This window comes from Lathamus discolor, chromosome W (genome assembly GCF_037157495.1).
Source record: "Lathamus discolor isolate bLatDis1 chromosome W, bLatDis1.hap1, whole genome shotgun sequence".
Lineage (NCBI taxonomy): Eukaryota > Metazoa > Chordata > Aves > Psittaciformes > Psittacidae > Lathamus > Lathamus discolor.
The window spans coordinates 34,690,991-34,835,169 of record NC_088908.1 but is presented as its reverse complement, the minus strand read 5'-3'; the positions used below and the strand labels follow the sequence as shown (position 1 = coordinate 34,835,169).

The window sequence follows — 144,179 nt, the reverse complement described above, 5'->3', positions numbered from 1 at the left end:
GGAGGTCGGAGCTGCTGCCCTGCCTGAGAGCAAACAGAATGTCCACCTTGACTACAGCCCAAAGTAGGTGAGGGGGTCGTGCCACTGTCAAGGCTGTCCTGCTCTTGCCTGGGAGCCTGAGGTCCCTCCACCCTGCTCTTGTCTCCACTCAGGTTTTACAGCTCCAAATCGGGGAAGACCTACCTTCACAATGATCTGGCTGCTTTTCTCACACAAGTCAATCGGGGATCCCCTATGAACTGAAATCCTTTACAGAGATGCCAAGGAACATCTACTATGTCAACTATAACGATTTATCTTGTACAAGAATTCTCAGTATGTTCTCTAGCTGTACTCTATTTTTTTTTACTATGTATCATGCACCTCAGTAATTTTCCATTGCTACTGTTACAAAGCCATCAAACTTAACATTACTTAAAACTGATTCTAAAGGTTTATATATTCCATTTTGTAATTTTGTGCCCCCCCCCCCCCCCTTGTCTCACTGTGTGCCCCCATCCTGAGCAACACAGATGCCCTGACTGTGCCTTGTGGCAGGGCTGAGATCCCTGAGGGGGCTTCACCAGGAGAGGCAGAGGTTTGGGAGCAGCCCCATTGCTCCAGGGATATGGCCAAGCCTTCTGCCAGCGCTGCTCCCAGCTCAGAGTTGTGGCTCAAGCCAAGGGGGAGTGAAGTTGGGCTGGGGGCTCTGGGTTAGGCTGCCCACACTGGTCCTGGGATTGGGAGCAGAACATGTGGAAGAATTTGTATTCATTAGTATTATTGCTGCTGGGAGCACAGAGGAAGCTTGTGTGGAACATCAGAAGTGTTGGATTCTTCCCTCCACACTCTCAGTGCTGGATGAGGCCCCTGGCAGCAGGGAGGCTGTTCTCAGCAGTGTGGGGCTGTCCAGGCTGCAGCAGGGCTGTGAGGGTGACCAGGGATGAGGATACCTTGGGCTATGGAAGGAGAAGGTGGCCCACCTCTTGGACAGGGTGCAGCTCCCATGCTGGGGCTGTGTTAAAAACCCTGGGAGAGGCTGAGACAGGCTGGGCACCAGCTCTGTGGAGCCAGTTCCACTTCAGAAAGCTTGGGGAGGTGTGGACTTGCCCACCTATCATTTTAGGGCAAGCCATGTGGGATATGGTCTTTAGATAAAAACTTTTCTTGTAAAAGTTCAGGGTAGAAACAGCATTGAAGCAGCTATTTATTAACATTTGTGCAGAAATGGATGTCCTGGCAAGTAAGCACACACAGTTCTGCTTTGGCTATGATTTATATTTCCTATCCCATCCGCAAGTCCTCTCCCTTCTTTCTCCATTGGTTGGGGACTCCAAGGTTTACAGCCTATCCAACGTGTATAATCTACATGCCAACTGTCCCGCCTCTGGTTACACCTCCTCTTACTCAATTTCGTACGTCCCTTCCTCTTATTTATTCATTTATTTCCTTTTATGGTTTGATTTCATAACTCTCTGGCAGACATGTGGTACCCCAACTTACTATTTAAATACAGAACCAGTTTGCACAGGCTTAGTTTCATAGGTTATATAAAGATAGCATTCTTTTGAACCACAGAGCATATCTGTCACCTAAAGATGACATTGTCATTAACCACAGAGTGTGTCTTTCTAAGTTATGGCATCTCAAACCCTTTGTTTCATTCCCATAGTAACGTAGCCCCATCCCCAGTATTGCAAAGCCTTCATATTGCAAAGCTTTAATATTGCAAAGCCCCAATATTGCAAAGCCCCATTCCCATGTATGTGAAAACAATGTTGTTTCTCTCACAAGCTAGACCCCAAGAAATCTGTGGGTGGCAGGAAACTAGCTGTTGCCATTGCTCCTGAAGCTAAGAGATGTGGCTATTCCATGGATGGGGACCTGGGGCTCTCTGCAGGAGCATGAGGACAGCCCTCTTGGCAGGAGCCTCCAGAGCCTATGTGTGCTGTGGATCTGAAAGAAGGTAGAGATTGGAAGAAAATCAGGGCTTTGTACCATCTGCACGTGTGGGGTGAATCGCATCTAGGAGATGGCTTTGGGCAGGGGTCTGCTGAGAGCATGATCAGGTGCTGGAGGATTGTCCCTGGAAAGAGGGGAAGGAACAGAGGGCATCAAATGGAAGTTGGGCTGGACCTTCAGGAGGGTGTTTGGGAGTGATCTGGAGCAGTGCCCATCCTTGCTGCATCTAAGGGAGTGCCAAGTGGGTCAGAGGTGAGAGGGGCAGGGGACAAAGGCAAAATGATCTTGCATGTACCCCCTCTGTGTAATACCCATGACCTGGGGTCTCTGCTATGCTAATGAAGGGAGGACTGCCAGGCTGCAACCTAGTTGGGGTGGTCACGACCCTAGGACTGGGGGCTCCCTGATGTCGTAGTTTAAGCCCAGTTGGTAACTCAGAACCACACAGCTGCTTGCTCACTCCCCCCACCTTTCCTCACCCCGCTCCTGGGGGGAGGGGGAGGAGAATTGAAAGAATGTAACTCCCACAGGTTGATAAAAGAACAGTCCAGTAACTAAGGTATAACACAAAACCACTACTGCCACCACCAATAATAATAATGATAAGGGAAATAACAAGGGAAAAGAATACAACCGCTCACCATCTGCCGACCGATAACCAGCCTGACTGAGCAGCGATTTAGCCCTTCTGGGTAACTGCCTCGAGTTTATATAGTGGGCATGACGTGCTGTGGTATGGAATACCTCTTTGGCTAGGTTGGGTCAGGTGTCCTTTCTCTGCTTCCTCCTGGCTTCCCCTCCTCCCTGGCAGAGCATGGGACTCAGAAAGTCCTTGGTCAGAGTAAACATTACTGAGCAGCAACTAAAAACATCGGTGTTATCAGCACTGTTCCCAGGCTGAAAGTCAAAACCACAGCACTGCACCAGCTACTAAGAAGGAGAAAAAAAGACTGCTACTGCTGAACCCAGAACAGTATCTACCCTTTATTCCATACCATTCACGTCATGCTCAGATCCCACACTTTCAATATACCATCACTCTTATATATATATATATATATATACACATCCAAACACAGAGAGAGAGAGAGAGAGAGATGATTCCTTAGTGCATGGACCAATCCCTATAAAGCTGCTGAGTCCATTTGGTCCATGATGTCGGGCTCCATCTCTTGTAACAGCCTTTCAGAGCAGGAGAGGCTGTGTGCACTGTTGGATCGTAGCCTGCTGATACTGATCGTTCCTTTATTGAAGAACTTGTCTGGTTCTATCAGAATTCATTCTCTGTTGGGATGATGGTTGGAGGGAAGTCAGGGCCAGTCACTGCTGACATGAAGACATCTAGTTGGTGGGCTATAAAAGTATTACACAGCAGACAACAGCATACAATTGAGTTCATTGGCTGTTTTCCCCTAAAATCAAATCCCCTTGAGGTACACATCGGACTTCCCCATCTTCCCACATTACCTGCCAAGTATATCTTGGTCCCTGAGCAAAAGCAATCCCACGAGTGGGTTTGCCTTTACATGAAGCAGGAATAACCTAGACTGTCTTCCCCAGCAAATTTTTTATGTGCACCATAGGAACTTTATCCCCTTCTACAGTATGTAAAAGTTCTGACAGGGCTGGACCAGCTCTGTTGGCAGATCCTCTGGTGTTGACTAACCAGGTGGCCTTTGGTAAGTGTGTATCCCAATGCTTTTAAGTTCCCCCCCCCATTGCTCTCAGTGTGGTTTTTAACAGTTCATTGTACCATTAGATTTTCCAAGAGGCTGGTGCATGGTAGGGGATGTGATATACACACTCAATGCCATGCTCTTTGGCCCAAGTGTCTATTAAGCTGTTCCGGAAATGAGTCCCATTGTCTGACTCAGTTCACTCTGGGGTGCCATGTCACCACAAAATCAGTTTCTCAAGGCCCAGGATAGTGTTCCGGGCAGTGGCATGGGGCACAGCGTATGTTTCCAGCCATCCGATGGTTGCTTCCACCATGGTAAGTACATGGCGCTTACCTTGGCAGGTTGGTGGGAGTGTGATATAATCAATCTGCCATCAATCAATCTCCCTGTCGTGGTTTAAACAGATCCACACAGCTCGTCCACTCACTCTCCCCCGCTTCTTGCCCTCCCCCTTCTCCCGGAGGGACGGAGAGGAGAACTGAAAAGAATGCAACTCCCACGGGTTGAGATAAGAACAGTTTAGTAACTAAGGTATAACACAAATCACTACCTCTACCACCAATAATAATAATAATGATAAAGGAAATAACAGGAGGAAAGAATACAACACCTCAACACCAGCCGACCAATAACTCACCCCACTCCCCCCAGCCAAGCACCGACCGATACCTCGTCCAATGCCACAGTGAACTAGCCCTTCCGGGGTAACTCTCGGTTACATCCTGGGCGTGACGTGCTGTGGTATGGAATACCTCTTTGGTCAGTTTGGGTCAGGTGTCCTGTCTCTGCTTCCTCCCAGCTTCCCCTCCTCCCTGGCAGAGCATGAGGCTCAGAAAGTCCTTGGCCAGACCAAACATTTGAGCAGCAACTGAAAACATCAGCCTTATCACCACTGTTCCCAGGCCAAAAAATCAAAACACAGCACTGCACTAGCCACTAAGAAGGAGAAAAATGACTGCTACTGCTGAACCCAGGACACTCCCCATATTTGTACTTCAGCCATCGTCCTCCATACCAAAGAGGCTTTAACCGTTTAGCTTGTTTAATTGCAGGACATGTTACACACTCATGAATAACTTGGGCAATAGTGTCCATTGTTAAGTCCACCCCTTGATCACGGGCCCATCTATATATTGCATCTCTTTCCTGATGGCCTAAAGTGTCATGGGCCCACCGGGCCAAAAATAATTCACCCTGAAGCTGACAAACTAAGTCCATCTGAGCACTTCAATCTTAGCAACTTTATCCACTTGTTGGTTGTTCTGGTGTTCCTCAGTGCCCTGACTCTTGGGTACATGGGCATCTACATGGCGTACTTTCACCACCTGGTTCTGCACACGGGCAGCGATATCTTGCCACAGTGCAGCAGCCCAGGTGGGTTTACCACTGCGTTACCAGTTGCTCTGCTTCCATTGCTGCCACCACTCCCACAGGGCATTTGCCACCATCCATGAGTCAGTAGAGAGATAAAGTACTGTCCGCTTTTCTCATTCAGTAATGTCCAGGGCCAGCTGGATGGCTTTCACCTTGGAAAACTGACTCGATTCACTCTCTCCTTCAGCAGTTTCTGCAACTTGTCGTCAAGGACTCCATACTGCTGCCTTCCATCTCCGATGCTTTCTCACAATACTGCGGGACCCATCAGTAAACAAGGCATACTGTTTTTCACTTTCTGACAGTTTATTATATGGTGGGGCCTATTCAGCATGCATCTCCTCCTCCTCTGGTGACATTCCAAAATCTTTGCCCTCTGGCCAGTCCATGATGACTTCTATAATTCCTGGACGACTGGGATTTCCTATTCGAACTCATTGTGTAATTAATGCAGCCCACTTACTCCATGTCGCATTGGTTTCATGATGTGTAGAGGAGACCCTGCCTTTGAACATCCAGCCCAGCACGGGCAACTGGGGTGCCAGGAGGAGCTGTGCTTCAGCGCAGATAACTTCTGAAGCAGCTCAAATCCCTTCATAGGCTGCCAGTATCTCTTTTTCAGTTGGTGTATAGCTGGCCTCAGATCCTTTGTATCCCTGACTCCAAAAGCCAGGGGGTCTAACTTGAGTCTCCCCTGGAGCTTTCTGCCTGATGCATATTCCATAGCTTGGTTGAGGTCCAGGGTCGAGAAGTCATCTGTTCTTCCTCTGAGTCACGTAATACTAACTCCTGAACAGATGCTGTCCCGTGTAGTAAGTGCATTGTTGCCTCATCTGCCTTCCCTATACAGGTTGCTTTTTGTCCCTCTTTTTTTGCTTTTCCCCTTGCATACAGGGGCAACTGATATTGGCACAAATTGGTCCTCTGGTTTAGCTGCGGTGATTATCACTGTGGATGGAGTAGCTGCAGTATCTGTTCTCGGGGTTGGCGCAGCCTCTGTGCTTGGGGTTTGAGTCGCACCAGCAGCTGCGCTGTCTATTGCTGTCGGGGTTTGGGTAACTGCTGTACTTGTTGCTGGGGTTGGTGTAGTTGCTGTGCTTGGAATTGGATTAGCTGCATTATCTTTTGCAGTCAGAGTAGCTGCAGTACTTGTCACTGGGGCTGGTGTTGCTTCTGTGCTTGGAGTTTGAGTAGCTGTGTTGTTTGTTGCTTTGCCATCAGATCCAGAGACATCTTTTTCCCTTTGAAGGTGCTGGATAGTGTTGAACAATTGTTGGCTAGTTTAGGTCAGGTGTCCTGTCTCTGCTTTTTCCTGGCTTCCCCTCCTCCCTGGCAGAGCATGAGACTCAGAAAGTCCTTGGTCGGTGTAAATATTACTTAGCAACAACTAAAAACATCTGTGTTATCATCATTGTTCCCAGCCTGAAAGTCAAAACCACAGAACTGCATCCTAATCCTAACTGCATCTCCTAAGAAGGAGAAAAATGACTGCTACTGCTGAACCCAGGACACCTGGGAAAGCCATCACTGTAACCAAAGCCCACCCCGTATTCATGTTGCTCACTAGCTGGCAGAGCTGGGGCATGGTAAGGCCAGGCCAGGCCTCTGCTATGCTTGGTGGGGGGGTGCAAGGCCCTGCTCTCCCCTGTCATAGGGAGGTTGAGAGGCTCTGACCTTGCATGGCTGGGGTGGGGTGGGCAGGGTCCCACTCACCATCCCCTTCCCCAGAGTGGGGGCCTACTCCAACCACGGCACCGGGTCCTGGGGCACTTCTTGTGCCATGACACCAGGGCCCCAGTTTCCCCCCTGCCTCTGGTGTCCCACTCCCCCAGGACATTGGGGTTCCCTCTTGCCCCATGGTCCCGGATCCCGCTCGCTGTGGCGGCTGGCAGCTGCCTGGCAAAGCTGTACTAGTACTTTTTGTGTTTGTTTTTAATTTAATAAGCACCCATTCAGAAACTGAGCCTGGCCCCCATGTCTTGCTGCTCTTGGGGATGGTGGAGCCAGGGGCATTGGCCGCCGCAGTGGGAGAAGATGTGCTTGGCAGCTCACTGGGCACAAGCAGGGCATTATGGGAGGCCTTCCAGATCGGAGGTGATGCTGGCACAGCTGGGATGTGGGATTGAGCCCTGTCTCAACCTGCTGCAGGTGGGGCTGTGGGAGGCCTTGAGGGGCAGAGCCAGTGTTGGGGAGAAACTGATGGGGGCTCAGCTGGGTAGAGATAGGGGTATTGAGGAGGCTGGGGGAAAAAGGGTATGGGGTACTGAGGGGGCTGGGTGAGAATTTGTTTGAGGAAGTGGTGTTGGGGGACTGGGGGCAGCCTGTTATGAGGAGTGGTGACATGAACACTGGGGGAGAGGTGGATGTGGATGTGGATGTGGATGTGGATGTGGATGTGGATGTGGATGTGGATGTGGATGTGGATGTGGATGTGGATGTGGATGTGGGGAGGAAATGAGTGTAGGAGATGTGGATGTGAGTTGCTGTGGAGAGGCCTGGGGGGGGCATGGAGGTTAGTGAAGAGGCTGTGGGGAGCTGAGAATGGGAGGTTAGTGAGGAGAGTCATGGGGAGCAAGGGGCTTTGAGGAGGAGAGTGAGAGAGTGCCCAGGGGAAGCAGGTCCTTGGGGGGAGCTGGAAGGCAGCCACAGCTGGGGGACAGGCTAGGTGAGGGAGGCCTGGGATAGAGGTGGGGGGTGGAGAGGGGTGGAAGGAAGGAGTCTGACCAGGTTACAGGGGGCTGAGTGGGGCAGAAGAAACCCCAGCCCACCTTTTCCTTTCCCTTATGATGTTAGGGAGGCTTTATTCTGCCCCCCATGCAAGAATGTGAGGGAAGATGTGGAGAAAGCTCCAACATTGGGGTGAGTTGTGTGTCGTGTCATGTCCACTTCCCCCCCTCCCACAGGGAAGACCCTGACACTTACACTGATACTGGGGCCCAGGTCTCATCCCTGTGGGGATAGCCCATGTACCCTCACAGTGTGTGCTTGTGTTGTCAGTGATGTTGCCTGCCCTGGGCTGTAAGGAGCAATCCCATATTGGAGAGCTGGAGGGAGAGGGTTGTCACATGCAAGGGTCTGGAACAGGGCTGCTCAGTGCAGTACACAGGTGTGTTTGCGTTTGTGCAGGAAAGGTGCTGGGCTCTGAGGTATCAGCAGCCAGTCTCCATCCTGTTCTTTTTCCTTTCTCCAGCACTTCCAACAGCTGAAGCATTCAGCGTGGTTGGCTCCAGCACCGCACCTCTTGAACTCCAGCCTGCTCTTGAATATTGGGGTCCTCTTTGTGACACAGCAGGATGCATGGCTGGTGGAGAGGATGGGCAAGTTCCACCAAATCCTTGAGTCTGTAAGGAGCTGCTTTTTTTTCCCTTCTGGATTCAGCAGGTTCCTAAAGCTGAAGCAAGGCATGCCCTTTGCACAAGGATTTGGGGGTTGGTGTGCTTGTTCTTCCAGATTGTGATCCTTTTCACTGCTTGTAGACTAATTTCCTTTGGTGGGGTGTTAAAAGCACTGAGAAATCTAAATTTCCTCTGTGTGGGAAGCATGGTTGCTCTGCCTGCATCATCTACAGCATGTAGCATACTTGAGCTTTGCTTGCACAGCCCTCTCTAGCCTGGCTGAGCCCCCTGGGGGGGGGGGAGGGGGGTGGTAAAACCCCAGATTAGAGGGCTCAGCCATCTAATCTCACACTTTTACCAGGGTTTTAAACTTCATCATCCCTCTGCTGAAGTGTATTTGTTATGTGAAGAGTCTCAAAGAAATCGTCATTAATGTCCCAGAGAAGTCATCTGTTACCCTAAGTGTTGTGGTTTAAACCCAGCCAGTAACTCAGAACCAAGCAGCTGCTCTCTTACTTCCCCCCCTATTCTCCCCGACCCGGCTCCCGGAGGGATGGGGAGGAGAATGGAAAGAATGTAACTCCCACGGGTTGAGATAAGAACAGTCCAGTAATTAAGTTATAACACAAAACCACTACTGCTACCTCCAATAATAATAATGATAAGGGAAATAACAAGGGGAGAGAACATAAAACTAAAAGGGGAAAAGGAAAAGAAAACAATAAACACAAGTGATGCCCAATACAACTGCTCAGCACCTGCTGACCGATACCCAGCCGGACCCGAGCAGCCATCTGGGCCTTCTGAGTAACTCCCCCCAGTTTCTGTCCTGGGCATGACGTGCTGTGGTATGGAATACCCCTTTGGCCACTTAGGGTCAGGTGTCCTGTCTGCTTCCTCCCAGCTTCTTGTGCCCCTCACTGGCAGAGCATGAGACTGAAAAGTCCTTGATCAGAGTAAACATTACTTAGCAACAACTAAAACCAGTCAGTGTCTTATCAATCATCATTGTTCCCAGGCTAAAGTCGAAAACACAGCACTGTACCAGCTACTACGAAGGAGGAAAATAACTGTTACAGCTGAACCCAGGACACTAGGTAAGGAACAGCTTGTGCGTCCTGCCCTTTTCCCTACACTGTTTCCAGGGTGAGCAAGGGAAAAGTGGAAATGTCCCAGACTCCAAACTCAGCCCTGTCACTGAGCAACTGGGCTTGACTGTCCTTGTGGTGTTTGATTCGGAGAAAACTCCAGGAACAAACTTGCCAACAAAGTTTTCAAGCTGACAAGCAGGTATTCTTTATTGCGGCACCAGGAGACACAGGGGATAGCTCCTCCTAACGTGTGTCTCTCTCCGTTTTGCTACACAAGCCATCCTTATATAGTCCCTGGGCATACATACATTACGTCATTTTCCGGAAAACTCCCCGCATGCGTACAGAATTGTGGTGGTGGTCTCTGAGGGTCATTTACTTCTTCCAACAATCTTCATCACTTCCGGCAGCCTTTGGAGCACGCGCAGTAGATGCTCATCCCAGTTTAATTGGTTCGTTAGCACCAGAGACATAATAATCCTCCTATCCTCCTACTTATCAGTTAGTTTAACTGTAGCCCATCCTGGACACCTGCCATTCCCAGATACTCCTTATTCCTGTGTCCTGTTCTTCTAGACTGTTTTTCTTAAAACTGTGTCAACTATAACAATTTATCTTGTACAAGATTGCTCAGTGTGTTCTCTAGCTGCATTCTGTCTTTTTTTTCTATGTATCATGCACTTCAGTAATTTTCCATTGCTACTGTTACAAAGCCATCAAACTTAACATTACTTAAAACTGATTCTAAAGGTTTATATATTCCATTTTGTGATTTTGTGTCCCCCTTGTCTCAAATCCCCCCTTTTTCTGTCCTTTTGCAAATTCTTTTGCAACATTTTATATATTACCATTACCATCAAAAGACTTTTTGAAATAATTTCCCATTTCTGCTTGGTGCTTAATCTCATTCCTTTTCCAGTCTTCATAATTTATCATAGATCATTTATAACACCAGAGGGAACATTGTATCATACCACAAGTAATCAATATTAAAATAATTAACACTAATATACCTGCAACCAGTTGCCTCAAACAGGAGAGATCAGGTAACCATGAAGTTAACTTTTTCCATATTTTTTTCAAAACCCCAGGAGGTGTCATCCATGGCCATTTCATGAAATATCTTTGTTTCCAAATTTCCTCCAGATCTGTTTCAATTCTGACACTTTGGTCTATATAGGAACAACAACTTTCACTGATTATGGAACAAACCCCTCTTTGTGATGTCAATAACATGTCTAGAGCCATTCGGTTTTGTAATACCACCTTAGGCTAGTTATCTCTCGTTCTGCCTGGATTATATCAATGTTTTTACTTTCCATTTCCTCTATGGTTGCTGAGATATTTACAATTGCCTTCTCTAATTCACTTATTCCCAAAGATGGAATTAGCCCTCTTACAAAACTATGAAATGCAGTGTGCTGTTCAATAATAGGGTTAAACCCTTGCTTAATCTGTTTAGCAAAACTTCTAATTGATGTCCTGGAAGGATACCTGTCGATAATAGTAAAATTGGGTATTACAGCACCTAAGGTGCATGCCCCCTTCTAGTTGGGGCTAGAGTCTTATAAGCATTTTCTCCACATAACCAATACCATCCTTTCCCTTTGGGAACGGGCCACCACTGAACTACGATACAATCTATATTAATAGTATGATTGCAATTTGAATGGTGACCTACATCTGTGGCATTTAAACAAGCATGATCTCCTACCCTGGTTCCTGGTGTAATGCATCTTTGTGCACAGGTGTAATATTTATTACCTGCATTAGGATTAACTATTCCAAATTTTAACCTTTCCTTCGAATACAGATTGCTGGTGTTCACCCACAAATTTGTCCATGAGACAGTGTTAGGAATTGGAATTCCAATTAATGGCAGATCCAGGCTTTCTCCTGATTTAGGCAACTGTGCACACACCCAACAATCACAACAATTAAAAACCTTAGTGACATTCTGCACTAATAACTTCCAAAGTTGGTTATAGGGGATTACAATTCGCCCATCAGGTATTTGAACCCAACCCTCTTTATTTTCCTGTCCCTTTAGATCCTCAATCAATTTTCTATCCTCTTTTGAATATCTAGGTTTAGATTTTTCAATTATTAATTTGCCGTCAGGGATTAAGGACATGATTTGAGATTGTTCAGCTGCTCGTTTGGTTTCAAAATCGGCCAAATTATTTCCAGTTTCCTGATCAGAGTCACCTTGTTGATGTCCTTTACAGTATGTAATAGCTACTTTTTCAGGTAGCTGAACAGCTTCTAGTAATTGTAGAATTTCTGTAGCATGTTTAATCTGTTTCCCTTGTGTGTTCAAAAGTCCTCGTTCTTTCCAGATAGCCCCATGTGCATGTACCACGTCAAATGCGTATTTAGAATTAGTCCAAATATTTATCCTTTGATCTTTAGCCAATTCCAGGGCTCTCGTTAATGCTATTATTTATGCCTTCTGGGCAGAGGTGTTCGCAGGTAAAGGTTTACCTTCTATTATCTGTGAAGTGGTGGTAACGGCATATCCTGCCTTTCGTTCACCATTTTTCACAAAGCTACTACCATCAGTGAACCAAGAATCAGCATCTTCCAGAGGTTTTTCTTTCAAGTCTGGTCGGCTCGAATACACAGTCTCTATGGTGGCCAAGCAGTTGTGTGTTAGTAGTTCTGTCAGTTGTTCCTGCAAAAAGGATGCTGGATTCGCAACATTAGTGGCCACAATTTCTATATCATCCTGTTCCACAAGGGTGGCCTGGTATTTTAAAAAACGTGAAAGAGATAACCAGTGGGCTCCTTTCTTTTCCAGGACTGCTGATACCACATGGGACACTAGCACAGTAATCTTTTGTCCCAAGGTGAATTTGCAAGGATCTTCAATGTTCATGACAACCGCCGCCACAGCCCTTAGGCATCCGGGCCATCCTTTGCTCGCTTCATCCAGCTGTTTTGAAAAATATGCCACTGCCCTTCTGTATGGTCTTAGTTTCTGAGCAAGGACCCCCAAAGCTATTCTCTGTTCTTCATAGGAATATAGCCTAAAGGATTTAGTCACATCCGTGTGAGGAATGTGGGTGTGATTCGTGTCAGTAACTTAGAAAACTATTGAATTTATTTTTGCATTTAACTGTATTAACCAAGATAAACTTTAAACTAACACATGCTTATGCAAGGTTGTAACCTCAAGCACGGACGTATAGATATGCTGATGCTAAGCCTGATGCTAACTGCAGATATCCGGTAATGTAAACAAGGCTTGACACCTATTGTGTAGAAGTCACAAAACAGGAAGATTTGAGACCTTGATTCAGCAATCTTCAAGGAAGGAAGATAAAGACCTCTAGCAGCAGACTGGCGCAGACTCGGATCATACCATAAAAGGACACTTTACAATATGTGAAAGGACACGTATACCAGATACAAAAGAGTATAAAAAGACAGAATCTTTGGGAATAGGTGTGCGTCGTAGGTGGAGCGGAGACTCCCTGGCGCACCCAGCGCTGCTTGTTTATTGCCTCTCAATACTAATCAATTGTAAATAAAATTAATCAGACAAATTCACGTCTGTGGCAAGTTTTTATAACAAAATTGGTGACCCCGACGTGATCTCTGTGTGGCTGCTTGGGACTGTAGCTCTTACGAGGGGCGCCCCCACAAATTGTGGCTCGGGAGTTGTAGTCTCGGGTAGTCTCAAGAGATCAACGAACAGAGAGGCAATAACCAAGGAAATCGAGCTCCCAGAAAACTGCAGTATAAAATACCCATAATTCTTGTGCATGAAGACCCGGACGAGAACAACGGACTGTAAGTATCGTTCGGTTGGGTGGGAAGGCCGGTGTGTTCCTCTCGCCGTAATTCCAGGCATCCTTGAGGGAACTGGTTGCTGTAGAGACAGAGTGAATGTTTGTGTATGTATGACTGAAACGCAACAAAGTTGCGTAATTGCATGATAATAGGTGTAACTGAGACACAGACTGAGCATCCTGGGTCTGTAAAGCACGGGCCAGGATATCGGATTTGTGAAGCGAGTGTGGACCTCTTCTAAGCGCGTTTCCAATCTCCCGCGAGGGACTTGGCCGCTGAAGGAGGGAAGCGATAGTGAAAAAGTGGTAGCGGTTGATTGAAAGGAGATACACCCGGCGGGAAATGGGTCAGAGTAAGAGTCGTAACTCTAACCCAGAACGGGGCCCACGGAGAGGTCCCAGGAATAAGACAGGGAGCGAATTACCAGATATACCCCCAGACAGTCCCTTGGGGTTAATGCTTAAGTACTGGGGCTCTTGGCTATCCCAGGAGGGAAAAAGTAAGGAAAAAATGGTCCACTACTGCATGGAAGTATGGACAAAAGAGGAAATCCGACCCGACCATTTGTATTGGCCAATATTTGGGTCTTTTGATGATTGGATATGTCAGGCTTTAAATTTATATGTAAATGGGAAAGAACCTTTTAGTCAGGAAGAGAGTGAGTATGCAGCCTTATGGAAGGGATCCTCTGTAACGGTCTAGTTATTTCCCCTAAAAGAAAGGAAAGTGAAAGGGGACAAACTGAACAAACCATCTTGGGAGCCATTAGACCACTTACCACCTCCTTATTAGGGACAAAACATGGAAGGTGAACAAAGGAATACTAATCCTCCAAGTTCACCTGACCTTGTCCCATAGGCTCCCCCATCCTCCCCCTCCTTCTGCCCATACTAGGAGCAAAGTAAGAACAAAGAAAAATGAAAAATCGGAGAAAGTAGAAGAAACAGTAACGTTGGCACCCCTCCGAGAGGTTCCGATGGGAGGAAGAGTAGGAGGAATTGGATTTGTGGAGGTGCCTTTAAACACAAATGATGTAAGATCTTTTAAAAAGGAAATGGGCAGATTGTTAGATGACCCTTTAGGGGTTTCTGAATGCCTAGACCAATTCCTAGGTCCTAATACTTATACCTGGGAAGAAATGCAGTCAATACTGGGAATACTATTTACTGCAGAGGAGAGATCTATGATCAGACAAGCTGGAATGCGAAATTGGGAGAGACAACATCAGCAAGGTCCTCCCGGAGAACAAAAGTGGCCAAGTCAAAATCCTAATTGGAATAATCAGAATGGCCCTGACCGACAAAATATGATGGATTTAAGAGGAATGATTATACAAGGAATTAAGGATGCGGTCCCGAGGGGACAAAATATTAATAAAGCCTTTAGTGAACATCAGGAGAAAGATGAGTCCCCTACAGACTGGTTAGAAAGGTTAAGAAAAACATTACAAATGTATTCTGGTGTAGATCCAGCTTCCCCAGTAGGGGAAGCCCTGTTAAAAACCCAATTTGTGGCACGATCCTGGGGAGATATTAGGAGGAAGTTAGAAAAACTAGATGATTGGCAAGATCGTGGGCTCCAGGAATTGTTAAGGGAGGCTCAGAAAATTTACGTACACAGGGATGAAGAAAAGCAGAAAGCAAAGGCAAAAATATTTGTAGCAGCAATACGAGAAACTCAAAAACGAGAACAGTCTAAACCAAGACCCAAGGCTTCAGGATTTGGGTATCAAGAAAGAAAACAGACAAAACGAAGGGAAGAAATTAAGACTGTTTCTGGGGAAATCCCGGAATGTTATTATTGTGGTAAGAAAGGACACCTTAAGAGGAATTGTAAGAAGCGGATGCGAGATGGGAAAATCTTCAAAGAGGAAGAATAGGGGTGTCAGGGGCTATACATCCTGGGGACAAAAACACCATCCGAGCCCTTGATAAATTTAAAAATAGGCCCCCAGGGAGAAGAGATAACGTTTTTAGTTGATACCGGAGCCGAGAGATCTACAGTCCGGTGTGTCCCTACGGGATGCCAAAAACGGCGATAAGAACTGCGGAAAAAGGGTGGACACACGCATCACGAGTAAAAGGACCCGTAACAGAATGGAAAGTTGTGACTGAACCCGGAGACATCAAGCTGACCCTCAAAAGGACTTAAACAAGTAACTGAAGGAATCCATATTGACTCCTGCAAACTTGAAGAGAGACATGCAGAAATAGTTATAATTATTTAAGAGCCAAGTGTTATAGCAGTTTGAAATATATCATTATTTGAGGGAATAACCATGAAAAATATTTGAAAGATCAGTAGAAGTTCCTTTGCATTTGGTGTGAAATTACTATCTCCCTGGAACAATTAGTGTGGGTCAAACACTATTGTTGCTATAGCCGACGGGGAATATACCTTTAAGTTACCAGAGAGGGCAAGCCCGGAGGGAATCGGTGCTGCAGCTGAAAAAAGGTCTGCCGAGGGCTGCAACCCCTGGGGCTGTGACCTCTGAGCATTATGAGCCTGACCGGACCTCTTTTGGTGTTGGTTCTGATTGGAACCATACGGGAAAATGCCGCAGCTTTTGAAAGTATCCATAGCAACTGTAGTGAATGTATAACCACAACTAGAAGAGGGAGGATAACTTCAAAGACATTGGTATATCACACTGTTTATGAATGCAAAGGAACGAAAGTAGGTAGTTGTGTATATAATCAAACTAAATATGAACTTTGTAACGAAGGAAAAACTAAAACAGCATCTTTTAATCCAGAAGAACTCCCCTATCAATATTGGGTAGAAATAAGAACAGACTCGGCAGAAGGAAGACTGATAGCAGAACGCCAAATAATAACTAATCTAAGTCACCCTGTATGGGTGACTTTTGATGCCTGTGACGCTATTGATGATGACTATTACTCCAACTGTGGAAACTTGAATTGGAGAAAATATTACAGCAGAAGTGAGAAATACATATGTCCCAAACCTAAATCATCATTACCCTTTAATTGCTATCATAGTGATATAGACGAGATTGCCAGGAGTTATCACTATTGTGCAGGCCCAGGATGGAGTTGTGCCTGTTGGAGTACAACTCCTACCTGGGGATGGCCCCAAAAATGTGGGGGAACCCAATTGAGGGCAGAAATTAAAAAGGGAATAACTTTTCCCAACTGCACAGCCCATTCTTGTAACCCTGTCAATCTAACTATCTGGAATCCAGAGCAATGGAAACAAGAAGAAGTAAAAATGGGACTATCGATTTATGGACCTGGAGAAGATCCAGGAGTGGTTTTACAAATAATAATTCAAGAAAAATTTAGAGAGTCAGTACAACATCACTTATTATTCAATTCATTTTATCATGAGATGGAAACTGGAGTCAAATATGAAATTCCCACAGTTACTAAAAATCTTTTTGTGAATCTTGCTGAAAATATAGCTAAAGCACTAAGTGTAACTAACTGCTATGTTTGTGGAGGAACTAACCAGGGAGACAGATGGCCCTGGGAGGCAATGGAAAGTAATATAAGTGATCCTGCAATTTGGAAAAATCAAAAAAGGAACAAAAGGAAACAACAATGGATCTTGAAAACAAGTATAATCGGGAAAAGTTGCTGGCAAAATTTAGAAAATGGTGGAAAACCAGTAGGGAATTTACTTTGTGAAGGAGGTTATATATGGAACAGAATGAAGAAAGACTGGGAAAGATGGGGAAATCCTATAGAAATGAATAACCAATTCAAAAACTGGACCAATGGAACTAACATACCAAACGGTTGGCCCACTCCAGATGGACACTATTGGATCTGTGGTAAAATAGCCTTTTGCATTTTTACCCCAAAATTGGACAGGATCATGTATATTAGGAACGATCAGACCTAGTTTCTTTTTATTACCTATTAGCCGAGGAGAACGCTTGGGGGTCCAGTTATATACAGAAACTGATGAATTAAGAGAAAAAAAGCGATATAAAAGAGCTACAAATTGGTAACTGGAAAGATAATGAATGGCCACCCGAACGAATAATTTCTTATTATGACCCGGCAACTTGGGCCGAAGATGGGTCCTGGGGATACAGGACTCCTATATATATGTTGAATAGGATTATAAGATTACAAGCTGTGGTAGAAATAGTAGTAAACAAAACCGGAAATGCATTAGGATTAATTACAAAACAGAACTCTAAAATGAGGACCGCTATATATCAAAATCGTTTAGCTCTTGATTATCTATTAGCTCAAGAAGGAGGAGTCTGTGGAAAATTTAATCTTAGTAACTGTTGTTTAGAAATAGATGATGAAGGTAAAGCTATAAGCGAGCTAATAAAAGAAATGAAGAAGGTAGCCCATGTTCCGGTGCAAACCTGGAATGGAGTCAATTTTGGAGGATTAGGATCTTGGGGACAATTCTTTAATGGAGATTGGATTACAAAAATAGGTATAGTAATATTGGGAATATTTGGAGGCTTATTGATAATCCCTTGTATAATTCCATGCTTTACCAAATTAATACATACAATTGTACAAAAAATGCAATTCACAGCTGTACCATTAGACCCAGAGACTGCATATGACGGGAAAACTCATTCCTTAATGGTATTAAAGGCAGAGACAATACCGGTTTTGTCTGCAGCCCAAAAGGCAGTTATCAAATTAGAAAATAAAACACGAATCAATAAGTCACAAAAAGACAAATGGGGGAATTGTGAGGAATGTGGGTGTGATTTGTGTCAGTAACTTAGAAAACTATTGAATTTATTTTTGCATTTAACTGTATTAACCAAGATAAACTTTAAACTAACACATGCTTATGCAAGGTTGTAACCTCAAGCACGGACGTATAGATATGCTGATGCTAAGCCTGATGCTAACTGCAGATATCCGGTAATGTAAACAAGGCTTGACACCTATTGTGTAGAAGTCACAAAACAGGAAGATTTGAGACCTTGATTCAGCAATCTTCAAGGAAGGAAGATAAAGACCTCTAGCAGCAGACTGGCGCAGACTCGGATCATACCATAAAAGGACACTTTACAATATGTGAAAGGACACGTATACCAGATACAAAAGAGTATAAAAAGACAGAATCTTTGGGAATAGGTGTGCGTCGTAGGTGGAGCGGAGACTCCCTGGCGCACCCAGCGCTGCTTGCTTATTGCCTCTCAATACTAATAAATTGTAAATAAAATTAATCAGACAAATTCACGTCTGTGGCAAGTTTGTATAACATCCGGAAGTCACAGAGTTGCAGCTCTCATTAGCTCTGTTTTTAAATTTTTGAAAGCCCCCTCTGCTGTATCAGTCCATTTTAAAGAGGGAGGGTTTCCTTTCAACAGTTCACATAGTGGTCTTACCAGAATACCATAATCATGGATCCAAAGTCTGCACCCATCCGGTCATTCCCAGGAATGTCGGGAGCTCCTTGGTGGTCGACGGTCATGGAGTCTGACAAATGACTTCTTTTCTAGCAGCTCCAAGTTCTGTCTGTCCTCCTGCTATTTCATATCCTAGGTAGGAAACTCAGGTTTGGATTAGTTGGGCCTTTCATTTGGATACCCGATAAACATTCAGTCCCAGAAAATTTAATAATTCCACTGTCCACTGGACACGTTCTTCCTTTGTTTCTGTAGCAATTAATAGGTCATCCACATATTGTAACAGAGTCCCGTCTGAGTAGGTGGCTTCCATGATTCTAGTTCTCATGCTAGTTGATTTCCAAAAATTGCTGGACTGTTTTAAACTCTTTAGGTAATACTGTCCAAGTTAATTGAGTTTCCCTTCCTGTGTCAGGATTTTCCCATTCAAAAGCAAATAACTTTGGCTTTCTTTGGCCAATGGTAAGCAAAAGAAAGTGTCCTTTAAATCCAGGATGGCAAACCATTCCTGATTATTATTCAATTTAGTCAATAAGTCATACGAATTAGCTACTACTGGGCGAATATCCTCTGCTGTTCTGTTGATTGCCCTGAGATCTTGAACCAATCTGCAACTTTTCCCATCATATTCCTTTACTGTCCAGATAGGAATGTTATATTCCAATTCACATTCAATTAATAATCTATGTTTTAAAATTTATCAATGATTTTTGATTCCCTTTGATCTTCTAATTTTAAGGGATATTGTTTTATTCTAAATGAGCAAGCCCCCTCCTTTTTTATTTCCACTTTAAGAGGCAAAGCATTTTTCGCCTTGCCTGGAACTTCAGATGCCCATACTCCCAGATATACCTGATTAAGGTGTTCTTCTATTTCAGGGAGGTCCTCCTGTTTGCTTTTCTGCTGAATTAAAGATAAACTCAAAACTGCAATTAATTGATTATTTTTAATTCTAAATTCCATTTTGCCTTCTTTAAATGTTGCTTCTCACCCTAATAAAAATTTTGGAGAGTTTGGCATGCATAAAAATTTATGCATTCCTATTTGTTTTCCCAATTTGTACTTTAAAGGCTTCAGAAAGAATGCCTCTCTTCTTTTTTTTTTTTTTTCTTGGTGGCCAGTAGCTCCCACATCTGTAGCGAATTCTTGTCTCTCTGATTTAATACCAAGTAACTTGCTCCTGTAACCACTAAAATTCCACTTTATTTCCTCTAGTACCTAGTTTTAATTTAACCAGTGGATCTGGTAGGGTAGATTCCCCAGGTCCCCGTCAGTCTAGTTGCAATTCGGTCACCGGAGCCACCCCATGGCACTGCCCCCCCCCACCCAGGGCAGTCTCACTTCCAACGTCCAAACTCCACATAGCACACACACCGATCGGCTTCCACAGAAGAAGAGCCCACTCCCCCACCTCTGCCCGACATCCCTCCTCCCAGGCTCAAACACAGGAGCTGCTCGAGCTCCCCTCCTTTCCCCCTTGGTTTTCCCTTTTTTTTTTTTTTTTTTCACAGTTGCTCACCCTGCTCTGCAGGGGCTGCAGATGCCTGCCTCTGCAACAGCACTTCTGCTTTAACCCTTTCTTAACTCTGAATGGGAATCTGCCGCTTTTTGCCAGTGACAGCAATCTCTTCCTCCTTATCAATATCAGAGGTACCTGTGACACATAATTTTCCAACCTATCTTTCTGATTACTGTTTTTTAACTTTAAACATCTTTCCCCAATATCACAGGCTGAACAGCATCTCTCCAGCTTAACTTTCATTTTTTTCCTGTCCTTTTCCAAAGCCAAAATTAAGAGATCTGGCAGAGCTATATTAATTTTGCATTCAGTCTGTCACTCCACGTGGTTTCTTAAAGTGAAAAACATATCTGCATACATTACTTCATTCCATTTTCCTTGCCACCTCAAAACGACATTAATTGTAACAATGTATTATAGTTCAGAGTTCCATTTTTAGGCCATTTTCAGGCCATTTTCCCTGATCTTCCAAAATATACAAAGGCCACCATTGGTTACTATATTTTACCAACGTTTTCTTGTTTTCTGAGCACCCAGGAGACCCTCCCAGTTCTTTCCTATGTGCCAAAATGCACCCTAAAGGACTCTTTTTCAAGATCTCTCCACTCTGCTGATTTTCCATTATCAGTCTCACATTCATATACACACACGGGATCCCACAGACACACTCCACACAGTTATAACACTTGAGACAGAGACTAAAATTCTATCAAACAACAGTTAATAACACAGTTATCCTGTCACCAATACCAAATCACACGACCAAAATCCTTAACGTAACAAGCCACAAAATAAATCAAATACCAACAAGATCCAAAACCATTTCCACAAGACACCCCCTTGCGTCTTGTAGGACCCAAACCACAAGATGCCCCCTGCTTCTTGTGGGTGTATACTAAACGGACACTAGCAGATGGGTATACGCCTTTACCTATGAGATTTCCTATCTCGATTTATGGAAGGCTTCCAAACCTTGTGTGCACTTACCAAACCAACCCAATTACCAATTTAGTCTTTATGCAAGATGCCCCCTGCACTTTACAGACTATACAAAAGAAAAGAATACCTTTTATGAAGATGGTCCTTGTCTGCTCCTGCAGTGATCTGAATGAGTTGAGGGGTCCCTCCGGGAAAAATTCCTGAGGGCCCTAGGGAGCCCTGTCCTCAGCGGGTCCTGCAGCTGAGCAGAGAGGGTCCCATCTGGGGTGCCAGATTGATTCGGAGAAAACTCCAGGAACAAACTTGCCAACAAAGTTTTCAAGCTGACAAGCAGGTATTCTTTATTGTGGCACCAGGAGACACAGGGGATAGCTCCTCCTAACGTGTGTCTCTCTCCGTGTTGCTACACAAGCCATCCTTATATAGTCCCTGGGCATACATACATTACGTCATTTTCCAGAAAGTTCCCCACATGCATACAGAATTGTGGTGGTGGTCTCTGAGGGTCATTTACTTCTTCCAACAATCTTCATCACATCTGGCAGCCTTTGGAGCACGCACAGTAGATGCTCATCCCAGTTTAATTGGTTCGTTAGCACCAGAGACATAATAATCCTCCTATCCTCCTACTTATCAGTTAGTTTAACTGTAGCCCATCCTGGACACCTACTATTCCCAGATACTCCTTATTCCTGTGTCCTGTTCTTCTAGACTGTTTTTCTTAAAACTGTGTCAACTATAACAATTTATCTTGTACAAGATTGCTCAGTGTGTTCTCTAGCTGCACTCTATTTTTTTTTCTATGTATCATGCACTTTAGTAATTTTCCATTGCTACTGTTACAAAGCCATCAAACTTAACATTACTTAAAACTGATTCTAAAGGTTTATATATTCCATTTTGTGATTTTGTGTCCCCCTTGTCTCATGTTGCAAGTGGGAGAACCTTAGGAGGTCCTGTCTGTTCTCTGTGGGCTTTTCTGCTCCTTCTTGATGGGCAGGAATCCATTTTTCAGATGTTTTCCAGTCTTGAACAAGGAAAAATCTCCCCAGTGTTTCTGTAAAAAGGATTTCAGATCAGGTTAATGGACAGCTCAGTTTACAATATTAGTATTGAGCTTTCTTCTCCCCCCCCCCCCCCCCCCCCCCCATGTCATGGTTTAAACCCAACCACAAAGCTCATTCACTCACTGCCCCCCCTTTTTTTTTCTCCCTCTTTCTTTCCTTCTCCCCCGACCCTCCCTGCTCCCGGAGGGATGGGGAGGAGAATTGAGAGAATGTAACTCCCACGGGTTGAGATAAGAACAGCCCAGTATCTAAGGTATAACACAAATCACTACTGCTACCACCAGTGATAATAATGATAAGAGAAAATAACAAGAGAATACGATACCACCACCAAATGAGTTCGACCTCCTTGAAGAGAGACCGTGCCCTTCCGGGTAACTCTCAGTTACCTTCCTGGGCATGATGTACTGTGGTATGGAATACCTCTTTGGCTAGCTTGGGTCAGGTGTCCTGTCTCTGCTTCCTCCCAGCCTCCCCTTGTCCCCGGCAGAGCATGAGACTCACAAAGTCCTTAGCCAGAATAAGCATTACTTACCAACAATTAAAAACAATCGGTGTTATCAGCTCTCTTCCCAGGCTGGAAGTCAAAACACAGAGCTTGCACCAACTATTAAGAAGGAGAAAAACGGCTACTGGTAAACCCAGGACACCCTGGTTCAGGGGAGCTGTAACCCTCATGCTGCATTTGTTGGGCAGAAGAAGGAACTCTTGGCATTCCTGGATAATGTTTGTATCCAGATGTATGCCAGACAATTTTAATTTTGGCAGTTTCAGTTTTGGGCACTGCCCTCAAGAGATGTGGGAAACATTTGACTCTGCCTTATGCTCGTGGAGTTGGGGTTTTCTAGCTGACACTGGCCCATGAGGGGAGGTTTCCCTTCTTACCCCTGTCTCATGCTAAGTGCCTCTTTTTTGCTCCCTGTCATTTCTTTTGTGCCTCCCAGGAACAGGAGTCCCTCAGAGCGGAAGATCAACGGACAACACGCTGATTAATGTAATCAGAAATTGACCTTTATTCACTTCAGAGCACTGCCTTTTATAGCTTCCAAGCTTGGTCCCGTGCTTAAGCTTTAGAATTATTGGTTTCTACACATAATGCAAAGACAGCTAATTGGTTCCTTCTTCAGCATCCGGGAGCAACACTAGCTGATTGGTTCCTTCTTCAGCATCCAGGAGTTGTTTTCCTCCTGCAGAACTTCTGCATACGTGGCCACAACTTTGCCCTGAAGTAACCTGTGAACTAGGCTGTTAATCCTTACTACAAACTCTAACCAATGGCAAGAGTCCTGGATCGCTCACATGCCCATTGTTTGTTAAAGAGCCCTCAACACCTCAACACCAATATTGTGGATGCCATCGATGGGTTTGCCTTGTAAAGAATACGCGAATGATTTGTGTCAGGAACTTGGGAATCATTGTTACCAATGCACCTGTGACCAGTGTACCATGTATGGGATGTATAAAACCGACTTTGATTATAATAAATGTTGCTGTCAATATAATGAAGGGAGAGAAGAAGAAACAAAGAATAGAATAGTCTTTAATAATTTTTGACTGTTAAAATAATAAGGTTTTGTTTTACTGCTTGAGTGCTTTAAGGAAGGGGTTTGTGAAACCTATGCTTTGATTAAATAACCATATAAGGATAGAACTAGGGCTGTGATTAAGCTTGTGATAAACGATTCTTTATTAATAAATTACCAAGGGGTTCAGTACCTCTTCCAAGAAGTTTCTTCACCGAAAAGCAGACCTCAGCAACAAAACAACAATGAAAAGGGGGCCGCGTCGGCATCCGGGTACAGATGAAGAAGGGACTGGCTGAGACCCAAAACCAAGAATTATAAAAGACTGGACCCCAAAGACCCCGGCGTGCGTCTTGGTGGAGCAGAGACTCCCCTATGCACCCAGCGCTGCTTGCTTATTGCCTCTCAATATTAATCAATTATAATAAAGTAATTAAATCAGACTATGGCTAAGATGGAATTTTTATAACAAAATTGGTGACCCCGACGTGATCTCTGTGTAGGCTGCCTGGGACTGTAGCCCTTATGAGGAGGCGCCCCACAATTTGTGGCTCGGGGGTTCTAGCCCCAGGCAGTCTTGCGAGATCAATGAACAGAGAGGCAATAACCAAGGAATTTGAGCTCCCTGAACACTGCAGTATAAATTACCCGTAATTCTTGTGCAGGAAGATCTGGACGAGAACATTGGACTGTAAGTATCGTTCGGTTGGGTGGGAAGGCCAGTGTGTGTGTGTGTGTGTGAGACATAATAAGGTTGCGTGGTTTTCCTCTAACCGTGGTTTCAGTGAAGAAACCGTTCGGTGAAGAGACGGAGTGTATGGTGAGACATGGACCAGGTATTCTGAATCTGTAAAAATACGGGTCAGGATATCAGGATCTGTGAAGTGAGTGTGGACCTCTTCTAAGCGCGTTTCCAATCTCCCACAAGGGACTTGGCCGCTGAAGGAGGGAAGCGATAGTGGGTGATTTAAAGGAAGCACACCTGGTGGGAAATGCGTCAGAGTAGGAGTTGTAACTCTAACCCAGGAAGGGGCCCACGGAGAGGCCCCAGAAATAAGGCAGGGAGCAAGTTACCAGAAATACCCCCAGACAGTCCCATGGGGGTAATGCTTAATAACTGGGGTTCTTGGCCGTCCCAGGAAGGAAAGAGTAAGGAAAAAATGGTCCATTACTGTATGGAAATGTGGACTAAAGAGGAAATTCGGACTGACCATTTATATTGGCCAATATTTGGGTCTTTTGATGATTGGATATGTCAGGCTTTACATTTATATGTAAATGGCAAGGAGCCTTTTAATCAGGAGGAAAGTGATTATGCAGCATTATGGAAAGGGTCATCTATAACGGTTTCATTATTTCCCTTGAGAGGAAAGAAAAGAAAGGGAAACAAACCAAGTAAACCATCATGGGAGCCGTTAGATAATTTACCACCCCCTTATCAGGGGCAGGACTCGGGAAATAATCGAGAGGGTGTTTACCCTCCGATACCACCCGACCCTGTTCCGTCGGCTCCCCCACCTTCCCCATCTTCCCCTCCCTCTAGTCGTACCAGAAGTAAAACGAGAATACAGGAAGATGAAAATCCTCAGGAGGGGATGGGAGAAAGGGTAACTTTAGTACCCCTCCTTCCGATGGAAGGAACTAGAGGAGGGATTGGATTTGTAGCAGTACCCTTGAACACAGGTGATGTGAGATACTTTAAAAAGGAAATGGGTCGGTTGTTAGACGACCCCTTTGGGGTTTCTGAAAGATTAGACCAGTTCTTAGGCCCTAATACTTATACTTGGGAAGAAATGCAGTCAATATTGGGAATATTATTTACTGTGGAAGAAAGATCTATGATTAGACAAGCTGGAATGCGAAACTGGGAGAGACGACATCAACAGGGTCCTCCCAGAGAGCAAAAATGGCTTAATCAGAATCCCAATTGGAATAACCAAAATGACCAACACAGACAAAATATGATGGATTTGAGAGAAATTATTATCCAAGGAATTAGAGAGGCAGTTCCGAGGGGACAGAATATCAATAAAGCCTTTAGTGAGCATCAGGAGAAAGATGAGTCCCCTACTGATTGGTTAGAAAGGTTAAGAAAAACATTGCAAATGTATTCCGGTTGTGGCACAATCTTGGGGGGATATTAGAAGGAAGCTAGAAAAACTAGATGACTGGCAAGATTGAGGGCTTCAAGAATTGTTAAGAGAAGCTCGGGAAGTCTATGTACGGAGAGGTGAGGAGAAACAAAAAGCAAAGGCAAAAATATTTGTGGCAGAAACTCAGAAACGAGAGCAGACTATGGCTAAGATGGAATTTTTATAACAGTTCCTTCTTCAGCATCCGGGAGTTGTTTTCCTCCTGCAGAACTTCTGCATACGTGGCCACAACTTTGCCCTGAAGTAACCTGTGAACTAGGCCGTTAATCCTTACTACTAACCAATGGCAAGAGTCCTGGATCGCTCACATGCCCATTGTTAAAGAGCCCTCAACACCTCAACACCAATATTGTGGATGCCATCGATGGGTTTGCTTTTGCCTGAGGCAGGAATAACCTAGCTTATTTTTTATGTGCAGTACAGGAACTTTATCTGTCTCCTTCTATAGTATGTAAAATTTGTGATTGGGCTGAGCCAGCCTGATTGGCAGATCCATTGGCTTCCACCATGATAAGCCCATGGTGCTTGCCTTGGTGGGTTGGTGGGAGTGTGATATAATCAATCTGCCAGGCCTCCCCATATTTGTACTTGAGCCATCGTCCTCCATTCCAGAGAGACTTTAACTGCTTGGCTTGCTTAATTGCAGCACGATTCACATTTGTGAATAACCTGGGCAATAGTGTCCATTGTTATGTCCAGCCCTCAGTCATGAGCCCATTTATATGTTGCATCTCTGCCTTGATGGCCTGAGGTGTCATGGGCCCACTGGGCCAAAAATAACCTCCCCTTATGTTGACAATCCAAGTCCATCTGAGCCACTTCAATCTTAGAAGCTTCATCCACCTGTTGGTTGTTCTGGTGTTCCTCAGTGGCCTGACTCTTGAGTATATAAGCATCTACATGGCGTACCTTCACCACCAGGTTGTGCACCTGGGCAGTGATGTCTTGTCACAGTGCAGCAGCTCAGATTGCTATTTCCTCTGTGCTGCTGTTGTCCCAAAAGTGGGATCGTTATCTGGTGTGCAAAATGCCAATATACACACAGAGTCAAGGTATTTTATTGTCATCTATTTTGCAAAATAGGGTGCTAGGTGGAAGCTCCACAAAGCTAGCACACCTTTAGGTTTTTGTACGTCAGATTATATGCCTTTCAGAGAACAAAGAAATTACTTTTAATTGGTCAAATGTTAATGAATATATGATTAATTAGTACTCTATCTATCTTCAGTCTTCCAGTATCTGAAGGGGGGCCTATAGGGATGCTGGGGATGGACTGTTCATTAGAGTCTGTAGTGACAGGAAAAGGGGTAACGGGTTAAAACTTAAAGAGGGGAAGTTTAGATTGGATATAAGGAAGTGTCCTGGGTTTACCAGGAGCCGTTTTGCTCCTTCTTAGTAACTGGTGCAAGCTCTGTGTTTTGACTTCCAGCCTGGGCAGAGAGCTGATAATACCGATTGTTTTTAATTGTTGCTAAGTAATGTTTATTCTGGCCAAGGACTCTGTGAGTCTCATGCTCTGCTGGGGACGAGGGAGGCCGGGAGGAAGCAGAGACAGGACACCTGACCCAAACTAGCCAAAGAGGTATTCCATACCATAGCACGTCATGCCCGGAGGGGGAACTGGAAGTGACCCGGAAGGGGCAGGCTCTCACTCTTCGGGGGGTCGAACTCGTTCGGCGGTGGTATCGTATTCTCTTGTTATTTTCTCTTATCAATATTATCATTTGTGGTAGCAGTAGTGGTTTGTGTTATACCTTAGTTACTGGGCTGTTCTTATCTCAACCCGTGGGAGTTACATTCTCCTGATTTTCCTCCCCATCCCTCCGGGAGTGGGGAGGGTCGGGGGGGGGGGGGGGGGGAGTGGACAACCTGTGTGGATTGGTTTAAACCACGACAGGAAGAAATTCTTTACTGTTAGGGTGTTGTGGCACCGGAATGGGTTGCCCAGGGAGATCATGAATGCTCCATCCCTGGCAGTGTTCAAGGCCAGGTTGGACGAAGCCCTGGGTGGTATGGTTTAGTGTGAGGTGTCCCTGCCCATGGCAGGGGGGTTGGAGCTAGATGATCTTAAGGTCCTTTCCAACCCTAAGTATTCTATGATTCTATTGGGAAATTGTCCTCACTTGCCATGTAAATTAGCACACATGCTCTGTGAAGGTGGGGGGGACAAGATATTTTCAGTCCTTAACTGAGTCAGTGGTTGTGATCTCCCCCTGCCACCTTTATCTTTCACCCAGTTACTGCTGTTTCTTGTTGACTACTTGTTTTCCTAATAATTGTTTTGTCTTCAGTACCTTCTGGTGCAGATGTTCTTTATCAGTCCTTTAGCTCTTCTTCCGTGGTTAAGGTTGTTAGTAAGGAATGTACTGCTTATACAAAGTCTTGGTTTTCTAAGTGATGTTGTTTATTAATCAATCTAGTCACCTTTATCACCATAGCAAATTCCATTCTCTCTACATCATTTCCCCCCTTTGAGACTATGAGACAACCTTTGATGAGTCTCATATGTCTCACTAGTTTTCTTCATTAACATTGCATAGGTCCCCATTGTGGCTTACAAAACCTTTTAATACAACAGAAATCAATAGAAGTTATACTGATAATAATAACAATCACAATTTAAGTTCGAAGCAAACTTGCCAACTCTCCAATAAGAATTCTAAGTCATGTAATACATTGTTTAGGCATCCCATTTTCATTGAAACCCTTAAATCACAACTTGATTTCGCAACTTGTTTTATTTTGTCTAATTGTCATTTAAGTTTTCAGTGATATTTGGGATGTGAACACAACAATCTTTTGTTTAAATTTAAATATGCACAAACACCCTGTTTCTGTAGTAACAGTAGGTCTAGGGCTAACCTATTCTGTAGAGTCATTTTAGATGTAGCTTGTAATTGAGCATTCAAATCCTGTACCCCAGTCTTGTTTCATTTGCCAGTATTTTTACTTGTCCAGATAAATTGTATAACCACATATGATTCTGAAACAATGTCATTTGAGGCCTAGAAATTGCTTCTAACATTCAGCCCATTTTCATGCCAGTAGAAGAATGCCTCCATGGATCTGTTTCCTCTTGTCTTATTTTTCCCCACAACTGAAAACTCAGCAGTCTTTTCCTTCATAGGGGGCACAAGGTTAACATACTTAAAGTATGTTGCTGCACCTTTCCATCTAAAGATAATTGGGTTGTCCAAATTCCATCACTATTAACCCAAACTGTATGACCCATAGAAGGCACTGCTCCTTTGTTACAATCTGTAGGGCTGTTTCATTTTTGAATTATGGTCCATGTCCAGGTGTCATTTTCATGGGTAATTTCTACAGAGACATCCCAATTGTAAGGCTCTAGCAATTTAGCCTAATCATTGAATTTCATAATTACCTGTAGAGCAATTAAAAATTTGTGTATGGTTCCATCTAGAATGATGTGATTCTTTACTCCTTGATTTTGATATATTTGTCAGCATTTTCACATTTGAGTTTATAAAATTTTCCTCTCCAGTCCATTCAATACACCAGGATGTATTTTGCATATAATGCTACTTACCTTCCTTGAGGCTGGCCCATACTTGGGGCAGATTCATTCCCCATGGGAATTTTTCACATGGTTCAGGACCTGTAAATCCAGGATTTTCCTTACTTCTAAACAGACTTATCTGGACACCTGGAACTCACCAACATAAGTTTAATAACTGTTGTTGGTTCAAATTATATATTTGTCTTAACTTTGACCAATATCCAAAGCTAATTACATTACTCCCAGTATACTTAAGTTCCATTAATCCAGTTTCATTTATCATGGCTTCAAAGGTTTGACTTAAGTAAGTCTAGAGTTAAGATTCCCTAATCTAGGGGTTTTCAGCAGATTTTGGTAGTGGAAGACATTAAGTCATACTACAACTATGGTGGATTCTCCTGAATGACTTGATCAGTTGCAAAACTAAATTTCCTTTACAGACAGTAGCGGATAGTATATAATTATAACATCTATAATTTTCATCTTAGCAGAGTTATATCAATAATACTTTCTAAAGGGTTTCTATAATTATTCTTGCAAAATAAAATGTCATTCTATGAAAAGTGTTCATTTTAAACATAGAAAAACAGTTAACCTTAGGGGGCTCAACCTTTACATAAGTCAGTCTTGTTTCCCAGGTGCAGTTCATCAATGAATTTTTGTCAACTGGAGTTTGAGCTCCCCAGTCAGGGCAGAGGTCTGCTTATGTTGATCGGATTATGGTGTCCACTTGTAAGTAGTGGATCCAGGAGCTGATTCCTTCTACCTTCACTGCAGTATAAGTTTTCAGCAATACAGTGTAGGTCCTTTGCACTTTTTTTCAGTGGGTCAACCTTCCATGTTCACGCAAAGACATTGTCTCTCGGTTGGAATGGTTGTACTGGTATGTCCAAGAGAAGGAGAGCCTTCTGATTTAGGTACCTGTGTAGGGAAAAGAAAGTCTGCAAAAGAGAAATCAAATATTCTTTAATTGTAGTCTGTCTTTTTACCTACATTTGCTCTCCCTTAACATTCAAAAAGTTTGTAGAATATGCTTTCCCAAATACAATTTCAAAGGGGCTGTCCTGGGTTCAGCTGTAACAGATATTTTCCTCCTTCCTAGTAGTTGGTGCAGTGCTGTGTTTTCGACTTTAGTCTGAGAACAAGGCTGATGACACACCAGTGTTTTAGTTGTTGCTAAGTAATGCTTACTCCGATCAAGGACTTATCAGTCAGGTGTTGTGGGTCTGATTGTAAGCCCTCTCTATCACGTGACCCTGAAGAAGAATGATTTAAAATGGGGCCCTGAGCAACAACAAGCCTCTGAACAAATTAAACGAGAGATAGTTCATGCCCTTGGACAAGTCTGGACTCAGCAAGATTTGAAAATTGTTCTCTGCACCGCAGTTGTGGAGAATGGTCCTACCTGGAGCCTCCGACAGAAAGCTCCAGGAGAGACTCATGGTGACCCTTCGGCTTTTGGAGTCAGGGACACAGAGGATCTGAGGCCGGCTATACTCCAACTGAAAAAGAGATACTGGTAGCTTATGAAAGGGTTCTAGCTGCTTCAGAAGTGATTGGCACTGAAGCACAGCTCCTCCTGGCATGCTGGTTGCCCCTGCGGGCTGGATGTTCAAAAGGAAGATCTCTACACATAATGCAAGTGATGCTGCATGGAGTAAGTGTGTCACAGTGATCACACAAGGAGCTCAAAGAAGAAATCCCAGTCATCCAGGAATCTTGGAAGTGATTATGGACTGGCCAGAAGGCAAAATTTTCAGAATGTCACCAGAGGAAGAAGTGACACATGCCTTATTTACTGATGGGTCCTGCCACACTGTAGGAAAGCATCAGAGATGGAAGTATGGAGTCCCTTACTACAAGTTACTAAAACTGCTGAAGGAGAGGGTAAATTGAGTCAGTTTGCAGAGGTGAAAGCCATCCAGCTGGCCTTGGACATTGCTGAATGAGAAAAGTGGCCAGTACTTTATCTCTCGACTGACTCATGGATAGTGGCAAATGCCCTGTAGGGGTGGTTGCAGCAATGGAAGCAGAGCAAATGGTAACACAGAGGTAAACCCATCTGGGTTGTTGATGGGGATCTGAGCATGATGTGAATGGTATGGAATAAGGGGTGGATACTGTCCTGGGTTCAGCAGTAGCAGTCATTTTTCTCCTTCTTAGTAGCTGGTGCAGTGCTGTGTTTTTGACTTTCAGCCTGGGAGCATCACTGATAACACTGATGTTTTAGTTCTTGCTAAGTAATGTTTACACTGACCAAGGACTTTCTGAGTCTCATGCTCTGCCAGGGAGAAGGGGAAGCTGGGAGGAAGCAGAGACAGGACACCCTACCCAGACTAGCCAAAGAGGTATTCCATACCACAGCACATCATGCCCAGTATATAAACTGGGGGCAGTAGTAGTTTTGTGTTATACCTTAGTTACTGGACTGTTCTTATAACCTGTGGGAGTTACATTCTTTCAATTCTCCCCCCCATCCTTCCAGGAACAGGAGGAGGAAGAAGGGGGGGAGTGAGCAACCAGCTGCTTGATTCTGAGTTACCAGCTGAGCTTAAACCACAACAGGGTCTCCCGTACCTTTTCCTCCCTTACCCCTTTTCATTCTTGCCTCTGTATAAATCATTCTGAATTGATTCTAATTTGATTTTCTTTTATATGTATTACCCATGTAGTAAGTAGTAGAGTAAACCTTGCCATCAAACTTTGTTGTGCTTTTGCAAATTTATATTAAAGATTGTTTTCACTGACACCTTTGACATTGATTCCTTAAGCAACATAAACCACTCCCTTTCGCGACAGACCTCAGCTGTATTTGTACCAGCATAATAGTCTCAGGTATGGTGGTGACATGCCACAGGGCAGTTTCCCCAGCAGGTGCTGGAGCAGGTGTCCCTGCCAGGGGAATGGCCAGGCCCAGACTATGGCAATCAGTGGCAATCAGTGACGCGAAGTCTAGTTGGACAACAGTGACATGGTGTATCACAGTCAATACTGGGTCCAGTCCTTTTCAGCATCTTCATTAATGATTTGAATGATCTGCCACAGTGTATCCTCAGCAAGTTTGCAGATGACACAAAACTGGGAGGAGTGGCCAATACACCAGAGGGTCATGCTGCCATCCAGGGGGACCTGGACAGGCTGGGGAAATGGGCTGACAAGAACTTCATAATGCTGAACAAGGAGAAGTACAAGGTCCTGCACCTGGTGAGGAACAACCCCAGGCACCAGTACATGCTGGGGCCACCAAGCTGGAAATGAGCTTGGAAGAAAAAGACCTTGGCATCCTGGTGGACACCAGGTTGAACATGAGCTGGCAATGTGTCCTGGGCTTTATTAGGAGGACTGCTGCCAGCAGGTCAAGGGAGGTCATCCTTCCCCTCTACTCAGCACTGGTGAGGTCACACCTGCAGCACTGTGTCCAGATGCAGGCTCCTCAGTACAAGAGATATGGACATACTGAAGGAAGTCCAAAGAAGGGCCATAAAGATGATTAAGGGACTGGAGCATCTCTCCTGTGAGGAAAAAGAGGAATCTTTTGAAATTTGACAAAGGCAAGTGCAGGGTCCTGCACCTGTGGAGGAATAACCCCTGCACCAGGACCTGGGGTTCCTGCTGGACACACAAGTTGACCATAAGCCAGCAATGTGCCCTTGTGGCTAAGAAGGCCAATAGTATGCTGGGCTGCATCATTGTCATGGTTTAAGTGCAGTCAGTAACTCAGACCCACGCAGCCCGCTCGCTCACTCTCCCTCTTCCTCCCCCCCTGCTCCCGGAGGGATGGGGAGGAGAATGGAAAGAATGTAACTCCCACAGGTTGAGATAAGAACAGTCCGGTAACTAAGGTATAACACAAACCACTACTGCTACCACCAATAATAATAATGATAAGGGAAATAATAAGGGAAGAGAATACAACTGCTCACCACCTGCCGACCGATACCCAGCCTGACTGAGCAGCGATCTAGCCCTTCCGGGTAACTGACCCCAGTTTATATACTGGGCATGATGTGCTGTGGTATGGAATACCTCTTTGGCTAGTTTGGGTAGGGTGTCCTGTCTCTGCTTCCTCCCAGCTTCCCCTCCTCCCTGACAGAGCATGAGACTCAGAAAGTCCTTGGTCAGAGTAAACATTTGAGCAGTAACTAAAAACATCAGTGTTATCAGCACTGTTCCCAGGCTGAAAGTCAAAAACACAGTGCTGCACCAGCTACTAAGAAGGAGAAAAAATGACTGCTACTGCTGAACCCAGGACAGTTATGAAGAGCATTGCCAGCAAGTTGAGGGAGGTAATCCTCCCTCTCTACTCAGCCCTAGTAAGGCTTCACCTGGAGTACTGTGTTCAGATCTGGTTTCCCCAGCACAAGAAAGACATGGAACTCCTGGAGTGAGTCCAGTAAAGTGCTACTAGAACAATTAAGCGTCTGGAGCATCTCTCATATAAGGAAAGGCTGATGGAGCTGGGTCTGTTTAGTCTAGAGAAGAGAAGACTCAGTGGGGATCTGATCAATGTGTATAAGTATCTGAAGGGATGGTGTCAAGAGGATGGGGCCAGTCTCTTCTCAGTGGTGCCAGGCAATAGGACAAGAGGCAATGGGCATAAATGTAAACACAGGAAGCTCCACCTGAGCATGAGGAAGAATTTCTTTACATTGAGGATGACTAAACACTGGAACAGGCTGCCCAGTGGGGTTGTGGAGTCTCCCTCATTGGAGATGTTCAAAAGCCATTTGGACATGATCTGGGGTAACCAGCTCTAGGTGGCCCTGCTGGAACAGGCATGTTGGACCAGATAACCTCCAGAGGTCACTTACAACTTCAAATATTCCATGATTCTAAGGATGGGGACCCCAAGACAGAAATGCATGCAGATGTAGAAACTTGGCTTTTGAGGCAAGCTACAATGTCCTTAAGTAATCTGTGAATGGGAGTCCACACCCTTAAATAACACATTCAAGATATATAGGTTAAAAAAGGCTCTAATTTCTTTCAAAGAAACAGTGAGATATACAAGTTAGAGCTACTGCCAAAGCTCACAGTTACACTTTCAGCTTCACTGCATGTCAGATGAACAATAATTCTGGTACCTTCTGTGTAGAATCATTATGAAAACATTACCTTTGTGTGCTGAGCCCAGACTGCTAAGCACATCCCATGCTTAAGTTTGCAACCCATCATGTTTCATCTAGACCCAAATCTCATCCAGATCAAATGGCATGTTTCTTCCCCAGTCATTTCCCAGACAAAGTATTTGCTAAGGGACAGACTGGCCTTTCCCTGCTACATTAGTAATAACTGTCCCTCTCAATAAACTGGAACAATGACCCAATCAGAGCCAATAATCTTAACTCCCACAAAACAGAAAAGCTTCCAATAGGTGAAGCTGTGTCATAGTTTAAGCCCAGCTCGTAACCCACAACCGCACAGCCGCTCGCTCACTCCCCACCTTCGCTCCCAGAGGGATGGGGAGAAGAATCAAAAGAATGTGAACCCCACGGGTTGAGATAAGAACAGTCCAGTAACTAAGGGATAATATGAAACCACTACAGCTACCACCAATAATAATAAGGGAAATAACAAGGGGAGAGAATACAATTGCTCACCACCTGCTGACCGATACCCAGCCCCACCCAAGCAGCGATCTGGGCCTTCCAGGTAACTCCCTCCCTCAGTTTCTATCCAGGGCATGACATGCTGTGGTATGGACTACCCCTTTGGCTAGTTTGGGTCAGATGTCCTGTCTCTGCTTCCTCTTGGCTTCTTGTGCCCCTCCTTACTGGCAGAGCATGAGACTGAAAAGTCCTTGATCGGAGTAAACATTACTTAGCAACAACTAAAACATTAGTGTGTTATCAGCACTGTTCTCAGGCTGAAGTCAAAAACACAGCACTGCGCCAGCTACTAAGAAGGAGAAAAATAACTGCTACTGCTGAACACAGGACAAGCTGGTAAAGGCTAACAACATTATAGAAGTGAGAGAACCAAGATGCTCCTATGGGAAGAACAAAGCCTCATTTCCAAAATAAACTACCCAGTGGAAGTAGTGACAACCATAAAGGCTTTCTACTGAGAGGTTTATTAGGTCTGACAGTCTCCAGAACCAGTTATAATACTAGTAAGATGTACTTAACCACTTCACCTCCTGGCCATCTCATTTGACTGATTACTTTAAAGTCCCTAGAGATGTTTAAGTTAAAATGTAATTTCATTCTGTTGCATGTTCCACCCACCTCCTGCAAATGTCTGGTTCTGGCACAGTACCAAACAGATGAAAAACCTGGTTAAATCAGATTAGAAGAGCTGCAATAATGTGAATTGCACCATGCATACTAAACGTAAGTACCCACAAGCACCTAAAGCAGGACTTGTTCCTCAACAAAGTTCACATCTCTTCCCATTTCCATATATGAATATGCCCTTATCTCCCCAAAAGGGATGATTTTTGAAGTGCTTGTAAGCTCACTATCAGTATTATGCTAAGGACAGCTACAGAGCTTTCAGTCAGCACATAATGCAGTTAAAAGACCAAGATGACCTAACAGTCTCACTGGTCTCCAGAACTAACATACACACACAAGGGTCAACATCCTCACACAGGCAGAATCTCATTTGCCATCTTGCAAGACTCAGTCTAGAGGCACATGGACACCCTCCCCTCCCCTGCAAATCTCAACACTACTTCCATATTCCATAAGGCAACATATAAATTCTTGGCAGATTAAACAGAGGAAGCAGAAGCAAGCCACTTCTGAGCTCTCTATTCATAAACATAACCTTTCTGTAAAGGTTGTCACAGGCTGTGCCACATTTTTCGGAAAATAAACTTCTCTCACACAAATGCACAGTATTCAACAGACTTCTTGTGAATGTCAAGTATGCCAGATGCTAGGACACTCTTTTCTGAAGCAGTTGGTCTTAAGGTAGGATATTATGTGATATCCCCCCTCTAGGCTCCACTTGAAAAGTTCTCAAAGGCTATTTTCACTACAGCCCACAGCATTATGAAAATAAACATCAGCATTTTGAAAGTAACAAAAAAAAAAAAAAAAAATCTGGGAAACATTCTTTCAATTAACACTTCCCTACAAGTACTCAGCAGAGTGCTAGAATGACACTCTCCCAGTCACTGTTTGGTATTATTTCTAAGCTAACAAACAAAACGTAACACACTTGTGATTCTTAGAGAAGTTAATGCAGTAACTAAATTTAATTTGAAATGTAAGCCAGCAGATACTCAGATTCTAATAATAAGCATGGACAGTAAGTTCACAGGCTTTCCAAGTGTTTTGTGTAAAAGCAGAATGGAGTTTGCAAACCCTGCAATGCAAGCATCCTCAATAGACCAGCTATATATATTTTTTTAAATAAAAAATTGTCATTAAGATAGTTTTTAAACAAGTCTTTTCTCAACATCAAACGTCTAGGCAGGATTCTGACTTAGAGGCGTTCAGTCATAAGCCAAATATTCGCTCGCCTAAGTCAAGCCATCAATCAAGCCATCAAACAAGTCTTTTCTAGAAATTCTATGAATCTATAAGATTAAATGCTTAAACACTGCTACTTACACTGCACAGAATACGCACTTTTTAAAAACTGCTTATGTAAATTGGCCAGGGTTTCACCATGAAATGTCTTTGCATACAGTTGTGAAGGACAGTTTAATTCCAGAATTTCTTCTACAGCCATCTGGGTAATACATCATCATCAAAGAATCAACTGAACCACAGCCCTTAAAACGCTTTATTGAACTGAGTCTTTCTGTAATGTGCAGAAGATGTGTCCAAAAAGACTGCAGTTTGATTTTTTTCTTTTTAACATCCTCAACAATCAAATAAAAATAAATCTTTATTTAGGGTAGCTCCTGAGATAGCCAGAAGACTAGTGTAAAAAGTTCCCTTAAACCATTTTCTGCTGCAGAGACTAAAAGAAAAACAGTGCTAATACAGTACTAAATGGAAACAATCAGAACTTGAGAATTGAGAAAATGAGAATGGAACTCAAATGTTAGCTATTGGGGTAACTTATTTTGTTGCTGTTAGATTAACATACATATCACAGTTCTCTTAGGAACATCATCAGGTCTTCAAGTTTAGTTTTTAGAGGTTGTATGCATTTTTACCTTTATAAGCTAACTTTGCATACCAAATAACTAAAGCCTTGCTGTCCCTCGCTTTGGGGCTATTATAATCATCTATCCAGAAAAAACTTAAAGGATTAACAGTATAGGCAAATAGGTAGCATGATTCAATTAAAAAGGCTTTATTTTTTGTCAGAACTATAACCCAAAACCCCAACAAATAAAGGTTGATGGGAAGTTAGCATTAAGAACTTGATTGTAACATATGGCGATATCTGGGAAGTCAAATCTTTAAGCTCTCCTGGTACTAAGGAGTCTCTACAAACTATGAAGCAAATACATAACTGACTTAAAATGATAAGGACTGCGAAGGCTTAGAAGTAAGACAACATCATCCAGGTTAACTCCTCCCTCCCACCCCAACAGTGAATATATGAATCATTTACACCTAAATACAGTATTTTTAACACACACAGGAAAAAAAAAACAACAAAAAACTTTAAAGAAAGGTGAACAAAATTTGGTTTTAGGGCACAAAGAAGCCCTTTGTGGTAGATTACAGTAGTGGCCCTTGCTTGTTTTTGGTCTCCTGCAGATGAATGCAAAGTTCAACTCCACATGGATGTGATGTCTAACAGGGCAACAAGGTGGTCACAATATAGCAAAATGTCACACAAAAATACAGCCCACTGAAGAAGAGCTTGCATTAATATGCAGGGATAGAACATAAAAAGATAATTGGTCATGTGTTTCTCAAAGGCTACTTCATGGTCACAAACTGCTAGTGAGTGTTAATTTTTTTTTTTTTTTTATTACATTACCTTTGAATAATGGGAAAGCTTTAGGGTTTTATAGTTGTACTCCTTGTAGTTACATTTTTTAAATGACAAGATCACTAAAACTCATGCACGCTGAAAAAAAAAAAAGTAAAAATCATGCAGCAGTTACATTAAACCATCCAAGCAATTTTTATTCATTAATATTCATAAATACACACAGCAGCTTCATTAGAGATTTTTCATTTTTTTCTCTTCAGTTTGAATGTGGAGTATTAGGAGAGGTTTTTGCATGTCAAGCTACAGGATACAGAGCTTTTTTTCTCTGCACTGCAACCTATATTTACCTGCTAAAAGTAAAAATTGGTTAAGTGGAAATGATTATCGTATATATCTTTTCTCTCTTCCTTTGTATGTGCACAATGTAACGAGTGACAGACCTGAAATTACAATCACCAAAACAAATCCAAGATAGATGTTGTCCACTTTCATTGGCAAATACAGCACAGAGGACATTGTCTGCAAAGCGGGATGCCATCAAAGAGGAGGCTCATTTCCTTTATTATTCTCTTTTAAATTTAGGTTTTCTAAAGCAACATCGAGAGGCATAATATCTACACAGCCCATAGCACCAAAATCAGCAATCTCTCCCCGTTCATCCTCATCTGAGGAGGAATTTTCTTCCCGCATCAAAGTTGACAGTAGAAGCTCTTGAACAAACAAGCTGCGGTCTGCCCGTTCACTTTCCTTTGACTGACGCTCTGCTTCTGACATCTTGGGATCATTCAACCTGCATAACATCATAGAAAGAGAAAATACAGGCTTAGTAGTATCATCAACAAAATGGGCTTCCACTAATTACCTAAACAGCTGGACAGCTGGTCTGATGCATGCTGTATAACATCTGAAAGCCATTCCATTGTGAAACCACCTAGGTACTGCTGCACTTCTTTTGACATGTACAGATCTGACAATACCTAGCACTTCTGATGCAAGAATACAGAAATTTAACAAACTTGTTCCCAGATGCTTAAAAAAAACACTCCACAGAAGTAGATTCTAAGGCTGAAGGAAAAAAAAAAAAGCTATTTCTGAAGTGTCTTTCCCTTCAGAGGGGCTTTATTTCATGGGGTGTTAAAAACCTCTAGTCATCCCTTAAGTGCTCATTTTGTCCCCAGGACAACCTCTAAATGCAAGCATGATACAAAATACATTACTACACACATAATGCCCAGAGATTCCCAAAGCACAGCACATTATCCACTTCACTTATCAGTGCATGCACCATCACCTAATAGAAGCAAGAAAATTGCTTGCTCCAGTTCTATCCTAGCTCACAATATCAGTGACTGACATTTGCAGATACTTTCATTAAAGTTATTATTAAAAAAAAAAATATTTTGGATTGAAATATTGTGTCCTGGGTTCAGCAGTAGCAGTCATTTTTCTCCTTCTTAGTAGCTGGTGCAGTACTGTGGTTTTGACTTTCAGCCTGGGAACAGCACTGATAACACTGATGTTTTTAGTTGCTGCTCAGTAAAGTTTACTCTGACCAAGGACTTTCTGAGTCTCATGCTCTGTCAGGGAAGAGGAGGGTTGTGAGTGAGCGGCTACGTGATTCTGGATTGCCAGCTGGGCTTAAACCACGACATATTGTCACAAGTTTTGATAAAAATCAGCATGTTAGCAATAAATTGTCCCAACCCAGGTTTCTAAACACACAAACTGTTTAAATGCCTGTGCTCTTTCTCAACATGTAATTGAGACAGACAGATACCCACCCACCCTCTTCAATGCAGAAAAATCAAGATTGTAAACCTCCTAAAAGAGCTGGAATGAGAGTGGGCAAATCTTCTATAGCAGATTGGACTAGATGATTGTTGTAGGTCTCTTCCAACTGAACTATTCTATTCTATAGAACTCTAGGATCTACCTATACTTTCTGAAGCAGATATGTATTCTGCTTATTAATAATTAATTTTCTGCTTTTTTCATCCAAAATACTTTAATATATAAACCTCTATTCAACCTTCAGCCTTCATTAAAGATTAATTTCCTATTAAATAAAGCTATCTTTTATGTTCTCTCCACTCATTACCAGCATAACACATATTATTGCAAAGGCTCAGAAGCCTTCTGTTTTATCAGAAATAGCAGGGTAAACAAGCACAGTTTACCAAAGTAATATCCTTTATGTTTCTCTTCAAATTGAGAAACAGGAAGTACTATTTATTCACTGCCTAGGAACAAATGCACAGGAGACTTGAAAAGGAGATGTTACAAATACAAACAAAACCATAATATCTCAACTGCAAACTTCATTAGGGATCTGGTAGTAGTTTCACTGAACTCAATGTCCATAAGAGGACCAAGGAAAACAGAAATGGCAGAAGATTTAAACCACAGAAGTTACCTTGTAAGAAGAAACTGGGAGTTCTGTATAGTCTGATGATTGTTTTCTGTATTAGATGTATTGGTTGCTGCTATAGACTGTGCAAGAGTGGTGGGGATGCTGCTCGTGTTAGTGCGTCTAGTTGCATTGCGTGCAGTCTCCAGTTGTTGTCTTGCTGCCTGTGCATGCTGTCGCTCCAACTGCAGTTGCATCTGCAGCTGCTGTAACTGAGAAGCAGAAGGGCCAGAAGAATTGAGCTGCCCTGCAGAACGTCTCACGCCTGATAATTGAGATAAAAGCTCTGCCAGAAAAGAGAGAAGTTTCTACAGTGAAATCTGCTTAAATACAGATCACAGAACAGCATAAATATCCTGAAAACCAGTATATCAATTAGTTTGCTTTCTAAAACATTTCATCAATTAAATTAATGAACAATAAAGCTTCATGGGCTATCTATTACAAGTATCCCATGTCTCAAAGCCCATAGGGTAAGGAAGATTAAGAATCATCTAAAGAACTGTGCATAAATAAGAGTCAAAGTTTAAAGCTTTTTAAATGAATGAGAGCCAACCTATGAAGAATACCATATAAGCAGTATCCAGTACAACAATTCTCTAAAATTTTATCTTCAAGTCAAAATAGTTATTGACTAAGAAACCTCTTAAATTCTGACTTCAGTTGTTGGCTTTATATCCCTCCATGCACTATCAATGCATATTCTAGTGGGAAGCTGTGTGTGCTGCAGAGAAGACAAAGGTTTTTCAAATGTATTATATGAAAAATATTTGACCACAGCAGGGCTTTTTTTTCTTTGGTGAGAGAAATTCTAACAATTAAAAAAAAAAAAAAAAAGAAGAAAAAAAAGTCTAGCCTGGATTCCTTTCCTCCAGAGTTCAAGACTGTGACAAAATCTGTCCATGCTAAGCATTTTCCAAAATAAATGTTAATAATAAGTTATTGCTCAGTGATTTACTACAGATTGCATTCCAGACAAAGTTGTGAGTACTATTTTGTTTTGTTTGATGCAAGGAGGGCAGAAGTAATAGATTATTTCCCCCCCCATCCATCCAACTCTCATTAAAGCTGCAAGTTGTTATTACATGTCATGAAAATTTTCCTTCCATTTTACTTTCAAGATATAATCCTTTGAAACTAGGCTTTTCTTAGGGGAATAAAGCACAATACAGTAGCACTTTGCATCAGGAACACTTGGAATGCCAAAAGTAAATGCTCAAGTCATTAGCACAGATAATCATATCAAGATTAACTACCAATAATATTTTATTTCACTAATTAACTGATAACCACCACAAGGAGAAAAATAAATAATGTTTACAGGTCTCTTACAAGCACAAGTTTTAACTTCTGGTAGCATGTACTAATTATTACCCCAATACAAAGGAAGACTTATAACACTGCCAGGTAAAACAGATGTATTTATCCTTAGTGTTTTTAAGATCACTTTGAGTACAACTTAACAGATCCCTGGTAGCAGATACGAATTTGAGACACAGACTTGGCATGACACAGACACCCAGCCAAGCTGCACTACATTCTCTGAATGCAAAAAACATATTACTTCTACCAAACAAACAAATAAAACCCCAAACCAACAAACCAACCAAAAAAACCCAGTCAAACAAAAAACTCACAGGACTCAAAGGAATACAATTTTCTTACACATGCTCCTAAATGGGAAGGCCTTGTGGGGCTGAAGCAAACCAAAGCAGCCACTTCACATTTAACTCAACTGAACTAACACCACTGTAACAGTAAGAGAAAGTCTTGCACTCCAGGACACACGACCATCCTTCCTCTTTGCACTAACTCTAGTGCTTTACAGACCCACCACCTAACTTAACTCATTAAGATGACAGAAATTTTTTCATCCTCTTTTGCTGGAATATTTTTAGCAGTAGGAGTGCAGCCAGCAGCTCCTGGGAAGTGATTCTTTCCCTCTGTTTGGCACTGGTGAAGCCACATCCAGAGTATTGTGCCCAGTTTTAGTCTCCCTGGGATGAGACACAGACATAATGGAGCAAGTCTAGTGGAGGGCCACCAAGATAATCAGGAGGCTGGAACATAGTACATGAGGAAAGAGTGTTTGGTCAACCTGGAAAAGAACACTTTGGAAGATTGCTGTCTGAATCTACCTGATGGGAAGATACAGAGAAGACTAAGGCAGACTCTTCTTAGAGTCATGCAGCAGTAGGACAAGAGTTAGTCAAGGGAACATGGGAAATTCCAATTACAACCAAAGGGGTTTGGTTTTTGTGTTGGTTTTTTTTTTTTGGTTTTGGTGTTTTTTTTTGTATCTCCCTCTCTCCCCATTTTAAAACCTGAAGGTTTTTAAATACTAGAACAGGTTGCCCAGAGAGGTTGTAGGATCTGTCTTTGAAGGCATTCAAAACTCAACTGAATGAGGCCTTGAGCAACCTGATCAACCTGATCTAAACAGACCTCCTTTGAGAAAGGGGTTGGAAACAGACAACCTGCAGAGGTCAATTCAAAACTATTTTTTTCTATTATTTTTCTGCCATTTCAATGAGTTAGCATCAGGTCACAGAGGGCCTGAAGAGCAGCTAGCACAACAGAGGCAAAGGTATTATGACTATGGAAAGGGAAGGGGGGGTGGAGCCACAGCTTCCTCTTTCAAAAGCAATGCACTCTTAAGTTGGTTCATTGCCTCTGAAGGAATCATAGCCTAATGATAAGCAGCTCCATTCATGCCCTTCCAGGATCTGAAGCAAAGGCACATAATATCAGGAACTTAGGTAAGTGCAGGAAGTTCTGAAGTTTCCCTGACACTTATCTTTCACTTAATGAGTGTACCCAAGGAGACCTTTCGCTGTGCTTTTTGCAATCAGATTTGCCTATCCCACGTTGGCCTTTTTAGTCATCAGCACACTTGTAGTAAGTGTGGGTAAAGCCCTTCCCAAATCTTCGTTTGCAAAGTCAAGCCATCAATGAGTGCAAAATTGATGTCTTAAGATTTTACATTAGGAAAAAATATAGCTCTTAAAAAAAATAATAATAAAAAAATCAACAACTTGATCAATTTTTATTTTTAGGTCTTTATAGAGAAATTATTCTTGAAAAGTACAAAGTTGAAAAAACACAGATTATATCTGTAAATCTAAAAACATGCCTGTGTGATTGTTAGAAGTTAAAAATGAGACATCTTCCCCTTGAAAATTCTCCTAAACCTGACCAACATATGACTTGTAAATCAAAGAATGGTTTTGGTTGGAAGGGACTTGTAATGAGCAGGGACATTTCACTAGATCACTTTGCTCAAAGCTCAAACCTGACCTAGAACACTTCCAGTGATGGGACAATCCATCCCAATGTCTCACCACCCTCGCAGTAAAAAATTTCTTCCTTACATCCAGTCTAAACCTACCCTCTTTCAGTTTAAAACTGTTGCCCCTTGTCCTGTCACTACAGGCCCTGATAATAAAATATCTCTTTATCTTTCTTATAAGCTCCTTTTATATATTGAAAGGCTACAATAAGGTCTCCCTTGAACTTCCTCTTCTCGAGGCTGAACAACCCCAACTCTCTCAGCCTTTCCTCACAGAAGCAGTGCTCCAGCCCTCTGATCATTTCTGTGGCCTTCCTCTGGGCCCACTCTAACAGGTCCATGCCCTTCTTGTACTGGTGACCCCAGAGCTGGACACACAACCTTGCACTTGGTCTTATTGAACTTCATGAGGTTCTCATGGACTCCACTCCTCAAGTCTTGCAACATCCCTCTGGATGGCATCCCTTCCCTCTAGGGAATCAACTGCATCACTCAGCTTGGCATTGTCTGCAGACTTGCTGAGGATGCACTCAAATCCCATTGTCTACATCACTGATAAAGATATTAAATAGTACTGGTCCCTGTATAGACCCTTGAGGGACACCACTCATTACTGGTTTCCACTTGGACATTGAGCTTGGACTGAAATTCTTCAGATGTTGCCATCCAGCCAATTCCTTATCCACCTAACAGTCCACCTGTCAAACCCATATCTCTCCAGTTTGGAGGGGACCACGTCAAAGGCCTTACAGAAGTCCAGACAGATGACATCCATAGCTCTTCCCTTGACCACCAATGCAGCCCCTCCATCATACAAGGTGACTAGATTACTCAGGCATGATTTGCCCTTGCTGAAGCCATGTTATCTGTCTCTAATCACCTCTCTGTCCTCCATATGCTTCAACATTGATTCCAGGAGGATCTGTTCCGTGATCTTACCAGGCACAGAGGTGAGGCTGACTGGCCTGACTTGCAGTGGGAGGGACTTTGCTTCCCCAGTCCCTGCCCTGAGGTTCAGGGGCTTGAGATATGTAGGAAAAGAGATTACCATTGAAAATTGAGGAAAAAAATTGTTGAGCACCTCAGCCTTCTCCACATCAGTTGTCACTAGTTTGCATATCTTATTTGGGATAGGTATATTTCCTTTAACTTTCCTTTTCTGGCCAGCATACCGATAGAAGCCCTTATTATTCTTCACACACCTTGCCAAATTCAGCTCCAACTGCACCTTGGCTTTCCAGGTCCCATCCCTACACATCCAGGCAGCATCCCTATACCCTTCCCAGGATACACATCCCTTTTTCTGGTGGCACTGGTTTTAATGTTGGGTGGGTGGTTGGATCAACTTTCCATGGTCAGCTTTTTCTGGATCCTGTCCATTACTCATGTGAGAGAAACAGTGTTGTTTTCACATAATTGGGGATGGGGCTTTGCAGTATTAAGGCAATATTAAGATTTTTCAATACTGGGGCTGGGGCTAAGTTGCTAAGGGAATGAAGCAAAGGGTTTGAGATACCATAACTTAGACACACTCTGTGGTTAAAGACGTTGTCATCTTTGGATGAAAGATACACTCTCTGGTTAAAAGGAATGCTTTTTTGGTACAATCTATGAAACTAAGCCTGTGCAAACTGGTTCTGTAGTTAAATATTAAGTTGGGGTACCACATGTCTGCCAGAGAGTTATGAAATCGAACCATAAAAGAAGACATAAGAGGAAGTGGCATACAAAATAGAGTAAGGGGAGGTGTAAACAGAGGTGTGACAGTTAGCACATAGATTATATGTGTCGGATAGGCTGTAAACCTTGGAGTCCCCAACCAATGGGGAAACAAGGGAGGGAACTTGCAGATGGGATAGGAAATATAAATCATAGTTCTGCGTTTGCTGTGTGTGCCTACTTGCTGGGACACCCGTTTTTCACAAACGTTAATAAATAGCTGCTTCACTACTGTGTCTAACCAAGGCCTGCTTGAACCTAGAGACCAGTTCTCACACTCATGTGCTCTTTATTCTCTAACTGGACAAGGGTCCAGTCTCCTTCATCTTGTGAGTTTCTTGTGTCAGTCAGCTCAAGGTTGGATTCAGGCTTACCTTCCCTTTGCACAACCTTAAGGCAGGGCTGTTGTTCAGCTTTATATAAAATGCTTATTAAAATAGTTCTTAAAAAATTTTTAAAGAGTTAAAAGACCTCCTAAAAATCAGCAAGCCTGTCATCCAAACTGCAATCTGAAAGTAAACTGAGCACATTTTAAATGTCTATCAATAATATTCCAATTAAACCAATTTCACCTTGATGAACTCAAGTACAGCACTTGGTTTGTGCTAAAAAATAATTAAGATTCATCTCTAACACCTCTGTGCACACAGCAAATTAAAGCTAGATACACTGAAGTAGGTAATGTTGGTTAGAAACAATTACATTTAAAAATGCATACATACATATCATATGAGAAGAGATCTGGGAATCTTCAGCCTAGAAACAAGAAGGCTCAAGGTGGGAGGAATCTTAGTGTATATACTAGGGGGGGAGGGAGTGTAATGGACAGTCCAAGTAAAGATACTTATCATCAGTAAACACCCAACAATTATAACACTGGGAAGCGTATATATATACACACATACATGGGTTTTTTTTTTCAAAACACAGAAAACCAAGGCAACTATTATAATATTGGATTTTGTTTCAAAGTCTATTGAAGGACTCTGAGCTAAAATCTGTGGTTACAGCTCTTACCAGCTATAGGATCCATGGTTTCTCTATTGCTTGGAGAATATGAACTCTGAGAAGATGAAAGCCCGCCAGTGGAACTGCTAGTAAAGTGCATGTTTGATCTACGTGCACGGGGGCCTCCCAAACCCCGGCCTGGGTGAAACATTCTACGTACGTGCCGAACACCACTAGATTCATCATAACCAAACAGTTAAGAAAAGTCTTTTGCTATCAAGTATTAAATAGCAAGAATGTTTACCAGGTGGAACAATCAGGCAACACACTATTCCTCATTCATAAAACAATGACTCAACTTTTTAAGTGTACTGAAATCATAGCTATGGTGCCAGTCAGACCTGTAGATCTGAACCCAAGGCATCCAGGGCTGCTTGCACCAAATTAATCTTTCCCAGACTTTTTATCATGTCTAAAAATTGTCAGAATGGATTTCCTGCATTCTGGAACAGTTTTCTACTAAGTAATTTAAACTGATGATGCATATTCAGCAAAACACATTACTCAATAAACATAAAGATTTTAACATAAAAATTGGGAAAAAGGGTATTTCAATACTGAAAAGAATCTACAAAGTTTTATTGCCAGTCTTACCAAGAGCACACAGTAATTATTGCATTTTATACTTTTATCCAAGGAATTTCACCCACTCCATTCTTCAAGGAAATGCAGGTCAACAGAGAATTCAGCACTTCTCTCATACCCCTTTGCTTCATCTTCCCTCTCTTTCTCCACACAAATTCAACTTGCTCCAATTATGAAAACAAGCTCTTCCACTTTCTTTATTTCCTGTGTTTCTTAGGAAATGTCTATAAAAGCTATGACTTGAAATATAAGCTTTTTCATACATACTAAGAGACTATCAGCAAATAATTTAAAGATTACCTTCCCAAAACAGTGTTAACATGAGTTCTCCTAAGACAGTCTAGCTAAAGCTTCCTTTTATCTTAAGAAACACTAGTGGAATTAACTACTAAGCTAGGAAATAATGTACTTGGACATATTTGATTTTTCAAATTTCTAAATTAGTACTTTTAGCTCACCTTATCTCAAATTTTCTTATTTTCAATAATAGCATGTTTATCACTTGTATAAAATCTATTACTTGTATCAGACCGGTGCCCAACTTATCCTACAACGTACAATTATGGTGTAGAATTCATTTCCTCATGAGTTGAAAAATTGAAGACTGGAAAACTATTAGACTTCTTTTGGCAAGTAAGAATATCCAGTTACTATAATAAATATTTTCAGGAAGAACTGACTCTTTCAAATCTATTATGCTATAGAGCATAAAACCTTTCAATTGCAGGGTTTGGGGAGGGGAATCTCCCTTGGGACAGAATATAGTTGTCTAGCACAGATTGGTTTGTTCCTGCTTTGAATCTGTTGATACTGGATAACGGTAGTGACAGAACATCGGCACTAATATTGACTACTGCTCTCATGCAGTTTGGGAAGCTTTCCATAGCTACATCTGACAGAAAAATGCCCCCGTTCTGGGATATTTTTTTTTTTTTAAGTAAACTTGGGAAATAAGATAACTAGAACATGCTTAATATAAATCCTTTGAAAAATTCCAGCCTTGATCTCATTTAGAAAAGGATCTTAGTAGCTTGCTCACTGCACCTTTCAAAGTGTTTTTAAGACAACATTATTTAAATAGTAGTTTAGAGTATATTGATGTATATCATGTATATTGAGTATATCACCCAACTATGCTGGGGGTAAAAAAGCATTGGGAACTCTTAACTCATTGCAAACATATACTGAAAGCAACCAAGCTAGAACCATTTATATGGGCAAGACAAAAATCATGTTTTAGTCAGTAAAACAGTTGAAAATAGTTTAAGAAAGAAACTGGAATTTATACAGCTGTTCAGTCTCCAGGGATAAAGGTGATATCTTGCAGTGGTTGCATAGGATTCTTCAAGAGAAATATGTGCAGCCATTTAAAACATCTTTAAAACCCTTCTAACTACTACACAGAAGACAATATCCTTTCCTAAACTGCTAGCAACTGAGTGGGGAGAAATCTTTCCCCCCTTTTCTTCCTTTTAGTCTTAGCTGTCAGAAAACATGAAATAGCACGCAACATTGAACAGTTAGTCCAGAAAAATTTTCTCTGTCAAGTTTTTTGGACTTGGCAACACTGACTTATAAAGCAGTGCTGTACAGAAACTTCCACATGCATTTTCTATAATTATTTATAACATGGTCCAATTTATAAAGCTCCCCCCCATCAGTGTCGTGATGACTGACACTGTGGCTTTTACTCAGTAACTGAAAAGATTATTTTGATTTCTCTAGCTCTTATGTAGCTAGTAATAAACACACATTTCCCAATTAAGTTATCTGATATCACTGATGTGAGAGAGAAAAAGCTCCAGAAGCGTGAATTCTAATCCAACACCTCATTCACTTTAATAGGAAATTATGATAACTGTGTAATTGGGACTATTTAAATGATAACAAATTTAAATGTATATACAGATCACAACCAAAGTGAAACCACTTCCTATAATGTTGCTATTCATAAATATAATGAACTTGAGTTGTTAGGCCTTTTTTCTTTTCTTTTAAGAAGCACTGAACAAAAAAGGCACTATTAAATTACACTAGTAGTGTATTTTTTTAACGAGATACAGAAAGATAAATAATTTATAGAGATCACTTAACAAGAGTTTTTCATGATGGCTTGTACTTCCATGGAGTAAGAGTACCTTCTAAAATTATGCTGCAGGTATTGCATAGCAAAAACACATGCAACATTACTATTCCTAACACTAAGTAACATAAAAGAAAATTGTACTTAAAGTGCAAAGAAGCTGACAGTTTGAGCTCTTCAGTCATCAAGAGTAGTTTTATCACTACAATCTGCATATAACTGAAAGACAGCCCTAATTCCTAGGAAGTCTCCTGATATCTCTTCTAGTTATATCTTTAAAAAAGACAATAAATAACAGGCAGGAACTACCCCATTGAAATATGGTGATAAAACTAATCAAACACTTAAACCCACTCTATTTCAAAGCTCAAAGCATTTTCTAACACATTTGCTTTTAGTGAAATTTACTGCTTTTAGTCTTGCAATTATCTATAATACACTACTGCATCTGGATTGCTGCTTTCCCATATGCAAAATGGTATCAGAACTAATGACCAAGAAGGGTAAAAACTGCAGTGCAGAAAGAAGCAGCATCAAAGACATCTTTAAAAGGTTTTGCTATCAGAAATAAAACCACACACCCACATTTCCAAGCTACACCTAAAGCCCATTCACAGTCTGATAGATATAAATATATATACATATAAAAAATTCAGACATACAGATCCCCTATAACTAAGCACCAATTCTAAAAAATAAGCAAAACTGATGTAGCCACTTGACTACAGAAGTCAAAATAAGTAGTTACAGCTATAATAAGAAACAGTATCCCTTTTCCCTCAACTTAAGAAAGGATATTAAATCTCTAGGAGCTCTGTGTTCCAGTGTAAGATGAGCTGCAAAGTCATCTGTGACATGATTAGGATCCCCTCCAGGTAATGCTGCACATATTGGACAGATCTGAAACAACAAAGTGAGAAAAAAAACCAAACACAACCAACTTTACATAAATCACTAAACACATAATTCAGAGTTGATCACTTGACCTTAAATGTCACATTCTAATCCTATACCTAAACAGCCACAGGTTTAAAACAGTAAATGTGTTCAAATGCAGCTGTTAATTTTAGTATCTTCTTAAGACACACCTTTCCTTGTAATTATGCTTTTAATAATACCATGAAAACAAAAAGTAAAATTTGCAAATCCTATCTGCAGTGTTTCAATCTGGTTACACAGGATTCCTGCTTGTATGTACCTACATATGACATTATCAAGTTTATTTACTGTTCTTTGAATCCCCAAGCAGCTTATTCCTCTCACCAGGAAGTGTGATAAGGAGAATGAAACCAGATATGAATATTCATTAAAATATCACCACTGAGACCACCCTCTGAAATAACATGCAAGTAGAGATTTGGCAGTGAAGAGAAACCCCTTATTCTTACCAAGAATTTTGTGAGAGAGCATTATAGCTTTGGTTTTTCCTTAAGCCTAAACACATTTTAAAAATTCTAGGGACACTTGCTGCCATAGCAACCCTCATTTATTATTTTTTATTTTTCCTCCCAATGACTTTGCATCCACCTGAGAGAAGTGTGCCTTAAAAGTCCTTTGCAACAGTTTTGCAGGGCAGCCTTAAAATTTGATAGATCACAGGTTAATAAGCCAGAAAGGAGATACTTCCACACAGTATGTTAGGTCTTAACTACTCTTCCAGGGAGATCAACCTGGACTTTGCAACTGATAAGACTGTAAACTAGGTGGGAGACCCTGGACACCAGAGAGGGAGGGGTGAGGGAATCAAATGAACTATGCAAAGTGATGAAGACATGCAGGGGTAAGGGAGAGCAGGGAGGAACAAAGGGGAGGGTAGACAGAAAGGGGTATAAAGTGGTCAGGTCATATGTAAAACAGAGCTGGTCAGTATGTTTGTCTGGCTGAGCCCTGAGCCTGTTCATCGCAGTCTGTCCTGTCTTCTTATATCTTCTTATTAAATCTTAGCAATCTATCTGCATAATCTCAGTCTCTATCCCATGTGTATGTGTGCTGCAAGGACTAGGTGCCAACAACTGGTGAGACCTGTGTATGTGTGAATTAAATTTGTTGCCCGCTATTAGAGTCAGTCTGGGGCTGTAGGTGCCCCTGTGGTGTCAGCTACTGGAACAAGTGAGGGTCCCAGCATCAGTAGCTGGAGGGGCCATAGCTCTCTAGACCTAGGGCAGGTACTACAAACTTTGTGCTTGGAGTGCTCACTACTGGGGGGGGCTGTCATGAGTGGATTTGGTGCCAGCTACTCCAGTCAGACCAGGGGTGCCAGCACCCCTGGCCTGCAGTGTCAGCTACTGGAATGAGTGAAGTCTTAACATCAGCTACTGGAGCAAGTCGTGGTCTCTGCCTCCAGCCACTGAGGCAGGAACAGTGTGTGTCCCAAAAAATAGCTGGAGAGGGACAGCATGAGTGAGGTGCCCAGCACTGGTGGCTGGAGTAGGACCACCAGTCACAGCCCATGTGGTGCCTAGTGAGAACTGCTAGGGTAAAGGGGGAGAAGGTGGGTGTCTGCATCTTGCCCAAAACTGGTGTGCATGTGTATTGGCTAGCAAACTTCAAGCTGGACTAGCCAATGAGTAGGGAGGAGCCTCAAGTCTGGGCAGGAGTATGAGGGTTTGTGCTAGTACGCCCTAAGGGAACTTGCAAATGTGGAGTGCCCATGGGATGAGTGCATGTGTGTTTTCTAGTGGGCATCAAGCAGGACTATCTGGCAAGCAGGAAACCTGTGTGTTGTGATTTAGACCCAGCTGGCAAAAAAGTACCACGCAGACTCTCTTTCAACCCCCCCCTTCCCCCCTCCCCAGGTGGGATGAGGAGGAGAATCAAGAATGTAATAGTTGCAAGTTGAGATAAGAACAGTCCAATAAGTAAAGTACAGTATACTACTACTAAGGGAAATAATGAGAGGAGAGAATATAAAACTAAGAAAAACAAAACAAAACAAAAAAACAAACCCCACAAGTGATGCCCAATACAATTGCTCAGCACCTGCTGACCGATACCCAGCCCGACCCGAGCAGTGATCTGGGCCTTCCGGGTAACTACCCCCCAGTTTCTATACTGGGCATGACGTGCTGTGGTATGGAATGCCTCTTTGGTTAGTTTGGGTCAGGTGTCCTGCCTCTGCTTACTCCCAGCTTCCCATGCCCCTCCTCACTGGCAGAGCATGAGAGTCCTTGGTCAGAGTAAACATTACTTAGCAAGAACTAAAACCATCGGTGTGTTATCAGCATTGTTCTCAAGCTAAAGTTGAAAACACAGCACTGAACCAGCTACTAAGAAGGAGAAAAATGACTGCTAGAGCTGAACCCAGGACGCCTTTCTAAAAATGGGGGTTATATTTCCCTTTTCCAGTCAGCAGGAACTTCACTGGACTGCCATGACTTCTCAAATATTATGGATAATGGCTTGGCAATGTCTGCCAGCTCCCTCAGGACCCATGGATGTATCTTATCAGGTCCCATGGACTTGTGCACCTTCAGGTTCCTTAGGTGGTCTCAAACCTGATTTTCTCTTACAGTGGACAGTTCTTCATTCTCCCAGTCCCTGCCTTTGCCTTCTGTGACTTGGGATCGCTGCTCGGGTCAGGCTGGGTATCGGTCGGCAGGTGCTGAGCAATTGTATTCTCTCCCCTTGTTATTTCCCTTATCATAGAATAGTTAGGGTTGGAAAGGACCTTAAGATCATCTAGTTCCAACCCCCTGCCATAGGCAGGGACACCTCACACTAAACCATGTCACCCAAGGCTTCGTCCAACCTGGCCTTGAACACTGCCAGGGATGGAGCATTCACAACATCCCTGGGCAACCCATTCCAGTGCCTCACCAACCTAACAGGAAAGAACTTCCTCCTTATATCCAATCTAAACTTCCCCTGTTTAAGTTTTAACCCATTACTCCTTGTCCTGTCACTACAGTCACTGATGAAGAGTTCCTCCCCAGCATCCTTATAGGCCCCCTTCAGATACTGGAAGGCTGCTATGAGGTCTCCATGCAGCCTTCTCTTCTCCAGGCTGAACAGCCCCAACTTTCTCAGCCTGTCTTCATACGGGAGGTGCTCCAGTCCCCTGATCATCCTCGTGGCCCTCCTCTGGACCTGCTCCAACAGTTCCATGTCCCTTTTTATGTTGAGGACACCAGAACTGTACACAGTATTCCAAGTGAGATCTCACAAGAGCAGAGTAGAGGGGAATCATTATTATTATTGGTGGCAGCAGTAGTGGTTTTGCTTTATACCTTAGTTACTGGACTGATCTTATCTCAACCCATGGGAGTTACATTCTTTCCGTTCTCCTCCCCATCCCTCTGGGAGCGGGGGGAGGAAGAAGGGGGGGAGTGAGCGAGCAGCTGTGTGGTTCTGAGTTACTGGCTGGTCCTAAACCACAACAATAACACATGGACATTTTAGTCATTGATGAGCAGTGCTTACACAGGTGTGAATGATTTCCTTATTATGCTTTTCTTGCATAGGCAGCTTTTGCTTTACCTATTAAACTGTCTTTATCTTAACCCACAATTTTTTGCACTTTCACCCTTATTCTCCCCTCCCCCATCCCAGTAGGGGCAGGGGGGAAGTGAGTAAGCAGTTGTGTCACGCTTAATTGCCAGATGGGATTAAACCACAACTAACGTTTCTGGCACCCAATGTGGGACTCAAAGTGTTTGAGATAATGACAGGTTTGACCAGAGCGTATTAGAGGGAACGTATCATTATTATATGTTTAACTGTTGCTGACCACGATATTAACTTATCTGTTCTTAATATTAATTTATCTGATCTGTGCCATGCTCCCTTTTTTGCTGTACATGTTAAAAACTCTTTTTGGGCTTGAGAAGACACCAGAAGCTGCCCCCATGGCCCACAAAGCTAGTTCAAATCAGCTCTAAGACAGCCCCACCCTGGGCTAAAGCTGAGCCAATCAGTGATGGTGATAGCATGTCTGTGATGACATATTTAAGAAAGGGTAAAAAAAGCTGTACAGCAGTAGCTGTGAGAGAGGAGTGAGGAAATGTGAGAGAACCAAGCTCAGTTACTGTGGTCTGTAGAGGCCTCCACGCTAGAGGAGGTGGATGTGCCCTGAAGGAAACTGCAGCCCATGGAGAGGAACCCACACAGGAGCAGATTTTTCTGGCAGGACTTGTGACCCTGTGGGGGATCCATGCAGGAGCAGTCTATTCCTGAAGAACTGCAGCCTGTGGGAAGGACCCATGTTGGAACAGTTCATGAAGTATGTATCCTGTGGGAGGGACTCTGTGCTAGAGCAGGGGAAGAATATGAGATGGAAGGAGTCACAGAGACAATATCTGATGTACTGGCTGCAACCCCCATTCCCTATCCCCCTCAGGGAGGGAAAAGGAGGTAAAAGTGGGAGTGAAGTTGAGCCTGGGAAGAAGGGAGGGGTGGGAGAAGGTGGTTTTAGATTTATTCTTATTTCTCATTGTTCTTTTCTGTTTAATTGATAATAAATTAAACTAATTTCCCCAAGTCAAGTCTGTTTTGCCCATGACAGTAATGGCTAAGTAATGTCACTGTCCTTATCTTGACCCATGAGCTTTTCACCATATTTTCTACCCATCCTGTTGCTAGGGAGAGAAGTGAGATAGAGCAGCTTGGTGGGCACCTGGCTGCCAGCCAAAAATGACCCACCACACCTTTCACTTCAGACTAGTTGCTGCCTTAGTAAGTACAAAATGAATTGAGTAGCAGAAAGCTGCTTTCTTTATTCTGAAACTTAATTAAAATATTAGGGACTGTAGTGATAGGACAAGGGGTAATGGGTTCAAACTTAAACAGGGTAAGTTTAGGTTAGATATAAGGAAGAAGTTATTTACTGTGAGGGTGCTGAGGCACTGGAATGGGTTGCCCAAGTTGTGAATGCTCCATCCCTGGTGGTGTTCAAGACCAGGTTGGACAGAGCCTTGGGTGACATGATTTAGTGTGAGGTGTCCCTGCCCATGGCAGTGGGGTTGGAACTAGATGATCTTAAGGTCCTTTCCAACCCTAACTATTCTATGATTCTATGATATCTGATGGCATTTCTTACAGTTTGTACAGCTGCAACCCTAAAAAACTTTTGAATGCTGTGTTTTGTTAATCACTCCACTCTACTGAAACGCAATGGCAACATTAATAATCATCATAATGCCAGCCACATCTGTCCACACTTGCCCTGTATTGCTGATCATTATCCTTGATCCTTTAATGGAGAAATAATAATTACTGAGGTTTTAGTTCTAAAAATAAAGAAATATATGCCAGTAGTTTATATGTTCTTATGAAAGACTAAGACACCTTTGAGTCTCAGAATGGATTTGCCAATCTTATTTCCTCTACTATTCCTTCACATAAGGCCCTTAGTAGGCTCTAAGGAGAGAGATTCTCCTCCTACATAATTTCTCAAAAAGTGAAGACAGCTTAGAGGTCAGAACAAACAAGTTCAAAATCACAAGTCATTTACCCACAACTTATTAAGATTTTAATAATTTTCCTCAAGCATGCACATTTTTATGGGAATCTACAAAAAAAAAAAGAAAAAAGACAACAGTTCTCTGAATGTCCTTCTATAATCATACATTCCTCAGGCATAAACAGTATTCACACACAAACATGAATATATCACCCACTGCTGGAAAAATACCCAAATTTCTTGGTCAACAATTTAACCTTGGTTTGCTAACACACATAACCATTGAATTAGTTAAGTGGGCTTTAAAAATAAATACAAACCATACTCCTGCACCATAAAGGGAAATCTAAAATCAGGGCTACACTTCTCTAAAAAGAAAGTAGTCCAAACACTAAGCAGCATGTTTCTCAGCACTGAAATGAAAGCTGAGAAGAAACCATTTCTAATAGTATCAAAATCCAAGTTGTTTATTATTTTATCATTTCAATAGCAAAGTCACCTCACATTTCAGAAAAATTTCTGACTTTCTGGCAAAAGCAACAGTAACATCTAGATATAAAAACTTGAGGCAATCAGAACACTTGTTGACAAAAACGGAAGCAAAACAATTGTTCCGTAATTGCTTTGCACCAATCTCTACTGTTGAAATCATCAGAGAAATCAAGTGGTAGGGTAAAGGGAAAAAGCAAGGGCTGCTTTATAAAAAAACAATATATTTAAAAGCTATGTATTTTTACAAGGGTTTAATACTCTGTAACATCAGGATTTAGTGGCCTGCATACCAAGGATCCAAGGACGCAGCTGCATAACCTTAACTCAGACTGCTGAGAGAATGTTAGGTGATGTTGTAGGCAGATGTAGTATCATTGAGCTGGGGACTTAGTAGCTCAAGGAGTCAAGAGGGAAAACACCATCATGGTGTGTATGTATGTATGGTACATACCTTCCTAGTCAGCATTTAAATGAACACATAAAAAAAAGAAAAACAACTAATTTTCTCGAAATTTTCATATACATTCATTGTAATTGAAAAACAGTTCTGAAGCAGCTTACCACCTCTGTTGATGTTTCTGTGTGTTCAGAAGCAACATGTTCTTGAAGAGATGTTTCCGTATAGCCCATCTTTCCACAATAAGGACAAGTAAAGGCCTGTGGCTGCTCTACAGAGAAAGCTTCTCCACCATAATACAAATCTGGAAAAAGATGATAGTTTATGAGGGATTATTTTCAAGCAGCATAGCTCATTATTTTATTTATATAATCTCTTTATATATACTTATGTGCATGTAATCACATGCAGTACTGTCAAATTAATTCATTATTTAGTCACAATAAACATTTTAATTCTGCATATGCCAATATTATAAAGTTGTTCAATGACTCAACTTCCAAAAGAATAGACAAACTACACATTTTTCACTAGCAAACAACATAACTTTCTAATATTCAGGAAGAGGTGATAGTGCTGCCAAAATATCACTTTCCTCCCCATCCTTGTTTTTACCATACTACAGATAAGATCACTGTAGATACTCTGTGCTCTCACAGCCTTACTTGCAGCAAAATAAAAAATGTTAAACATTATAATTTAAAATGCTTCAGTGTGTCAGTGACACTAGATAATGGTCTGTGGTGGAACACAAAAATAGAAAAGTACTGTTTGTCTGTGGTAGCTCCTCCTAGGAAGGTCCTGCTTGGGCTCCTCCCCGGAAGGTGCTGCTTTGGCTCCTGGAAAATCCTGACCCTTGGAGACCTTTCTAGATATAGCTGGCCACTTCTTCTGATGTAGGCTGGCCCCCTATGTCAGAATGAGTGTGCATTTTTGCTAGTATAAAGGCCCGAGCCTCAGGCAATGTGGAGAGGCAGAACCTCATACCACCCAGGTCAATATTGCCTCCCCGTTGATGCCCGCTAAGGTTGAGCCTGCCACCTTGCACTGCGATGATGTTTCTCAGAGCTGGTTTCCTGATCATCATTACATGGTCCTTGGGGTTGGTAAGATAACCAAACATCAGAGATATCCTTTACTGTATCTTTTGTTACCTCTATATTTTCCCTGTATTAATAAACTAGTTATGATTCTTTATTGTGTTGTGTTTCTCTCAACCAGGAATCCTCAAACTCCGGAACATTCAGTGACAGCAGCACTTCATATGTTGATATTGGTGCCATAACTGAACCAGTGTTTAACAATAAGGGGAAATTTCAGTGAAGCAAAAGGAGATGTTATGCACCAGTTTCAGTATTTCAGCACTTCCTGAATACTGAAGTAGCAGCCTCCCTTAAGCTGCTAGTTTAGCAATTAACATGAACCAAACTGATCATGAAAATTTTACAAACCATGCTAAATTCATACTAAATTGTATCGCTCCAGGAAAAGTTTCCTTTACTGCTTATAGAGTAAGAGCACTTAGATGATGCTTAGGCTCAGAACACTCTCTAAAGGGAACTTGATACCATACTAAATTAGATTTCAAGCCTAAGGCTATTTGGAAACTAGTGTTTCCTAAAGTAAAAGGCTTTAGGACATCTGACAATCTCAGTGGGGAAGGAAAATAACAATTTTGTTTCATCAACTACTGAGATAGCACATTCTTCTCTCTGGTTGCAAACCTCCTGGCACTCATCCAGAAATACACTGGCATTCTTCAGGCAAAACCAGTATTTTAAGGAGCTGATTCAGAAATAAAAGTAACCATTTGAGCTTGTAGACTGAGGAGAAATATTAATTTAATGAAGTATGCAGAAGACAGAAGAATTTAAATAACACTTATTTCTCCACTTACTTGTAAAAACGGATTAGAATTCACTATAGGATCAGGTCTAAGGTCAGCCCTCCCACTCTGCACCCCATGGTGTGTACCTTCTATATCCTCCCTCTTGAGCGAAAGGACGCTTACTGTTAATAGCTGAAATAGAGGGAATCTCATTAATACATATAAATATCTGAAAGGTGGGTGCCAAGAAGATGGTGCCAGACTCTTTACAGGTGACAGGATGAGTAGCCATGGCTGTGAGAGAAACTGTTGTTTTCGCATAATTGGGAATGTGGCTTTGCAATATTAAGGCTTTACAATATTTGAGTTTTAAGATCAATATTAAGGGTTTGCAATATTAAGATTTTTCAATACTGGGGCTGGGGCTAAGTTACTAGGAAACAAAACAAAGTGTTTGAGATTCCATAACTTAGAAAGACACACTCTGTGGTTAAAGACAATATCATCTCTAGATGAAAGATACACTCTCTGGTTAAAAAGAATACTATCTTTTTGCAACCTATGAAACTAAGCAGGTGCAGGCAGGTTAAACAGTAAGTTGGGGTATCACATCTGCCAGAGAGTTATGAAACTGAAACCTAAAATGAGATAAATAAATAAATAAGAGGAAGGGGTATATGAAATCAAGCAAGGAGAGATGTGACCAGAGGTGGGACAACACGTAGATTATACATCGGATAGGCTGTAAACCTTGGAGTCCCCAACCAATAGGGAAACAAGGGAGGGAACTTGCGGACAGGATAGGAAATATAAATCGTAGCTCTGCTTTTGCTGTCTGTGCCTACTTGCCAGATGTCCTGGGTTCAGCTATAGCAGTCATTTTTCTCCTTAGTAGCTGGTGCAGTGCTGTTTTTGACTTTCAGCCTGGGAACAATGCTGATAACACTGATATTTTTAGTTGTTGTGAAGTAATGTTCATTCTGACCAAGGACTTTCTCAGTCTCATACTCTGCCAGGGAGGAGGGGAAGCCAGGAGGAAACAGAGACAGGACACCTGACTCAAACTAGCCAAATGGGTATTCCATACCACAGCACATCATGCCCAGTATAGAAACTGGGGGGGAGTTATCCGGAAGGGCTAGATCACTGCTCGGGTCGGGCTGGGTATCAGTCGGCGGGTGGTGAGCAGTTGTATTCTCTCCCCTTGTTATTTCCCTTATCATTATTATTACTGGTGGTAGCAGTAGTGGTTTTGTGTTATACCTTAGTTACTGGACTGTTCTTATCTCAACCCGTGGGAGTTGTTACATTTTTTCAGTTCTTCTCCCTGTCCCTCTGGGAGTGGGGGAAGGAAGGGAGGGGGAGTGAGTGAGCATCTGGGTGGTTCTCAGTTACTGGCTGGGTTTAAACCACGACAATTCTTTGTGGCACCCAACGTGGGGCTCAAAGGGTTGAGATAACGACAGGTCTGAGCAGAGTGTGTCTAATCATATTTGTGATAAGCATTCACTGTTTTGGATTAATAGTCACTCATCACAATGATGAATTATTGGCTTTCAAAGCTGTTGCTCTGAACTCAGAGTTTTAGCATGTTGTACGTTACTTACAGCCGGTATTTGCTGTTTTAGTGTTTATCGGCTGGGGGGCTTGGGCTAAGGTTCTTATCTCATTGTACTATATGGTAATGACTTGCAATTCAATAGACTCATTGATCATGAAACTGATCTGGCTTGCATTCCCAGTGTGGTCATCACCTCTATAATTTGGGAGGTATATAATGGAAGTGTTTAGAAATTACAAATATTTTTTTCACTCCTCACGTGGTCAGCCTATGAAGGAGACACCTCGCACCCCCAACTCCACCACCAGGCTATTTACAGCATCATTTGAGAGTTCTGAAATTTTTGAACGGCCTTTGGATACCCTTGAGACCTGCCTGCTGATTGTGATGAAGATCACCATGTTGGCACACATACGGTGTGTTTACACATGACCATTTTGTCTGATCTCAGAAGTTAAGCAGGGTCGGGTTTGGGTCTCGTCTAGGGTTAGATGACAACATAGGAAGACCAAGAGATTTTCCCCAAGGCTGGACAGTCATAAGTGGCAGGTTGTGCAGGATAGTCTGGGCGAATATCTAGGCCACTGGGCCCCTCCAGTGCTTTGGAACTTCAACACTGAACAAATGCAAAATCCAGAAAAACTAGTAAAACACTTAAAAGAGGTGTGTTGTCATCCTGATCATACCAGAGAGGGACAAATCATGGCAACATGCTGGGGCTTGGCCTACACCTCCAGAACCCTGTTCAACACTATCCAGCACCTTCAAAAGGGAAAAAGATGTCTCTGGATCTGATGGCAAAGCAACAGACAACACAGCTACTCCAACTCCAAATACAGCAGCTACAACAACCCCAGTGAGAGGTACAGCAGCTACTCAAACTCTGACTACAACAGACAGCGCAGCTGCTGGTGCTACTCAACCACTAAGCACAGCAGCTGCACCAACCGCAACAACAGATACTGCAGCCACTCCAACGACAGTGATAATCATTGCAGCTAAACCAGAGGACCAATTTGTGCCAATATCAGTTGCCCCTGTACGCAAGGGAAAAGCAAAAAAGACGGACAAAAAGCAGCCCGTACAGTGAAGAAAGATGAAGAACCAATGCACTTAATACATTGGATAGCATATGAACAAGAGTTATTATTATGTGGATCAGAGGAAGAAGAAGAAGAGGTGACTTCAACAGACCTACAGAATATGCAAAAAGATTTCACCCGTCATCTGGGGAGCACATCATCACCGGGTAGCTCTGATGCTGGGACGACGGGGCCGACAGTCACAAACTAGAAGGTAGGGAAGCCAAGCAGCTGGGATCACTTGCTAGGGAAGGGGGAAATGAGAAAGTAATTGCAAAAGGGAAATAGACCCTCTGCCTTTGGAGGCAGCTCTTGGCAGCTGTGAAAGAAAGGTTTCCATACAAGGACAATTCTATGAATCGTTTGGCCAACTGGACCATGAAAGAGAAAGGCATGCAGTCTCTGAGGGAATCAGCCATTACAGAGATGATCTTTCCCAGGCCGGATGCCGGGAATGCATCCATAGATCCAGATGAAGTTGAATGTACATGACCCATGTGAAGGAAATTTACATGGAGTGTGCCATCATCATATGCCCACTCATTGGCAGCAATAACCTGGCATGAAGTAGCACGAACAATAGTGGATGAAGTGATTCGTCAACTCTGAGAGTTTGAAGACAATCACACCCTTTCCATCATTTCAGTTGTGGAAAAACTGTCCCAGGAGTTCAAACAATTGAGAAATGATCTATCCGATATATCCAGCTCCCCATGTGTACCAACACATGCCTCAGCTACTAACAAAAGGCATCTTACTGCTCAAGCAAGAAGATATAGGAAGTACATGTCATGTGCCACCCTATGGTTTCACCTGTGGGATCACAAAGAAGACATGAGAAAGTGAGATGGTAAACCTCAGCTCTGGAGGAACAGGTGCGTGAACTGAAGAGGAGAACAAAGGTCAAGGATGATCATCCCATGAAAGCTGCGGCTTCAGCCTCTGGTGAGCAGGTTCCCCGATGGAATGGAAGAGCTGATTTTACCCAAGCTCTTGTGATAAAGACTAATCCCTGTCAACAAGACATAAGTGACCAGTGCTGTGATCACTATTAGAGGGGCCCTGCCTCCAGCCAGGTGGAGGTAAGGGACAATCGGATTTACTGGACTGTGTGGATCAGATGGCCTGGCACATCAGTCCCACAAAAGTATAAGGCTCTAGTAGATACTGGTGCACAAGTGTTCCCTAATACCATCAAGCTGTCAAGGGGTGGAACCCATTTGTATTTCTGGAGCGACAGGAGGATCCCAAGAGTTGACTGTACTGGAGGCTGAAATCAGCCTGACTGGGAGGAAGTGGCAAAAGCACCCCATTGTGACTGGTCCAGAGGCTCCACGCGTCCTCGGTATAGACTACCTCAGGAGAGGATACTTCAAAGACCCAAAAGGGTACCAATGGGCTTTTGCTATTGCTGCTTTGGAGACAGAGGAAATTGAGCAGCTGTCCACCTTGCCTGGTCTCTCAGAGGATCCTTCTGTTGTGGGGTTGCTGAAGGTCAAAGTAGAAAAACACGTACCAATCACAACCACAACAGCGCACTGGAAGCAATATCGTACCAACCAAGACTCCCTGATTCCCATCCATAAGCTGATCCATAGACTGGAGAGACAAGGAGTGATCAGTACTACCTGCTCACCATTTAATAGCCCCATGTGGCCAGTGCGAAAGTCTAACAGGGAGTGGAGACTAACAGTAGACTATCATGGCCTGAAGGAAGTCACACCACCATTGAGTGCTGCAGTACCAGACATGCTAGAACTTCAGTATGAATTAGTCAAAGGCAGCCAAATGGTATGCCACGATTGATATTGCCAATGCATTTTTCTCAATTCCTTTGGCAGCAGAGTGCAGGCCACAGTTCCCTTTTACTTGGAGAGGTGACCAGGACACTTGGAACCGACTGCCCCAAGGGTGGAAACACAGCCCTACCATCTAACATGGACTGATCCAGACTGCATTGGAACAGGGGCAAGCTCCAGAACACCTGCAATACTTTGATGACATTATCGTCTGTGGTGATACTGCAGAAGTTTTTGAGAGGGGGAGGAAAATAGTCCAAATCCTGCTGAAAGCCGGTTTTGCATAAAACTGAGTAAGGTCAAGGGACCTGCACAAGAGATTTAATTTCTGGGAATAAAATGGTAAGATGGACGTCGCCAGATCCCCACAGATGTGATCAACAAGATAACAGCAATGTCTCCACCAACTAAAAAGAAAGAAACACAAGCTTTTTTAGGTGTTGTGGAGTTCCGGAGAATGCACATCCCACATTACAGTTTGATTGGAAGCCCTCTCTATCATGTGACCAGGAAGAAGAATGATTTCAAATGGGGCCCTGATCAACAACAAGACTTTGAACAATTTAAAAGAGAGAGAGATCATGCAGTAACACTTGGACCAGGCCGGACAGGTCCAGATGTTAAAAATGTACTCTACACAGCAGCCGGGGAGAATGGTTTTACCTAGAGCCTCTGGCAGAAAGCTCCAGGGGAGACTTTGGGTCAACCCCTCGGTTTTTGGACACAGGGATACAGAAGATCTGACGCCAACTATATACCAGCTGAAAAAGAGATACCGGCAGCCTATGAAGGGGTTCGAGCTGCTTCAGAAGTAACTGCCACCGCAGCACAGCTCCTTCTGGCACCCTGGTTGCCCATACCGGGCTGGATGTTCAAAGGCAGTGTCTCCTCTACACATCATGCAACCGATGATAAGTGGAGTAAGTAGGCTGCACTAATTACACAAGGTCCAATAGGAAACCCCAGTTCTCCAGGAATTCTAGAAGTCATCATGGACTGGCCAGAGGGCAAGGGTTTTGGAATGTCACCAGAGGAGGAGATGGTGCGTGCTGAAGATGCCCCCCCATATAATAAACTGTCAAAAAGTGAAAAGCAATATGCCTTGTTTACTGATGGGTCCTGCCGTATTGTGGGAAAGCATTGGAGATGGAAGGCAGCAGTATGGAGTCCTCGACAACAAGTTGCAGAAACTGCTGAAGGAGAGGGCGAATCGAGTCAGTTTGCCGAGGTGAAAGCCATCCAGCTGGCCCTGGACATTGTTGAATGAGAAAAGTGGCCAGTACTTTATCTCTACACTGAATCATGGATGGTGGCAAATTCCCTGTGGGGGTGGTGGCAGCAATGGAAGCAGAGCAACCTGCAACACAGAGGTAAACTCATCTGGGCTGCTGCACTGTGGCAAGATATCGCTGCACGCGTGCAGAACCTGGTGGTGAAGTTACGCCATGTAGATGCTCATGTACCCAACAGTCGGGCCACTGAGGAACACCAGAACAACCAACAAGTGGGTAAAGCTTCTAAGACTGAAGTGCTCAAACGGACTTAGACTGGCAACAAAAGGGGAGGTAATTTTTGGGTCCATGACATTTCAGGCTATCAGGGCAGAGATGCAACATACAGATGGGATGGTGATTGAGGGGTGGACTTAACAATGGACACTATTGCCCAAGTTATTCACGACTGTGAAACATGCTGCAATTGAACAAGCCAAGTGGTTAAAGACTCTCTGGTATGGCGGGCTACGGTTGAAGTACAAATATGGGTCGGAGGCTTGGCAGATTGACTATAAAACACTCCCACTGACCCGCAAAGAAAATACCATGTGCTTGCCATGGTGGAAGCAACCACTGGATGGCTGGAAACATATGCTGTGCCCCATGCCAACCACTGGATGGGTGGAAACATATGCTGTGCCCCATGCCACTGACCGGAACGCTGTCCTGAGCCTTGAGAAACAAGACTTGTTGAGACACGGCACCCTGGAGAGAATTGAGTCAGAAAATGGGACTCATTTCTGGAATAACCTTGTAGATTCTTAGGCCAAAGAGCATGGCATCGAGTGGATATATCAGTCACATCCCCTACCATGCACCAGCCTCTGGGAAAATCGAACGGTACAATGGGCAGTTAGAAACTATACTAAGAGCAATAGGTGGTGGGACTTTCAAACACTGGGATACACATTTACCAAAGCCACCTATCCTTCCGGGAGCGGGGGGGAGGAAGGGGGAGTGAACGAGCGTCTACGTAGTTCTGAGTTACTGCTGTCTGGGCTTAAACCATGACAATTCTTTTTGGTGCCCAAAGTGGGGTTCGATGGGTTGAGATAATGACAGATCTGACTGGAGTGTGTCTAATCATATTTGTGATAAGCATTTATTTTTTTGGATTAATAGTCACTCATCACAATGCTGATTTATTGGGTTAGGGTCTTATGTTCCCAGTGTGGTCATCACCTTTATACTTTGGGAGGTATATAATAAAGGTGCTTAGCAATTACACATCTTTTTTCTCCTTCTCGGGTGGTCAAACTGTTTAGGAGACATTCTTTTACCCTCCCAGCCCCCCTCTCAGACCATTTACAGCATCATTTGAGAGTTTTGAAGTTCTTGAATGGCCTTTTAATACTGTTGAGACCTGTTTGCTGATTGTGATGGGGATCACAATGTTGGCACGCATACAGAGTGTGTTTTTTCCCACGACCATTTCATCTGATTTCAAGAGTTAGGCAGAGACAGGTTTGGGCCTTGTCTGGGGTTAAACGACGATATAGGAGGACCAAGAGATTTTCCCCGAGGCTGGACAGCCATGAGTGGCAGGGTGTGTGGGATAGTATGGGCAAGTATCTAGGTCAGTGTCTCCTCCAGTACTTTGGAATTTCACCACCAAACAAGTGCAAAATCCAGAAGAATTAGTAAAACACTTAAATGAGGTGTGTGGTCAGTCTGGCCATACCAGAGACAGACAAATCATGGCAACGTGCTGGGGCTTGGCCTATGCTTACAGGGCCTTGTTCAACACTGTCCAGCACCTTCAAAAGGAAAAAAATGCCCCTGCATCTGAGGGCAAAGCAACAGTCAGCGCAGCTACTCCAGCTCCAAGCACAGCAGCTACACCACCCCCAAGCACAGCAGCTACACCACCCCCAGCGACAAGTACAGTCGCTACCCAAACTTTGGCTGCAACAGACAGCACGGCTACCCCAGCTCCAAGCACAGCAGCTACACCACCCCCAGCGATAAGTACAATTGCTACTCAAACCACAGTGATAATCACTGCAGCTAAACCAGAGGACCAATTCGTACCAATATCGGTTGCCCCTGTAAGCAAGAGAAAAAGCAAAAAGGAGGCAAGAAGGGTGAATCAAGATGAAGAAACAAAGTATTCACCACCCGGTCCAGCATTTGAGCAGGAGTCATCATCACATGACGAAGAAGAAGAGGTGACTTCTCGACCTCAGACCTCAACCCAGCTATGGAATATGTGAAAAGATTTTACCCATCAACCAGGGGAGCACATCATCACCTGGTTGCTCCGATGCTGGAACAATGGGGCCGATGGTCACGAACTAGAAGGTAGGGAAGCCAAGCAGATGTAAGTAAAAATGTGGGTAGTATTGTAAACATTTATATTAGAGCTTGCCAGTTAGTATGTTGCCTAAACCAGTATGGGATAATTTCTGAACCGGAACACAGGTAACCGGAATGGCAGGTGTCCAGGATGGGCTACAGTTAAACTAACTGGTAAGTAGGAGGATAGGAGGATTATTATGTCTCTGGTGCTAACGAACCAATTAAACTGGTATGAGCATCTACTGCACATGCTTCAAAGGCTGCCAGAAGTGATGAAGATTGTTGGAAGAAGTAAACGACCCTCAGAGACCACCACCACAATTCTGTATGCATGCGGGGAACTTTCTGGAAAATTATGTAATCCATACATAGTCTCATGAATATGTATGTATGCCCAGTGGCTATAAAAAGACGGCTTGTGTGGCAACTGGGGAGACACACTTTAGGTAGAGCTATCCCCCATGTCTCCCGGTGCTGCAATAAAGAATACCTGCTTGTCAGCTTGAAAACTTTGTTGGCAAGTTTGTTCCTGGAGTTCTATCCGAATCACTAATCATAAATAAATACCATTGTAACTGCCTACAATTATTTTCAAGCCTTCAGTGCAAGTCTAAGCATGGATAAATACAAGATAATAAAATGTTGCAATGCTCTTTTAAAATAATTAAGTTTTCTGCTTTAAGATTAAAGAAATAGCCAATTAGAATACACTATCCAATATTAGCTGATTTCAAGGGTATTCAAAGGATATTCAAATCCTTTAGAATTCTTAAATGCTGCTATAAATAGGCTGGTGGGAGATGTCTCCTTCTGTCCCAATAGTAGTATTTTTAAATTGTGGGCATAAAATTGAAACACACATAGTATCAGTTTACATACTTATATAAGTAAAGGAGACTGTCTATTTGCACAGGTATTTCAGAATACAGGAGGGAAGATTCCTCATTGGCTCAGTGGGCCAACTTCCTCTTCAAGGTTTAAGTTTAAGCCTTTGCTAATTCAGAGTTGTGCATGCAAATCCTCCACTCAGCTAATACAGGTGTATAACAAAAAAAACCAAAACACAACAAACCAACAACCCCCCCCCTCCGGAAAAAAAGCAAGCAAAAAAACCCAACACAACACCAAAAAAAAAAAACCAACACACAACACCACACTCCCCCTCCACCCTCTCACACACACACATACAAAAAAAAAAGGAAAAAACAAAACAATACAAAAACCCAGTCATCTTCCAGTTAAGACTAGTTACAATTCAGGCTAAATTCAAATGGTTTACCTCCTACGTGTTTCTTTTAATAATAGAGAGAGAACTAAAGGATACTCATATTTGACACCTTGTGGGATCTGAGCATAACGTGAATGGTATGGAAGAAGGGGTGGATACTGTCCTGGGTTCAGCAGTAGCAGTCATTTTTCTCCATAGTAGATGGTGCAGTGCTGTGGTTTTGACTTTCAGCCTGGAAGCAGCGCTGATAACATGGATGGTTTTAGTTGCTTGTCAGAATGTTTACTCTGACCAAGGACTTTCTGAGTCTCATGCTATGCCAGGGAGGAATAAAAGCCAGAAGTAAGCAGAGACAAGACACCTGACCCAAACTAACCAAAGAGGTATTCCATACCAGAGCACGTCATGCCCAGGATTTAAACTGTGGGCAGTTACCCGGAAGGGTTAGATCACTGCTGGGTGGGGCTTGGTATCGGTCGGTGGGTGGTGAGCGGTTGTATTCTCTTCCCTTGTTATTTCCCTTATCATTATTATTATTGGTAGTAGCAGTAGGGGTTTGTGTTATACCTTAGTTACTGGACTGTTCTTATCTCAACCCGTGGGAGTTACATTCTTTTGATTCCCCGACCCATCCCTCCGGGAGCGGGGGGGAGGAAGGGGGGAGTGAACGAGCGTCTACGTAGTTCTGAGTTACTGCTGTCTGGGCTTAAACCATGACAATTCTTTTTGGTGCCCAAAGTGGGGTTCGATGGGTTGAGATAATGACAGATCTGACTGGAGGGTGTCTAATCATAATTGTGATAAGCATTTATTTTTTTGGATTAATAGTCGCTCATCACAATGCTGATTTATTGGCTCTCAAAGTTGTTGTTCTTAATCTCACAGTTTCAGCATGTCATACCTTACTTACAGCCAGTATTTGCTGTGTCAGTGTTCATCGGCTGTGGTTCTTGGGCTAAGGTTCTTGTTTCATTGCAGTTTATGGTAATGACTTGTAATAAAATAGACACATTGATCATGAAACTGATATGGCTTGCATTCCCAGTGTGGTCACCACCTCTATACTTTAGGAGGTATATAATAGAAGTGTGTAGCAATTGCACATCTTTTTTCCCCTCTTTGGGTGGTCAGCCTATGAGGGAGACATTCCCAAACACCGCAGTGACAAGTACAGCAGCTACTAAAACTCTGACTACAACAGATAACGCAGCTACTCGCCCTCCAAGCACAGCAGCTACACCAACACCAGTGACAACTACAGCAGCTACTCAAACTCTGACCGCAGCAGACAGCGCAGCTACTCCAGGTCCATGCACAGCAGCTACACCAGCCCCAGTGACAAGTACTGCAGCATCCTTTGAGAGTTCTGAAGATTTTGAATGTTTGGGTACCCTTGAGACCTGCCTGCTGACTGTGATGGGGATCACCATGTTGGCACACATACAGAGGCTGTTTTATCCACGACCATTTCGTCTGATCTCGAAAATTAAGTGGCGTCGTGTTTGGGTCTTGTCTAGGATTAGACGACGATATAGGAGGACCAAGAGATTTTCCCTGAGGTTGCACAGTCATGAGCGGCAGGGTGTGTGGGACAGTACAGGCAAGTATCTAGTCCACATGGTCCCCTCCAGTGCTTTGGAAGCGTCGCAGATGGAAGGCAGCTGTACGGAGTCCCCAGCAACAAGCTGCAGAAACTGCTGAAGGGAACAGTGAATTATTTTGAGCCTGGTGGGCCCATGGCACTTCAGGCCATCAGGGCAGAGATGCAACATACAGATGGACTCATGATCGAGGGGTAGACTTAGCAATGGACACTATTGCCCAGGTTATTCATGAGTGTGAAACGTGCTGTAATTAAGTAAGCCAAGCGGTTAAAGCCTCTGGTATATAGGACGATGGCTGAAGTACAATATGGGGAGGCCTGGCAAATTGAGTACATCACACTCTCTCTCCTGCTCTGAAAGAGTGTTACAAGAGATGGAGCCCGACATCATGACCAAATGGACTCATGCAGCTTTATAGGGATTGGTCCATGCACTGAGGAATCATCTCTCTCTCTCTCTCTGTGGACATATATATATATATGCATATATATGAGATAAGAGTGATGGTATATTGAAAATGTGGGATCTGAGCATGACGTGAATGGTATGGAATAAGGGGTGGATACTGTCCTGGTTTCAGCAGTAGCAGTCATTTTTCTCCTTCTTAGTAGCTGGTGCAGTGCTGTGGTTTTGACTTTCAGCCTGGGAACACCGCTGATAACACCGATGTTTTATTTGCTGCTCAGTAATGTTTACTCTGACCAAGGACTGTGTGAGTCTCATGCTCTGCCAGGGAGGAGGGGAAGCCAGGAGGAAGCAGAGACAGGACACCTGAGCCAAACTAGCCAAAGGGGTATTCTATACCACAGCACGTCATGCCCACTATGTAAACTGGGGGCACTTACCCGGAAGGGCTAAATCGCTGCTCAGGTCGGGCTGGGTATCAATCCATTGGTGGCGAGCAGTTGTATTCTCTTCCCTTGTTATTTCCCTTATCATTATTATTATTGGTGGTAGCAGTAGTGATCTGTGTTATACCTTAGTTACTGGACTGTTCTTATCTCAACCCATGGGAGTTGCATTCTTTCCATTCTCCTCCCCATCCCTCCGGGAGCGGGGGGAGGAAGGAGGGGGGACTGAGTGAGCGGCTGCGTGGTTCTGAGTTACCGGCTGGGCTTAAACCATGACACCAGGACACCCATTTTTGCAAAAACGTTAATAAATAACTGCTTCACTGCTGTGTCTACCCTGAGATTTTACAAGAAAAAATTTTATCTAGAGACCATTTCTCACAGTGGCCATAAACTAAAACACAAGAAGTTTCACCTCAGCATGAAGAAGAATTTCTTTATACTGAGGGTGGGAGAGCACTGGCACAGGCTGCCCAGGGAGGTTGTGGAGTCTCCCTCTCTGGAGACATTCAAACCCCACCTGGAAGCACATCTATGTAACTTGCTCTAGGAGTTGCCGTATGACGATGGTGTACGTCCTACCAATTTTCCATGTCAGTGGACTTTGGGTCTGTGGGTAACTGTGTTATTTGGACCAAAAGAAACCATCTCTAGCACAGCTACTTCCTTCAGGTACTAGATACATCTCTCCATTGCTGCCCGCTTCCATGAGCTACGTATAACATTTTCCTTGAAGGGATCACAGAATCACAGAATCACAGAATCCCAAGGGTTGGAAGGGACCTAAAAAAATCATCTAGTCCAACCCCCCTGCAAGAGCAGGGTAACCTACAGTACATCACACAGGAACTTGTCCAGGCGGGCCTTGAATATCTCCAGTGTAGGAGATACCTTTCTTTCACGGATGACAGGAGTAGTCTCCAGAGGCTGAGGACTTGTCTCCCTTTTCCAACCACCTTGTGAATGCCTGATTCCATAGAAAGGGATCTCAGCTACTTGGCTTCCCTACCCTCTAAGTCCAGGCTACTACCTCTGTATCCTAGCTGTATACTGTATACTAGCTCCCAGTATCAGAGCAGCCAGGTGATAATATGCTCACCAGGATGATGGCTGAAGTCTTTTCACATAGCCCACAGCTCACTCAGGGACAGGGATCGAGAGGTTACCTCTGGTTCTGCCTCTTCCTCTGTTTCTTGTAATGGCCCTGCTTTGTCCTCTTTTACTACACTAGCTGTGTTTCGTGTCCATTTCTTCTTCTGTACAGGGGCAACTGATAACAGCACAGATTGGTTCTTTGGTTCAGCTGCAGTGTCTGTTGCTTTGCCATCAGATCCAGAGACCTTTTCCCCTTGAGTGTGCTGAATAGTGTTGAGCAGGGTTTGGTAGGCATGGGCCAGGCCCCAGCACAATGCAGTGATTTGTGCCTCTCTGGAATTGCCGGGACAACAGCATACATTTCCCAAATGTTTTACTAGTTTTTCTGGATTTTGCACTTGTTCAGGGGTGAAGTTCCAAAGCACTGGAGATGCCACTGGCCTAGGTACTTGCCCATACTATCCCCCACACCCTGCCACTCATAACTATCCAGCCTCGGGGAAGATCACTGGGTGGTATTTTTACATAGTTTTTTAACCTTAAACAAGACCTGAATGACCTGCAGCAACATACTGGCTTCTAGCAATAGGGCCATGCTGGATTCAACATTCCAAAAATATTCAAAATTTTCAAAATTCTCAAATGCTACTGTAAATAGCCTGGTGGGGAAGGGGAAGGTGTGGGAGGATGTCTCCTCCATAAGTTGGCCCTCCAAGAAGAAAAGACAAAAGGTATAATTATTAATAGTTCCCATTACATGGATCCCAAAGTATAGAGGTGACAGCAGTGCTGAGTACACATACCAGATTAGTTTCATGACCAGCTATTCTATCATATCACAAGCCACTATTATAAAGTACAACAAAATGAGAACCTTAACTTAGGCCCCAAGGGCGATAAACACAAAAACAGCAAATGAATACTGCAAGTAAGGTATTAGAAAACACAACTTTGAGACCAAGCACAACAAATCTGAGAGCAAATAAATCAGCATTGTGACCAGCGACTATTAAACCAGTACAGTGAATGCTTGTAACAAATTTGTTTTAAGACACCGGTCAGGTCTCAATCCTTTATGCCTCACGTTGGGCACCAAAAAGGACCATCATGGCTTAACACCAGCTGGCAATCAAGTACCATGCAGACACTCGCTTACTCTCCCTTCAGCAGGACGGGGAGAAGAACCGGGAAAAAAAAGTAAAACTTGTGGGTTGAAATAAGAACAGTTTAATAATTAAAATAAGGTACAATATAATACTAATGCTACTAATGATAATGCAAAGGGAAATAACAGGAAGAGAGATATAAAACTAAAAGGGAGGGGGAAAAAACCCCAACCAATAAAAAGAAATAGTGATACATAATACAGCTGCTCATCATCCGCTGACCAATACCCGGTCCTTCCTCGAGCAGCGATTGGCGCCTTTTGGCTAAGTCGCCCCAGTTTATATACCGAGCATGACGTTCTGTGGTATGGAATACCCCTTTGGCTAGTTTAGGTCAGGTGTCCTGTCTCTGCTTCCTCCCAGCTTCCTGTGCCCCTCCTCACTGGCAGAGTATGAGACTGAAAGGTCCTTGATCAGGGTGAATGCTACTGTGCAACAACTAAACCATCGGTGTGTTACCAGCGTTGTTCTCAGACTAAAGCCAAAACACAGCACTGCACCAGATACTAGATAAAAAATTAACTCTATCCCAGACTAAACCAGGACAAAGTTGAAGGAAGTGACTTCTATTTGCCACTCGTGAATGCATCTGGAGTACTGTCTTGTTTCAGGCTCCCCAGGAGAAGAAAGATATATTGACATATAAGAGTGGGTACAGTGGAAGGCTATCAAGATAGTTTAGGAGGCTGAAGCACATGACCTACAAGGAGACACTGAGAGTACTGGGTTTGTTCAGCCTTAAGAAAAGAAGGATTGCAAGAAAGCTTTTTGCTTCCTACAACTAATAGGAGGATGTAGACATAAATTGCAACAGTAGAAATTCTGATTAGATAAATAGAAAAAAAATTCCCCATGAGAGCGGTCAGACACTTGAACAGGGACACAGAGGTTGTCATGTCTCCATCCTTGGAGATATTTGAACTGCAGCTGGACAAGACCCTCAACATCTGCTCTGGCTGGTCCAACTTTGAGCAGGGCTTTGGACTAGACCTCCAGAGGCCCCTTCCCACATAAATGATTATTTCATTCTCTAACCTCATCTTTAAACTTGAGCAGTTCTACTGCAGTGTAAGCAACCCCCCCAACACACACACACACAGACACACACACAGACACTGTTGTGGTTTAATGCCAGCCAGCAAGTAAGCACTACAGAGCTGCTCTCTTACTCTCCAGCACTGGGATGCAGGGAGAGAATTGGAAAAGTAAAAGTGAGAAAACTCTTGAGCTTAGATAATAAGTTTAATAAATTATTTAATGAAATGAAATAAAATAACATAATTACAATAAATTATATATAGAGAAATAAAACTCAAGTGATGCAAATGAAAACAATTGCTTACCACCAACTGACCAATGCCAAGCAAGTCCCTGAGCAGAGGCCTCCCCTGCCAACCTTCCCCCCTAGTTATATTGCTGAGCATGAATTCACACAATATGGATTATCCTTTTGCTTAGTTGATGTCAGCTGACCCAGCTGTGTCCCCTCCCAATTTCTTGTGCACCCTCAGCCTACTCACTGGTGGGGAGCTGTGAGAGGCAGAAAAGGCCTTGATGCTGTGCAAGCACTGCTCAGCAATAACTAAAACGTCCCTGTATTATCAACACTGTTTTGGTCACAGATCCAAAACATAGCCCCTTACCAACCACTAAGAAGAAAATTAAATCTATCCCAGCCAAAACCAGTGCAGTCTCCATCCCTTATTCCATACCATTGCATCATGCTCAGGTCCCACACTATCCAATACAGCCTCGTTAACCACTACTTCTCTTCCCATCCTTTGATCCAATACACAGATATTCTATGGATCACCCCTGTAAAATGTCCAGAAATGTCCCCTGAGTTCATTTAGTCCATAACTCTGTTTTCCATCTGTTATGGTGGTCACTCAGGACAGGAGAGGTGGTGTGTCGCATGGAGTTACTGGGCCCCAAAGCCAGCTCAGATCAGGTCACTGCTGCACTTGCACTGCTTCTTATAAGGCTTGTCATCCATTGATTCAGGTGGTTCCTGCTATAGTAATTCCTATAACATGCAACTCAAATCATGAGTTACAACAGTTTAAAACTATATCCATTACATTCTCCACCCCTGGTCCCTTTGGACCAGGCCATAGTGTTTAACATTGCAATGAATTCCTCCCCTTGCCTCTAGCTTGGCTAGCAGTGAGAGGTTACTTCTATAACACCTTTGATGTATGGATGTTTGGCAGTCACAGCAGTGGTGACATACAGCATCATGCAAAACTGGCATCATACAATTCAAGTCATGTGTTATTTTCACCCAGGATTAAATCACCTTGAGGTACACATGGACTCCCCAATACTTATGCATTACCCACCACGTGCACTCAGGTGCTTGAGCAAAAATAATCCTTCGAAAAGGTTTGCTTTTTCCCAAGAAAGGAATAATAACCCAGAGTGTTTTTCACAACCAGCTCCTTGTATGTACTATGGGGACCTTATGTCTGCCACAGTGCGCAGGGGTTTTGATTGGGCAGGGACAGGTCGACTGGCAGATCCTCTACTGTTAACTATCCAAGTGGCTTCTGCTAAATGTGTATCCTAATGTTTGAAGGTCCCAGCATCCATTTCTCTCAGTGTAGCTTTAACAGTCCATTTTATTATTCAATTTTCTTGGAGGCTGGTGCATGATAGGGGAGGTGATACACCCAGTCAATGCTCCTTGGCCCAGGTGTCTATGAGGTTGTTTTGGAAATGAGTCCTGTTGTATGATTAAAATCTTTCAGGGGTGCTGTGTTGCCATAAAAATTGGAGGTTTGAGGTAGTGTGTTATATAGTCAATCTGCCAGGTTTCTCCATGTTGATAATTCAGTCATCGTCCCCTATACCAAAATGGCTTGAGCTGCTTTGTTTGTTTGATTATAGCGCACATTTTGCATTCATGGATAACCTGTGCGATGGTGTCAATGGTCAAGTCTACCCCTTGATCACTAGCCCATCTGTATGTTGCATCCTGTCCTAAATGCCCTCATGTGTCACAGGTCCATAGATCTATAAATAGTTCACCCTTATGTTCCCAATCCTGATCCACCTGAGCCACTTCAATTCTAGCAGCCTGGTCCACCTGCTCATTGTTTCTATGTTCTTCAGTGGCACAACTCTGAAGCCATCTTTGGGTACCTTTTTCTCCTCACAGGATAATGGAGATACTGTGGTTGCTATCTCTCTAGACCTTCAAGTTAGGCTGGATGAATCTAAGGGCCTAGTTTTTAATGGTATGAGAGAGAATTAGATCAATGAAACTCTGGAGTTTATCTTTCCATGCCCACAGATACCTATGACACCAACAGACAGCTAAAAATGTTTTTCAAAACTAACCAAACAGCCCCTTCCCCTTATAGCACCCTCCTTCCATTAGCCACTGTGCAATGAGCGCAGGAGAATCCAACACATGTACAAGACAAAATCAGCCTAACAGCATTACCAAGGTGATCACCATCTAGAAGCTGGGCCCATGTATAATAACCTCAGTATGGAGTAACCCTGCTGGAGTCAATACAATTTACACTGCATATAACTACCAAGTGGAGTTTCCACTTTTAATCATCCTCCTCACCATCTCCACCTAAAAAGGGAGCTGATAGTTATTTATTCACTTTGCTTTCATGAGCTAATATCTGGCAGCATGACAACATTTGGAATATTCCAAATTGCTAAGCACAATTCTGTTTTCTGTGAAAGTTTCATAATATACTATTTGCATAGCTAACCAAAAAGTGCTTTCAGAAGAAGCAGAAGTGGGAAGAGGGTCAGAAGCCTCTAACTAGCCTAGGCAAGGATTTATGCTGTATGAGAAATGCCTTCAGACTCTACTTCAGTCTTTGTTTTTTCCTCAAACATTTCTTCGCTCTTTTTTTCCCAGTATCAAGTATGCTGTGCCAGGCCTGCAGTTGTCTTTTCAACCTTTGTCTTTCCCTGTATTTCACCTTTCTTTTTTTCTCTCCGTCCCAGTTTGGTTTAATCTCCCCTACTCCTTCCCTCCCCTTTTTTACTGTCTGTTCTTGGAGCTATTTTTTGTTTAATTAATTTTTCATAGTATCCTAGTTTTACCAAACTCATTTCTCTCCCCCTCTTATTAATAAACTGTGCCATTAATTTTGCCTGACAATGTTCATTACCTGTTCATTGGGTGGTGAACAGGCTGCCCAGGGAGGTTGTGGAGTCTCCCTCTCTGGAGACATTCAAAACCCTCCTGGATGCGTTCCTGTGCAACCTGCTCCAGGTGTCCCTGCTGTGGCAGGTGGGTTGAACTAGATGATCTCCAGAGGGCCCTTCCAACCCTAATGATTCTGCGATTCTCTGAACTGCAAGAGGTCTTACATCTCTGTAAGAGTTTTGTCCTAGAGACTTTGCAAGCTGGAATTCCTTTAAGAGGTAGAGGATGAGATACCTCAATATGTGTTGTGACTATGACCTTAGGTTAGCTGGCTTTGCTGCCAATATCAAAGTAAGTCTACATACTATTAATACAGTTATGCAGGACAAGCAGTGACAGGTGCTACACCCCTTACCCCCCCACACCCCCCTGTTCCTGAAGAAGCCCTGCCCCTGTTACATGTCCCACTTGCCCCAGAAGTCCCTCCTCTGTTCCAGTCATGTGCTTTCGAACTAGTACAACTATACCCCCCAAACAGCACTTTCTGGAAAATACCATGGCCTTTTAATACAAAACACTATGGGCATCACTTTCCAGAGGAAGCAACATCCCTGCTTGCAGATACTACTGTGCCTTTTTCCTACATCAGCATTAAGTACTTTAGACTTTTCAGTGTTCCTTGTCACTAGGCCCCCTGCCCCATGAGCAATGGGCCCACATTCTCTTTAGCTTTCCCTTTCCTACTCACTGATGCACATCCTAGAGAACTTTATTGTTGCCTTATACCTCCCTCGCTAGTTTCAACTCCAACTGAGCTTGACTCCATTCCTACATATGCAGTGCTGTGGTTCATTTGAATCTCTCAAATTTTACAGAACAACGTACTCTGGAAATTAAACTTTATTCTATAAGCTTGTAACCATAAATTTTAAACTAACAATAGTGTGTGTGCCTTTAACATAGTAGAATAGGCCAAACTGTTCTAACTTACTAACACGTAGAGAGAAAGGAATGTTCAGCTGATGGGGGAAGGAACATAACAGGACTGATGACAACTAAGGAAACAATAAATAAAACCAAGGATGCCAGCCTTCAAGATAGTAGAGTGGCGCCCAGCGTGGAGCGAGACTGGAACAGAAGCAAGGACATACCAACTGCTAACTCAGCACTAGGACCTTGCAAGCGTGCACAAGCACTGAGGTCATTCAGTAAACACTGTGAGGAAGACTATCGACAACCACCAAAGACCCTCACTCAGCAAGAAAGCGCATGCAAAATTAGCATGCAAATATTATAATTAGTTCCTTGAAAAGCTATGAATATGCATGAGCACGCTAAATATAGAGCTGCTGTCGGCAAGTATCGGGTGTGCTCACCTTTGCGAAATGATTCGCGTGTGTGCCCAGTGCTGCAATAAAGAATGCTTCTTTCTGAAACTCCACATTGAGTCTTAAGAGAGTTTCTCTGACCAACTTTTACGGTGACAATTTGGTGCCCGAACAGGGACACTCAGCCGTGTTTCCTGTGGATCCGGGGAGTCTCTGGGACATTCACGCCGGCATTGGGGAAGTTTCTCTGAAAGAAGCCACAGCTCCCCGGACCAACTCAGGACCTCGATAAGACCCTGATTTTATTTCATTAAAAAGGCATTCTTTCCACTTAAGGTGCAGGGACGCCCTGCACGGTGGGTAAAAGGTAGTTTGGTTTTGGATGTCCAGACTTTGGTATTTGGTGGAGGTCAGGATCATGGGTACCACAGCCCCCAAAGGGGGGACTCTGAAAAGGTCCCCATTGGGTTGCATTTTGCAACAACCTGGGTGGAGGTCAGGACCAGTGCCTCCACAGGGGGTTTTGAAGAAATCCCCATTGGGTTGCATTTTGCAACACTGGAAACAAATCGGTGAACCCTCGGGGGGTTTGGTCACTCACAAGACTCTGAGGTAAAATACTGTAATCAATGGTGGATGTTATTCTTGACGCGAGAAGGAAAATGGAATGAAGTGGCTTATGCAGAAATTTTTCACTTTGAGATATCATCTGGAACGGCAAAAGGATTGTAGTTTTAATTTTGCACCCCAGGACCTGTTAGTATTGTCCTTGGAGAAAGACAGTAAAATTTGCTTAAATGCTGTTCCTCTTTGTGCAGCATAGGGCGGTTATGGACTAAACATTTGAGGAATGCAGAGGAGGATTTGGATTTGATGGCAGCCCCCTGGAGAAGGGGTATTGTGAATAATGGGGCTGAAGGTGCTGACGATGAGAATCAAGCACAAGCACCAGCACAGGCACCGGAGATATTAGAGGTGAGGGCTGAAGGATTTTGCCCTACAGCAGGGCAAAGTAGGGGAAAATGAGGGGAAACTGTGACTGCAACTTTAAGATGAGCTGTGGGCAATGATGGTCAGGTCACGATGAAGATTCCCTTTACCATTATAGATTAGAATATTTGGAAACAAGTGGCTGATAATTATGCATCATGTTTTTGATAGTGTTGACAGGAATATAATTATTCATATGGCTTGGACCGGGGTAGAGCAACAAATAACAGCAGGCACGTTGGCAGGTAATAGTGAATCTTCATGTACCTACCTCCAATCCTAACTGGAACCCTAACTGGGACCAGGACAGGCAGGCTTAAAAACAATATCACAGGTGGATTTTATTCGGTATTAAGAATGCGGTCCCCAAGGCAGTGAACTGGTCTAAGCTATATGAAATAAAGCAAGATATAAATGAATCACCCTCTGGATTCGTGGAAAGATTAAAAGAGGTGATGCATAAATATAATACTATTGGTCCTGAATCAGAGGAAGGAAGGAACTTTACATGGTAACAACCATTCTGGAACAGAAAAGCAGTCATTGGCTCTCCCCAAGCAGGCTGCTAAAATATCAGGCTGTGCTTTTAGAACAAGAGGACGTAGAACTGAAAGTAAGTAACCTTTTGAACCAGCAGTGGTTTTGACAACCGATACAGAAGAAGGAGAGCTGACTCACAACTGTTTACAGACCATTGAGCAGGTGTATTCCAGTCTGACCTGCAAGATACATCCCTGAAGGATGTGGACTACGAACTGCTTGTGGATGCTAGCAGCTTTATGAAAATGGAAACTGGAAAGCAGGATATGCTGTGGTAACCAAACATAATGGAGGCTAAAGCCCTGCATTTCCCCCCCCCCCCTCCCCCCCAACACATCAGCCCAGAAAGCCAAGCTGATGGTGCTACTGAGACTTCTGGAATTGTCAGAAAGTCAAAATTTGCTTTTAAGGCACATCAGTTTGATAACACTCAGGTGAATACTGGTAATCACATTGCTGACAAAGCAGCCAAAGCAGCTGTGGGTGGGGACCTTTCATTAATATTGCCTCATAAGTATCAGTGCTTGGATAATGAAGTTCCAAGTTATCAAACAGAGGATGGGAAATTACCTAGTCTATTAGGAGCCAAGAAGAATGATGAAGGATGGTGGGTTACACCAAACAGGCAAGTAATAATTGCCCAGCCTCTTATGAGAAGAAAACCACCATGGGGGAACAGAATCAATGACTGAGGCTTTAAAGCTCCAAGTTCCGAGTATGCAAATGGCTGGAATTATAAAAGTGTTATAAAGAAGTGTGAACCTTGTTTACCATGCTAAGAGACCCCCCACCTGGAACAACAAAGGCAATTGTCCAGGAGACTATTGGCAAGTGGACTTTACAGAATTGCCACAGCACAATGGGCTCAGGCATATGTATATATTGGTACTAATATGCATGTTTTCTGGTTGGCCGGAGGCTTTCCCTTGTCGCACCAATATGGCTCATGAAGTAGTAACATTTATTAAATCAAATAATACCCTGATACGGTGTACCAGCAGGCTTGCCCTCGGACAGAGGTCTGTATTTTGTTGCAGAAGTAGTTAGGAAGGTGGGAGGGTGTTTGGGAATCAAGTGGGATATGCATAACCATATAGACCTCAGGCTAGTGGGAAAGTGGAACGTATGAATCAGACACTCAAGTTACAATTAAAATATGTCAAGGAACTTGTTTAACTTGGTTACAAGCCCTACCAATTGCTTTGTTAAAGATAAAAATAAAGCCAGGAAGGAATCATGTGAGTCCATATGAACTGATGTATGGGCGACCTTACCAACTGCCTTTGGTCCTGGTGATATGTCTTTGTAGGGAAAACAGGATCTCAGACAATACCTGCTGGCAGTGGGTAAAACTCATAGCTCTGATATCTTGGTAGGACATTACCCAGACTGTAGCTGGACAATGCAACTCCAGATTAAGGAACCCCAAACGGGCTATTGGAATGCTCCAGAAGGGAAAGGGTGGTATTGATTGTGTAATAATACTGCTGGAAAGGCCCTTTCCCCCAGGATGAACTGGAAAATGTACATTGGGTGTTGTACTCCCAGGTGCTATACAGGCATTACAGATTGAAGCATCCAGCCTATCCCAGGTAACATTGCAGAACCGTACGGCTCTTGGCACATACATAGACCAGAGTGGCAGAATATCCACAGATCTAGCAGAAATCTGGAAGCAGACAAAGATCTTAGATCAGACCATCAGAGATGATACTAACTGGGGATTTGAAGAATTATGGCATGAACTTACCTGTTAGCTATCAAATTGGAAATGGTTGAAAAACTTGTTTGCGATCTTTATATTAATAATCTGTGTCTGTATTCTTGCATGTATCATGATTCAATTTTGTAATTGCTGGTCACGATGGTGTATTAGAATCAAATATGGGTAAAGGGTATAAGGGTATAGAATGAGACTTACAGGATATATGTAACAGGAACGTCACAGGACTGATAACAACTAAGGAGACAGTAAATAAGATCAAGGATGCCAGCCTTCAAGATAGTAGAGTGGTGCCCAGCGTGGAGCGAGACTGGAACAGAACAGAAGCAAGGACATACCAACTGCTAACTCAGCACTAGGACCTTGCGAGCGTGCGCAAGCACTGAGGTCATTCAGTAAACACAGCGAGGAAGACTATCGGGGAATATTGCGTCCAGTTCTGGGCCCCTCTGTTCAAGAAGGACAGGGAATTGCTTGAAGGAGTCCAGCGCAGAGCCACAAAGATGATTAAGGGAGTGGAACATCTCCCTTATGAGGAGAGGCTGAGGGAGCTGGGTCTCTTTAGCTTGCAAAAGAGGAGACTGAGGGGTGACCTCATCAATGTTTACAAATATGTGAAGGGTAGGTGTCAGGATGATGGAGCTAGGCTTTTTTCAGTGATATCCAGTGATAGGACAAGGGGCAATGGGTGTAAACTGGAACATAGGAAGTTCCACGTTAACATCAGGAAGAACTTCTTTACTGTAAGAGTGACAGAGCACTGGAACAGGTTGCCCAGGGGGGTTGTGGAGTCTCCTACACTGGAGATATTCAAGGCCCGCCTGGACAAGTTCCTGTGTGATGTACTGTAGGTTACCCTGCTCTTGCAGGGGGGTTGGACTAGATGATCTTTTTAGGTCCCTTCCAACCCTTGGGATTCTGTGATTCTGTGACCACCAAAGACCAACACTCAGCAAGAAAGTGCATGTGTAATTAGTATGCAAATATTATAATTAGTTCCTGGAAAAGCTATGAATGGAAACGTTCCTGGAAAAGCTATGAATACGCATGCGTATGCTAAATATATAGCCGCTGTCGGCAAGTATCAGGTGCGCTCACCTTTGTGAAACGATTCACGTGCAATAAAGAAAGGGGCGAAAATCCGTGGTGGAAATCCACGATCGGCCCTAGAGATAATCAAACAGTGCTGCAGATATGGGGAAGGTGGTAAAGAAACAATGTGTGCCATCAGCACCAGAGCGTGGGGAAAACGCAGTGTCCAGGAGTCTCTTTCCTGAATGGCAAGAGCCATCAAGGGAGCCCCAAGTCCCCCTCAGGACTTGCCCAGGAGCCAGCAGCAATGCTGATGAGAGCAGTGGACTCGTAGGGGGTGGTGCCAAAGTGGGCCACCACACCCTAAACATATAAAACACTCTGCCTGGGAGCACAAAGGACCAGGAACATGGCAAACAGAGCATGGCAAGACATAGCACAGCAGGTCACACAGGCAGGGCAAGCGGGGAGGGCCCAAATGCCTGGGAAGCTTAAGAGGTAAGCTCAGCCAGTAGTCATTGAGAAGGTCCTCAAGGATGTCATCCTTGTGGCAGAAGGCAAAGAAAACAAATTAGAATCATAGAATCATAGAATAGTTAGGGTTGGAAAAGATCTCAAGATCATCTAGTTCCAACCCCCCTGCCATGGGCAGGGACACCTCACACTAAAGCATGCCACGCAAGGCTTTGCCCAAATTCCTCTCTGCTGGCCAGAAAGGACATGGCGACCCAGGCAGAGGTCCCTCAAAAACATAGCCGTCCAGGCGGCTGCCTGTAGCAGGTGCCAGAGCCTGTCGGTGATGTGGGATTGTATCTGTGCAAGATGAGACCAGGTGGATGATTTGCTCTGCATGGTGGCAGAGCTATGGGAAGAGGTGGAATGGCTAAGGAGTATAAGGGAACCTGAAGAGGAAACTGACTGGTGGAGCCATACTCTACCACCCCTTAGAGAAGCAAGCCAGCCACCCGAAACAAAAGAAATTAAGGATCCCCTAGCCAGTTGCCATCAGGCAGATGGAGGGGACCTAGGGGACAGGGGAGGTTGGAAAAAGGTTACTCCTTGAAGTAGTCAGTGTATGACCCCCTAGCTTATGTCACCTTCCCAAGTACCCCTCTACAACAGATTTGAGGCCCTGGTACTTGAGGATCAAGAAAATGAGGAAGATGATGAAGTAGATAAGGGATCATCCAGGTTAGAAGAGTCACCATGGGAGAGTCAGACAACACCTCATATCATGATCAACTTTACTAGGAAAAAAAGAAGAGTGGTTGTGATTGGTGGCTCCACCCTAAGAGAAAGAGGGGCCGACTCACAGGGAAGTCTGCTGCCTTCCTGGGGCCAGAGTAAAAAGAAGATACCAGAAAACTCTTGCGTGTGGTATAGCCCAGTGACTACTGTCCTTTATTAGTCTTCCAGGTGGCCAATGAGAAAATCTCTTCAACAAGAAGCCTGAGGAGACTCAGGGGACCCTAAAAAACTTCAGGGACTTGGGGCGACTGGTTCAGGGTTTGGGAGCCCAAGTAGTGTTCTCGTCCCTCCTGCCACTCGCAAACAATGACAATGGAAGCGTCAGAAAAATCTCACAAATTAATTCCTGGCTCTGGGACTAGTGTCACCATCAGAATTTTGGGGGTGGTCTATAATAACCAGGCCTGCTGGTGGCAGATGGGGTACGCATGTCCCAAAGGGGGAAAAGGATCCTAGCCCAGGAGCTAGCAGGGCTCATAGAGAGCTTTAAACTAGATTTGAAGGGGGAAGGGGAATAACACCAGGCTTGCCAGAAATGAACTGAGGGGTGGCATGCCACTGGTGGAGTCCAGATCCACAGGGCAACTTAAATGCATCTATGACAATGCCTGCACCATGGCCAACAAACAGGAGGAGCTGGAAGCCATCGTGCAGCAGGGAAATCATGACATAATCGCCATCACAGAAACGTGGTGGAACGATTCACATGATTGGAGTGCTGCAATGGATGGCTACAGGCTCTTCAGACGGGATAGGCAAGGAAAAAGAGGTGGTGGGGTTGCGTTGTATGTCAGGGAGTGCATCGACTGCCTGGAACTCAGTGTTGTGAGTGAGAAGGTTGAATGTCTGTGGGTGATGATCAGAGGGAAGTCCAACCAAGCTGATATCCTGGTAGGAGTCTGTTATAGACCACCCAGCCAGGATGAAGCTACAGATGAAGCACTCTTCAAACAACTGGGAGAAGTTTCACGATCGCTTGCCCTTGTTCTCGTGGGGGACTTTAACCTATCAGATGTCTACTGGTAGTACAATACAGCAGAGAGAAAACAATCCAGGAGGTTCTTGGAGGGTGTGGAAGATAACTTCCTAACCCAGCTGGTGAGTGAGGCAACTAGGGGAGATGCCTGGCTAGATTGGCTGTTCACAAACAGAGAAGGACTGGTGGGTGATGTGATGGTTGGAGGACATCTTGGGCAAAGCAATCATGACATGATAGAATTTTCGATCCTTGGAGAAGTCAGGAAGAAGGTCGGTAAAGCCTCCACCTTAGACTTCCAGAGGGATGACTTTGGCCTGTTTAGGATGCAAGTTGGGTGGTAGTGTTGACCTGCTGGAGGATAGGAAGGCTCTGCAGAGGGATCTGGACAGGCTGCGGCCAATGGGATGAGGTTCAACAAGGCTAAGTGCCAGGTCCTACACTTGGGCCACAATAACCCCATGCAATGCTACAGGCTTGGGGAAGAGTGGCTGGAAAGCTGCATGGTGGAAAAGGACCTGGGGGTGCTGATTGACAGCCAGTTGAACATGAGCCAGAAGTGTGCCCAGGCAGCCAAGAAGGCCAATGGTATCCTGGCCTGTATCAGAAATAGCATGGCTGGCAGGGCCAGGGAACTGATCATCCATCCCCCTGTACTCGGCATTGGTGAGGCCACACCTCAAAGACTGTGTTCAGTTCTGGGCCCCTCACTACAAGAAAGACATTGAGTTGCTGGAGCAGGTCCAGAGAAGGGCAGCGGAGCTGGTGCCAGGCCTGGAGCACAAGTGTGATGAGGAACAGCTGAAGGAACTGGGGTTGTTTAGTCTGGAGAAGGCTCAGGTGGGACCTTATTGATCTCCACCACTACCTGAAAGGAGGGTGGAACGAGGAGGTGGTTGATCTCCTTTCCCAAGTAGCAAGTGATAGGACAAGAGGTAATGGCCTCAAGCTGCACCAGGGGAGGTTTAGATTGGATATTAGGAAAAATTTCTTCCCCAAATGGGTGGTCGGGCATTGGAACAGGCTGCCCAGGGCAGTGGTGGAGTCGCCATCCCTGGAAATGCTAAAAAACATGTAGATGAGGTCCTTAGTGACACGGTTTAGTGGTGGTATGGCAGTCCTGGGGTAACGGTTGGACTTGATCTTAAAGGTCTTTCCCAACCTAGTTGATTCTGTGATTCTATGAAAGCAAAAGCTGCATCTGCAAGCAAAGCAAAACAAGGAATTCATTCGCTACTTCCCATTAGCAGGCAGGTGTTCAGCCATCCTCAGGAAAGCAGGGCTCCATCCCCCAATGGGTGGCGGTAAATAGCTCTTTTTCAAACTGGTGACCTGTCACTAGTGGGATCCCCCAGGGTCCACGCTGTTCAGTGTCTTCATAAGTGATCTGGATGATGGGATCAAATGTATCCTGATGAAGCTTGCCAATGATACCAAACTGAGTGGGGAAGTGGACACTTTGGGAGGGAAAGCCACCCTGCAGGATGACCTGCATAGGCCGGAAGAGTGGGCTAACATGCACCTGATGAAGTTCAACAAGGACAAGTCTAAGGTCTTGCACCTGGGAAAACATAATCCAAGAGTGCAGCGAGCTGTCACGGAACCAGTAAATTGAGGGTGAATGAAATTTATTGTTTAAACTCACAAGGAACCCTAAATGCGGCAACCCCTGAACCATGGTCTGCACAACTCTGATCGGAGCTCACTGAATTGCAAATGAAGTTTTTGCATAAACTGGGCAAAACAGAAACGGTGTATTTGTGGAAAGTCTCTCTGGTGGGGGTAGATCGGATATTGTTTACTGATGAAGAACCAAGTGGGTTGCAGAGTCCATGAGTGGTTTTGAGCAATGGACCAGTGGGTGACTGCTTGATAACCTGGCTTATTGCACTGGGGATGTAGACCTGTCACGGTTTAGAGCCAGCCGGTAACTAAGTACCACACAGCCACTTCCTCACCCCTCCTTTCCCCCATCCCCAAGTGGCATAGGGAGGAGAATCAAAGGAATGTAAAACCTGCAGGTTGAGATAAGAACAGATTAATAACTGAAGTACAATATACCACTAATGATAATATTGATAAGGGAAATAACAAGGGAAGAAAATATGAAACTGAAAGGGAAAAAGGAAAAAAAACAGCAGTAAAAACAAGTAGCGCCCAATACAATTGCTCAGCACCTTCTGATCGATACCCAGCCCGACCTGAGCAGCCATCTGGGCCTTCTGGGTAACTCCCCCCAGTTTCTATACTGGGCATGATGTGCTGTGGGATGGAATACCCCTGATGCAGAGGGTTAACCAATATACAAGGGGGTTAGAGGAATTCACTTGCTTAAACAAAAGTATTGTCTGTTGTAAACACCTATCATGCCTACTAAGCAGAACAAAGGCACAAACTACTGATAATGGGAGAAGCAGAGGCCTGGTTCTACTGATAAGCAACTATTGATAAGGGAAAGCAGACACCTGAGTCTATTGATAAGGGGGAGAAGCAGATGGTTTATGGCTGGGATACTGCCCAAACCCTAAGGCTATGTGTGAAGATTAAAAGGTGAAAAGTTTAAGAAGAGGAAGACTCATTTACTTCATCTTGAGACCCCTGCCCATGACCAGAGGGGGGCACTGCGCAGTCGCAAAGGACCTTCTAGCTCATTATAATAAGAAGCGGGGATAGATACTAAATATGTATAGGCGTATCAATAATCTAATGCATATGTATACCTTAAGAGAATAAATGTAGAGGGAAAAACAACCCTGGGTGTGCATACTTTGGAGGAGCTATCCCCATGCACGTCAACGCTGAATAAAAGCATACCTACTTTACGACTTTAACGAGTTGTGGAGTCAATCCGCGTATCACCCCTTTGGCAAGCCCTCCAGGAGACCTCTGTTCGGCTGCAGGATCGGCTGAGGGGCGGACATCCTAGGTGCCCCAGGCCGCTTGCCTGGAGGAGCTCCGCTTCTCGTCCGCTCACTGCGGGGACAGACAACAACAACCTGTGCCGGCTGCGGAGAAACGGTATGCTTGGAACTGAGGTAATTTAGGGGGCCTGTAAGGCGTACGCATGGCCCGGGGCTGCTGGTAAGGCGCGCAGAGATATCTGGCGCACAGCGAAGTTCCCCTTGGCAGGTAGGGCTTGCAAGCAGGGGGCTCGTCGGCCGATAGGGCAGCTGCGAGCGATCCTGAAGGCAGATCGGGCGAGTCCGGGTTTTTGCTGCATCCCAAGTTTTGGGAGCCGGGATGGACCTGCTAAGGGAAGCAGGTGAAGGGTAGGTGAACCCACCAGGTCTCCGCTGCATCTCAGATTCTGGGAACCAGGACGGACCTGCTACCATAAGAAGCAGGAGAAGGGTAAGCGGAACCATAGTGTGAGTGTGTGGGATCCAATGTGTAAGGGTTTGTGTTTCTGTAAGACTGAGACGTAGCGTAGCTACGAAGCGAGTGTGGAGTCCTAATCCGCTGTGCGTGTCTCCGCGAGGGGAGCGGCCGGAGACGGACAAAGCGTTTATATTTTTCTGTCTTGTGTCTTGCCTGTGTATAATCATTAAGCAGCTTAGAAAGTGGGGTAAGGTCAGGCTACCCCTCCCGCAGTGGATAGCTTTACGAAATACAAGGGTGAGGGAATTCCCTATGTGCCTTGTGGGAATGTAACTGTATGTGACGGGTGGCATTTCATGTGGATATTGGGGCTGTGTGCCTTGTGGGAGTATAACTGTATGTGACAGGTGGCATTTCACGTGGATATTGTGGCAGTGCTTTTGGTGTGGATTCCACTTTTATAGCCACTCAGGGTACCGGTGGGGCAGATACTGGCGGGTGGGAAATTATTGTTACCCAATTGGTTATTCTCTGGGACCAGAAATAAAAATATTACTTTGTGGAGAAAAGCCACAAAATCCCAGAGGACTTCTGTGAAGTTAGAAAGGAAAACTGAGAAAGGGTTTGTAAAAGGTATCAAAGAAAATTTGAGGAGACGTGGTTACAAAGGAGAAAGTAAAATGGAAATACAACAATTAGTGTCTCTCTTTTTGGGACAATCCACGGAGGATATTAGGAAAAAACATTGTAACCTCACATATGGGTGCATAATAACTTTTGAACAGCAGAACCTGCCGTGGATACTAGGGCAGTGTAAATTTTGCTGGAACCGAAACTACGATCTAACAACAGGGGAGTTGATCTGCAGAACCCAGAGATATTATTTTACTGAATCCCCTGAGAATAACATAAAACTTGTGTGTAGGTGCTCTCATATTTTTTTAAGTGCATTTTCAAAGCACTGGGAAAGAGAAACTATAGAGATTTGCAAAAGATTGTTTGAGACGGGAGCCGGTCAAAACAAGGGAATTTTCGGCACATTGGAAAGAAATGGAAGGGTCGTCTGGGGGCTCGGTAAACAAGAAAACGTTGATAAAATATTGTAACCAATGGTGGCCTTTATATACTTTGGAAGATCAGGAGAAATTGCCTAAAATTGGAACTCTGAATTATAATACATTTTTACGATTGATGTTGCTTTTGAGGTGGCCAGGAAAATGGGATGAAGTAATATATGCAGATATGTTTTTCTCTTTAAGAAACCACCCGGACTGGCAGACAGAATGTGAAATTAATATAGCTCTGCCAGATCCCTAATTTTGGTTTTGGAAAAGGACAGGGAAAAACAGAAAGCTAAGCTGGAGAGATGTTGTTCAGCCTGTGATATTGGGACAGTAATCAGGAAAATTATATATCACAGGTACCTCCGAAAGGAGCACCCTCTGCCTCTGTCCTATCAGATATTGATAAGGAGGAGGAAACTGTTGTCACTCGCAACAAGCAGCACATTCACATTCAGAGTTAAGAAAGGGTTAAACCAGAAGTGCTGTTGCAGAGGCAGGCATCTGTAACCCCTGCAGAGCAGGGTGAACACCTGTGAAAAAAAAAAGAAAAAAAAAAAGGGAAAACCAAGGAGGAAAGGAGGGGAGCTCCCGCACTTCCTGTGTTTGAGCATGGGATGGGTGCTGGGGCAGGCAAACAGACATGTTGACAGATGGGACTGAGGGGTTGTTGAATAAATGTGGACGGGAGTGAAGGAGGAAGCATGGAGAGTGTATAGGAATCGGGAACAGATGACAGAAAAGAAAAAGCTGGGTCGTGCTATAGCCACGGCTACGCTGGCTAAGAATGTCGGGCAAAGGTGGAGGAGTGGGCTCCTCTTCTGTGGAACCAGATCGGTGTGCGTGCTATGAGGAGTTTGGACTCTGGAAGTGAGACTGCCCTGGTGGAGGAGCGCCATGGGGTGACTCCGGTGACTGAATTGGAACTAGACTGACAGGGACCAGGGGAATCTTCCCTAGCAGATCCACTGGTTATAATGGAGCCAGGGGACAAAAGAAAAAAAAAAAAAAAGGAATTGGAATTTTTGGTTGATACAGGCGCAACGTATTCAGTTTTAAACAAAGCTTTAATGCCTTTGGGGGACGATTATATTATGGTAAAAGGAGCGACTGACCAAGGTGAAAAGGCTTATTTTTGTGAACTATTAAAATATCAATTGGGAAAATAATGGGGCATCCATAAGTTTTTGTATATGCCTAACTCCCCAAAAGCTCTTTTGAGGAGAGATTTGTTAGAACACTTGGGAGCGACCATTACTTTCAAAGGAGGTGAGATCACTTTAAAAGTAAACGACCAACAGTATATAAAGATATTAAGCTTAGTTTTGGTTACTAACCACGTCGAGGAAGAAGTTAAATTAAAGATGTACTGGATCAGGTATTCCCAGGGGTATGGACTACAAGCATACCTGGAAGGGCCAAAAATGCACCCCCGATACAGATTAAGCTCAAGGAGGGAAAACAGCCAGTCAGGATTAAACAATACCCGTGAAAAGGGAAGATAGGGAAGGAATTTGCCCAATGACTGAAAATTTCCTACAGCTAGGACTGCTAAAAGAGTTCCAATCTGATTTTAACACCTCTATTTTACCTGTTTGTAAACCTGATGGGTCATACTGGGTGGTACAGGACTTATGGGCTGTTAATCCTTACCCTGTAGTAGCAAATTCATACACTTTGCTAACATGCTTAACATCAGAGCTAACTTGGTTTATCGTTCTAGGTTTGAAGGATGCTTTCTTTTGCCTCCCTCTCCATGAAGCCAGCCAGAAAATCTTTGCATTTGAATGGGAAAGCCCAAAGAGTGGACGGCAAAATCCAGCTCACCTGGACGGTGTTGCCTCAGGGATTTAAGAACAGTCCCACCCTGTTTGGAGAACAACTTTCAAAAGACTTAGAGTCCTGGGAAGCCCCACCGGAAGAAGGGAAGTTATTGCAGTACATAGATGACATTCTAATAGCTACCCAGACAGAAGAGGCCTGTGTGGCCTGGACGGTATGACAGGATGATGTAGATTGTGGATCTACCATCATGGACTGATTGTTAAGCCTCTATATGCACTACAACAAGAATCTTCAGTGGACAAAGGAAGCCACTTGAGCCTTCCACCAATTAAAAAAAAACACCTTGATGTCAGCACCAGCCTTAGGACTCCCAGACGTGAGTAAACCGTTCTTTCTTTTCTCCCATGAGAAACAAGGAATTGCCTTAGGAATACTAGCACAGGACTTGGGCCTGTACTGGCGAGCAGTTACTTATTTTTCTAAGCAATTGTACTCTGCAGCTGAAGGATGGTCTGGATGCCTCAGGGCCGTTGCAGCAGTTGTACTAAACATCCAAAATTCACCCTGGGCCAGAAAATTACTATGGTGGTGTCCCATACAGTGTCTGCAGTGCTGAAAGTGAAAGGCAGGCACTGGCTTTTCTCACAAAGGTTTCTGAAATAGCAAGCCGTCATGGTGGAGCAAGATGATGTAGAAATAGCGGTAACTAACATTGTCAACCCAGCTTCTTTCCTCAGCAGAAACGAAGGAGAACCAGTACACCACGACTGCCTGGAGACTATTGAGGCCACATATTCCATCCATCCAGACCTGAAAGATACCCCTTTGGACGACACAGAAACCTGGTTTACTGATGGAAGCAGCTATGTCATCAGTGGAAAACGACATGGTGGATATGCGATCACCACTTGCAGAGAAGTAATAGAATCTGGACCACTACCAATAAACACCTCCGCACAAAAGGCGGAACTTATCGCTCTAACTAGAGCTCTGGAACTAGCAAAAGGGGAAAATATAAACATCTATACAGACTCAAGATATGCGTTTGGAGTTGTGCATGCACATGGAGCTATTTGGAAAGAAAAAGGACTGTTGAATTCACAAGGAAAAAAACCATTAAACATGCACAAGAAATATTGAGACTGTTGGAAGCGGTCCAACTACCTGAGAAGGTGGCAATTATGCACATCAAGGCACACCAGAAGGTGAGCTCAAAATTAGAGGAAGGAAATGAGCTGGCGGACAGAGAGGCAAAAGAAGCAGCAAAAGGTGAGATAACAATTGAAGGAGCTTTAATTCCTGATGAGAAAATTTCTCTGGAAGGTAAGCCAAACTATAATAAGGAAGATCAGAAATTGATTATAGATCAAGATGGAATATTTAATGAGGAAGGGTGGGCTAGTACACCACAGGGGAAGATAATTGTTCCCTCATCTTTGTTATGGTCCTTAGTAAAGAATGAACATTAAGAAAAAAACCCCCAAAAAACCACACTAGGGAGTGGAAGCCTTGTATAAATATTTGATAAGCAAAATTATACCTAGAACTCTGTATGCTACTATTCAACAGATAACTCACCAGTGTGATCTCTGCCTCCAAACAAACCCCAAAAATAATCCTAAACCCAAAACAGGTCAAATTGGGAGGGGCAACGGAGCAGGACAACAGTGGCAGATCGACTTTACAGAACTGCCAAGAAAAGGGGGGTATAGATATTTGTTGGCATTAACGGATACCTTTTCAGATTGGCCAGAAGCCTTTCCAACTAGAACTGTGAAAGCCTGAGAAGAAACGCAATTGATACTAAGAACATATGCCTTGATACAGAACAAGGCATATATCATTTTGAAATCCATCCAGACATTACTCAAAGGACTGTACTTGTATATATATTGTACTTGTATATATTGTATATATGTGTGTGCTTAAGAACTGCTTGTGCTTTTGTGAGGATAGATAATGATAATGAAATCGTGACTGTTAAGAATCATTCTAATTTTTGTTTTTGTAATTTTACTAAGATCACTGGGTGTGACTTTACATATTCAGCACCAGTTATATCCCACCTAAAATCCAGACCTGATAAGAGGGGTCCAGGAAAACAGAAAGAAAACTTTAATTACGTCCATCATGACACGGAAGAAATAAGCAGAGTTCTACTAAGGGCAGGACCAGATACAAGCCACCACTGGTGAAATGTACTTTTCGGATGGTCACCAACTGCAACTGGCATACTGAATACATTGTGTCACCCCATTATTGTTCTTCTAATGTTAGTTAGTATTAGTTTCGTATTGTCTATTGAACTATTTGCTTGGAACTGGCGAATGTTACAACACATAATGATTTTGACCTCTCTATCAAATACACATGATAAAGTGCTGAGAGATACCTTCCGCAGGAACTGGTCGAAAGAGGAACTTGTCTGAAGAGTAAAAGAATTTACTCACTTTATAGAAAAGGGGGCAGTGATGCAGAGGGTTAACCAATATACAAGGGGGTTAGAGGAATTCACTTGCTTAAACAAAAGTATTGTCTGTTGTAAACACCTATCATGCCTACTAAGCAGAACAAAGGCACAAACTACTGATAATGGGAGAAGCAGAGGCCTGGTTCTACTGATAAGCAACTATTGATAAGGAAAAGCAGACACCTGAGTCTATTGATAAGGGGGAGAAGCAGATGGTTTATGGCTGGGATACTGACCAAAACCTAAGGCTATGTGTGAAGATTAAAAGGTGAAAAGTTTAAGAAGAGGAAGACTCATTTACTTCATCTTGAGACCCCTGCCCATGACCAGAGGGGGGCACTGCGCAGGCGCAAAGGACCTTCTAGCTCATTATAATAAGAAGCGGGGATAGATACTAAATATGTATAGGCGTATCAATAATCTAATGCATATGTATACCTTAAGAGAATAAATGTAGAGGGAAAAACAACCCTGGGTGTGCATACTTTGGAGGAGCTATCCCCATGCACCTCAACGCTGAGTAAAAGCATACGTACTTTACAACTTTAACGAGTTGTGGAGTCAATCCGCGTATCACCCCTTTGGCTAGTTTGGCTCATGTGTCCTGTCTCTGCTTCCTCATCGGTTCCTCTGCCCCTCCTCACTGCCAAAGCATGAGACTGAAAAATCCTTGATTGGGGTAAACATTACTTAGCAACAACTAAAAACATTGGTGTGTTATCAGCACTGTTCTCAGGCTGAAGTTGAAAACACAGCACTGCACCAGCTACTAAGAAGGAGAAAAATAACTGCTACAGCTGAAACCAGGTGTCCTGGGTTTACCAGTAGCCATTTTGCTCCTTCTTAGTAACTGGTGCAAGCTCTGTGTTTTGACTTCCAGCCTGGGAAGAGAGCTGATAACACCAATTGTTTTTAATTGTTGTTAAGTAATGTTTATTCTGGCCAAGGACTTTGTGAGTCTCATGCTCTGCCGGGGACGAGGGGAGGCCGGGAGGAAGCAGAGACAGGGCACCTGACCTAAGCTAGCCAAAGAGGTATTCCATACCACAGCACGTCATGCCCAGGGAGGTAACGGGGAGTTACCCGGAAGGGCATGGTCTCTCTTTGGGGGGGGGGGGGGGGGGGGGGTGTGTCGAACTCGTTCGGCGGTGGTATCGTGTTCTCTTCTCCTGTTATTTTCTCTTGAAACTGATCGGTCTTATGTTCCCAGTGTGGTCATCACCTTTATACTTATACGCTGCCAGGAGCAGTGGCGGGAGATTCAAACCGGGCATCACCAACTGTTGCCGGTCAATTGCTGAGGTGAGTAGCTCGAGAGAGGACTCCTTTAACACCGGAGAGGGGGAGAGATCAGCGTCCAGGAGCCTCAACTCAGAGCAGCCAGAGCTACCGAGGGAGCTTCAAGTACTCGACAGGAGTATTGTAATTGTTATATTATTTGGCTTTTTAACAAATTTATGTACTTTTTGTATATTGTTGCTTATCATAATGTCCTGAAGGTTGTCCCAGCAATATAATTTTTGTTTCTTACTCTATGACTTTTTGTGATAGAACATCTTACAGTAATTCTCTCAAGTTAGTTGTTCTTTAGAACTTTATCTTCAGCAATGTAAATTTATGCTTATAACTTTAAATATGCAGTGGTATGTTGTAGATATATTGGAGTGTATATTTTGTTTTAGTTATTAACTTAGTTATTAACTCATTGTAATATTATGGTTTTCTACTTCCATTTTCTTCTTCAAAATAAAAGTTTTAATTCAGTGTTGCCTCAGTTATTACTGTGTTGCTGCTGTTTTGATATTGGACTGGTCCTTGCAGGAAGCACTTTGCAATTACCATAACCACTGTGTTATGTGTTCTGCCCTGCACTGAACAAGCTGTCTGCTTTGTGCAGGAAAGTCATACTTGTGTCCAGTAACTGAAGTATGGTTTTATTTGTCTTGCAGGCACAGGAGAGAGTGGCAAAAGCACATTCATCAAACAAATGAGAATCATTCATGGATCAGGTTACTCTGATGAAAACAAAAGGGGCTTTATAAAATTGGTGTACCAGAATATATTTACAGCAATGCAGGCCATGATCAGAGCCATGGATACCCTCAAAATCCCATACAAGTATGAATATAATAAGGTGAGATTTTTGTTTATTTCCATAGTTGAAAATTTCCTCTTATCTTTAGGAAATATACTAAAGGTCTCTAAAAATCATGTACAAATTATATTTTTCCTGAAGTTTAGAAGACAAGGGGTTCTTCTAGTCCTGCCTCTACTTCTCTGCCCTTTGCACTGCTCTGACAACATAGGTGCTGTTCTTAAGATGTCAGGAGGATTTCTCAAAGTGAGAGGGTTAAGGCTGGGCCTGTGTTTGCCAGTGACTTCAGTTATATTTTTTTCCTTCTTCCCAGTCCATATTCTGGCCAGAGCACCGTTGGGTAGTAGTGGTACAAACCAGAAAAATGGCTTAAGGTTTTCCATTAATATTATATGGGGGAAAAAATAAAATTATTAGGAAAATAGCTGGGGATATCTGCTTGTGTGTGAGTAAATGAAGACCTTGGGCCCACTGTAGGAGAGGATCTGGTTCGTGACCATCTTCAAAATCTGAACGCACACAAGTCCGTGGGACCTGATGGAATCCATCCGCGGGTCTTGAAGGAGCTGGCGAATGAAGTTGCTAAGCCACTGGCCATCGTATTTGAAAAATCATGGCAGTCAGGTGAAGTTCCCGACGACTGGAAAAAGGGAAATATAACCCCCATTTTCAAGAAGGGGAAAATGGAAGACCCGGGGAATTACAGACCAGTCAGTCTCACCTCTGTGCCTGGTAAAATCTTGGAGCACATTCTCCTAGATGGCATGCTAAGGCACATGAAAAACAACAAGGTGCTTGGTGACAGCCAGCATGGCTTCACTAGGGGGAAATCCTGCCTGACCAATTTGGTGGCCTTCTATGATGGGGCTACAGAACTGATGGACAAGGGTAAAGCAGTTGATGTCATCTACCGGGACTTGTGCAAAGCGTTTGACACTGTCCCACACGACATCCTTCTCTCTAAATTGGAGAGATACCAATTTGATGGATGGACCAATCGGTGGATAAAGAACTGGCTGGATGGCCGCACACAAAGAGTTGTGGTCAATGGTTCGATGTCCGGCTGGAGACCGGTAACGAGTAGTGTCCCTCAGGGATCGGTGTTGGGACCGGTCTTGTTTAACATCTTTGTCGCTGACATGGGCAGTGGGATTGAGTGCGCCCTCAGCAAGTTTGCCGATGACACCAAGCTGTGTGGTCCGGTTGATATGCTGGAGGGAAGGGATGCCATCCAGAGGGACCTTGACACGCTTGTGGGGTGGGCTGATGCCAACCTTATGAAGTTCAACCACGACAAGTGGAAGGTCCTATACCTGGGTCGGAGCAATCCCAGGCACAGCTACAGGTTGGGCAGAGAAGAGATTCAGAGCGGCCCTGCAGAGAAGGACTTGGGGGTGCTGGTCGATGAGAAAATGAACATGAGCCGGCAGTGTGTGCTCGCAGCACAGAAAGCCAATCATATCCTGGGCTGCATCAAAAGGAGCGTGACCAGCAGGTCGAAGGAGGTGATCCTGCCCCTCTACTCTGCTCTTGTGAGACCTCACCTGGAGTATTGTGTGCAGTTCTGGTGTCCTCAACATAAAAAGGACATGGAACTGCTGGAACAAGTCCAGAGGAGGGCCACGAGGATGATCAGGGGACTGGAGCACCTCCCGTATGAAGACAGGCTGAGGAAGTTGGGGCTGTTCAGCCTGGAGAAGAGAAGGCTTCGTGGGGACCTAATAGCAGCCTTCCAGTATCTGAAGGGGGCCTATAGGGATGCTGGGGAGGGATTCTTCGTCAGGGACTGTAGTGACAGGACAAGGGGTAACGGGTTAAAACTTAAACAGGGGAAGTTTAGTTTGGATATAAGGAGGAAATTCTTTCCTGTTAGGGTGGTGAGACATTGGAATCGGTTGCCCAGGGAGGTTGTGAGTGCTCCATCCCTGGCGGTGTTCAAGGCCAGGTTGGATGAAGCCTTGTGTTGGATGGTTTAGTGAGAGGTGTCCCTGTCCATGGCAGGGGGGTTGGAACTAGATGATCTTGAGGTCCCTTCCAACCCTAACCATTCTATGATTCTATGAAATTATGAAATAAAACTTTTGATACAAGGTCTTAGAATAAGCGAATTCTTTTGAAAGTGATGATGTGATTGAAATTTAGAAAGATAAAATGCATTTAAAGCATTTTGTAAGGTTTATCTTTGATTAGCCTAACTTCTTTCCATATTTTTCCATACAGAAATTGAAATCAAATGTATAACTGGGATAATGAGGAAAGGAAGATTGCATGTGTATTTCAGCTTCATGTTTTTGCTGTATGTAAAGCACTGAATTTCCTAACAAGCAGACTTGAAAATTTAGTTGATTCTGAAGCGCACATTTTTCTTCAGAATTGATATTGACTGTAATTTTGCTGTAGTATATGAAAGTCCTAATCATAAATCAGTAAATAATTTCCTTATATTATATTACAAAGTATATAGTCTATTCTTCAAATTGAGTGTTGAATTTATATAGCATTTTTATATAGTTTAAGTGAATTAATTAGATGTGGCATAGCTGTATATATGTAGCCTGACCTTTCTAATTAGAGCTGTTCACTTTCTTTATATAAAAATGACTGAAGTTGAGCGAGTCTCTTTGTGCTCAGTTACTTCAGAAGCATTCCCATCAGTTCTAATAGAGGCCTATATAGAGGTGTGGAGTAAAGAAAAACTTGCCAAACTTGTCAGGTTCTAGATGTAATTCCTATAAAAAATAAAGGATTTTTTTATAATTTTTCCAACCCTAACTATTTCATAACTTTCCAACCCTAACTATTCTATAATTCTATGATTCTATTTTCTCTTGAAAGTTTTCGGTCTTATGTTCCCAGTGTGGTCATCACCTTTATTCTTTGGGAGGTATATAATAAAGGTGCTTAGCAATTACACATCTTTTTTCTCCTTCTCGGGTGGTGAACCTGTTTAGGAGGCATTCTTTTACCCTCCCAGCCCCCCTCTCAGACCATTTACAGCATCATTTGAGAGTTTTGAAGTTCTTGAATGGCCTTTTAATACTGTTGAGACCTGTATGCTGATTGTGATGGGGATCACCATGTTGGCACACATACAGAGTGTGTTTTGCCCATGACCATTTCGTCTGATTTCAAGAGTTAAGCAGAGACAGATTTGGGCCTTGTCTGGGGTTAAACGACGATATAGGAGGACCAAGAGATTTTCCCCGAGGCTGGACAGCCATGAGTGGCAGGGTGTGTGGGATAGTATGGGCAAGTATCTAGGTCAGTGGGCTCCTCCAGTACTTTGGAATTTCACCAACGAACAAGTGCAAAATCCAGAAGAATTAGTAAAACACTTAAATGAGGTATGTGATCAGTCTGGCCATACCAGAGACAGAGAAATCATGTCAACGTGCTGGGGCTTGGCCTATGCTTACAAGGCCTTGTTCAACACTGTCCAGCACCTTCAAAAGGAAAATAATGCCCCTGCATCTGAGGGCAAAGCAACAGTCAGCGCAGCTACTCCAGCTCCAAGCACAGCAGCTACACCACCCCCAAGCACAGCAGCTACACCACCCCCAGCGACAAGTACAGTCGCTACCCAAACTTTGGCTGCAACAGACAGCACGGCTACTCCAGCTCCAAGCACAGCAGCTACACCACCCCCAGCGATAAGTACAATTGCTACTCAAACCACAGTGATAATCACTGCAGCTAAACCAGAGGACCAATTCGTACCAATATCGGTTGCCCCTGTAAGCAAGAGAAAAAGCAAAAAGGAGGCAAGAAGGGTGAATCGAAATGAAGAAACAATGTATTCACCACCCGGTCCAGCATTTGTGCAGGAGTCATCATCTCATGACGAAGAAGAAGAAGAGGTGACTTCTCGACCTCGGACCTCAACCCAGCTACGAAATATGCGAAAAGATTTTACCCATCAACCAGGAGAGCACATCATCACCTGGTTGCTCCGATGCTGGAACAATGGGGCCGATGGTCACGAACTAGAAGGTAGGGAAGCCAAGCAGATGGGATCACTTGCTAGACAAGGGGGAATTGACAAAGCAATTGCAAGAGAGAAAAAGTCCCTCAGTCTTTGGAGGCGGCTCTTGGCAGCTGTGAAAGAAAGGTTTCCATACAAGGACGATGTTCTGAGTCGTTCGGCCAAGTGGACTACTTTAGACAAAGACATCCAGTCTCTGAGGGAATCAGCCATCGTGGAGATGATCTATCACATCAAGCCAAATAACGGGGACATACCCATAGACCCAGATGAAGTCGAATGTACACGACCCATGTGGCGAAAATTAACACGGAATGCACCGTCATCATATGCCCATTCATTGGCAACAGTAACCTGGAATGACACAGTACCACTAACAGTGGATGAAATGATTCATAAACTCCGAGAGTTTGAAGACAACCTCACCCCTTCCATCATCTCAGCTATGGAAAAACTGTCCCAGGATCTCAAACAATTGAGGGACGATCCGATTTATCCAGCTCCTCACGTGAACCAACACACGCCTCAGCTATTAACAAAAGGCGTCCTATTCTTCGAGAGAGAAGATACAGGAGGTATATGCCACGGGCCACCCTATGGTTTTACCTGCGGGATCACGGAGAAGACATGACGAAGTGGGATGGAAAACCTACTTCAGCTTTGGAGGAACGGGTGAGCGAATTGAAGAGGGGAGCAAGGGCCAAGACTAATCATCCCATGAGAGCTGTGGCTTCAGCCTCTGGTGAGCAGGCCCCCAGATGGAGTGGAAGATCTGGCTTTACTCCAGCTCCTGTAATAACAAAGAATAATCCCTTTCGATATTACTTAAGTGCTGAAAGTTGTGATGACTATTAGAGGGGCCCTGCCTCCAGCCAGGTGGAGGTAGGGGACAATCGGATATACTGGACTGTGTGGATCAGATGGCCTGGCACATAAGTCCCACAGAAGTATAAGACTCTAGTAGATACCAGTGCACAGTGTACCCTGATGCCATCAAGCTGTCAAGGTGTGGAACCCATCTATATTTCTGGAGTGACAGGAGGATCCCAAGAGTTGACTGTACTGGAGGCTGAAATCAGCCTAACTGGGAGGAAATGGCAAAAGCACCCCATCGTGACTGGTCCAGAGGCTCCATGCATCCTCGGCATAGACTAACTCAGGAGAGGGTACCTCAAAGACCCAAAAGGGTACCGATGGGCTTTTGCTATTGCTGCTTTGGAGACAGAGGAAATTGAGCAGCTGTCCACCTTGCCTGGTCTCTCAGAGGATCCTTCTGTTGTGGGGTTGCTGAAAGTCGAAGAACAACAAGTGCCAATCGTGACCACAAGAGCGCACCGGTGGCAATATCGCACCAACCGAGACTCCCTGATTCCTATCCATCAGCTGATTCGTAGACTGGAGAGTCAGGGAGTGATCAGCAGGACCCACTCACCCTTTAATAGCTCCATATGGCCAGTGCGAAAGTCTAACGGAGAGTGGAGACTAACAGTAGACTATCGTGGCCTGAATGAAGTCACACCGCCATTGAGTGCTGCCGTACCGGACATGCTAGAACTTCAGTATGAATTAGAGTCAAAGGCAGCCAAGTGGTATGCCACGATTGATATTGCCAATACATTTTTCTCAATTCCTTTGGCAGCAGAGTGCAGGCCACAGTTTGCTTTTACTTGGAGGGGTGTCCAGTTCACTTGGAATTGACTGCCCCAGGGGTGGAAACACAGCCCTACAATCTGCCATGGACTGATCCAGACTGCACTGGAACAGGGGCAAGCTCCAGAACACCTGCAATACATTGAGGACATTATCGTGTGGGGCAATACAGCAGAAGCAGTCTTTGAGAAAGGGAGGAATATAATCCAAATCCTGCTGAAAGCTGGTTTTGCCATAAAACGGAGAAAGGTGAAGGGACCTGCACAGGAGATTCAATTTTTGGGAATAAAGTGGCAAGATGGACGTAGACAGATCCCCACAGACGTGATCAACAAGATAACAGCAATGTCTCCACCAAGTAACAAGAAAGAAACACAAGCTTTCCTGGGTGCTGTGGGGTTCTGGAGAATGCACATCCCAAATTACAGTTCGATTGTAAGCCCTCTCTATCATGTGACCCGGAAGAAGAATGATTTTAAATGGGGTCCTGAGAAACAACAAGCCTTTGAGCAAATTAAACACGAGATAGCTCATGCAGTAGCCCTAGGACCAGTCCGGACCGGGCCAGATGTAATAAATGTACTGTACATCACAGCTGGGGAAAATGGTCCTACCTGGAACCTCTGGCAGAAAGCTCCAGGGAGACTCGAGGTCAACCCCTCGGCTTTTGGAGTCGGGGGTACAAAGGATCTGAGGCCAGCTATACCCCAACTGAGAAAGAGAAACTGGCAGCCTATGAAGGGATTCGAGCTGCTTCGGAAGTGACTGTCACTAAAGCACAGCTCCTCCTGGCTCCCCGGTTGCCCGTACTGGGCTGGATGTTCAAAGGCAGGGTCTCCTCAACACATCATGCAACCGATGATACGTGGAGTAAGTGGGCTGCACTAATTACACAATGAGCTCGAATAGGAATTCCCAGTCGTCCAGGCATTCTAGAAGTCATCATGGACTGGCCAGAGGGCAAAGATTTTGGAATGTCACCAGAGGAGGAGGTGATGTGTGCTGAAGAGGCCCCACCATATAACAAACTGTCAGAAAGTGAAAAACAGTATGCCTTGTTTACTGATGGCTCCTGCCATATTGTGGGAAAGCATCAGAGATGGAAGGCAGCTGTATGGAGTCCCCAACGACAAGTTGCAGAAACTGCTGAAGGAGAGGGTGAATCGAGTCAGTTTACCCAGGTGAAAGCCATCCAGCTGGCCCTGGACATTGCTGAACGAGAGAAGTGGCCAGTACTTTATCTCTACACTGACTCATGGATGGTGACAAATGCCCTGTGGGGGTGGTGGCAGCAATGGAAGCAAAGCAACTGGCAACGCTGAGGTAAACACACCTGGGCTGCTGTACTGTGGCAAGATATCGCTGCCCAGGTGCAGAACCTGCTGGTGAAGGTACGCCATGTAGATGCACATGTACCCAAGAGTCGGGCCACTGAGGAACATCAGAACAACCAAGAAGTGGATAAAGCTGCTAAGATTGAAGTGGCTCAGATGGACTTAGATTGGCAACATAAAGGTGAATTAATTTTGGCCCGGTGGGCCCATGACACTTCAGGCCATCGGGGCAGAGATCCAACATATAGATGGGCCCGTGACCGAGGGGTGGACTTAACAATGGACACTATTGCCCAGGTTATTCATGAGTGTGAAACGTGCTGCAATTAAACAAGCCAAACGGTTAAAGCCTCTCTGGTATGGAGGACGATGGCTGAAGTACAAATATGGGGAGGCCTGGCAGATTGACTATATCACACTCCCACTAACCCGCCAAGGCAAGCACCATGTGCTTACTATGGTGGAAGCAACCACCAGATGGCTGGAAACATACGCTGTGCCCCACGCCACTGCCTGGAAGACTATCTTGGGCCTTGAGAAACAGATTTTGTGGCGACACGGCACCCTGGAGAGAATTGAGTCAGACAATGGGACTCATTTCCGGAATAACCTTATAGACACTTGGGCCAAAGAACATGGCACTGAGTGGGTATATCACATCCCCTACCATGCACCAGCCTCTGGGAAAATCGAACGGTACAATGGGCTGTTAAAAACCACACTGAGAGCAATGGGTGGGGGAACTTTCAAGCATTGGGATACACACTTACCAAAGGCCACCTGGTTGGTCAACACCAGAGGATCTGCCAACAGAGCTGGCCCAGCCCAGTCAGAATTTTTACATATTGTAGAGGGGGACAAAGTTCCTGTGGTGCACATGAAGAATTTGCTGGGGAAGACCATCTGGGTTATTCCTGCTTCAGGTAAAGGCAAACCCACTCGTGGGATTGCTTTTGCTCAGGGACTCGAATATACTTGGCGGATAATGCGGGAAGATGGGGAAGTCCGATGTATACCTCAAGGGGATTTGATTTTAGGGGAAAACAGCCAATGAACTTAATTGTATGTTGTTGCCTGCTGTGTAATACTTTTATAGCCCATCAACTAGATGTCTTCAGGTCACCAGCAACTGGCCCTGACTTCCCTCCAACCGTCATCCCAACAGAGAATGAATTCTGATAGAACCAGACGAGTTCTGCAGTGAAGGAACAATCAGCATGAGCAGGCAACGATCCAACACTGCACACAGCCTTTCCTGCCCTGAAAGACTGTTACAAGGGATAGAACCTGACATCATGGACCGAATGGACTCAACAGCATTATAGGGATTGGTCCATGCACTAAGAAATTATTTCTTTTTCTTTGTCTGTGTATATGGATGTGTATATATATATATATATATGTAAGAGAGATGGTATGTTGAAAATGTGGGATCTGAGCATGACGTGAATGGTATGGAATAAGGGGTGGATACTGTCCTGCGTTTACCAGGAGCCGTTTTGCTCCTTCTTAGTAACTGGTGCAAGCTCTGTGTTTTGACTTCCAGCCTGGGAAGAGAGCTGGTAACACCGATTGTTTTTAATTGTTGCTAAGTAATGTTTATTCTGGCCAAGGACTTTGTGAGTCTCATGCTCTGCTGGGGACGAGGGGAGGCCAGGAGGAAGCAGAGACAGGACACCTGACCCAAGCCAAAGAGGTATTCCATACCACAGCACGTCATGCACAGGGAGGTAACTGGGAGTTACCTGGAAGGGAATGGTCTCTCTTCGGGGGGGGGGGAGGTCAAACTTGTTCGGCGGTGGTATCGTATTCTCTTCACTTGTTATTTTCTCTTATCAGTATTATCATTGGTGGTAGCAGTAGTGATTTGTGTTATACTTTAGTTACTGGGCTGTTCTTATCTTAACCCCTAGGAGTTACATTCTCTCGATTCTCCTCCCCATCCCTCCGGGAGTGGGGAGGGTCGGGGCGGGAAGGAAAGCAAGAGGGAGAAAGAGAAAAGAGGTGGGGGAGCAAGAGGGAGAAAGAGAAAAGAGGTGGGGGGAGTGAGTGAACGAGCTTTTGTGGTTGGGTTTAAACAACGAGACCAGGACAGCTCCCTTTTAAGTTTAGAGGCAAGAGTTGACTGTACCACCACTCCAAGGAAAACAGTCAAATCATGACTGTGGTCATGGGGTGGATTGTGTGGCAGGTACAACAGCAGCCGTGACAAAAGCCCTGACAAGGACCTGACAAAGACACCCCTAAACCCACACCCCGAAAGCTTCCCACCACAGACAAAAGCCTGGGAGAGCTCTTGCCTGTACAGCTCTTGCCCCATCCACACAGTGGCAGTCAGCTGGTGCAAGGCCAGGAAGTTGGGTCCTGAGCCAATGGGGGGCTACATGACCATATTTTACCACAGATCAGATTGAATTAGGGTAATAAAAGGAGTCCTTCCAGAGAGCCATTTTGAGTCAGTCCTCCTTGGAGCGGTGGGTTTGCAGTCAGGGACTCTCCCCTTGGGTTGAGATGCCATCCAAGGAAACTCCTCAGGGTTGAGAGACTTCCCTTTTTAGGTGAGTGATTGAGCATTTTGGATCATTACCATAAAGTTTAAGAATGAGCAGTGTAGTGATAAGTCTATGTGACATCCTGAATCTGTAGTTAATATTGGTGGAGCTTTAATTGAGTTTGAACAACCAATTTTGTTTAGCCTCAATTTATTGGTTCCATGACAAATACATCTGTCACTGTTCAGAATTCCACCTTCTTCATTCAGAAGAAATACTAGATTGTGCATTGACTTACAGAAGAAGTGAGCCAACTAGGCTCATAAACACAAACACGGGAGAAGCTGAAAGTCACTAGTGCTTCTTATTCATTTCCAACAGTCTCACATGAGCTCCTATACTGTCCAGGTCCAAGCCTCTGGAAATTCAAGGCCATGACTAAAGCTCCTACAGAAACCTTTCATAAGTATATACTTCACAGCATTTTAAGGCTCCTAAGCACTATAATTATTCACCAGGTGTGGCAGGTTGACCTTGGCTGGCCGCCAGTGCCCACCAAGCTGCTCACTTTCCCCCTCCTCAACAGGACATGGGGAGGAAATAAGATGGAAAAGCTCATGGGTTGAGATAAAGACAGAGAGATCCCCCTTACCAGTTACTGTCATGGGTGAAACAGACTCTTACATAGCAGAAATTAATTTATTGCCAATTAAAAATAGAGTAGGATAGTAAGGAACAAAGACAAAACTAAAACCACATTTCCCCCTCTCCCCTCCTCTTCTTCCCAGACTCAATTTCACCCTTGATTCTTGTACCTCCTTCTCCCAGAGCAGGGCAGGGGGATGGGGATTGGGGTGTTACAGTCAGTTCAAAACACTTCATCGCTGCCACTAATTCCTCCTCACACTCTTCCCCTGCTCTAGTGTGGGATCCCTCCCACAGTCCTGTCCTTCACAAACTGCTCCAACATGAGTCCTTTACCACTGGTTACAGTCCTTCAGGAACAGCCTGTTCCAGAATGGGCCCTCACGGGCCACAGATCCTGCCAGAAAAACCTGCTCCAATATAGGCTCTTCTCCACTGACTGCAGTTCCTGCCAGGAGCCTGCTGTGGTGTGTGGTCCTCCACAGGCTACAGTGTGGCTATCTGCTCTGACGTGGTCCTCCACAGGCTGCAGGGGAACCTCTACTCCAGAGCCTGGAGTACCTCATCCCCTTCCTTCTTCGCTGACCTCTATGTCTGCAGGGTTGTTTCTCTCAGATTTTTCTCACAGCTGCTGCTGCACAGTGTTTTTTACTCTTTCTTAAATACGTTATCACAGAGGCACCGCCAGCACTACTGATCAATTTGGAAGTAGTCCTAAAAAACTTTTCAATCATCCCCCCTGCCTACTTAACTGCAAAGTTTCTTCCACCTTCCTGGCTTGATTCTTCACATAGATTTAGAATAGAATAGAATAGTTCAGTTGGAAGTGACCTACAAATGATCATCTAGTCTGTCTGACCTCTTCACGGCTGACTAAAACTTAAAACGTGCTGTTAAGGGCATTGTCCAAATGCCTCTTAAACACTGACAGGCCTGGGGCATCATCCTCCTTTCTAGGAAGCCTGTTCCAGGATTTCACCACCTTCTCAGTAAAGAAATGCTTCCTAATGTCTAGTCTAAATCCTCTGACACAGCTTTGAAACATTCCCACACATCCTATCACTGGATATCAGGGAGAAGAGATCAGCATCTTCCCTCTCCACTTCCCCTCCTCAGGAAGCTGTAGAGAGCAATGAGGTCACCCCTCAGCTTCCTTATCTCCAAACCAGACAACCCCAGAGTCCTTAGCCACTCCTCCCAGGACAAGCCTTCCAGCCCTTTCACCACCTTTGTTGCCCTCCTCCAGATGTATTCAAGGACCTTAACATCCTCCTTAAATTGTGGGGGCCAGAACTGTGCACAAAACTAAAGGTGAGGCTACACAAATGCTAAACACAGCTGGATAATCATCTATTTTGACCAGCTGGTTATGCTGTGTGTGATGCACCCCAGAACGTGGTTTGTCGTCTTAGCTGCCAGGGCACACTGCTGACTCATGCTGAAACTGCTGTCAACCAGCACCCCCAGATCCCTCTGCAGGGCTGCTCTCCAGCAACTCCTCTCCCAGTCTATACTTGTGCCTGGCATTACTCCAGATGCAGAATTCAGCATTTTGACTTGCTAAATTTTATCCTATTAATCATAGCCCAATGCTCCAATCTATCTAGATCCCTCTGCAAGGCTTCTTGTCCCTCAAGAGAGTCGACAGCACCTCCCAGCTTGATATCATCAGCAAACTTGATAATGGTGCATTCAACTCCTGCATCCAGATCACTGATAAATATATTAAACCAAACTGGCCCTACATTTGTGCCCTGAGGAGCACCACTAGTGACCAGTGGCCAGCCAGATGTAGCCCCATTCTCTGCAACCATTTGAGACCTGCCTTTCAGCCAGTTCTTCATCCAGTGCACCGTGAACCTGCTCATCTCACAGTTGGACAACTTGTCCAGAAGGATGCTATGAGGGACAGTAACAAAAGCCTTACTGAAATCCAGGAAAACTACATCCACCACACCGCCTTCCATTCATCTGAGTGACCCTATCATAGAAGGATATCAAATTAGTTAAGCAGGACTTTCCCTTTGTGAACCCATGTTGTCTGTGCCTGATGAATGCATTGTCCTTTAAATGGCTTTCAATAGCACCCTGTATGATCTCCATAATTTTTCCAGGTACCAAGGCTATACTAACAGGTCTGTAGTTTCCTGGGTCTTCCTTCACTCCCTTTTTGTAGGCTGGAATAACACTGGCTAGCTTCCAGTCAGCAGAGACTGCCCCAGACTCCCAAGACCTTTGGTAGATGATCAAGAGGGGTCCTGCCATGACATCTGCTAGCTTCTTCAGTACTCTGGGATGAATCCTCATGGACATAATAACATTCATCTGATACAGCTGGTCCCTTACCCACAAATGCCCACAAATACTCATTGCCCAAAAATGGAAAGTCACTGCTCCCACACTCAGTCCTCCAACTCAGGGGACGGGGCAGCCCAAGATCTATCAGTATTATTAAAAGACTGAGGCAAAGAAAGCACTGAATGCCTCTTTTTTTTTTTTTTTTTTTTTATCCCTACTTGTCAGGTGACCATCTTCAACAAGCATTGGTCTTATGTTTTCTTTAGCCCTCTTTTTTCTATTAACATACTTAAAAAAGCCTTTCTTGTTGTCTGACCCAACACTGGCCAGTTTCAACTCTAGTTGAGATTTGGTCTTTTGTGTCTTCTCCCTGCATATATGAACCATGGCTCTGTAATCTTCCTGCAAAGCCTAACCTTGCTTCCAGAGATCATTTAATTTCTTTTTCCTCTTCAGCTCCACAAGAAGTTCCCTTTTCAGGCAAGATGGTCTCCTGCCCCACTTGATTGACTTGCAACACACTGGAATTGCCTGCTTCTGTGCTTCTAAAAGGTGGAATGCTTCCAGCATTCGTGGACTCTTAAGCCCTGAAAAGCAGATTCCCAGGGGACACTGCTAAGTAGCTCCCTGAGTAGCTTAATTTACTCTTCTGAAGTCCAGGGTAGCAACTCTGCTGTCCTTTTTTCTCATTACTCCAAAAACATTAAACTCAACCATTGTGTGATCACTGTGTCCAAGACAGCCACCTATTATCACATCCCCCACAAGTTCTTCTCTATTCATAAATAGCAAGTCTACAACGGCATCTTTCCTAGTTGGTTACTGAGTACCTGTAACAAAAAGTCATCTCCTACAAACTTCAAGAATTTCCAAGACCTGCTCATCACAGCAGTATGGTATTCCCAGTTAATGACTGGCAAGTTGAATATTTTAACATTCTCCCCAGGACTCTGAAGTCTCTTTTGATTGACCTCAACCTTTTTGTTGCAACATCATTTGTACCCACATGAAGGAGCAGGGATAGCAGTTTGAAGAGCCTAGTTCAACCTTCAGTCTTGTGGTGATGTTTCTAATTTGGGCCCCAGGCAGCAAATTTCCCTGAAAAGAGGGTCTGGTCTGTAAACAGGTGCTTCCAGTCTGCACAGGAGGGAATCACCAATGACCATAACTTGTCACTGTTTCTTCTCAGCACTGGGCCAATTGCTGAAGTGAGTACCTCGAGAGAGGACTCCTTTAACACCAGAGCAGGGGAGAGATCAGCGTCCAGGAGCCTCAACTCAGAGCAGCCAGAGCTACCGAGGGAGCTTCAAGTTCTCGACAGGACCTGCCCAGGAGCCGGCAGCTCCGCTGACACGAGCCGCTGACTCACAGGGGGCGGAGCTAGGAGCAGCAGCACCAACCCTGAGTGGTTAAAAACCTGCCCCAGGGAGCGCGGCTACCAGAGCGGGACGAGGCAGTTTTCGTGGCAATTCGCGCGGGCAGGCGACCGGGATGGTGAGCACCCGTCGTATGGCCAGGGCCCGCTCTGGGAGCTCTGCTCTGGCTGCCCCAGCAGTGGCCAGCGTAGGCACCCAGACAGAGCAGATGACAGGGGAGGCTTCAGTGCAGAGCTCGGAGTGTAGAGGGTGCCTGCACTGGTCTGGTGAGGGAAAGGAGCACGATGGGCAGGGATGCGCTCAATGCTCCCTGATGGAGGCCCTCCTGCAGCAGGTTGCTGACCTGCGGAATGCTATTAGCGGGCTTCAAGACGTCAGGGTAGCTGAGAGGAAGTGGGGCTGCTTGCTCCAGCCCCATACTGTGCAGGGGCCTCAAGCTTCCCCTCCAGCTCATGAAGGAAAGAAGGAGGCCACCAACACGGGAAATTGGGAATTAGTGACAAAGAAAAATAACAAAAGAAGGAGGAAAAGGACAATTAAAAGCAAGGAGCTTCCTCCTAAATCTGTTGTCCCCACACAGAACCGCTTTGCTGTCCTGCAGGAGACTAATGAGGAAACGCACTTGCACCACAAACAGCCGGATTATGAACGGGTAAAGATCTCTACTGGCGCTACAAAGAAAAAGCAGCGGGTCGTAGTAATAGGGGACTCTACTTTGAAAGGGGAAGCAATCGTCTGTCGGCCTGACCCCATCTCGAGGGAGGTGTGCTGCCTACCAGGGGCACGGATCAGGGATGTTACAGAGAGGTTGCCTGCTCTAGTAAGTTCCACAGACTATTACCCGCTCCTGGTGATCCATGTGGGTGCTAGGGATATAGGGAGTAGTAGACTGGGGACCATAAAGACTACAGAGCCCTGGGAGAGGTGGTTAGGGGCTCCGGTGCTCAGACAGTCTTTTCGTCAATTCTCCAGGACACAGGGGAGGACCAAGAAAAAGCTAGGAGGATTGGCCAGTTTAATAAATGGTTAAAAGGGTGGTGTCATAGTCAGGAGTTTGGGTGTCTTGAACATGGGACTGAAGTTAGTAGGCCAGGTCTACTGGGGGCTGGGGGAGCTGCTCTAGTAAAGAAGGGGAAGAACAGTTTTGGTAGGAGGCTTGCCAGACTGGTCAAGGAGGCTTTAAACTAGATGTGTTGGGGGAGGGGGGCATCATTCCATCCCAACACACCCAGTCAGTTGCCAGCACCTATAATAAATGCTCGGAACAATGTAGATATATTCCAGCTGCTCCAGCCAACGAGCCGGCTTCAATTGGAGCTCGTCTCAGATGCCTCTATACAAATGCCCGTAGCATGGGGAACAAACAAGAGGAAGTAGAGATGTGTACACATCTATGGGGGTATGATATAATAGGCATCACAGAAACATGGTGGGATGGCTCCTATGACTGGAGTGTTGGAATGGAAGGTTACAGGCTCTTTAGAAAAGACAGGCCTGGCAGGCGGGGAGGGGGAGTTGCCCTTTATGTTAGGGATAGGCTGGAGAGTATGGAACTCTGTCTGGGGGCAGGTGAGCAGTTTACAGAGAGTTTGTGGGTCAGGGTTAAAGGGAAAACAGCTGTGGGAGACATTACTGTGGGAATCTGTTACAGGCCACCTGATCAAGGAGAACCTGTGGATGAAGCACTCTACAGACAGATAGGAAAAGCCTCACGCCCACAGGCCCTTGTTCTCATGGGGGATTTCAACCACCCTGACATCTGCTGGAAGGATGGCACTGCACGGCACAAGCAATCCAGGAGGTTCCTCGATTGTGTGGAAGACAACTTCCTTCTGCAAGTAATAGCGGAGCCGACAAGGAGAGGTGCCATGCTTGAGCTTGTGCTCACCAACAGGGAAGGGCTTGTTGAGAATGTGGTACTCCAGGGCAGCCTTGGATGCAGTGATCACGAGATGGTTGAATTTGAGATCTCCAGGACAGTGAGAAGAGCGTGTAGCAAGCTCACTGCCCTGGACTTCAAAAGAGCAGACTTTGGCCTCTTCAGAAGCCTGCTTAGTAAACTTCCATGGGATATAGCCCTGGAGGGCAGGGGGGGCCCAAGACTGTTGGTTGATATTCAAGGATCACCTGCTACAAGCTCAGGAGTGCTGCATCCCAACTAGAAGGAAGTGCAGCAGGAGGGCTAGGAGACCTCCTTGGATGGATAAGGAGCTCTTAAGGAAAATTCAAAGGAAAAAAGAGGCTTATAAAAAATGGAAGCAAGGACAGGCGGCCTGGGTAGAGTACAGGGATGTTGTCCAGGAAGCTAGGGACCGGGTTAGGAAGGCTAAGGCCCAGTTAGAATTAAACCTAGCCAGGGATGTTAAGGATAACAGGAAGGGATTCTACAGGTACGTAGCAAACAAAAAACAGACTAGGGACAACATAGGCCCCCTGAGGAAGCTTTCGGGAGAACTGGCTACGCAGGATTTGGAGAAGGCTGAGGTTCTGAATGACTTCTTTGCCTCACTCTTCACTGGCAAAGGCTGTGACTGCACCACCCAGTTCTTAGAAGGTAGATGCAGGGGCTGTGAGAATGAAGACCTTGGGCCCACTGTGGGAGAGGATCTGGTTCGAGACCATCTTCAAAATCTGAACGTGCAAAAGTCTGTGGGACCTGATGGAATCCATCCGCGGGTCCTGAAGGAGCTGGCGAATGAAGTTGCTAAGCCACTGGCCATCGTATTTGAAAAATCATGGCAGTCAGGTGAAGTTCCCGACAACTGGAAAAAGGGAAATATAACCCCCATTTTCAAGAAGGGGAAAATGGAAGACCCGGGGAAGTACAGACCAGTCAGTCTCACCTCTGTGCCGGGTAAAATCTTGGAGCACATTCTCCTGGACAACATGCTAAGGCACATGAAAAACAACAAGGTGCTTGGTGACAGCCAGCATGGCTTCACTAGGGGGAAATCCTGCCTGACCAATTTGGTGGCCTTCTATGATGGGGCTACAGAACTGATGGACAAGGGTAAAGCAGTTGATGTCATCTACCGGGACTTGTGCAAAGCGTTTGACACTGTCCCACACGACATCCTTCTCTCTAAATTGGAGAGATATCAATTTGATGGATGGACAACTCGGTGGATAAAGAACTGGCTGGATGGCCGTACACAAAGAGTTGTGGTCAATGGCTCAATGTCTGGCTGGAGACCGGTAACGAGTGGTGTCCCTCAGGGATCGGTGTTTGGACCAGTCTTGTTTAAGCAGTAACTTCCCACTCTCTTACTTCCTTATTATCCCGATTCAGCAAAACTACTATGGGTTACAAATATTTACATTGTTTGGTCTGTTTGAGATGCACATCCTGCTTTATCTTGCAAACAGCCTGCTTTGTTCTGCTAACCAATCTTTACCCTTCATTGTTCTCTTTATGGTTCCCAAGGCTTAAGCCCAACCAGGGTAATAGCACCTGGTGTTTTCTTTACAGTTCCCAAGGACCAGGGCAATAACACCAGGATGTGTTTTGTTAACTGTTTCTACCCTGTCACCCACAGTTGCTTGGGGAACACTCCCTGTTCAGATAAGCCTCTACTTGTCTATGTGTATCCCTTGTGGTTTTTTTAAAATTACACGAGTAACACACCCTAATCCAAAGTTCACAAGTTGGTTGTTCACAAACAGAAGGACTGGTGGGTGATGTGATGTTTGGAGGACATCTTGGGCAAAGCAATCATGACATGATAGAATTTTCGATCCTTGGAGAAGTCAGGAAGAAGGTCGGTAAAGCCTCCACCTTAGACTTCCAGAGGGATGACTTTGGCCTGTTTAGGATGCAAGTTGGGTGGTAGTGTTGACCTGCTGGAGGATAGGAAGGCTCTGCAGAGGGATCTGGACAGGCTGCGGCCAATGGGATGAGGTTCAACAAGGCTAAGTGCCAGGTCCTACACTTGGGCCACAATAACCCCATGCAATGCTACAGGCTTGGGGAAGAGTGGCTGGAAAGCTGCATGGTGGAAAAGGACCTGGGGGTGCTGATTGACAGCCAGTTGAACATGAGCCAGAAGTGTGCCCAGGCAGCCAAGAAGGCCAATGGTATCCTGGCCTGTATCAGAAATAGCATGGCCGGCAGGGCCAGGGAACTGATCATCCATCCCCCTGTACTCGGCATTGGTGAGGCCACACCTCAAAGACTGTGTTCAGTTCTGGGCCCCTCACTACAAGAAAGACATTGAGTTGCTGGAGCAGGTCCAGAAACGGCAATGAAGCTGGTGAAGTGTCTGGAGCATAAGTGTGATGGGGAATGGCTGAAGGAACTGGGGTTGTTTTGTCTGGAGAGCAGAAGGCTCAGGGGGAACCTTAGTGCTCTCTGCATCTACCTGAAAGGAGGTTGTAGTGAAATGGGAGTCATTTTTTTCCCCCCAAGTAACAAGTGACAGGACAAGAGGTAATGGTCTCAAGCTGTGACAGGGGATACTGGGTATTAGGAAAGATTTCTTCCCAAATGAGTGATCAGGTTTTGGAACAGGCTTCCTAGGGCTGTGGTAGAATCACTGTCCCTGTTAGTGTTCCAAAACTGTAGATGAAGCCCTTAGTGAAATCATTTAGTGATGGATTTGGCAGACCTGCAGTAACGGTTGGACTTGATGATCTTAAAGACCATTTCCAACCTAGCTGATTCTATGATTCTGTGGTAATATCACGGAAACAAGGAGCAAAACCACTAAGATGGAAACAATAATCTATTAAAATCTAAGCAAGGATGGGTTTGGAACCACTGATAAAACACTTTGTAAATCATAGACACTTGAGAGAATTTCAGTTGGAGTTTAAGACTCCCATATTGCTGGTGAAGAATCACAGAATCATAGACTAGTTAGAGTTGGAAAGAACCTCAAGATCATCTAGTTCCAACCCCCCTGCCATGGACAGGGACACCTCTCACTAAACCATCCCACACAAGGCTTCATCCAACCTGGCCTTGAACACCGCCAGGGATGGAGCACTCACAACCTCCCTGGGCAACCCATTCCAATGTCTCACAACCCTAACAGGAAAGAATTTCCTCCTTATATCCAATCTAAACTTCCCCTGTTTAAGTTTTAACCCATTACCCCTTGTCCTGTCACTACAGTCCCTGATGAAGAGTCCCTCCCCAGCATCCCTATAGGCCCCCTTCAGGTACTGGAAAGCTGCTATGAGGTCTCCACACAGCCTTCTCTTCTCCAGGCTGAACAGCCCCAACTTCCTCAGCCTGTCTTCATACGGGAGGTGCTCCAGTCCCCTGATCATCCTCGTGGCCCTCCTCTGGACTTGTTCCAGCAGTTCCATGTCCCTTTTTATGTTGAGGACACCAGAACTGCACACAATACTCCAGGTGAGGTCTCACAAGAGCAGAGTAGAGGGGCAGGATCACCTCCTTCAACCTGTTGGTCACACTCCTTTTGATGCAGCCCAGGATACGGTTGGCTTTCTGGGCTGCGAGCACACACTGCCGGCTCATGTTCATTTTCTCATCGACCAGCACCCCCAAGTTCTTCTCTGCAGGGCTGCTCTGAATCTCTTCTTTGCCCAACTTGTAGCTGTGCCTGGGATTCCTTCGATCCAGGTGTAGGACCTTGCACTTGGCATGGTTGAACTCCCTTATGAAGACAGGCTGAGGAAGCTGGGGCTGTTCAGCCTGGAGAAGAGAAGGCTGCGTGGGGACCTCATAGCAGCCTTCCAGTATCTGAAGGGGGCCTCCAAGAAACAAGCATTCAATGCCAACATCTTAATGCAATGATTTGCTATACAAGTAACTCCTGAATTACAAAACTGGAGGTATAAATATGATGTCCATCATATTTTAGAAATCATGGCCTTCAGGTGAAGTTCCCGATGACTGGAAAAAGGGTAATATAAACCCCATTTTCAAAAAAGAGAAAGTGTAAGACCTGGGAAACTACAGACCAGTCAGTCTCACCTCTGTGCCTGGAAAAATCTTGGAGCAGATTCTCCTGGAAAGCATGCTAAGTCACACGAAAAATGAGGTGGTTGGTGACAGCCAACATAGCTTCACTAAGGAGAAATCCTACCTGACCAGTTTGGTGGCCTTCTATGCTGGGGCTACGGAACTGATGGACAGGGCAGAGCAGTTGACATCGTCTACCTGGACTTGTGCAAATTGTTTGACATTGTCCCACATGATATCCTCGTCCCTAAATTGGAGAGACATCAATTTGATGGATGGACCACTTGGTGGATAAAGAACTGGGTGGATGGCCACATACAAAGAGTTGTGGTCAATGTCCCAATATCCAGCTGGAGACCAGTAATGAGTGGTGTCCCTTAGGGATCAGTGTTGGGACCAGTCTTGTTCAACATTTTTGTTGGCTACATGGACAGTGGGATTGATGCACCCTCAGCAAGTTTGCCGACAACACTAAGTTTGAGAAAGTTGGGGCTGTTCAGACTGGAGAAGAGAAGCTGCATGGAGGCCTCATAGCAGCCTTCCAGTGTCTGAAGGGGGCCTGCAAGGACGTTGGAGAGTGACTCTTCATTGGGGACTTTAGTGATAGGACATAGGGAAAAGGGTTCAAATTTAAGCAGGAGAAGTTTATGTCAGTGTCCTGGGTTCAGCAGTAGCAGTCATTTTTCTCCTTCTTAGTAGCTAGTGCAGTGCTATATTTTCATTTTTTTGGCCTGGGAACAGAGCTGATAACACCGATGTTTTTCGTTGCTGCTCAAATGTTTGGTCTGGCCAAGGACTTTCTGAGCCTCATGCTCTGCCAGGGGGGAGGGGAGGCCGGGAGGAAGCAGAAACAGTACACCTGACCTAAACTGACCAAAGAAGTATTCCATACCACAGCACATCAGGCCCAGGATGTAACGGGGAGTTACCCTGAAGGGCTGGAACTGCAGGGTTGGAGGATGTATCGGTCGGTGCTTGGCTGGGGGGAGTGGGGCGAGTTATTGGTCGGCTGGTGTTGAGGTGTTGTATTCTTTCCTCTTGTTATTTCCTTTATCATTATCATTGGTGGTAGCAGTAGTGATTTGTGTTATACCTTAGTTACTAAACTGTTCTTATCTCAACCCATGGGAGTTGCATTCTTTCAATTCTCCTCTCCATCCCTCCAGGAGCAGGGGGAGGGCAAGAAGGGGGGGAAGTGAGCAAACGAGGTTTGTGGTTGGGTTTAAACCACGACAGTTAGATACAAGGTAGAAGTTCTTCCTTGTGAAGGTTTTGAGGCACCAGAACAGGCTGCCCAGGTAGGTTGCGAATGCTCCATCCCTGGCAGTGTTCAAGGCCAGGTTGGATAGTCTTAGGTGACATGGTCTAGGGTGATGTGTCCCTGCCCATGGCAGGGGGGTTGGAACTAGATGATCTTAAGGTCCTTTCCAACCCTAACTACTCTATGTGATAGCATTGTCTCGGGTTAGATAAAACAGCAACCAAGAGGACTAATTCATAGCCCTTGCTACTAGCCCTCTACATTCAATACAGCTTAGCAACCCTGCTGCATTAGTATCTGATGTAACCAGAAAGCATTTTCCCTAAACTTTCACCACTATTGCTCTTCTTCATCATGGTACCTTCTGGTAAAACATATTGGGGGGGGGGGGGGGGGGGGGGGGGTTGTGTGCATGTAGTTTTGTTGCACCTTTGAATTCGAAGTTATTTTAGGAGTAGTCCTTTTTATCAGATATATACCTAATAGTCTGATAATTTGCTGTGTACCAAAACACTTAACCCAAAAGAGTAAAGCAGATTTCATGTGCTAGAACCAGTGAAAACAAGCTTTTTACCACAGATATAGGAACTCGCTATAACTTTTAGCATGCTATTTGAAGAAAAAATTCCTTAATAGTGAAACAGAAATAGAAGTTTTTAACTATTGCAAACAGCCCTAATATGAATTAAATTATTACTTACCAAAATCTACTCTTGTTAGTATGCACTGCATTGGATGGTCAGTTGTATGCCTCGTTGTTGTTGCACCACTTTCATAACAAGTTGCACACAAATCATAATCGTAGCAAATTAAACACTTGTATCTGCGACCTCGAAAATTTCCTTTTAAACATGCATCACAGCTGACACCTATGAATAAAGAAAACCGCTTGAAAACAACAATTTCACATTCTTTTAATGATACAGATTTGTTGCTGTCACCCCCCAATAACAAAAGGAATTGAGCTGAGCTCTTAAGCAGCTGATGCACAAGACAACTCAATTTAAAGCATTTCATAGCTTTTAAAAGGCAATAATCATCCAAAGTAAAAGTCAAACTCAAAGTAAAATAAAAACCATTCAAGCATTCAAAACAATAATTAGTTAGGCTATAAATTCTTTTAATCACTTTTTTCCCCCCTGTTCAGCAGCTTGGTTCAAAACTCTCTCAGGGTTAAATAGTACAGTGGTTCATCTTGGAAGTTTTGTGAAAACAAGCAAAGAAAAAGCCTACAGCAAACCATCCCACAAGCCGCACAAAAACACACACCACCACACAACACCATTCCTCCCTGGCTTTTGTGTTTATTTTTATATTTTCTCTTAGTTCAATGCTGAAGAATACCACAACCATTTTTCATAATGCATACATATCTGGGAACATTATCTTATAAAGTTGCAGTTTTCTCTGTCATTTCAGCTCTCTGTTGTTAATTTAGATGAGGGCAAAGGAAGCATTATCATTTCATCTGTAAAGGCCCATGAAAACTTGAAGTAGTAAATTAAGAGCCTTCATGAACATAACTAGTACATACAACACATACAATATTTTGATCAAAGTCCTCTTTGAGGATCAATTTAAATAAGCTTTTCATACTTCAGTACAAATATAGAACAAGTTATAGAAATACTGTTATTAGAAGAAAGCGCTGACACTGACTCCAAGAGGATTAGTAGAAAAAGACCAAGAAGGTCTCAAAACTACAACTATCCCAATGATCATTTCCTAATTATAAATTCTATGATCATATAAAAATCTGGTATTAACACAAGGCACCACTACTATTTGTAGCATCAGGTCCAGAGAATAAAATTATGTAGGGAGTATTCTCTCAACATCTCTCCAAACTAGTATTTCTTCATATAACTCCAAATTACCATATTTTCAGTTTGACAACATGACAGCAGGTGGTATAACATGCTACTTTCATATACTTTTAATGTAACAGGTGAGGAAAGCATCAAAGCATCAAGGGGGGAAAAAAAGCCCCATAAGTTCATCTCTCTTTTTTTTTTTTTAACCTATACATTGTGTTAATTAAAAATTTAGAAGTTTGCCTCTGCCCTGGGTTTGCTGGGATCAAGTTATTTTTCTTCCTAGTAGGCTGGTGCAGTGCTGTGTTTTCAGCTTTAGTCTTGAGAACAATGCTGATAACACACCCATGATTTAGCTGTTGTTAAGTAGCACTTACACTGATCAAGGACTTTTCAGTCTCTTATGATCTGACAGTGAGGAGGGGCACGAGAAGCCAGGAAGGACCTGAGACAGGACACCTGACCCAAACTAGACAAAGGGGTATTCCATACCCTCAGCATGTCATGCCCAGTATAGAAACTGAGGGGAGTTACCCAGTAGGGACCATTTTGCTGCTCAGGGATGGGCTGAACATTGGTCAGCAGGTGGTGAGCAATTGTATTGTGCATCACTTGTGGGTTTTTATTTTGAATTATAATTTCTTCTTATTTTTGTTTTTTTCCTGTTATTATTTCTATTATTGTTATATCTTATTTAATTTCAATTATTAAACTGTTCCTATCCCAAACCATGGGTTTTACCATTCTCCTTCCCATCTCACCCAGCAAGAGGGGGGATAGGAGTGAGTGAATGTCTGCGTGGTACTTAGTTGCCAGCTGGATTTAAGTGACAACAGTCCTTTTTGGTGCCCAAGGTGGGGCACGAAGAGTTGGGATAACAACAGATCTGACCAGGTTATGTCAAAAAAAGTTTGTTGTAAGCATTCACTGTATCATAATAATTGCTGGTCATAATGTTCCCTCATTAGTTCTCAGAATTCATGTGCATGTGCTCACTGGTATGCTATGTAATGCTGTTCTTGTCATATGTGCTCCCTGTGCTGATGTTTATTCACTGGGCTTGGGCTAAGGTTATTTCATGGTACTTTCTAGTGCTGGGTTATGATATGATAGAATCACTGGTCATGAAACTAATCTAGTATGTGCACTCAGTATTGTCATCCCCTTAGTCCATCAGGAGCCATCTGGTGGGAACTGGTTTTGCCATAAAACAAAGTAAGGTCAACAGACCTGCACAGGAGATTCAGGTTTTGGGAATAAGATGGATGTCGTCATATCCCCACATATGTGATCAACAAAATAACAGCAAAGTCTCCACCAACTAATAAGAAAGAAAAACAAGTTTTCTTAGGTGTTTTGGAGAATGCACATCCCAAATAACAGTCTGACTGTAAGCCCTCTCTATCATGTGACCTGGAAGAAGAACGATTTCAAATGGGGCCATGAGCAACAACAAGATTTTGAACAAATTAAATGAAAGTTCATGCAGTAGCCCTTGGACCACTCTGGACCGGGCAAAATCTGAAAAATGTGCTCTACACCGCAGCCGGGGAGAATGGTCCTACCTAGAGCCTCTGGCAGATAACTCCAGGGGAGGCTCAAGGCTGATCCCTTGGCTTTTGGAGTCAGGAACACAGAGGATCCAAGGCCGGCTTTACTCCAAATGAAAAAGAGATAGTGGCAGCCTATGAAGGGGTTTGAGCTGCTTCGGAAGCAACTGGCACTGAATCACAGCTCCTCCTGGCACCCCAGTGGCCCGTGCTGGGCTGCATGTTCAAAGGCCGGGTCTCCACTACACATCATGCAAACGATGCTAAATGGAGTAAGTAGGAAGCACTTACACAAGCTTGTTTTCCCTTAACACACTGGACTCACTGTTCTGGTATGTCAAACTTAATCACATTTTTCATGTCTACCATGGCTGAAAGTTTCAGAGAATAAGTCATTACACAAGCATTTTATATGCAACATGCTTAATACTAACATATTAAATATATAGTTGCATATTTATGTTTTTCCAATCAAATATAATTTATTCTTATGCTATAATATGTGGTTAACCCCTTCTAAAAGTAAACAGAAAAGAGGAGCTAACAGGGGAAGTTTAAATTGGATATAAGGAGGAAATTCTTTCCTGTTAGGGTGGTGAGACACTGGAATCAGTTGCCCAGGGAGGTTGTGAGTGCTCCATCCCTGGCGGTGTTCAAAGCCAGGTTGGATGTAGCCTTGTGTAAGATGGTTTAGTGTGAGGTGTCCCTGCCCATGGCAGGGGGGTTGGAACTAGATGATCTTGAGGTCCTTTCCAACCCTAACTATTCTATGATTCTATTAGATTAAGATTAACATCTGGTATAATGTCAAGGAAAGGAAAACAGTACTGAATAACATTAGGGTTCAAATACCAACATGCACTGGGATTAAATTTCAAAAGTACAAACAAAACATCTTGTTAGGTTTCATATCTGACAACTTGAACATCTAAACAAAACAAAAAAATGGACCCTTTAATAAGCAGAAATAACAACTTATTTTCTCTCTGAACAGTAAAAGATTTTTCCATTTAACTTCCCGAAATACTGTAGACTATCAAGCTAATAATAGGACCATGTAAAAATAACATTAGAAATTCCAAAATTAGTTCACACAGGGTACACAGGTGGCCTGGGTTCAGCAGTAGCAGTCATTTTAATCCTTCTTTGTAGCTAGTGCAGTGCTGTGTTTTTGATTTTCAGCCTGGGAACAATGCTGATAAGACCAATGTTTTTAGTTGTTGCTAAGTAATGTTTAGTCTGACCAAGGACTTTGAGTCTCATGCTCTGCCAGGGAGGAGGGGAAGACAGGAGGAAGCAGAGACAGGACACCTGACCCAAACTAACTGTCGTGGTCGTGGTTTAAACCCAGTCAGCTATAAATCATGCAGTTGCTCACTCACTCCCCCCACCTTTCCTTCCCCCACTCCCAGACGGATGGGGAGGAGAATCAAAAGAATGTAACTCCCACAGGTTGAGACAAGAACAGTCCAGTAAATAAGGTAGAACACAAACCACTACTGCTACCACCAAAAATAATAATAAGGAAAATAACAAGGGAAGAGAATACAATCGCTCACCACCCGCCAACCAATAATACCAAGCCCAACCGAGCACCGACTGATACCTCCTCCAACCCCAGCAGTGCACTAGCCCTTCCGGGTAACTCTCAGTTACACCCTGGGCATGACGTACTGTGGTATGGAATACCTCTTTGGCGAGTTTGGGTCAGGTGTCCTGCCTCTGCTTCCTCCTAGCTTCCCCTCCTCCCTGTCAGAGCATGAGGCTCAGAAAGTCCTTGGTCAGACTGAACATTTGAGCAGTAACTAAAAACATCGGTGTTATCAGTGTTGTTCCCAGGCCGAAAGTCAAAAACACAGTGCTGCACCAGCTACTAAGAAGGAGAAAAAATGACTTCCACTGCTGAACCCAGGACACTAACCAAAGGGGTATTACATACCACAGCATATCATGCCCAGTATATAACATACCACAGCATATCATGCCCAGTATATAAAAAGGGGAAAGTTACCCAGAAGGGCTAGATCGCTGCTCGGGTCGGGCGGGGTATCAGTCAGCGGGTAGTGAGTGGTTGTATTCTCTTCCCTTGTTATTTCCCTTATCATTATTATTACTGGTAGTAGCAAGTAGTGGGTTTGTGTTATACCTTAGTTACTGGACTGTTCTTATCTCAACCTGTGAGAATTACATTCTTTCGATTCTCCTCCCCATCCCTCCAAGAGCAGGGGGAGGAAGAGGGGGAGTGAGCGAGCAGCTACGCAGTTCTGAGTTACTGGCTGGGCTTAAACCACAACAGTTCTTTATGGTGGCCAACATGGGGCACGAAGGGTTAAGATAACTAAAGATCTGACTGGAGTGTGTTTAAACATATTTGTGATAAGCATTCATTGTTTTGCATTAACGGTCACTTGTCACAATGCTGATTTATTGCTCTCAAAGTTATTGCTCTGCATCTCAGAGTTTCAGCATGTCGTACCTTACTTACAGCCAGTATTTGCCGGTTTAGCGTTAATCAGTTGGGGGGCTTGAGCTATGGTTCTTGTTTCACCGTACTTTATGGTAATGACTTGTAATACAATAGACACATTGATCATGAAACTGATCTGGCTTGCACTCCCAGTGCAGTCATCACCTCTATATTTTGGGAGGTATATAATGGAAGTGTTTAGAAATTACACATCTTTTTTCCCCTCCTCGGGTGGTCATCCTATGAAGGAGACATGCCCTCACATCCCCAACTCCATCACCAGACTATTTACAGCATCATTTGAGAGTTCTGAAGGTTTTAATGGCCTTTGGATACACTCAAGACCTGCCTGCTGATTGTGATGGGGATCACCATGTTGGCACACATACAGAGTGTGTTTTACCCATGACCATTTTATCTGATCTTGAAAGTTAAGCATAGTCGGGTTTGGGTCATGTTTACGGTTAGACTATGATACAGGAGGACCAAGAGATTTTCCCCGAGGCTGGACAGTCATGAGTGGCATGGTGTGTTGGATAGTATGGGCAAGAATCTAGGCCACTGGGCCCCTCCAATGCTTTGAAACTTCACCACTGAACAAGTGCAAAATCTGGAAAAACTAGTAAAACACTTAAACGAGGTGTGCTGTCATCCTGGCAATACCAGAGAGGCACAAATCATGACAACTTGCTGGGGCTTGGCCTACACCTATACAGCCCAGCACAACACTACCCAGCACCTTCAAAGGGAAAAACATGTCTCTGGATCTGATGGCAAAGCAACAGGCAACACAGCTAATCAACCCCCAAGCACAGCAGGTCCCTGAACCCCAGCGATGGACATGGCAGCCACAGTGATAGTCACTGCAAGCAGCTAAGCCAAAGGATCAATCCATGCCAATATCGGTTGCCCCTATAAGCAAGGGGAAAAGCAAACAAGGGCCACATGGAGCAACTCGTGCAGTGAGAAAAGATGAAGAGCCAATGCAGGTACTACAGGGAATGACAGCTGAAAAAGTTATTAATACATGAATCAGAGGAAGAAGAAGAGGAGGTGACTTCCTGAACCCAGACCTCAAACGAGCTGTGGAATATGCAAAAACATTTCACCCATCTTCCACAGGAGCACATCATCACCTGGTTCCTCCAATGCTGAGACAATGGGACCGACAGTCACAAACCAGAAGGTAGTGAAGCCAAGCAGCTGGGATCACTTGTTCGAAGACAATCTCACCCCTTCCATCATTTCAGCTGTGGATAAAGCTGTCCCAAGTGGTCAAACAATTAAGAAAATCTACCTGACCTATCCAGCTCCCCACATGTACCAACCCAGCTATTAACAGAAGGTGCCCTACTGGTCAAGAGAGAAGATATAGGAGGTACACACCATGGGCCACCCTATGCTTTTACAAGTGGGATCACGCAGAAGATATGAGAAAGTGAGATGGAAAACCTATGTCACCTCTGGAGGAATGAGTGCGTGAATTGAAGAGGAAAACATCAAAATACGATCCACTCAAAAAAGTTGCTGCTCCAGTCTCTAGTGAGCAGTTGCCCAGATGGAGTGGAAGATCTGATTTTACTCCAACACCTGTGAGAAGGAATACTAATCCCTTCCTACAAGATGTAAGTGAAGGATCTCATGATCACTAATAGAAGGGTCCTGCCTCCAGCCAGGGAGAGGAGAGAGACAAGTGGGTTTATTGGACTGTGCGGATCATTTCTGGCTTGCATTCCCAGTGTGGTCATCACCTCTATACTTTGGGAGGTATATAATAGAAGTATATAGCAATTACACATACTTTTTCCCCTCCTCGGGTGGTCAACCTATGAAGGAGACATTCCCTTACCTTCCAAGCCCCCCCACCAGACTACTTACAGCAGCATTAGAGAATTCTAAAGGTTTTAGATGGCCTTTGGATACCCTCGAGACCTGCCTGCTGATTGTGATGGGGATCACCATGTTGGCACACATACAGTGTGTGTTTAACACACAACCACTTCTCCTGATCTCGAAAGTTAAGCAGAGTCTGGTTTGGGTCTTGTCTAGGGTTAGACGATGACATAGGAGGATCAAGAGATTTTCCCTGAGGCTGGACAGTCATGAGTGGCAGGGTGTGTGGGACAGTATGAGCAAGTACCTAGTCCAGTGCCCCCCCCCCCCCAGTGCTTTGGAAGTATCGAAGATGGAAGGCAGCTGTATAGAGACCCTGATGACAAGTTGCAGAAACTGCTGAAAGAGAGGGTGAATCAAATCAGTTTGCCAAGGTGAAAGCCATCCAGCTGGCCCTGGACATTGCTGAATAAGAAAAGTGGCCAGTACTTTATCTCTACACTGACTCATGGATGGTGGCAAATGCCCTGTGGGGGTGGTTGCAGCAATGGAAGCAGAGCAACTGGCAATGCAGAGGGGTAAACCCATCGGGGCTGCTGCACTGTGGTATGATATTGCTGCCCAGGTGCAGAACCTGGTGGTGAAGGTATGCCACGTAGATGCTCATGTACCCAAGTGTCAGGCCACTGAGGAACACCAGAACAACCAACAAGTGGATAAAGCTGCTGAGATTGAATTGGCTCAGATGGACTTAGATTTTCAACATAAGGGTGAATTATTATTGGCCCGGTCGGCCCAGGGCAGAGATGCAACATAGAGATGGGCTCGTGATCGAGGGGTGGACTTAACAATAGACACAATTGCCCAGGTTATTCACAAATGTGAAACGTGCTGCAATTAAGCAAGCTAAGTGATTAAAACCTCTTTGGTATGAAGAATAATGGCTGAAGCACAGATATGGGGAGGCCTGGCAGATCGACTATATCACACTCCCACCAACCTACCACGGCAAGCACCATGTGCTCACCATGGTGGAAGCAACCACCAGATGACAGGAAACATGCTGTGCCCCACGCCACTGCCCGGAACACTATCCTGGGCCTTGAGAAACAGATTTTGTGGTGACATGGCACCCCAGAGAGAACTGAGGCAGACAATGGCAATCATTTCCGGAACAACCTTATAGACACTTGGGCCAAAGAGCATGGCATGAGTGTGTATATCAATCACATCCCCTAACATGCACCAGCCTCTGGGAAAATCCAATGGTACAATGGGCTGTTAAAAACTACACTGAGAACAATGGGTGGTGGGACTTTCAAACATTGGGATACACATTTACCAAAAGCCACCTGGTTGGTCAACACCAGAGGATCTGCCAACAGGGCTGGCCCAGCCCTGTGAGAACTTTTACATACCACTCATGGGACTGTTTTCACTCAGGGACGTGGATATACTTGGTGGGTAAGGCAGGAAGATGGGGAAGTCCTATGTGTAACTCAAGGGAATATAATTTTGGGGAAAATCAGCCAATGAACTGAATTATATGCTGTTGTCTGCTATAGAACACTTTTATAGCCCATCAGCTAGATGCCCATCTCCACCACTCTGTGCTTTGAGAAGAAGATGTGCTATCATGATCATCAATGTAGAACAAAGTCATGGGAAAAGCCAACAGCATCAGAACTGTCTTCAGGTCACCAGCAACTGACCCTGACTTCTCTCCCATCATCACCTCAACAAAGAATGAACTTCGCAAAACCAGACAAGGTCAGCGGTGACCAGACAAGTTCAGCAGTGTCATAAGCAGGCAACAATCCAACACTACATACCGTCTCTCCTGCCCTGAAAGACAGTTACAAGAGATGGAGCCTGACATCAAAGACTGGATGAATTCAGCAACTTTATAGGGATTGGTGCATGGACTAAGTAATGATATCTCTCTTTGTGGATGTGTGTGTGTATATATATATATATATATATATTTGAGACAAAAAAGCAATGGTACATTTTAAAATATGGGATCTGAGCATGACGTGAATGGTATGGAATAAGGGGTGGATACTGCCCTGGGTTCAGCTGTAGCAGTCATTTTTCTCCTTCTTAGTAGCTGGTGTAGTGCTCTGGTTTTCACTTTAGTCTGGGAACAGTGCTGATAACACATGGATGTTTTGAGTTGTTGCCAAGTAATGTTTACTCTGATCAAGGACTTTCTGAGCCTCATGCTCTGCCAGGGAGGAGGGGCACAGGAAGCCCGAAGGAAGCAGAGACAGGACACCTGACCCAACCTAGCCAAAGTGGTATTCCATACCACAGCACGTCATGCCCAGTATAGAAACTGGGGTAGTTAACCAGAAGTCCCAGATTGCTGCTTGGGTCAGGGGCTGGGTATCGGTCGGCGGGTGGTAAGCAACTGTACTCTCTCCCCTTTTTTTTCCCTTATCATTATTATTATTTGTGGTAGCAGTAGTGGTTTTGTATTATCCCTTAGTTACTGGACTGTTCTTATCTCAACCCATGGGAGCTACATTCTTTCCATTCTCCTCTACATCCCTCCAGGAGCGGGGGTAGGAAGCGAGGAAGAAGTGGGGGAGAGTGAGCAAGCGACTATGTGGTTCTGAGTTACCAGCTGGGCTTAAATCATGACTCTCATGTACTGAGCTTATACAGCTCTTTCTAAAGTTCCTTGGAAGGCATTCTAGTCACCCCTATCTCAAATAATTGTCTTATTTCAAAATGTTACTATCCCACTATTCCCTTCCTCCACATTCTCCACTCTGGATAATTTCTGAAGTTCTATACCAGTTACATTTCTGAAGGCATTGAAAAGTCAGTGGCAAAATGCTGGTGGCTGAATTCTACTCCTTTCCTGTCTCCCAAGCAACTTTTAATCCACAGTGTGACTTGATTTCTTGCCACAATGCAAAGAAAATTAGCAAAAGACCCTAATGAAAAGTAAGCTTATTCTTCCATCAGATAATTATTTAGAGCCCCAAGACATTGGAATTCCAAGCTGTCCAGCATTTATTTTCTCAAACATATCCCTTCCCATCATAAAACCCGTTCTGGCAAAAACAAGCTATTCTGACAAATAGCTCACAGCAAAAATACAATTTATTAACATGTTTCAAAGTCACTTCTATACCTTATCCTTGCAAAAACAACTGCATCAATTTACACTGAGGTCTCAGCCAACCACAGACCATACATCAAGGCAACTTATACTAACCTTATAATTAATATAAAATTAAGACTTAAAAATGTTAAATGGGTAATAAAAAAAATATTAAGAAAACTCAAGACAAACCAGGTTCCTATGAGAATCTATCACAAAACACAACTGTTGCTGTTGCTTTATATCTTCCCAGTTTTGACGTGGGTTTTCCTTCTTTTGATACAAGAATATTTATCTCAACAATGTAACATTACCATCAAGTTTAGTAGAAGATAACTATTTTCATTTTTTAAAAACATAAAACAAAGAATATCAATATACCTGTTTCCATTAAAAAAAAAAAAAAACAACACACATGTAAACTTAGTTCCATACTTCAGTTTCTGCTAATGAACAGAGTGAGAAAACCATAATTCCCCTTGCTACAAACAAAACCTAACATCCACTAGAAAAGCCTTTGCTTGGAGGAATGCCATGGGATAAAGCCCTGGAGGGAAGAAGGGGCCAAGAAAGTTGGACAGTATTCAAGGATCACCTCCACTAGACTCATGAGCAATGCATACTGACAAAGAAGTTGGGCAGGAACACCAGGAGTACTGCATGGATGAACAAGGAGCTTCTGGACAAACTCCAGCATAAAAAGGAGGCCTACAGAGGGTGGAAGCAAGGATGGGTAGCCTGGGAGGAATACATAGAGCAGCCAGGGATTAGGTTAAGAAAGCTAAAGCCCTGACAGAACTCAATCTGGCCGAGGACATTAAGGGCAACAAGAAAAACTTCCATAAGTATATTGTGGATAAAAGGAAGACAAGGGAAAATGAGGGCCCCCTCTGCAAGGAAACAGGAGACCTAGCCATCTGGGACAAGAAGGCAGAGGTACTCAATGGCTTTTTTGCCTCAGTCTTCACCAGCAAGAGCTCCAGCCACTCTACCCAAGTCACAGAAGGCAACAGTACGGACTGGGAGAACAAAGAACCACCCACTGTAGAAAAAGATCAGGTTTGAGACCATCTAAGGAAACTGAAGATGCACAAGTCCATGGGACCTGATGCATCCGCAGATCCTGTAGGAATTGGTGGATGTAGTTGCCAAGCCAATATCCATCATATTTAAGAAGTCACGGCAGTCCAGTGAAGTTCCTGTTGACTAGAAAAGGGAAAATATAACTCCCATTTTTAAAAAGGGAAAAAAGGAAGACCTGGGAAACTACAAGCCATCTCAATGCCCCAGCAAGATCACGGAGCAGATCATCCTGGAAACTATACTAAGGCACATGAACAGTAAAGGGGCGATTGGTGACAGCCAACATGGCTTGACTAAGATAAAAACTGTGTCTAACAAATTTGGTGGCCTTCTACAATGAAGCCACAGTGTTAGTGGATAAGAGAAGAGCAACTGGCATCATCTACCTAGACTTGTACAAGGCATTTGACACTGTCATGCATGACATCCTTGTCTCTGAATTGGAGAGGCATGGATTTGATGGATGGACCATTCTGTGTTTAAGGAATTGGCTGGATGGTCACACTGCGTGTTGTGGTCAACGGCTCTATGTCCAACTGGAGACCAGCGATGAGTGGTATTCCTCAGGGGTGGTATTGGGACTGGCACTGTTTAACGTCTTTGCTGTCAACATGAACAGTGGGACCAAGTACACCTTCAGCAAGTTTATAGATGACACCAAGCTATGTGGTGCAGCTGACACTCTGGAGGGAAGGGATGCCATCCAGAGGGACCTGGACAGAGGTCCTCATGAAGTTCATGAAGTTCCTCGTGAACCTCATGAAGTTTAACAAGGCCAAGTGCAAGGTCCTACACTTGGGTTGGAGCAATCTGTCCCTCTGCTCCACTCTCATGAGACCCCACCTGGAGTACTGCATTCAGCTCTGGGGCCCCCAACACAAGAGGGAAATGGACCTGTTGAGCAAGTCCAGAAGAGGGCCACGAGGATGATCAGAGGGCTGGAGCACCTCTCCTATGAAGAGAGGCTGAGAGTTGGACTTGTTCAACCTGGAGAAGAGAAGGCTCAGGGGAGACCTTGTAACAGTCTTCCAATACTTAAAGGGGGCCTACAGGAAATCAGAAGAGGGACTTTTTACAAAAGCATATAGTAACTGGACAAGGGGGAATGGCTTAAACTGAAAGAGGATAAATTTAGACTGAACATTAGGAAGAAGTTCTTTACTATGAGGGTGGTGAGGCACTGGCACAGGTTGCCCAGAGAAACTCTGGCTGCCCCATCCCTGGAAGTGTTCAAGGCCAGGTTGGACAGGGCTTGGAGCAACCTGCTCTAGTGGAAGGTGTCCCTGCCTGTGGTAGGGGGTTGAAACTACATGATATTTATGGTCCCTTCCAACCCAAACCATTCTATGAGTCTATGATCATTATTCTCCTTTATTAAAGCATCATAACATTGAACAACATCATACCACTTTTGTAGCTTTGACCAGTGCAATTTAACAAGTCTGTATCCTACTACCGTGCTTTGTATCACATACTATGGATATATAGCACAGCAGTTTAGAGTACTTAAAACAAAAACTTTTTATTAACCCTTATTTTACTCACTGTTGCTCACATTTGCCTTATTATCTGCATCCAAGAACCCCACCCACCCTCTTTGGGGAAAAGGAAACAAACAAAATGCCCTTTACCACAAAAAAACAAAACACCACAACAACAAACAAGCAGCAAGCCTAATCAGTAAAGAAACAAGAGGATTTGGTTAGTAGATTCAGACAAGACTGGTCATTAATAGGCAAGCACACACACAAAATGCTATACCTATACAATGAATAGCCATCAGAATCTAGTTCAGCATCAAGCTACCAACCCTCCATCAGTCAGTACTCCCAAACACTGAAGTATTCTATCACGTTACTTTAAAAACATTAAGACTAAATAGATATCTCCAACCCTTTTAAAAATATTCTCATATCTGTAGCAGAATCAAAACTGCATATGGAGACAGGTGCTAAATGTAGTTCCTAACAAAGCAAAAAATTATCCTTTCAAGATACAAGGCTGAACTTCTGCAGAATACTTTGTACTAGAGCAACTACTGGTAAGAAGAGAAAGAAAACCAAGCAAGTGTCTTTACAAATATCACACAGGTTCTCTCTACGTTAATTTACTTCTTTCACTTGTCTCTGTTCTTTTCACTTTTTTGCTTATTAAATCCTTAACTATTCACTCCACTTACCACAATACCATAAGAATAAGGACAAACACACAAAATAATCGTATGATCTCTCTACAAAAGCTGCTACTACATTGGTATGTTTCCACTTTTAAAATATAAAGCTAAAAAACAATATATTACTTCTCAAGCTATCAAATACAAGCCACACCTGGACAAGGCCATGAAGACTGCATAAACTCCCTCCCAATCTCAACATCACAACCAATTACGTGCACGAATTCCTTCTACACCTGTCGCACACATCCCCCTCTTCCCTGCCGCGCCGCCACCCCCACCCCCACCCCCCATTATACCAAAGCCGTTATCTGCCTCGGACATAGCCCTTGTCCGGAGCAAAACGAGATCTAAGTCGCAGGCTAGTAAAGAGCGACAGAAACCAGGCCCACTTCAAGCCGCAACAGGCCCTCCAACATTAGCGAGCACAGGCTTAGCGTGCGTGCACAGTAGTGACAAAAAAGGGACTCAGGGCCCATTCGTAACGGAAACGGCCACCACCTCCCACACACTTCCTGCGAGGCCTAGCTGCCGCCTTCCTCCTCCCACCTTAACCACTTTCAGCGACCCACTCACAGCGACGGTGGTGCTGCCGCCATGTTGACCCACCTCACACGGCGGCATAGCGAGGCCCTAACATCGTACAAGATTCAAGGACATCTCCTCTCCCCCCTCCCCTCTTCCGCAGCCTTAGGTCTCTCACCTTCATGCCGGGACATCCTAATTTTGAGGCTGTAGCCCAGGCCTGTCTCTAGGCTCCCGCTGGGCTGCTCAGGCGTCGCTTTAACCTAAATCCCTCCCACCTTACGTACTGAACCCCCAAATGCGAATCGAACAAGCATCAAAAAAAAAAAAAAAAAAAAAAAGAAAGAAGAGGAGGGGAGGAGAGATCTGTTCCTACGGCCCTGGCTGGCTGGCTGGCTGGCTGGCTGGCCAGCCGGCTGGCCGGCCTGCCTGCCTGCTTGCTTTCCTCTCTCTCTCTCTCTCTCTCGGGGGCGGATCCACCAGTTGTGAGTTCCCAGACGCCGCGATACAGCGGATCTTGGGCCCCTCTTCCTCTTCCGCCGCCTTAACCTACATTCCTCTTCCTAAATCCTCACTTCTGTTCCTTCTTCTATTGTTACTGTAAGAACACTGAATTTTTCTTGCACTCCTTAGCTTTTTTTCTTCCTAGTTTCTTTCCTTCTCCACCTGTTTTGGGTTTCTTGTTTTTTTGTTTGTTTTTTAATTCTTTCTGGTTTACTCTTCAATTTTTCTCTGTCCAATAGCTGTTGCTACTGCACAGGAAGGAAGAGAAAATAAACAACCAATGGAAAGGAAATCGGCACCATCTAATGCAGGGAAAGCCATGGAGTTGAGTGTAGCTTTTATGTACTGGATAGGGCTTTCCCCTTTTTTCTCCAAACTAGGAAAGACTACTGTCTCCAAGCATTCACTAGAGACACAGCCTCCTCTGCCATTTATGGCCGCGGGAGACGGGGAGAAGAGTTTCTCCTCATGCCCCTGTTGTAGCGGTGGGGCTGTGTCTTTGCAGGTGCACGGAGATCTCCCTCATCCCCTAGTAAGGACACCAGAGAGTGAGAAATAGCAGCAACCTGACAGCAGCCTTGAGGAAGGGGACAAGTTCACCGAGGTGGTTCATGGTATTTTCCATTCCCTCTCCTTTCTAGTATGGCTTGTAAAATCTCTGTAATTCTCTTGTAATTCAGGGAGGTGTAGTGAGCAGTGATGAATCTGATGCATGCCCTGCCCTATTCTGCCTGCCTGACTCCTGCAGTGCTGAGAGTGCTCGTGTAACTTCTTAATCAGACTAGAAAAGTAAATGCTGGCCTTCCTGCAACAGGGACCATATTGCACACACATAGGTTTTACCTAGTCTTGATAATTGTCAGTGTTTCTGCTTAGGCTGTGAAGTGCCAAGAGGCGAAGAGAGGGCGACCTTGTGGCCACAGTAATATACAGTTTTGTCAAAGGTGAACTAACCATTTTAGTGGGATATTCCCACACTTCTCTGTGCTTTTTTTTTTTTTTCATTCTGCTTCTTACTAGTGTTAGGCTCCAGAGGATAGAGATGTGTGGGGAGGGGGAGCTCCGAACCTTTCATAGCTCCTGACTGCTGCAGGAGCTTTCCCATAAGAGGTTTAAGATAGAGAGCAGCATGCCTCAATGCCTCGTTAACGTGACAGATGTGTCCCGAGAAGTGAGAACCACATATTTGGGAAGGGGGAAAGCAGAATGTTATAAAAATATATAAAAAAGGCAAAAAAATTGTGAATTGCAGAATTTTATTTGCTTTCCTTTCAACTTTTTGTCTTTTGCAGAAAGACATTAGTCTAGAGAAGAAATTGTAAAGGTAAAACACCTACCATGGGGGGGGGGGGGGGGGGGGAGTGAGAGGAGGGGGGGTGGTATGGGGAAGGAAGGAAGGGGTAGGGAGAGGATGAGGGAAGGGGTGAGAGGGAGATGGGAAAAATGGGGAGTTGTGAAGGGGACAGGAAGTGAGAGGGAGATATGGGGAGGGGGAAGAAGGGAGAGGGGAGAAGGAGGCAGCATAGGGGCATGAGGTTGAAGGGAAGAGTGGAAAGTAGAGAGAAGGAGGTGTGAGGAAGGGGGAAGGAGAAGAGGGTTGGGGGTAAGGGGGAGTGAGTGTGGGGAGGTGGAAAGAAGGAAGGGTGAGAAAGAGGGATTCAGGAGTAGAGAGGGAGGAAGATGTTTTGCACCAGGAGGTGCTGGTTCATGATGATCCCATTAAGAAAGGTGTTTAGACTCTATAATGTATCATTTAAAATGCTATTTCTTAGAGCTAACGCTATAAAGGAGAGGATAATATAGATCATAGAATAGTTAGGGTTGGAAAGGACCTCAAGATCATCTAGTTCCAACCCCCCTGCCATGGACAGGGACACCTCTCACTAAACCATCCCACACAAGGCTTCATCCAACCTGGCCTTGAACACCGCCAGGGATGGAGCACTCACAACCTCCATGGGCAACCGATTCCAGTGTCTCACCACCCTAACAGGAAAGAATTTCCTCCTTATACCCAATTTAAACTTCCCCTGTTTAAGTTTTAACCCATTACCCCTTGTCCTGTCACTACAGTCCCTGACAAAGAGTCCCTCCCCAGCATCCCTATAGGCCCCCTTCAGGTACTGGAAGGCTGCTATTAGGTCCCCACACAGCCTTCTCTTCTCCAGGCTGAACAGCCCCAACTTCCTCAGCCTGTCTTCATACGGGAGGTGCTCCAGTCCCCTGATCATTCTCGTGGCCCTCCTCTGGACTTGTTCCAGCAGTTCCATGTCCTTTTTATGTTGAGGACACCAGAACTGCACACAATACTCCAGGTGAGGTCTCACAAGAGCAGAGTAGAGGGGCAGGATCACCTCCTTCGACCTGTTGGTCACACTCCTTTTGATGCAGCCCAGGATACGGTTGGCTTTCTGGGCTGCGAGCGCACACTGCCGGCTCATGTTCATTTTCTCATCGACCAGCACCCCCAAGTCCTTCTCTGCAGGGCCGCTCTGAATCTCTTCTCTGCCCAACCTGTAGCTGTGCCTGGGATTGCTCCGACCCAGGTGTAGGACCTTGCACTTCTCGTGGTTGAACTTCATAAGGTTGGCATCAGCCCACCCCACAAGCGTGTCAAGGTCCCTCTGGATGGCATCCCTTCACTCCAGCGTATCAACCGGACCACACAGCTTGGTGTCATCGGCAAACTTGCTGAGGGCGCACTCAATTCCACTGTCCATGTCAGTGACAAAGATGTTAAACAAGACCGGTCCCAACACCAATCCCTGAGGGACACTACTCGTTACCGGTCTCCAGCCGGACATCGAGCCATTGACCACAACTCTTTGTGTGCGGCCATCCAGCCAGTTCTTCATCCACCGAGTGGTCCATCCATCAAATTGATATCTCTCCAATTTAGAGAGAAGGATGTCGTGTGGGACAGTGTCAAACGCTTTGCACGAGTCCAGGTAGATGACGTCAACTGCTTTACCCTTATCCATCAATTCTGTAGCCCCATCATAGAAGGCCACCAAATTGGTCAGGCAGGATTTCCCCTTAGTGAAGCCATGCTGGCTGTCAGCAAGCACCTTGTTGTTTTTCATGTGCCTTAGCATGTTGTCCAGGAGAATGTGCTCCAAGATTTTACCAGGCACAGAGGTGAGACTGACTGGTCTGTAATTCCCCGGGTCTTCCATTTTCCCCTTCTTGAAAATGGGGGTTATATTTCCCTTTTTCCAGTCGTCGGGAACTTCACCTGACTGCCATGATTTTTCAAATACGATGGCCAGTGGCTTAGCAACTTCATTCGCCAGCTCCTTCAGGACCCACAGATGGATTCCATCAGGTCCCACAGACTTGTGTGTGTTCAGATTTTGAAGATGGTCCCGAACCAGATCCTCTCCTACAGTGGGGCCAAAGTCTTCATTCTCACAGCCCCTGCATCTACTTTCTAAGAACTGGGTGGTGCAGTCACAGCCTTTGCCAGTGAAGACTGAGGCAAAGAGGTCATTCAGAACCTCAGCCTTCTCCAAATCCTGTGTAGCCAGTTCTCCCGAAAGCTTCCTCAGGGGGCCTATGTTGTCCCTAGTCTGGTTTTTGTTTGCTACGTACCTGTAGAATCCCTTCCTGTTATCCTTAACATCCCTGGCTAGGTTTAATTCTAACTGGGCCTTAGCCTTCCTAACCTGGTCCCTAGCTTCCTGGACAACATCCCTGTACTCTACCCAGGCCGCCTGTCCTTGCTTCCATTTTTTATAAGCCTCTTTTTTCCTTTGAATTTTCCTCAGCAGCTCCTTATCTATCCAAGGAGGTCTCCTAGCCCTCCTGCTGCACTTCCTTCTAGTTGGGATGCAGCACTCCTGAGCTTGTAGCAGGTGATCCTTGAATATCAACCAACAGTCTTGGGCCCCCCTGCCCTCCAGGGCTATTTCCCATGGAACCTTACTAAGCAGGCTCCTGAAGAGGCCAAAGTCTGCTCTTTTGAAGTCCAGGGCAGTGAGCTTGCTACACGCTCTTCTCACTCTCCTGGGGATCTCAAATTCGACTATCTCGTGATCGCTGCATCCAAGGCTGCCCTGGAGTACCACATTCTCAACAAGCCCTTCCCTGTTGGTGAGCACAAGCTCAAGCATGGCACCTCTCCTTGTCGGCTCCTCTATTACTTGACGAAGGAAGTTGTCTTCCACACAATCGAGGAACCTCCTGGATTGCTTGTGCCGTGCAGTGCCATCCTTCCAACAGATATCAGGGTGGTTGAAATCCCCCATGAGAACAAGGGCCTGTGGGCGTGAGGCTTTTCCTATCTGTCTGTAGAGTGCTTCATCCACAGGTTCTCCTTGATCAGGTGGCCTGTAACAGATTCCCACAGTAATGTCTCCCACAGCTGTTTTCCCTTTAACCCTGACCCACAAACTCTCTGTAAACTGCTCACCTGCCCCCAGACAGAGTTCCATACTCTCCAGCCTATCCCTAACATAAAGGGCAACTCCCCCTCCCCGCCTGCCAGGCCTGTCTTTTCTAAAGAGCCTGTAACCTTCCATTCCAACACTCCAGTCATAGGAGCCATCCCACCATGTTTCTGTGATGCCTATTATATCATACCCCCGTAGATGTGTACACATCTCTACTTCTTGTTTGTTCCCCATGCTACGGGCGTTTATAGCTTCAGATGCTGGGAACCCAGAGTTGTGCAGTATTGAATGGACATCTGATCAGGGTGCAGTACACCATGCAAACCTTGTCTGTAGAAAGGGTTACCCCATTTTGATCATTTGAGCTCTTATGCTTACATGAGAACTCAGTGCTTTAATTTTAGATCAAGGCAAGGAAAATCAGGGTGTGAAATCGCTGGTACCAGGTGGGAGCTGCCTGCAGGCTCCTCTGTTACAATAAACTGGCTACGTTTATCCTGTGGCTGTAGGATATGTGCAGACAATGCAGGCCTTGGCTTATGTTAATTGTTGTGTGGATCTCTTAACTTCTCTATGTACAGTTATCTTCTAGTTAGGATCACTACATCACCATGCACATGTTCTTTTGAAGTTGGCATTTTGTTCTGGGTATCCATTTTAGTGGACAGTGTTAGCTGTGTCTTGCAGCACAGCACAAAGCCCAAAGCCCAAAGGCTGCCCCAGTAATACTGCATGATTGTAGTGGTTTAACCCCTGCCAGCAACTAAGCACCACATAACCACTCACACACACAGTGCAGGATAGGGGGAGAGAATCAGAAGGGTAAAAATGAGAAAACTTGTGGGTTCAGATAAAAAACGTTTCATGATTGAAATAATAATAATAAGTTGTAATGAAAAGAAAAATAACAGAAAGATAAATAAAAGCCAGGTCAGTTAATGTCAGCTGTCCCAGCTGTGTCTCCTCCCAACTTCTTGTGCACCTCCAGCCTACTCACTGGTGGGGTGGTGTGAGAAGCAGAAAAGGCCTTGTATCTGTGTAAGCACTGCTCAGAAATGACTAAAATGTCCATGTATTATTGTTGTGGTTTAGGCTCAGCCAGTAACTCAGAACCACACAGCTGCTTGCTCATTCTCCCCCCCCCCCCCTTCTCCGCCCAGCTCCTGGAGGGATGGGGAGGAGAAGGGAAAGAATATAAATCCCACAGGTTGAGATAAGAACAGTCCAGTAACTAAGGTATAATACAAAACTACTACTGCTACCACCAATAATAATAATTATAAGGGAAATAACAAGAGGAGAGAATATAAAATTAAAAGGGTAAAAGGAAAATAAAACAATAAACACAAGTGATGCCCAATACAGTTGCTCACCACCTGATGACCAATACCCAGCCTGACCTAAGCAGTGATCTGGGCCTTCCGGGTAACTCCCCCCAGTTTCTATACTGGGCATGACATTCTGTGGGATGGAATACCCCTTTGGCTAGTTTGGCTCAGGTGTCCTGTCTCTGCTTCCTTCCAGCTTCCCATGCCCCTCCTCACTGGCAGAGCGTGAGACTCAGAAAGTTCTTGATTGGGGTAAACATTACTGAGCAATAACTAAAATCATTGGTGTGTTATCAGTGTTGTTCTCAGACTAAAGTCAAAAACAGAGCACTGCACCAGCTACTAGGAAGGAGAAAAATAACTGCTACAGCCAAACCTAGGACACCCAATATCTTCAAATGATGTACAATTGGGAGCTTAGAATTAAAGATGATACCAGCCAATCCCGAATGTATGACTCCCCTCATTCAGGGTCTTCCCAACTCTCTGAAAGCCGTAGGGATCTGACTGCAGGGAAAGATACAAGCAACATCCCAAAGTGAAAGGGCCTTTGCTCCCCTGGAAGGACTGCTGTCACCTGACTGAAAGACAGAAAAGAAAGTATGGATGTAGTGGGGGAGTTGCCCAGGAGTTGATTAATTATGGGAGAAAGTACAGTCCCATCAATCATAGAATCATAGAACAGTTAGGGTTGGAAAGGACCCTAAGATCATCTAGTTCCAACCCCCCTGCTGTGTCAAGGGACACCTCACACTAAACCATTTCACCCAAGGACTCCATCCAACTCGGCCTTGAACACCGCCAGGGATGGAGCATTCACAACTTCCTTGGGCAACCTATTCCAGTGCCTCACCACCCTCACAGTAAAGAACTTCTTCCTTATATCTAAACTAAACTTCAACTGTTTAAGCTTGAACCTACCACCCCTTGTCCTATTCCTACAGTCCCTAATGAAGAGGCCCTCCCCAGCATCCTTGTAGGCCCCATTCAGATACTGGAAGGCTGCTATGAGGTCTCCACACAGCCTTCTCTTCTCCAGGCTAAACAGCACCAACTTTCTCAGCCGGTCTTCACACAGGAGGTGCTTCAGGCCCCTTATCACCCTCGTGGCCCTCCTCTAGACCTGCTCCAACAGCTCCATGTCCTTTTTATGTTGAGGACACCAGAACTGTGCACGGTACTCCAAGTGAGGTCTATATTTCTAGTAAAATATATACTAAGGGACTGAGACAAACAGAGGTAAAAGCCCCTTGTCACCCAACTAATGGGAAATGCCCAACACCCCCTACTTGCCCAGGAGGTAGAAATATTCTTAATAAAAGGCAAGGGTTGTAGATATAGGGATGATGAAAAGGTATTCCTAAAGATTTAATGGATGGATTACCCACTGATAAATTGGAAAAGCTGGTATTAGACTGGCCCAAAATAAACCCCATGGGCCCTAAAGAACAGGAAAAACCTCTGCAAAATGTGAAGGGCCCTGGTGCCCCCACCACTTATTAACTCCCCCACCCCTTGATTGTGAGTGGAGGGCGGAGTTATATTCGACAGCTCACTGAAAATAATTAAGGCAAATTAATTGTTTTGTGGGACCTAATCTAGTGATGCATTTTCACTTGCTTTGTGAAATTTTTGACAAGCAGTCAAATCCTGATATTAGGAGAAAAACTGCAGCAGGTAGAGGGCCCAGAGGCAAGATCCATAGCTAGGCTGCTTGAAGTGGCATGAAAGTTGTATAATAATCAAGAGGAAGTAGAGAAGAGGCAGGAAAAAGAACAAGTTACAAGGGATGTTAGGAAAACTCAGCTGTTTGCTACAGCCATTGCCAAGAACGGCAGAAGTGGTAATGGAAGAGTAAGAGGGAGGGGCCGTCTGCCCCCTCAAGGAACCCTGGGGGAGGATCACTGTTTGTACTGTAAGCAGAAGGGTCATTGGAAGAGGGAACGTCCACTGAATCTAGGGCAAGTGGGGAAGAATTCCCAGAAGGAGGATCCCAGAGTCACTGATCTACATTTAGATCAGAACTCTGATTGATGCAGACCAGGGGAAAATTTAGAGAAATACCCAACCGAATCCCTGGTTACTCTCAGGTTGGGGTGAGATAAATTAAATTTTTAGTGGATATAGGAGATACATTCTCAGTTTTAAATGCACCAAAAGTTGAATTAAGCAAGCAAACAATGCCTGTAATCGGAGTGACTAGGAAAAGAGAAGTATGGCCTTTCTTTCAACCTCTTAGTTGTGGAATTAGCAAAAGAGATTTTACTCACACATTTCTATATATCCCAGAGTGTCCGATGCCCTTGTTTGGGAAAGACTGATTAAACAAACTGAATGCACAAATAAGTTTTGATAAAGGAGATATTCAGATACATACTCCAAAAGATAAATCCCTGAAGGCACAAGTATTTATGTTACAGGTGAACGAAGAGGGAGAACGAGAAACAGTGGCTATCTCTAAGGAAGTGCTCAATGCACTAAATCTATTGGTCTGGGCCACTGATGCACCTGGCAGGTCACAGGCGGCCTAACTTGCGGAGAGCACAAGTCCTTACCAGGACTTGCCCAGGACCCGGCAGCTCTGGTGATGTGGGCAGCTGATGCCAGAAGGGGCAACCACCACCCCATGAACAGATAAAACACTCCCCCTGGGAGTGTGAGCAACTTGGAGTGTGGTGTGGCAGTTCAGTTTGTGCAGGCAGGACAAGTGGGAAGGGCCCCAAAGCTCGGCAAGCTTAAGAAGTTCAGCCAGTGGTCATCGAGAAGGTGCTCAAGGATGGCATCCTCTCCACAGAAAGCAAACAAGATAAAGATCTCTCTGCTGGCCAGAAAGGACATGGTGATCCAGGCAGAGGTCCCTCAAAAACATGTAGCTGTCCAGGTGTCTCACTGTAGTGAGTTCCAGAGCTTCTTGATGAAGTTAGCTGGTGGCTGTGTAAAGTGTCACCAGGTTGATGATTTGCTCTGCGTGGTGGCAGAGCTATGGGAAGAGGTGGAATGGCTAAGGAGTATAGGGGAACCTGAGGAGGAGATTGACTTGTGGAGCTGTGCTCTACCATCCCTGAGAGAAGCAAGCCAGCCACCCGAAACAAAAGAAATTAAGGATCCCCTAGCCAGTTGCCATCAGGCAGATGGAGGGGACCTAGGGGACAGGGGAGGTTGGAAAAAGGTTACTCCTCGGAATAGACAGCATATCACCCCCCAGCTCATGTCACCTTCCCAAGTACCCCTCTATAAAAAATTTGAGGCCATGGTACTGGAAGATCAAGAAAATCAGGAAGATGATGAAGTAGATAAAGGATCATCCAGGTTAGAAGAGTCACCATGGGAGAGTCAGACAACACCTCATATCATGATCACCTCTACTAGGAAAACAAGAAGAGTGGTTGTGGTTAGTGATTCCACCCTGAGAGGAACTGTCCTGGTTTCAGCTGTAGCTGGGGCATTACCCAGACTGTAGCTGGGCAATGCAACTCCAGATTAAGGAACCCCAAACTGGCTATTGGAATGCTCCAGAAGGGAAAGGGTGGTATTGATTGTGTAATAATACTGCTAGAAAGGCCCTTTCCCTCAGGATGAACTGGAAAATGTACATTGGGTGTTATACTCCCAAGTGCTATACAGGCATTACAGATTGAAGTATCCAGCCTATCCCAGGTAACATTGCAGAACCGTACAGCTCTTGGATTACATGGAAAGGTTTGTGAACAAACTCCACAGGTTGCACTGGAAGACGGAATGCCCTCAGAATCAAAATAAATACTGGAGATTTAGTGGAACGTCAGGACAGGCAGAGAAAATTATTACTATAGATGAGGACTGAGGAGGACTGGGGGAAGATTCAAAACCCTGCCCAGCAGAACCCCTGGCTACAGTTAGGATGGGGAATGATAAGGTAAAATTACTTGTAGAAAGAGAAGCTACTTATTCTGTTAAAAAATACTAGTAAAGGGTAATTAAGCAAACACAGCTTCAGGCATTGGAGCTACAGGGTGCACAGGAACTCTGCATTTCTTTAAATTTCAAAAATTGGCAAACAGGTGTTGACTCATAAATTTTTTGCATGCCGGAGTGCCCCATGCTGTTATTGGATAGAGATATACTGAGTAAATTACATGCATCAATTAGGTTTAAAGAAAGAAAATTCAGGTACATGTTCCTGATGAAAAGGCTGTGGAGGCCCGAGATTTTATGTTACAGAAACAAGCCACTGAACTGGATATACCAGAGGAAGTGGGTATATCCACACATATGGGCTGCTGGAGCAGCACCCAAATATCAGACCTGTAAGACAGAAACAGTATCCTTTAAAACTGGAAGCAAAAAAAGGACTAGAGCCTCTAATAGAGAATTATGTCAAATACATTGGGACAAAAATGGACTGTATTTGTACTTCACATGGTAACAACCATTCTGGAACAGAAAAGCAGTCATTGGCTCTCCCCAAGCAGGCTGCTAAAATATCAGGCTGTGCTTTTAGAACAAGAGGACGTAGAACTGAAAGTAAGTAACCTTTTGAACCAGCAGTGGTTTTGACAACCGATACAGAAGAAGGAGAGCTGACTCACAACTGTTTACAGACCATTGAGCAGGTGTATTCCAGTCTGACCTGCAAGATACATCCCTGAAGGATGTGGACTACGAACTGCTTGTGGATGCTAGCAGCTTTATGAAAATGGAAACTGGAAAGCAGGATATGCTGTGGTAACCAAACATAATGGAGGCTAAAGCCCTGCATTTCCCCCCCCCCCCTCCCCCCCAACACATCAGCCCAGAAAGCCAAGCTGATGGTGCTACTGAGACTTCTGGAATTGTCAGAAAGTCAAAATTTGCTTTTAAGGCACATCAGTTTGATAACACTCAGGTGAATACTGGTAATCACGTTGCTGACAAAGCAGCCAAAGCAGCTGTGGGTGGGGACCTTTCATTAATATTGCCTCATAAGTATCAGTGCTTGGATAATGAAGTTCCAAGTTATCAAACAGAGGATGGGAAATTACCTAGTCTATTAGGAGCCAAGAAGAATGATGAAGGATGGTGGGTTACACCAAACAGGCAAGTAATAATTGCCCAGCCTCTTATGAGAAGAAAACCACCATGGGGGAACAGAATCAATGACTGAGGCTTTAAAGCTCCAAGTTCCGAGTATGCAAATGGCTGGAATTATAAAAGTGTTATAAAGAAGTGTGAACCTTGTTTACCATGCTAAGAGACCCCCCACCTGGAACAACAAAGGCAATTGTCCAGGAGACTATTGGCAAGTGGACTTTACAGAATTGCCACAGCACAATGGGCTCAGGCATATGTATATATTGGTACTAATATGCATGGGACAGGGGAGGTTGGAAAAAGGTTACTCCTTGAAGTAGTCAGTGTATGACCCCCTAGCTTATGTCACCTTCCCAAGTACCCCTCTACAACAGATTTGAGGCCCTGGTACTTGAGGATCAAGAAAATGAGGAAGATGATGAAGTAGATAAGGGATCATCCAGGTTAGAAGAGTCACCATGGGAGAGTCAGACAACACCTCATATCATGATCAACTTTACTAGGAAAAAAAGAAGAGTGGTTGTGATTGGTGGCTCCACCCTAAGAGAAAGAGGGGCCGACTCACAGGGAAGTCTGCTGCCTTCCTGGGCCCAGAGTAAAAAGAAGATACCAGAAAACTCTTGCGTGTGGTATAGCCCAGTGACTACTGTCCTTTATTAGTCTTCCAGGTGGCCAATGAGAAAATCTCTTCAACAAGAAGCCTGAGGAGACTCAGGGGACCCTAAAAAACTTCAGGGACTTGGGGCGACTGGTTCAGGGTTTGGGAGCCCAAGTAGTGTTCTCGTCCCTCCTGCCACTCGCAAACAATGACAATGGAAGCGTCAGAAAAATCTCACAAATTAATTCCTGGCTCTGGGACTAGTGTCACCATCAGAATTTTGGGGGTGGTCTATAATAACCAGGCCTGCTGGTGGCAGATGGGGTACGCATGTCCCAAAGGGGGAAAAGGATCCTAGCCCAGGAGCTAGCAGGGCTCATAGAGAGAGAGCTTTAAACTAGATTTGAAGGGGGAAAGGGAATAACACCAGGCTTGCCAGAAATGAACTGAGGGGTGGCATGCCACTGGTGGAGTCCAGATCCACAGGGCAACTTAAATGCATCTATGACAATGCCTGCACCATGGCCAACAAACAGGAGGAGCTGGAAGCCATCATGCAGCAGGGAAATCATGACATAATCGCCATCACAGAAACGTGGTGGAACGATTCACATGATTGGAGTGCTGCAATGGATGGCTACAGGCTCTTCAGACGGGATAGGCAAGGAAAAAGAGGTGGTGGGGTTGCGTTGTATGTCAGGGAGTGCATCGACTGCCTGGAACTCAGTGTTGTGAGTGAGAAGGTTGAATGTCTGTGGGTGATGATCAGAGGGAAGTCCAACCAAGCTGATATCCTGGTAGGAGTCTGTTATAGACCACCCAGCCAGGATGAAGCTACAGATGAAGCACTCTTCAAACAACTGGGAGAAGTTTCACGATCGCTTGCCCTTGTTCTCGTGGGGGACTTTAACCTATCAGATGTCTACTGGTAGTACAATACAGCAGAGAGAAAACAATCCAGGAGGTTCTTGGAGGGTGTGGAAGATAACTTCCTAACCCAGCTGGTGAGTGAGGCAACTAGGGGAGATGCCTGGCTAGATTGGCTGTTCACAGAGAAGGACTGGTGGGTGATGTGATGGTTGGAGGACATCTTGGGCAAAGCAATCATGACATGATAGAATTTTCGATCCTTGGAGAAGTCAGGAAGAAGGTCGGTAAAGCCTCCACCTTAGACTTCCAGAGGGATGACTTTGGCCTGTTTAGGATGCAAGTTGGGTGGTAGTGTTGACCTGCTGGAGGATAGGAAGGCTCTGCAGAGGGATCTGGACAGGCTGCGGCCAATGGGATGAGGTTCAACAAGGCTAAGTGCCAGGTCCTACACTTGGGCCACAATAACCCCATGCAATGCTACAGGCTTGGGGAAGAGTGGCTGGAAAGCTGCATGGTGGAAAAGGACCTGGGGGTGCTGATTGACAGCCAGTTGAACATGAGCCAGAAGTGTGCCCAGGCAGCCAAGAAGGCCAATGGTATCCTGGCCTGTATCAGAAATAGCATGGCCGGCAGGGCCAGGGAACTGATCATCCATCCCCCTGTACTCGGCATTGGTGAGGCCACACCTCAAAGACTGTGTTCAGTTCTGGGCCCCTCACTACAAGAAAGACATTGAGTTGCTGGAGCAGGTCCAGAGAAGGGCAGCGGAGCTGGTGCCAGGCCTGGAGCACAAGTGTGATGAGGAACAGCTGAAGGAACTGGGGTTGTTTAGTCTGGAGAAGGCTCAGGTGGGACCTTATTGATCTCCACCACTACCTGAAAGGAGGGTGGAACGAGGAGGTGGTTGATCTCCTTTCC

At 44.5% G+C, this 144,179-nt stretch overlaps 1 protein-coding gene and 1 pseudogene across 3 annotated transcripts; one reads left to right on the top strand and one right to left on the bottom strand.

The window, feature by feature from the left end:
- The window catches only part of LOC136004223 (atos homolog protein B-like), a 16,254-nt pseudogene extending 8,802 nt beyond the window's left edge, over positions 1-7,452 (top strand).
- Positions 7,453-37,527: 30,075 nt separating this feature from the next.
- On the bottom strand, positions 37,528-131,002 carry LOC136004354 (E3 ubiquitin-protein ligase KCMF1-like). Of its 3 annotated transcripts, XM_065660820.1 has the most exons (8): positions 130,700-131,001; positions 119,006-119,096; positions 116,663-116,830; positions 56,687-56,826; positions 50,035-50,136; positions 46,578-46,752; positions 40,559-40,838; positions 37,528-38,935 (listed from the first exon to the last, which is right to left on the bottom strand). In XM_065660820.1, exons 3-8 carry the CDS (start codon positions 116,691-116,693, stop codon positions 38,683-38,685), a joined length of 981 nt encoding a protein of 326 aa, XP_065516892.1. In that variant the 5' UTR covers positions 116,694-116,830; positions 119,006-119,096; positions 130,700-131,001; the 3' UTR covers positions 37,528-38,682. The 3 variants fall into 3 exon arrangements, with proteins under 3 accessions (XP_065516892.1, XP_065516890.1, XP_065516891.1); XM_065660818.1 differs by lacking the exon at positions 119,006-119,096 and having other exon boundaries at positions 130,700-131,002; XM_065660819.1 differs by lacking the exon at positions 119,006-119,096 and having other exon boundaries at positions 56,690-56,826; positions 130,700-131,002.
- Positions 131,003-144,179: the final 13,177 nt, after the last annotated feature.

What these genes read in the sequence shown, in the direction of transcription:
- LOC136004354 (XM_065660818.1), bottom strand. An exon ending in AACCATGGATCCTATAGCTG is followed by an intron (nt 40,839 to 46,577) that starts GTAAGAGCTGTA and finishes CTTTTCTGGCAG; the next exon opens with AGCTTTTATCTCAATTATCA. An exon ending in TCCCAGTTTCTTCTTACAAG is followed by an intron (nt 38,936 to 40,558) that starts GTAACTTCTGTG and finishes GATGTTATGCAG; the next exon opens with GTTGAATGATCCCAAGATGT.